The 122,178-nt window shown below is 49.0% G+C and overlaps 2 protein-coding genes and 2 long non-coding RNA genes across 17 annotated transcripts; 2 read left to right on the forward strand and 2 right to left on the reverse strand.

Annotated features, from left to right (window-relative positions):
• Positions 1 to 24,272: 24,272 nt before the first annotated feature.
• On the reverse strand, positions 24,273 to 54,055 carry LOC132386411 (uncharacterized). Of its 6 annotated transcripts, none has more exons than XR_009509525.1 (5): positions 50,396 to 54,055; positions 43,218 to 43,367; positions 31,776 to 33,657; positions 30,207 to 30,524; positions 24,273 to 24,752 (listed from the first exon to the last, which is right to left on the reverse strand). It is a non-coding gene; the product is annotated as an uncharacterized LOC132386411 (long non-coding RNA). The 6 variants fall into 6 exon arrangements; XR_009509528.1 differs by lacking the exon at positions 30,207 to 30,524 and adding an exon at positions 49,650 to 49,874; XR_009509527.1 differs by lacking the exons at positions 30,207 to 30,524; positions 50,396 to 54,055 and adding exons at positions 47,560 to 47,657; positions 48,550 to 49,026.
• LOC132386410 (keratin-associated protein 5-1-like) lies at positions 42,315 to 94,950 on the forward strand. Its single transcript, XM_059958689.1, has 2 exons — positions 42,315 to 42,864; positions 90,452 to 94,950. The coding sequence occupies exon 2, from the start codon at positions 92,395 to 92,397 to the stop codon at positions 93,343 to 93,345; it is 951 nt and encodes a 316-aa protein (XP_059814672.1). The 5' UTR covers positions 42,315 to 42,864; positions 90,452 to 92,394; the 3' UTR covers positions 93,346 to 94,950.
• On the forward strand, positions 58,225 to 98,995 carry LOC132386408 (NACHT, LRR and PYD domains-containing protein 3-like). 9 transcript variants are annotated; one of them, XM_059958680.1, is made up of 9 exons: positions 58,236 to 58,349; positions 68,745 to 68,972; positions 73,140 to 73,304; positions 74,694 to 74,790; positions 76,986 to 77,399; positions 78,902 to 79,068; positions 84,233 to 84,404; positions 84,513 to 84,578; positions 97,239 to 98,995. In XM_059958680.1, the coding sequence occupies exons 4-9, from the start codon at positions 74,781 to 74,783 to the stop codon at positions 98,978 to 98,980; spliced, it is 2,571 nt and encodes an 856-aa protein (XP_059814663.1). In that variant the 5' UTR covers positions 58,236 to 58,349; positions 68,745 to 68,972; positions 73,140 to 73,304; positions 74,694 to 74,780; the 3' UTR covers positions 98,981 to 98,995. The 9 variants fall into 9 exon arrangements, with proteins under 9 accessions (XP_059814664.1, XP_059814663.1, XP_059814665.1 ...); XM_059958682.1 differs by having other exon boundaries at positions 73,144 to 73,304; XM_059958684.1 differs by having other exon boundaries at positions 68,748 to 68,972.
• Positions 80,799 to 94,997, reverse strand: LOC132386412 (uncharacterized). Its single transcript, XR_009509530.1, has 3 exons — positions 94,943 to 94,997; positions 83,818 to 83,972; positions 80,799 to 81,115 (listed from the first exon to the last, which is right to left on the reverse strand). It is a non-coding gene; the product is annotated as an uncharacterized LOC132386412 (long non-coding RNA).
• Positions 98,996 to 122,178: the final 23,183 nt, after the last annotated feature.

Below are 122,178 nucleotides of genomic sequence, written 5' to 3' on the forward strand. Positions count from 1 at the left end.
TAAATTGAGATCGGGAAGTGCTTGTTACACAATACCAGACTGTTCGGAATCAACTATTTTTATAACAAAGGAAGCGGCCGTTTGCAAACTGGTGAAACTGGATCAGCAGCAAAACTTTATTAACCCTTTATAAACCCCCAGAGAGTTAGAGAGGGCAGAGAGAGGGATTGAACACGGGTACCCGCAGTGGCGCCACCGGAGACCATAACCATCTGTGATCTCCAGTCACTGCTCCGTTTCCGAGGATACTAGGCCGGGTGGATGGTCCGAGTTTATTGCACATGGCGGGACAATCTATATGAAACTCTACTGGTATCCTTGGCTGCGGTAGCAGTGAATCCTTCCCAAGAGTGATTAAAGTGCGTGGAGGTTTAAAGTGTGGAGATCTGTGGCACATATTGAAATATGATAGATATGTACAGAAATACATCTTATGGAAATGATTGTTTGATGATGAACTTCAATAAAAAAAGTACAAAAAAAAGTGTTCCTCTTTTTCACCTGTCGGGAGCTGGGTCTGTTCAATCCTGCGAATACTTGGCCGCCACAGCCGCCTGTGACAAAATATTGCCCGGTTTCATCCATCTCTGTTTAAAGAAAATCCTCCTCAGCTTCCTTTTAAAGGTACGCCGCTCAACCCTGAGGCCGTGTCCTCTGGTCCCAGAGTCTCCCACCACAGGAAACATCCTCTCAACACCCAGTCTATCAATTCCTTTCACCGTTCGATCGGTTTCATTGAGGCCACCCCTCAGGTCCAGAGTCATTGAAAGCTCTTCATATGACATGCCATTCAATTCTGGAATAATTTCTGTGAACCTCCTTGAGCCCTTCTTCAGTTTCAGCACATTGTTGGTCAGTTCAGGGGTTTAAACCTGCTTACAAAGCTTCAATTTTAAATTGAATTAGCGAGTGATTGGAACAGATCGATGAAGAGTTACCCAACTTCAAAATCCGCAACCAATCTTCTGTTATCAGGGTCATGTTAAGCTCTCTCTCCCAATCTTGCATAATCTTAAGCGAAGGGTAATTGTGCTGTTGTTACAGTATATTATAAATTTTACCAATAAAACCCTTCACTAAAGCATTTAGTTTTCAAATAATGTCTAACATGTCAGAATCTTGTTGTGCTGTCTTTACGACAGTTATTTAGTTTATAATATTTTCGCTTAGTAATTCATTCGATAGTATTTTCTAGTTAGAATTAGAAGTGTTTAAAGTATATTCATTGCATGTAAAATATATCGGCATGCGATGACGTCACATCCGGTTTCGCCGCGTCTTGTGGGAAAGTACCGGTTTGAAATTAACGTGAGGGTGGGGGCGCACCACGAGACACCTGAGCAGAAGTTGTTTTGCAGGCATGAGAAATCACAGTGAGAGCAACGCTGTAAGTTAATAGATAATCGATATATTGAACTGAGATGTTAATGCCGATCCTGTTAAAAGTAACGACGGTCGATAATGTTTATGCTTTCGTTAGTTAAAGAGTTGCGGATAGTTTGCATTGAAGTGTATTTAAAGTAGTCAATGGAGCAGGTAAACTCTGCCTGTATACTGCACCTTAGTGTAATGTAGTTATAGTCACCTTTACAAGTATTTACAATTGAAATGTGATATTAAGGAAGGAACAAATACTGTATCAATCTTGTATTGTTTTATCAACAGTTTTCACCATATGTTAATGTGAAGAGTGAACAGTAAATGGTTAATCTTACTGCGATCTGGTTTCATTGACTGGTTTATCTCGACGTTGAAATCGGCGTTATTAGTACACGCGAAGGAGAACGTTACAGTGAAAAAGCGGCATTATCAGGTGTTTCAAGTGCTGCAATGTCAGCTCGATCCGGGATCAAGCAGATGGCGCCCAGCGACAAGGGCAGTAGAGCGACTTCATTAAGTCCACCCAGGCAAGAGCCAAGGCAGAAGCCGCCAAGGTGCGACTGCGTTACGCCAGACAAGAAGCAGTTTTGAAAATGAAACAGGCCACCAGAGAAGCCGAAATCCAGAAAGAAAAGGCTGCCAGAAAAGCCGAAATCCAGAAGGAAAGGGCCGCCAGACAAAGAGAAGAGGCCGCCAGAGAAGCCGAAACCCAGAAGGAATGGGACACCCGAGAAGCCGAAACCCAGTTGGAAATGGCAAACATATCGACAGAGTTGCAAGTGCTGCAGCTAGAAAGAGAAGAAGAAGCTGCCATGGCGGAAGCAGAGTACATAGAAGAAGATGAAGGGTCGCGTGATCTGACCGAAGTAAGATCTACTTTAGAAAGGACCAGACTGGAACGCACAAGCGACTATGTACAATCTCAAACAGACTGGCAAGCTCGTCTCCCCTCTCCATACGTATTCGATAACTTCCCCAGCTACGAGGAACCTCAGAGAGTCACGGTTGCATCACATCCATACGAGGAAGAAAATTTACCCTCGCGGCTCCGTGATGAAGTCAAGAATGAAAGAGCTGACAACCGATACTTCTCGACACCAAACTTACAAAGTTTGATGCGAAGAGATGCAGAGGTCGAATCCAGGACGGCAAATTCCATGAGAAACGTGCGCTCTCAGTCATATAGGCGCCGACGTACTTCTCCAGCCCGCATGCCGCTTACAGCCGATCCAACGATGCAGTATTTAGCACGACGGGATCTCGTCACTTCGGGACTGTACCAGTTTGACGATAAACCTGAAAATTACTGTGCATGGTACTCGACGTTCACCAACGCGATCGACGGAGTCCAGCTTAGTGCAACCTAAAAGTTGGACCTTCTGGCGAAATGGCTGGGAAAAGAATCACGCGAACAGGTGAGACGCATGCGTTCAGTGTACTTCAAAAAACCCGAGCTAGCTTTAAGCAAAGCGTGGGAGAGACTTCGGGAGGGCTATGGGGCCCCCGAAGTTATTGAAGCGGCGCTATATTGACGTCTGGAAAACTTTCCTAAGGTGTCAGCCAAAGATCACATTAAGTTAAGAGAATTCGGAGATTTACTCATGGAGATCCAAGGCGCCAAAGAAGATGGCTACTCAGCTGGTCTAGTATACCTAGATACTCCATCCGGGATTAGACAAGTCGTGGACAAACTTCCTTTTGGGCTGCAGGACAGGTGGCTGTCCGTTGCTCTAGATTACAAGGAAGAGCACGATGATCGATTTCCTCCCTTTGAGCTGCTCGCTAGGTTTGTGTGCAGGGAGGCGAAGAAGCGAAACGACCCTAGCCTCGTGGGTCCAGGAAGCAGTACGATTTACACCAAACCAGGTAGATCCTCTTTGAACGTTTTCAACATTGATAAACCCGCCTCAGTGCTCAAGACTGAAGCCCTTACAACTAACAACGACGCTAGCAAGGATTGTCCACCGCAAACCGACAACGCTCCTTCACCCCCACAACAGGACGGCGGGGAGGGAGAGGCTCACTCCAGGGCAACAATTGTCAGCTCGAGCTGTACAGAAGTCTGCGGTCAAGCTCAGTCAAGTCGTTCTTGTTCCAAGATCTGCCTCACTAAGGTGTACCCTAAAGGAGCCAAAGTCAAGGCCATCAAAGCCTATGTGATTCTGGACGATCATAGCAATCGCTCACTAGTCAGTCCAGAGTTCTTTAAATTGTTCAACATTGAGAGTGAGCAGTTCCCATACTACCTCAAAACTTGCTCAGGCAACATGGAAACCCAAGGAAGGAAGGCAGAAGGCATCCAGATCGAGTCCCTGGATGGTAAAGTCGTCATCTGTCTCCCTCCGCTCTCAGAGTGCGATGGAATCATGAATAACCGCACTGAGATCCCGACACCAAGTGCGGCGCTACACCAGCCACATCTCCACCACATCGCCAAACACATCCAAGAACTGGATCCAAAAGCGGAAATACTCCTGCTATTAGGAAGAGATGTAATCCGGGTACACAAGGTTAGGCAGCAGGTCAATGGACCACACGACGCCCCCTTTGCACAACGCTTGGATCTAGGCTGGGTGGTGATAGGAGGGGTGTGCCCTGAAGACGTACACAAACCGATGGTTAACACATTCAAGACCAATGTGCTAGAGAGTGGCCGCCATTCAATCTTTCAACCCTGCCCGAGTGTCCCGTGCATTAAGGAAGCACAACCAGATGTTAACAAGCGTAAAGTAACCAACGAGACGCTAGGTCAGTCAGTTTTCGTTCAAACCGAGCACGGAAATAAACTTGCACAATCAGCTCAAGATGCCATTTCTTTAAAAACAAAGGACACCAAGGTCTTCAGAGATGAAGCAAATAATGGGGTTGCCCCATTGCCTTTCAGAGAACCGCGCCAGCGCTCACCAGATAACAAAGAGCAGGCAGTCAAACGGTTCACGTCCTTACGGAAAACCCGGAAAAGGAAACCTGAGATGCAGCAACGCACCCGATTGGCCCACGAGGTACTGTGCACCCTAATGGCAGAGGTCACAGCCATTATGAACGCACAACCACTGCTACCTGTGTCTTCTGATCCAGAAAACCCCTTCATAATTTCGCCATCAATGCTCCTTACGCAGAAGGCAGGAGCTCCCCCTCCACCAGGAGGCTTCTCAGACGAGGATTTGTACACAAAGCAATGGAGACAAGTCCAGGCTCTGGCAAATCAGCTCTGGTCTCGCTGGAGACAAAAATATCTACCTTTGTTGCAACAGAGACAAAAGTGGACAGAAGCCCGCAGGAATCTTCAAGTTGGAGACTTAGTCCTGCTCAGGGACAAGCAAATCGAACGCAACAGCTGGCCAATGGCCAGAATCACTGCTACATTCCCTAGCGGGGATGGACATGTCAGGAAGATCGAATTGAAGACTACCGACCAAGGCGATGTGAAAATTTACCAAGGGCCAGTTACAGAAGTTATTCTACTTCTACCTATTGACTGATTAAGAGACTAAGTTTTGTACTCTGTTCATTATGACCTTACGAAGGTCAAGCGGGGAGTGTGCTGTCTTTACGACAGTTATTTAGTTTATAATATTTTCGCTTAGTAATTCATTCGATAGTATTTCCTAGTTAGAATTAGAAGTGTTTAAAGTATATTCATTGCATGTAAAATATATCGGCATGCGATGACGTCACATCCGGTTTCGCCACGTCTTGTGGGAAAGTACCGGTTTGAAATTAACGCGAGGGTGGGGGCTCACCACGAGGCACACCTGAGCAGAAGTTGTTTTGCAGGCATTAGAAATCACAGTGAGAGCAACGCTGTAAGTTAATAGATAATCGATATATTGAACTAAGATGCTAATGCCGATCCTGTTAAAAGTAACGACGGTCGATAATGTTTATGCTTTCGTTAGTTAAAGAGTTGCGGATAGTTTGCATTGAAGTGTATTTAAAGCAGTCAATGGAGCAGGTAAACTCTGCCTGTATACTGCACCTTAGTGTAATGTAGTTATAGTCACCTTTGCAAGTATTTACAATTGAAACGTGATATTAAGGAAGGAACAAATACTGTATCAATCTTGTATTGTTTTATCAACAGTTTTCACCGTATGTTAATGTGAAGAGTGAACAGTAAATGGTTAATCTTACTGCGATCCGGTTTCATTGACTGTGGTTTATATCGACGCTGAATTCGGCGTTATTAGTACACGCGAAGGAGAACGTTACAATTATTATTGCTTCTATAATTCATTATATTATAAATCACCCCTTAATAGATCCACACCACCCCCTTAACGGATCCACACCACCCCCTTAATGGATCCACAGACATGGATTGCGCATGTGTAAGAGAGTATACCCGTCGCCCCCCTTAATATAACAGTCACAGATCTCTCAAGCAGAATTATTCTAAAATGAAGCAAGCATCTCAAAATTAACTAGCCTTAGATTCGTGTGCCTTCACTGCGCATGTACCAGTTTATTAACCATAATTCAGTAATCGTGTATTGATGACATAGTTGCTAATGTCCCTAACGACAGGAATGACCGACACAGCATACCCCAATCAAATATAACATGGGGTGGAGTTATAAGTGTTACGCCAGCCTCCAATGGAGAAAGGCGCCTGATTTGCACAATGCTCACTGCTGCTCCTCTATCAGCTTCTTCTTGACTTCTTGAGAATGTTGCTGCCGTATATGGAACGGCTGTCCGGGAGTACCTTCCACTGCCCATATACTGTTTAGACCCTGGAGGGCGACCTTCCGTTACTCAGATATGGGCCCATATTCCGCAAACCATATACGGGCCCGTATATCGGTAGACCGGGGTGACGGGCCCGTATATGGTTGGCGGAATTCGGGCCCGTCACGCCGGAGCGCCACACGGTGGCCGGTCTATCCATATACGGGCCCGTCACGCCGGAGCTCCAACCTGTGGCCGGTTTATCCATATAACGGGCCCGGCACCCCGGTCTAACGATATACGGGCCCGTATCCTGACTCCCGTAGACGGGCACGTAACCCCCGTCTACCGATATACTGGCCCGTCACCCTGGTCTACCGATATACGGGCCTGTATCCTGTCTCCCGATATACGGGCCCGTATCCTGTCTCCCGATATCCGGGCCCGTCACGCTGGAGCGCCACCCCGTGGCCGGTCTATCCATATACGGGCCCGACACCCCTGTCTACAGATATACGGGCCCGTATCCTGCCTCCCGTATACGGGCCCGTCATAGATTCTACTGTCTTCAGTCAGTACGTATCTGTCCTTCACGTGCCGTTCTTTTCCGAGGTGAGCAATCCAAAATGGTAATCCAGTCACTGTTATAAACAGATCTATAGATATATAGATGACATCGAGCTCTGTTCATTATTGAAAATGCTCCCGAATGTCTTTAGTTGCTAGTGCGCTCTGGTATACAGGAACACGCTTTTTCCCGTTCCTCCAAATGTAGTCTTTGCTCCTGGACAGTGGGTCGGTCAGGCAATTCTCCACCTCGATATACGTGGTAGCAGATGTAGCCTGTACGTACAATCTCCGGGAGCCATAGCACAATCCATATAGTAGCCAGAAAAATGGCACAAAAGACTCTGATCTACAAGGACACCGACGTGACTAGCAATGGTACGATCAGGGGCGCACAGAGGAGATTCCACACGAACGCCAGTGAAAGAAGGCCTGCGAGCTCGAGACAGTAAACTACTAGTAATTTTAGTAAACTAAATTTTATCTCTGATAAAGCTAAGCCAGATGGTGGCAAGCTGTGCAACCTCTTTTTGGAGACAGGATTTTACATTATGTTTCTTAAGTTTGCTCACGCTAGCTACGATGTTTTTGATGTATAGTAGAAATGCAAGAACCGATGTCGGTATAGCGATTTACGAATGGACCAGTCAATTGTCAGCAGTCATTGAAGAAGTGAAGAAAAGCTCTAAACTGATAAGATGAGGAACTGTATAATACTTGTAATGTAAATTACATGTAATAAACTATGCGTAAATGTAAGAAACATATAAATATTGTATTGTATCACTGGATGTATATTGATGAAGATACTGATATATTCTATTAATAAAAAAGATATATTTTATACAATTACTATTGCTTCTATAATTCATTATATTATAAATCACCCCTTAATGGATCCACACCACCCCCTTAACGGATTCACACCACCCCTTTAACGGATCCACACCACCCCCTTAATGGATCCACACCATCCCCTTAATGGATCACAGACATGGATTGCGCATGTGTAAGAGAGTATACCCGTCGCCCCCCAGATACAGTCCCAGATCTCTCAAGCAGAATTATTCTAAAATGAAGCAAGCATCTCAAAATTAACGGGCCTTAGATTCGTGTGCCTTCACTGCGCATGTACCAGTTTATTAACCAAAATTCAGTAATCGTGTATTGATGATTTAGTTGCTAATGCCCCTAACGACAGGAATGACTGACACAGCATACCCCAATCAAATATAACATGGGGTTGAGTTATAAGTGTTACGCCAGCCTCCAATGGAGAAAGGCGCCTGATTTGCACAATGCTCACTGCTGCTCCTCTATTAGCCATCTGGACTTCTTGAGAATGTTGCTGCCGTATATGGAACGGCTGTCCGGGAGTAACTTCCACTGCCCATATACGGTTTAGACCCCGGGGGGGACCTTCCGTTGCTCATATATGGGCCCATATCCGTCCAACCATATACGGGCCCGTACATCGGTAGACCGGGGTGACAGACCCGTATATGGTTGGCGGAATACGGGCCCGTCACGCCGGAGCGCCACCCGGTGGCCGGTCTATCCATATACGGACCGTCACGCCGGAGCGGCACCCTGTGGGCGGTCTATCCATATACGGGCCCGACACCCCGGTCTATCCATATACGGAACGTCACGCCGGAGCGCCACCCTGAGTCCGGTCTATCCATATACGGGCCCGTCACAATGGTCTACCGATATACGGTCCCGTCACGCCGGAGCGCCGCCCCGTGCCGGTCTATCCATGTACGGGCCCGTCACCCCGGTCTACCGATATACGGGCCCGCATATGGTTGGCAGGATACGGGGCCGTCAAGCCGGTGCGCCACCCCGTGACCGGTAGATCCATATACGGGCCCGTCACCCCGGTCTACCGATATACGGGCCCGTATCCTGCCTCCCGTATACGGGGCCCGTCACGCCGGAGCGCCACCCCGTGGCCGGTCTATCCATATACGGGCCCGTCACCCCGGTCTCCCAATATACGGGCCCGTATCCTGTCTCCCGTATACGGGACCGTCACGCTGGAGCGCGACCCCGTGGCCGGTCTATCCATATACGGGCCCGTCACACCGGTCGACCGATATACGGGCCCATATCCTGCCTCCTGTATACGGGCCCGTATATCGGTCGACCGGTGTGACGGTCCCGTATATGGATAGACCGGCCAAGGTGTGGCGCTCCGTCGTGACGGGCCCGTATACGGGAGGCAGGATACAGACCCGTATACTGACTCCCGTATACGGGCACGTAACCCCCGTCTACCGATATACGGGCCTGTCACCCTGGTGTACCGTTATGCGGGCCCGCATCCTGCCTCCCGTATACGGGCCCGTCCCGCCGGAGCGCCATCCCGTGGCCGGTCTAACCATATACGGGCCCGTCACCCCGGTCTACCGTTATACGGGCCCGTATCCTGTCTCCCGTATACGGGCACGTCATAGATTCTACTGTCCTCAGTCAGTACGTATCTGTCCTTCACATGCAGTACTTTTCCGAGGTGAGCAATCCAAAATGGTAATCCAGTCACTGTTATAAACAAATCCATAGATATATCGATGACATCGAGCTCTAGTCATTATTGAAAATGCTCCCGAATGTCTTTCGTTGGCAGTGCGCTCTGGTATACAGGACCACGCTTTTTCCCGTTCCTCCAAATGTAGTCTTTGCTCCTGGTCAGTGGGTAGTTAAGGCAATTCTCCATCTCGATATACGTGGTAGCAGATGTAGCCTGTACGTACAATCTCCGGGAGCCATAGCACAATCCATATAGTAGCCAGAAGAATGGCACAAAAGACTCTGATCTAAGACACCGACGTGACTAGCAATGGTACGATCAGGGGCGCACAGAGTAGATTCCACACGAACGCCAGTGAAAGAAGGCCTGCGAGCTCGAGACAGTAAACTACTAGTAATTTTAGTAAACGAAATTTTATCTCTGATAAAGCTATGCCAGACGCTGGCAAGCTGTGAAACCTCTTTTTGGAGACAGGATTTTACATTATGTTTCTTAAGTTTGCTCACGCTAGCTACGATGTATTTGATGTATAGTAGAAATGCAAGAACCGATGTCGATATAGCGATTTACGAATGAACCAGTCAATTGTCAGCAATCATTGAAGAAGTGAAGAAAACCTCTAAACTGATAAGATGAGGAACTGTATAATACTTGTAATGTAAATTACATGTAATAAACTATGCGGCGAGTAAATGTAAGAAACATATAAATATTGTATTGTATCTCTGGATGTGTATTGATGAATATACTGATATATTCTATTAACAAAAAAGATATATTTTATACAATTATTATTGCTTCTATAATTCATTATATTATAAATCACCCCTTAATGGATCCACACCACCCCCTTAATATATCCACACCATCCCCTTAATGGATCCACAGACATGGATTGCGCATGTGTAAGAGAGTATACCAGTCGCCCCCCTTAATAGAACAGTCCCAGATCTCTCAAGCAGAATTATTCTAAAATGAAGCAAGCATCTCAAAATTAACGAGCCTTACATTCGTGCGCCTTTACTGCGCATGTACCAGTTTATTAACAATAATTGAGTAATCTTGTATTGATGTCTTAGTTGCTAATGTCCCTAACGACAGGAATGACTGACACAGCATACCCCAATCAAATATAACATGGGGTGGAGTGATAAGTGTTATGCCAGCCTCCAATGGAGAAAGACGCCTGATTTCCACAATGCTCACTGCTGCTCCTCTATTAGCCATCTGGACTTCTTGAGAATGTTGCTGCCGTATATGGAACGGCTGTCCGGGAGAACCTTCCACTGCCCATATACGGTTTAGAACCCGGAGGGGGTCTTTCCGTTACTCATATATGGGCCCATATCCCGCCAACCACATACGGGCCCATATATCGGTAGACCGGGGTGACGGTCTACTGTATCGCCACCCCGTGGCCGGTCTATCCATACACGGGCTCGTCACGCCGGTCTACCGATATACGGGCCCGTATCCTGCCTCCCGAATACGGGCCCGTCACGCCGGAGCGCCACCCCGTGGCGGGTCTATCCATATACGGGCCCGTCACCCCGTTTAACGGATATACGGGCCCGTATCCTGCCTCCCGTATACGTGCCCGTCACGCCGGAGCGCCACCCCGTGGCCTGTCTATCCATATACGGGCCCGTCACCCCGGTCTACCGATATACGGGCCCGGATCCTGTCTCCCGTATACGGGCACGTAACCCCCGTCTACCGATATACGGGCCCGTCACCCTGGTCTACCGATATACGGGCCCGCATACTGCCTCCCGTATACGGGCCTGACACGCCGGAGCGCCACCCCGTGGCCGGTCTATCCGTATAAGAGCTCGTCACCCCGGTCTACCGATATACGGGCCCGTATCCTACATCCCGTAGACGGGCCCGTCATAGACTCTACTGTCTTCAGTAAGTACGTATCTGTCCTTCACGTGCAGTTCTTTTCCGAGGTGAGCAATCCAAAATGGTAATCCAGTCACTGATATAAACAGATCCATAGATATATTGATGACATCGAGCTCTAGTCATTATTGAAAATGCTCCCGAATGTCTTTAGTTGTTAGTGCGCTTTGGTATACAGGACCACGCTTTTTCCCGTTCCTCCAAATGTAGTCTTTGCTCCTGGACAGGGGGTAGTTCAGGCAATTCTCCACCTCGATATACGTGGTAGCAGATGTAGCCTGTACGTACAATCTCCGGGAGCCATAGCACAATCCATATTGTAGCCAGAAGAATGGCACACAAGACTCTGATCTACAAGGACACCGACGTGACTAGCAATGGTACGATCAGGGGCGCACAGAGTAGATTCCACACAAACGCCAGTGAAAGAAGGCCTGCGAGCTCGAGACAGTAAACTACTAGTAATTTTAGTAAACAAAATTTTATCTCTGATAAAGCTCTGCCAGACGCTGGCAAGCTGTGCAACCTCTTTTTGGAGACAGGATTTTACATTATGTTTCTTAGGTTTGCTCACGCTAGCTACGAGGTTTTTGATGTATAGTAGAAATTCAAGAACCGATGTCGATATAGCGATTTACGAATGGACCAGTCAATTGTCAGCAGTCATTGAAGAAGTGAAGAAAACCTCTAAACTGATAAGATGAGGAACTGTATAATACTTGTAATATAAATTACATGTAATAAACTATGCAGCGAGTAAATGTAAGAAACATATAAATATTGCATTATATCTCTGGATGTATATTGATGAATATACTGATATATTCTATTAATAAAAAAGATGTATTTTATACAATTATTATTGCTTCTATAATTCATTATATTATAAATCACCCCTGAATGGATCCGCACCAACCCCTTAACGGATCCACACCACCCCTTTAATGGATCCACACCGCCCCCTTAATGGATACACACCATCCCCTTAATGGATCCACAGACATGGATGGCGCATGTGTAAGAGAGTATACCCGTCGACCCCTTAATAGAACAGTCACAGATCTCTCAAGCAGAATTATTCTAAAATGAAGCAAGCATCTCAAAATTAACGAGCCTTAGATTCGTGTGCCTTTACTGCGCGTGTACCAGTTTATTAACCATAATTGAGTAATCTTGTATTGATGACTTAGTTGCTAATGTCCCTAACGACAGGAATGACTGACACAGCATACCCCAATCAAATATAACATGGGGTTGAGTTATAAGTGTTAAGCCAGCCTCCAATGGAGGAAGGCGCCTGATTTGCACAATGCTCACTGCTGCTCCTCTATTAGCCATCTGGACTTCTTGAGAATGTTGCTGCCGTATATGGAACGGCTGTCCTGGAGTACCTTCCACTGCCCATATACGGTTTAGACCCCGGAGGGGGACTTTCCGTTACTCATATATGGGCCCATATCCCGCCAACCACATACTGGCCCATATATCGGTAGACCGGGGTGACGGGCCCGTTTATGGCTGGCGGAATACGGGCCCGTCACGCCGGAGAGCCACCAGGGGGCCGCTCTATCCATATACGTGCCCGTCACCCCGTTTAACCGATATACGGGCCCGTATCCTGCCTCCCGTATACGGGTCCGTCACGCCGGAGCGCCACCCCGTGGCCGGTCTATCCATATACGGGCCCGTCACCCCGTTTAACCGATATACGGGCCCGTATCCTGCCTCCCAAATACGTGCCCGTCACGCTGGAGCGCCAACCCGTGGCCTGTCTATCCATATACTGGCCCGTCACCCTGGTCTACCGATATACGGGCCCGCATACTGCCTCCCGTATACGGGCCCGTCACGCCGGAGCGCCATTCCGTGGCCGGTTTATCCATATACGGGCCCGTATCCTGTCTCCCGATATACGGGCCCGTATCCTGTCTCCCATATATGGGCCCGTCACACTTGAGCGCCACCTCGTGGCCGGTCTAACCATATACGGGCCCGTCACACCGGTCTACCGATATCCGGGCCCATATCCTGTCTCCCGTATACGGGCCCGTCACGCTGTAGCGCCACCCCGTGGCCGGTCTATCCGGATACGAGCTCGTCACCCCGGACTACCGATATACGGGCGCGCATACTGCCTCCCGTATACTGGCCCGTCACGCCGGAGCGCCATTCCGTGGCCGGTCTATCCATATACGGGCCCGTATCCTGTCTCCCGATATACGGGCCCGTATCCTGTCTCCCGTATACGGGCCCGTCATAGATTCTACTGTCTTCAGGCAGTACGTATCTGTCCTTCACGTGCAGTTCTTTTCCGAGGTGAGCAATCCACAATGGTAATCCAGTCACTGTTATAAACTGATCTATAGATATATTGATGACATCGAGCTCTGGTCATTATTGAAAATGCTCCCGAATGTCTTTAGTTGCTAGTGCGCTCTGGTATACAGGACCACGCTTTTTCCCGTTCCTCCAAATGTAGTCTTTGCTCCTGGACAGTGGGTAGGTCAGGCAATTCTCCACCTCGATATACGTGGTAGCAGATGTAGCCTGTACGTACAATCTCCGGGAGCCATAGCACAATCCATATAGTAGCCAGAAGAATGGCACAAAAGACTCTGATCTACAAGGACACCGAGGTGACTAGCAATTTTACGATCAGGGGCGCACAGAGGAGATTCCACACGAACGCCAGTGAAAGAAGGCCTGCGAGCTCGAGACAGTAAACTACTAGTAATTTTAGTAAACGAAATTTTATCTCTGATAAAGCTATGCCAGACGCTGGCAAGCTGTGCAACCTCTTTTTGGAGACAGGATTTTACATTATGTTTCTTAGGTTTGCTCACGCTAGCTACGAGGTTTTTGATGTATAGTAGAAATTCAAGAACCGATGTCGATATAGCGATTTACGAATGGACCAGTCAATTGTCAGCAGTCATTGAAGAAGTGTAGAAAACCTCTAAACTGATAAGATTTGGAACTGTATAATACTTGTAATTTAAATTACATGTAATAAACTATGCGGCGAGTAAATGTAAGAAACATATAAATATTGCATTATATCTCTGGATGTATATTGATGAATATACTGATATATTCTATTAATAAAAAAAGATATATTTTATACAATTATTATTGCTTCTATAATTCATTATATTATAAATCACCCCTGAATGGATCCACACCACCCCCTTAACGGATCCACACCACCCCTTTAATGGATCCACACCGCCCCCTTAATGGATACACACCATCCCCTTAATGGATCCACAGACATGGATGGCGCATGTGTAAGAGAGTATACCCGTCGACCCCTTAATAGAACAGTCACAGATCTCTCAAGCAGAATTATTCTAAAATGAAGCAAGCATCTCAAAATTAACGAGCCTTAGATTCGTGTGCCTTTACTGCCCATGTACCAGTTTATTAGACATAATTGAGTAATCTTGCATTGATGACTTAGTTGCTAATGTCCCTAACGACAGGAATGACTGACACAGCATACCCCAATCACATATAACATGGGGTGGATTTATAAGTGGATTTATAAGTGTTACGCCAGCCTCCAATGGAGAAAGGCGCCTGATTTGCACAATGCTCACTGCTGCTCCTCTATTAGCCATCTGGACTTCTTGAGAATGTTGCTGCCGTATATGGAACGGCTGTCCGGGGGTACCTTCCACTGCCCATATACTGTTTAGACCCCGGAGGGGGACTTTCCGTTACTCATATATGGGCCCATATCCCGCCAACCACATACTGGCCCATATATCGGTAGACCGGGGAGACGGGCCCGTTTATGGCTGGCGGAATACGGGCCCGTCACGCCGGAGCGCCACCAGGGGGCCGCTCTATCCATATGCGTGCCCGTCACCCTGGTCTACCGATATACTGGCCCGCATACTGCTTCCCGTATACGGGCCCGTCACGCCGGAGAGCCACCAGGGGGCCGCTCTATCCATATACGTTCCCGTCACCCCGTTTAACCGATATACGGGCCCGTATCCTGCCTCCCGTATACGGGTCCGTCACGCCGGAGCGCCACCCCGTGGCCGGTCTATCCATATACGGGCCCGTCACCCCGTTTAACCGATATACGGGCCCGTATCCTGCCTCCCAAATACGAGCCCGTCACGCCGGAGCGCCAACCCGTGGCCTGTCTATCCATATACTGGCCCGTCACCCCGGTCTACCGATATACGGGCCCGTATCCTGACTTCTGTATACGGGCACGTAACCCCCGTCTACCGATATACTGGCCTGTCACCCTGGTCTGCCGATATACGGGCCCGCATACTGCCTCCCGTATACGGGCCCGACACGCCGGAGCGCCATTCCGTGGCCGGTTTATCCATATACGGGCCCGTATCCTGTCTCCCGATATACGGGCCCGTATCCTGTCTCCCATATATGGGCCCGTCACGCTGGAGCGGCACCTCGTGGCCGGTCTAACCATATACGGGCCCGTCACACCGGTCTACCGATATGCGGGCCCATATCCTGTCTCCCGATATACGGGCCCGTATCCTGTCTCCCGTATACGGGCCCGTCACGCTGTAGCGCCATTCCGTGGCCGGTCTATCCATATACGGGCCCGTATCCTGTCTCCCGATATACGGGCCCGTATCCTGTCTCCCATATATGGGCCCGTCACGCTGGAGCGCCACCCCGTGGCCGGTCTATCCGTCACACCGGTCTACCGATATCCTGGCCCATATCCTGTCTCCCGATATACGGGCCCGTATCCTGTCTCGCGTATACGGGCCCGTCACAGATTCTACTGTCTTCAGTCAGTACGTATCTGTCCTTCACGTGCAGTTCTTTTCCGAGGTGAGCAATCCAAAATGGTAATCCAGTCACTGTTATAAACAGATCTGTAGATATATTGATGACATCGAGCTCTGGTCATTATAGAAAATGCTCCCGAATGTCTTTAGTTGCTAGTGCGCTCTGGTATACAGGACCACGCTTTTTCCCGTTCCTCCAAACGTAGTTTTGCTCCTGGACAGTGGGTAGGTCAGGCAATTCTCCATCTCGATATAGATGGTAGCAGATGTAGCCTGTACGTACAATCTCCGGGAGCCATAGAACAACCCATACAGTAGCCAGAGGAATGGCACAAAAGACTCTGATCTACAAGGACACCGACGTGACTAGCAATGGTACGATCAGGGGCGCAAAGAGGAGATTCGACACAAACGCGAGTGAAAGAAGGCCTGCGAGCTCGAGACAGTAAACTACTAGTAATTTTAGTAAACGAAATTTTATCTCCGATAAAGCTCTGCCAGACGCTGGCAAGCTGTGCAACCTATTTTTGGAGACAGGATTTTACATTATGTTTCTTAGGTTTGCTCACACTAGCTACGATGTATTTGATGTATAGTAGAAATGCAAGAACCGATGTCGGTATAGCGATTTACGAATGGACCAGTCAATTGTCAGCAGTCATTGAAGAAGTGAAGAACACCTCTAAACTGATAAGATGAGGAACTGCATAATACTTGTAATGTAAATTACATGTAATAAGCTATGCGTACAGTAAATGTAAGAAACATATAAATATTACATTATATCTCTGGATGTATATTCATGAATATGCTGATATATTCTATCAATAAAAAAGTTATATTTTATACAATTATTATTGCTTCTATAATTCATTATATTATAAATCACCCCTTAATGGATCCACACCACCCCCTTAACGGATTCACACCACCCCTTTAATAGATCCACACCATCCCCTTAATGGATCCACAGACATGGATGTCGCATGTGTAAGAGAGTATACCCGTCGCCCCCCTTAATAGAACAGTCCCAGATCTCTCAAGCAGAATTATTCTAAAATGAAGCAAGCATCTCAGAATTAACGAGCCTTAGATTCGTGTGCCTTTACTGCGCATGTACCAGTTTATTAACCATAATTGAGTAATCTTGTATTGATGACTTAGTTGCTAATGTCCCTATCGACAGGAGTGACTGACACAGCATACCCCAATCAAATATAACATGGGGTTGAGTTATAAGTGTTACGCCAGTCTCCAATGGAGAAAGGCGTCTGATTTGCACAATGCTCACGGCTGTTCCTCTATTAGCCATCTGGACTTCTTGAGAATGTTGCTGCCGTATATGTAACAGCTGTCCGGGGGTACCGTCCACAGCCCATATACGGTTTAGACCCGGAGGGGGACCTTCCGTTACTCATATATGGGCCCATATCCCGCCAACCATATACGGGCACGTATATCGGTAGACCGGAGTGACGGTCCCGTATATGGTTGGCGGAATACGGGCCCGTCACGCCGGAGAGCAACCCCTTGGCCGGTCTATCCATAAACGGGCCCGTCACTCCGTTCAACCGATATACGGGCCCGTCTCCTGCCTCCTTTATACGGGCCCGTCACGCCGGAGCGCCACCCCGTGTCCGGTCTATCCATATACGGGCCCGTCACACCAGTCGACCGATATACGGGCCCGTATCCTGCTCCCGTATACGGGCCCGTCAAGCCGGAGCGCCACCCCGTGGCAATTCTATCCATATACGGGCCCGTCACAACGGTCGACCGATATACGGGCCCGTATCCTGCTCCCGTATACGGGCCCGTCAAGCCGGAGCGCCACCCCGTGGCAATTCTATCCATATACGGGCCCGTCACAACGGTCTACCGATAAATGGGCCCGTATCCTGCCTCCCGATATACGGGCCCGTCACGCCGGAGCGCCATCCCGTGGCCTGTCTATCCATATACGGGCACGAAACCCCGGACTACCGATATACGGGCCCGTATCCTGCCTCCCGCACACGGGCCCGTCACGCCGGAGCGCCATCCCGTGGCCTGTCTATCCATATACGGGCCCGACACCCCGGTCGTCCGATATACGGGCCCGTATCCTGCTCCCGTATACGGGCCCGTCAAGCCGGAGCGCCACCCCGTGGCAATTCTATCCATATACGGGCTCGTCACAACGGTCTACCGATAAATGGGCCCGTATCCTGCCTCCCGATATACGGGCCCGTCACGCCGGAGCACCATCCCGTGGCCTGTCTATCCATATACGGGCACGAAACCCCGGACTACCGATATACGGGCCCGTATCCTGCCTCCCGTATACGGGCCCGTCACGCCGGAGCGCCATCGCGTGGCCTGTCTATCCATATACGGGCACGAAACTCCGGACTACCGATATACGGGCCCGTATCCTGTCTCGGACATACGGGCACGTAACCAACGTCTACCGATATACGGGCCCGTCACCCTGGTCTACCGATAAACGGGCCGGCATCCTGCCTCCCGTATACGGGCCCGTCACGCCGGTGCACCATCCCGTGGCCTGTCTATCCATATACGGGCCCGACACCCCGGTCGACCGATATACGGGCCCGTATCCTACCTCCCGTATATGGGCCCGTCATAGATTCTACTGTCTTCAGTCAGTACGAATCTGTCCTTCACGTGCAGTTCTTTTCCGAGCTGAGAAATCCAGTCACTGTTATAAACTGATCTATAGATATATTGATGACATCGAGCTCTGGTCATTATAGAAAATGCTCCCGAATGTCTTTAGTTGCTAGTGCGCTCTGGTATACAGGAACACGCTTTTTCCCGTTCCTCCAAATGTAGTCTTTGCTCCTGGACAGTGGGTAGGTCAGGCAATTCTCCTCCTCGATATACGTGGTAGCAGATGTAACCTGTACGTACAATCTCCGGGAGCCATAGCACAATCCATATAGTAGCCAGAAGAATGGCACAAAAGACTCTGATCTACAAGGACACCGACGTGACTAGCAATTTTACGATCAGGGGCGCACAGAGGAGATTCCACACGAACGCCAGTGAAAGAAGGCCTGCGAGACAGGATTTTACATTAAGTTTCTTAAGTTTGCTCACGCTAGTTACGATGTATTTGATGTATAGTAGAAATTCAAGAACCGATGTCGATATAGCGATTTACGAATGGACCAGTCAATTGTCAGCAGTCATTGAAGAAGTGAAGAAAACCTCTAAACTGATAAGATGAGGAACTGTATAATACTTGTAATGTAAATTACATGTAATAAGCTATGCGTACAGTAAATGTAAGAAACATATAAATATTAGATTATATCTCTGGATGTATATTGATGAATATACTGATATATTCTATTAATAAAAAAGATATATTTTATACAATTATTATTGCTTATATAATTCATTATATTATAAATCACCCCTTAATGGATCCACACCACCCCTTTAACGGATTCACACCACCCCTTTAATAGATCCACACCATCCCCTTAATGGATCCCAGATCTCTCAAGCAGAATTATTCTAAAATGAAGCAAGCATCTCAAAATTAACGAGCCTTAGATTCGTGTGCCTTTACTGCGCATGTACCAGTTTATTAACCATAATTGAGTAATCTTGCATTGATGACTTATTTGCTAATGTCCCTAACGACAGGAATGACTGACACAGCATACCCCAATCAAGTATAACATGAGGTTGAGTTATAAGTGTTACGCCAGCCTCCAATGGAGAAAGGCGCCTGATTTGCACAATGCTCACGGCTGCTCCTCTATTAGCCATCTGGACTTCTTGAGAATGTTGCTGCCGTATATGTAACAGCTGTCCGGGAGTAATTTCCACTGCCCATATACGGTTGAGACCCCGGCAACCATATACGGGCACGTCACGCCGGAGCGCCATTCCGTGGCCGGTCTATCCATATACGGGCCCGTCACTCAGGTCTACCGATATACGGGCCCGTCACGCCGGAGCGCCACCCCGTGGCCGGTCTATCCATATACGGGCCCGTCACACCGTTTAACCGATATACGGGCCCGTATCCTGCCTCCCGTATACGTGAACGTCACGCCGGAGCGCCACCCCGTGTCCGGTCTATCCATTTACGGGCCTGTCACCCCGGTCTACCGATATACGGGCCCGTATCCTGACTCCCGTATACGGGCACGTAACCCCCGTCTACCGATATACGGGCCCGTCACCCTGGTCTACCGATATACGGTCCCGCATACTGCCTCCCGCATACGGGCCCGTCACGCCGGAGCGCCATTCCGTGGCCGGTCTATCCATATACAGGCCCGTCACACCGGTCTACCGATATCCGGGCCCGTATCCTGTCTCCCGATATACGGGCCCGTATCCTGTCTCGCGTATACGGGCCCGTCATAGATTCTACTGTCTTCAGTCAGTACGTATCTGTCCTTCACGTGCAGTTCTTTTCCGAGGTGAGCAATCCAAAATAGTAATCCAGTCAGTGTTATAAACAGATCTATAGATATATTGATTACATCGAGCTCATGTCATTATAGAAAATGCTCCCGAATGTCTTTAGTTGCTAGTGCGCTCTGGTATACAGGACCACGCTTTTTCCCGTTCCTCCAAATGTAGTCTTTGCTCCTGGACAGTGGGTAGTTCAGGCAAATCTCCATCTCGATATACGTGGTAGCAGATGTAGCCTGTACGTACAATCTCCGGGAGCCATAGCACAATCCATATAGTAGCCAGAAGAATGGCACAAAAGACTCTGATCTACAAGGACACCGACGTGACTAGCAATGGTACGATCAGGGGCGCACAGAGGAGATGCCACACGAACGCCAGTGAAAGAAGGCCTGCGAGCTCGAGACAGTGAACTACCAAGGAGACCATCGTCAATAGTATAATAGGCGATAGCAGTTTGTTCGTTGTGTGGTGTATATATAGCCAGATGGACGCGCCGCCTCCTGGTGATTAGTATCGTCTTCAAATTGGCGCTTCGTCAATTTGGCTTTGCGGCTGTCCGATGAGGCTCGCGACGACCATTATTGAATCGCGGATGGAAAGCTCCATCAAGAGCTGACAAGTGAATTGTAAAACATGAGGCATGAAGCCATGGTAGAGCGACAAATGGCTGATATCTGATTGACGAGTGAAATGTAAAACACAAGTCATAAATGCGTGTTAGATGGACAAACGTTTGATATCTGGTTGACAGGTGAAATGTCACAGTTCATATTGCAATCACGGTTCATATTGGACCGAAGTTTTATCTGTCACCTAATTGATAAGTAAAGTGTAAAGTACAAAATGTAAATAACGGTGCGTAAACTATATGATGTATTTAATAAAATAATTATATTTTAAATTGTAAAAAAAAATTGTGATTGTTTTTACATTACAAAATAATTTATCTCTGATACCGACAATACTAACGTTTAGGTTTTAGTCATCTTTGTTTCAACAATTATTGGTGATTGCGATCTTCTTTACAAACGCTGACAATACTGGTGTCTCTTTGTTCAACAACTACTGGTGGTTGAGATTGCCTTGGTTCTTTGTACAAACATTTTTGGTCAGTTAAAATACTGAATGTTCTGTGTCTACTCGTCGGCTTCCGGTTCTCCTTCGTCCCCATCATCTTCGTCGTGGCCTTGTCTGTCGTCGCTAAATGGTATACTACCGGTTGAAATGTATGCGCAGAAGGCCGTGTCCTCCCCACAGTTGACCGAATTGATAAAACCGTTTATTTCATTCAAAAGTACGCGACTTTTCTTCTGTTCCGCGGATACCAATTTGTACATGGCAAATCTCCCTGGCCCTAAGCTTAAATTCATGGAAGGTAGACAGGTATGTTTCACAGTAAATTCATTAAACGTTAGGCTGATATTCTTATTTTGGGAGCTTTTGGAAACGATGGCCATGACAATCAGTCTCCGCTTATGATTGGGACCTGTACATTCTGACATGGCTTGGATGTCGCTTTGTTGGAAAGCTCTATTCTTCAAGCCAAGTGCGTACATTTGGAACGCTGTCATTACGTCCCTTTCCTTTGAGAGATAACGTATTATCGTCTGTGGATTTACTATATCGCGGATCCCCTTTGATGGAAAGTTGAAGCCGTAGATCCTAATATCGTTAGGATCGTATCTCCTTGGGGTATGCCTTGGAGTCCAGCCCATTCCTCTTTGCATTCTTTTATTCGGAATATTACTGCGCCGAATGTCCAGTGATGCTCTGCTACCGGGGCATACTTTTATTTCTACCATTGTTTTCGTCATTCCGTTTAGGGCAGGGAAGTCGGTGCCTGAGATACCTGTGAGTTGGTATTTTAGAAGTAGTTCTTTTCCCTTGTTTACTGCATATTCGTGACCAGGTGCTATTCTGTGTTTCTGCTTGCGGCGATTCGCATCTCTGATCGGTGAACGGTCGCGGTGAGCTGGTCTTGCGGCCCCGTCTGTATCGTCGCCGGTTCCGCCTCTGCGCCATTTACTAGTGAAGTGGCTAAATTTCTCATGTGCCCGCTGTTTCCTGCGCCGTCTGCGTTCTGTTTCGGGATCCCCCTGATGCTGATCTGTCTCCTCTTGGCCCTCTTGCTCTTCTTGTTCCATGTCCCCATGATCTTCCTCTTCACCTCCGTTGTCTCCATCATTGTCGTCATCGCTACTGGTATCGGAAGGTGGTGTGATCTTCTCGGTTGCTCCTAATGGATGACTTGTTGCCCCCGCGGGGCCTAGCTCGTCCAGTTCCTTCTTGATGATAGTTCGTACGGGTGTTGAGTGTGATGGTCCAGCTACGGCCTCTGTCTCTTCCGCTGAAGAATCGGACTCGATCAGAATTGGTTGCTCCGTTACCTGTTGCTGTTGTTCGATCGTGTTGCGTCGGCTTTCAAGGAGCTTGCGCTGCAACCAATGAGCCATGTCTTTACCTATGAGGAATTTAGAGTCCTCAATGTCATTGTCAGTCATTACTCCGAGGAAAGATTCATTGTTGTGTAGTTGATAGTGATGTTTTTGTGCGTGTTTAGTTAGTCTATATTTCCCGAGGGCGTCTTCGTTGGAGTGCACTGTGTCACCCTCTGGGACTGTCACAATTTCCACATCCTCCGAAGGTCCGGCCTGTGCTGACGTGGATGGGGCTTGGTCGGTCGATTGCCGAATTTTAAATCCTATTGGTGGCGATTCATGGCTCATACTTGTCAAGGCTGGAGCTGGAAATGTGGTATTTTCTGGTGGCTTTAGTAGGATTTGTTTCATTTTTCTGTAGTGGGCCCGTTGTATAACTTTTGTCCCTTCGATCAACTCCCTTCAAATTAATCAGCCTTTCTGTTAGGTCTTGGACCGTTTCTCGTGTCGATAACTTCCAGGCCGCCAGTTTTATGCTGTTTTTCACAAACTACAGGCCGTTATCGACTGTTATTGTAGTTCTCCTATTAAACCTATCTGTCATGATTAAATTGGGATTGATATCTATTCCACACCCTTTATAGTGAGTGTCTCTTGCTGAAGAAAAAGATCCATCGCTGTCGCTGCTGGGCTCGTGTAGTTCAATACCTTCTGGTAGTCCTGGAGATTCAGCCATTGTAGGATTGGGGGTCTGACCTCTCCGTGCCCTGGATTTCCGTATTATGAGTGGCGCGGGGACGTGTTCTGGATTTAATACCGGCCCGTATTCTGTACTGCTTGTTGTTTGCCTGTCACGGTGACATCACAATCGCAATTTTCCGGACCCTCCTTCTCTGTTTGTGTCCTTTCTTTCCTTCTTCCGCGTTCCCGTTGCTTCCTTTCAGACGTCCGTTCCCTTCTTTCTCTCTCTGTACGTTTCCTTTCCTTTTTTTCTTCTTTTCTTCCGCCTTTCAGTGTCCTCGTTGTCATCTGTGTTGTCGAATTCCTTGCTTGTTCCCGCCGTTTCTGCTCTCTTCTCCTCTGTGTGTCTTTCCATTTCTTGCCCACCCTCCTTTCCCGTGGGTCCTTCCTCTTCTCTTCCCCTCTCCTTTTCTGTGGGTCCTTCCTCGTCCCGTTGCCCTTCCCCTTCTGTGGGGTCTTCCTCTTCCTCCCAAGGAGGTACCGCTCCCGTTCCCCACTTCGCTACAGGTTCGTACCCCGCTGGCGGCTTTTCCCTTCTCCCGGGGGGTGGTCTCCGCCTCCGTCCTCCTCCCTCGATGGTGGTTCTCTCGTTCCGCCCTCCCCCTCTCCTGGGGGTTCGGCTTCTCCTCCATCGTCACCCTCCTCCACCGGGGGTTGGTCTCCCCCTCCGTCGTCCTACTCCCCCTCCCCCGGGGGTTGGTCTCCCCCTCCGTCATCCTCCTTCCCCTCCCCCTCCCACACTGGCTGCTCTCCCCTTCCATCCTCCGCTTCGCCCGGTGGCGACTCACCCCTTCCGTACTCCCCCTCCGCTGGTGGCGGGTCCCCGCCTCCGTCATCCTCCTCTCTCTTCCCCTCCCCCGGTGATGGGTCTCTGCTTCCGCCCTCCCCCTCCTCCGGTGGTGGTTCTCTCTTTCGTCCTCTCCTTCCCTCGGGGGTGTTTCGCTTTCTTTTGAGTGTCCCCGCTCCCCTTCTCCCGGTGTACACCCTTCCCTTTCCTGTCCCCCTTCACTCGGTGGTCCCTCTCCTTGCATCTCTCTCTCTTCCTCGGGTAGCGGCTCTTTCGTCCCGGGTTGGTGCTCTGTTGTGTCTGTTAATCTGACCTTTTTCCCCTTTCTTCCTTTTTTCCGTTTTTGCCTGCTTCTGTTGGGGCCTTTCGTTTACGACGCCGTATCGTTTTAAATTGTGGCGGTTCTTCATCTGAATTATCTGTGTCGATCTGGTGTTAGCGGTGGAGTTGGTGCTTTGCCTTAAAAGAAATGCGTTTCAGTCTTGGTGATAGCGGAGGCCTATCGCCTGAACGCAGTCGGGCTCTCGGGGGAGGTGATGGGCCTGTTCCTGGCATTTTAACACCTGTGTAAGAGAAATATATTAGATTATACGGTCAACAAACTCCGACTTGTACAGATCTTAAAATGGTAATAAACCCTGTAACTATATCTCGAGATAAAGACACCCTGAGACAGTACCCCGAGATATAGAGACCCGAGATAGGGACTCCTGAGACAGTCCTCCCAAATATACAGACCGGAGATAATACTCCCAAATATAAAACCCTGAGATATGTTTCTAGAATCTATTGTTTATTGAGTGGTATGACAGTAAGTTATTTGAAATACAGGACAATTACATCTATCGATGTTATATACGGCTACAGTTATCACTTAGAGTAGTATACAGTCGAGAACGTTCAATAAATAGGTCTATGGACATTTTTACTTATAACTATTAGCGGGTACATTGTGTTAATAAATACGACTGATACAGTTCATATACCAAGCTGAATTGTTGTTGTGTACAACCGGCACGGTACCGTGTCTTTATAAATTAGTCTATATACTTTATCTACACAGTAATAGCTTATCAACGAGAGCCGATCTATTGAACAATTACTTATTGAGCAATGCCGCTTCTAGGTGAATCCGGTATAAGCACGCGTACAGACCCGATAGAGATGTTTCGGGGTGGTTGAAAATGTCACACAGTAAACGGCGGGCGCAGGTCAAGTGATACATAGCTGACTTATGGAGGAGACAAAAACCGAATTTGCTGTTAATTCTGATGCAATTGACGAATTGCTGACTGGGGGTATTGTGTCCCGGTCGTGATAGAAAGTCCGCTGCTAGTAAGGTGCCCCATCGTGGGTCCGACTCGTCCCAAAACACGAGTGTGGCTTTCTGCCTCTTTGTTGCTGTTGGTCGGGTGAGGTAACGACGCACGAGTGCTTTTTTGTAGCAATCTAGTATGGCGTTCCCGTGGTAGTCCAACAGGTTGACCTCGCCGGTAGGCCGCTAACGATGTCTGTACATTCCCCTTATCCATCAGCGATGTGATAGTTTTCCTTAACCCCTTGGCTAATTCCTGTAGTATCCCGGTAGTATCGTTTAATAGATTCCGAATGTCTTGGTCGACGACCCGTCTACTGAAATGCATCCGTCTGGTACAGTATCGAGATGATGTGTTGGGGTCTGTTGTCTGTCCACGGGCAGGGTAATATGGCCACTACAGCCTGTGCAGGTGCATGGACGTCTGCGGAGGAAGAGTGGGTGCATAATGGCCCAGTGGATAGCGTGTATGGTCTGGGCGTTGGGGATGCCATTCCCGTCGTCCGAGGGGTGTTCCGCTGGGGGGAGGGTCCGTAGAGGGGGGATGCACGAACTTTCCGCGCAACCGGAACTATAAGGTGTTTCTGGGCAGTTAATCGTTGCCAGTATATAGTTAGATTGCTGTATACAATGCATTGCCATTAGTATTTACATCATATTTGTTACAGAGAGATATCGTTAGTTACACAAACCCCCCGTTGGTGAGGCAGGTAAACATCTTCTTCATGGTATCTTATATAAGAAGCATTAGATGCGGTGGTATGACAGTGGTTTCTTCGTCTTGCAAAAAATTAAAAAAACGACCTGTTGGTAAAGAGGGTGTGTTCTCTATTTCTTCGTAAGGACACTCCGTGTCCTATCCCTATCGCTGTTCCCAGTATTATCACAAATTTCAAATGACCGAGGCGACCAGTTTCACACGGCACTTCGGTTGCAATCATGCTTGTATTCCGCAGATTAATATTAAAATGACTTGATACTGTGATTAAACTATTAAACGAATTTAATAGTTATCATGACGCTGAACTTGGAACTATTAGGAACGCTAATAACAGCTGCTCCTGCGGGTGGGCTTATTGTTTATACAGCTCTTATGAAGCAGATCATTGCGAATGTGCACGCGACCGCCATTGCACAAAGTATCATTGCCAGAAAGCGAAGTGTTGCTGTTATTACAAATGAAAGGAAGAAGAGCTTGCAGCTGCTAGCTCCTATTACATTTCAAAAGCCCAACGAATTCAGGATCGTTTATCAATCTTTGATATTTACGTAGCGTCATAATATGACTGTAAAAGAATTGACGTATTCTGAAAATCAGTCTCCGCACGTATACGGGAAAGCACATTGATATGGCAGGGGTTCCAACCGATCTAAATGGGCGCGTAATCAATGACTCCCTTCACGATGTGCCTTGAATGGTTTTAATAGATTCACTGATGCAGAATAGACGACTGAATGAAAACGATGTTGTACCGGCGCGCCGGGAACGGATACCCGAACAGAAACACAGCTGAATATACATTTATTCTCTTGACCCGTAATGAATTCTATTCCAACATGTGTTCGATATCTACATCTGATGAAATGTTTCGTCAAACGTTGGAACACACGACTAACTCGTTCGAAGGCAAACAATTGCTAATTCATTACATATTTCAGCTCTTTCAGACACGGACCCCGACCCCTCTGCGGCAATCGGGCTCAGTGGAGATCTAATACATGTAACGAAAGATATCATTACAGTTTGGTACCCTAATATCTTTCGCGAATTCATTTCGTGGTTCATACTGATGCAGATGGTTCCATACGCCTACGTGACACTCACTGATGTGGGGAAATATATCAATTGTCCCGACCATCTATCTGCTTCCACCTGTTCCTTTTAGACAATGGCTGATGCTGTGCGATTCCTGGAATTCCAACAATAAACAGAGCTGAATACATGGGTACCGCAGCGAATGAACAGGACTGAAAGGTCAGTGACCGGATACATAGATATGCCCACCCCGAATAGTAATTAACATCGTAATGATCCCGCAACTCCTGGTGTGTTATCATTGTGCAATAATGCATACCTAGCAGAATAGCCAGACGTGGTGTCCTCTGAAATTTACCCGGGCGCCCCACATCGGGGGTAGTATACCTTCTAGTACACCATCACAGTTGTTGGGATTGTTTTCCCCCGCAGCGGCAATTCGGTGGAATTGGGCAAACTGAGCTGGGGTGCTGGCCTTCAATAGGATAGCCGCGGTCATAACGACAGCTTTAATGTTGTCAGCCACGATGAGTGCGCCGTTAAGAGTCATTACTATGTCATTCCGCACCCAGATAAGACACGTGAATCTGGGATACCGAAACTCATTAATATTTCCATCCAGATTGTAATTATAGGTTGTTCTCTGTACCTGCTGAGCGGCCGATTCAACGTAACAGGCGGCCCTGTCATTACCCGTTAGATTACCCGTACTCAATGCAAATACTCTTATTCCAAAAACGGATGAAAATACAAGTGACATATAATTAACATAGAAAACATCATGTGCTGGCACAGCCCTTTCAATGTCTAACGGTATCATGGTGCATGGTGGGGCCACGTTAGAAGATGTCACGAATGAGAATTCGTCATGACCGTTGAAGATCAATCTGTGCGCCAAGCGCACGTAATATTTTGCTGCATGGATGATATTTATCTCCTGTTTCATAAATGCTACAGTTTGATCTTACAGAGGCGCTGGTTGATTATTGTCGGGAGCCGCTCTATTATTTGCATCACGATTCAGGTATAGCTCAAAAATGTGGCAAAGCTGTACCTGTAGATACGGGTCGCCGAAGGCGAAGTGGTATCCGTTATTTAGATTCATTTGATTGATCAGAATAGTGATGAGTTCCGGCAGTGCCCAGGCCGGTATATCATTATTGAACATTCTCATCTTAAGTCGACATGCTAACCGTATGTGTTCAATGTTATTATCATCCATGCATTGCAACATAAACAGAAACGGATCAGCATCTGATGGCGTAGATGTATTCTCCACCATCGCTACAATACCTGCCAGTACGGCCGTTTGCTCAATGACAGGTGATGACATAGCTGTTGCGTTCCGTAACAGTACTCTAGGTACCGTTTGGAACCCGTTTTCGCCCCGTCGCTTCATTATGCATCGCAGTGAAAATTCCAGCTCACACTCTCGTCGGCGCATTTATCTTGAGGGTTATCAAGCAGATATAGGTCATAGCACCTATGTTCATCTAATAAATCCAGGATTTATTTGAATAGAAAAAAAATAGATCGTTGGTCGCATTCACCACGGGTTCCAGTGAGGCCAATGCATCGGTAATACTCTTATTGCTTTGATCCAGCATCGCTAGAGATGCGAAAATTGTGCTCAGCTGCTGCTGTGTTTGCTCCTGACTTTCAGCTAGTATTTCGAACAGCCTATTGGTTATATGTATTGTTGTATCTTTGTTCTGACCGCCAGACCTCCAAAGATCTAATAGAGCTTTAGCTGTCGATTGGGTTCGTCCACCCCCAGTTACATACCGGCTGTATTATCCGCGAGACCATCAGTCTTTACGCATTAAGGATGGTTTTAATCTGGACCCAACCAGTGCTAGATCTAAGATGTCAACTTGTCCGTCTAATTCATCGGGCTAAAGCGCAACATCAACTACAATCTATTTCCCGTGATCTGACAGAACAGGATGATGGTTGTGAATTAGCACATTGACATGATATTGGGATGGATGTCATGATATTCGAGAGGGCCGCCTATTGCCGCGACGGCAGAGCCCCACGGACGGTATTAAACTATCGAAGAGCGTCCAATACTTTTCGGTATAGAACTACGTTTGCTATATCTGAAATTTGCCTTTTACGTAGATGTAATCATAATAATATAGTAAAGGTATTATATTTTACTTTCAAATGCCTGACGCGTTATAGATGGTGTTCTACATTAATCTTAAAGCGTGATCGACCACTCAGAAGATCTACTGATTACGCTTATATTCGCACCGTACTTTTACACTTACTTAGAGGCTGTCAATATTTGACCAGGCTGAATGTAGTAAATACGTCCATCAGTCTTCGCAGTGTTGGACATGACACCACTCAGGAATTTATGTGCTGCGTGATTTCAAATACTATCAAATTTCTGAACATCTATTTGAGAGGCGTGGTAGACCTTTGGACCAACTAGCGCCTGAGCGACAAAGGGAAGGCGTCTCTGTAGTCGGCCCACTATTAGATCTCTATGGTGTGGCAACCGGTCTCATCTGGCTAGTGTCTGGACGACCACTTAACGATCAGTTATGTCAGCTAGCTATGAGCATGAACACACCGTGTGTGACCCAGCGGGGCGCCGCTTACAGACGTTTGCTCATCAGATGCAGACGGAGTGGGCTTATGGAGTATTAGATTTATTCTTTCTCACCAGGGACACGTCTATGATGTTATTACTAACCGGTGACGCTGGGACCGGGAAGTCCTACTCTATCCGTCTTCTTGTTTCGCTAATGCACGATGTTGGATTGCATGATTGTACAACTCTAACTACAACTACCAGGGCTGCCGCCGGCGCGCTGAATAATCAGATACCGTTCCATGACGTCACAACATATTCGGAATAAATGACAGTGAGTTATTAAATACCGAGCAGGATCTAGATACAGAAATATAAAAGTAAATATCGGGATATCATACGTTAGATACAATGGGATATCGTGCTGACTGGCATCAATGCACCATCATTGTATACGTCTCTCTTTGAGATGTAGAAAGCGTGCCACCCGCATAAAATTTGCCGTGACGTCGAGGTGCAGTTTTGCTCCTTCGTGCATCCGGAGCGCGGTTGGAGTCGTTGATGAATATGGCATCTCGTCAGCCCAGGCTATGCGAAAGTTATTTCGATCACCAGAGGAAACGGATGCGACCGAGCGCGATAAGAGGATCATTATCCTATCCGGCAGCGTCTCCCAGTTCGCACCACACGTGGATCCCAGATCAGACTCTTCTATACACCTGGCCAGGAGGGACGTGAAGAAAAGGATGTTTCATACTCAGATATTGTGGTTTAATCAAAGACAGATGGAGGACCCTTTATTTTCTGAGGCTATTGGATCTGTGCAATTCAATGTTGTGACAAGGTTAACGGTTGATATTCTAAACTCAAGGGTCCTACCGGACGGGTGCGACCCCACAGACCCCCTGTACATTGCGGATATTCGACAGTAACAGCGGTAGGAGTGAATACACTGATAGTTGTTTCAGGGCAGCCAGGGGGCGGAGCCTACAGCTGTCATATAAGATCTCCTGTCGGAACCCAAATTTGGAAGCGAGACAGATGCAACAGCAGTTTCTAAGGTATCTCCAACAGAGATAGAGTTTCATCTTTACCGAGGAGGGGGCAAAGTATTTATGAGAAAGGTAACGTTTGGGTGGTACAGGGCAAGCAGATACCAACTTGCAGCAGACTTGCTGTTGTCGACCGTATAGAGGATGGGGTCGTGACCGTTCGGTATAATGATGGTACACATCAGGAAATCACGAGAGAAACAGTTGAATGTCAGATGTATAGTGGTCTTTATGTGACATTTTACCCTTTAGCCCCAGCGGCAGGAATCAACACCTACTCCGCCCAAGGACAAACTTTCGACTGTGATGTCATTTACCTCCCACCCTTAATTATCTTTTTTCTCCAGTTAAACCATCAGCGTACGTCGTTTGTTCACGGGTGAGGCACAGGGAAAAGTTACATATCACGCGTAACATCTTCGCCAATAGACGTGGCTATTGTCCATATTATACAGATGAGATTCTGAACTTTAAAAAGGAAATTGAGTTAGGATGCACTGTGAAATTCCCCTGAACAGTTTGGTGGAAAGGACTATGACCCCGCGTCCCTATTACATGACAGGTTTGCGGCTGCTATGAACCAATTAATAATAAATAACATAGCGACATTACGAACCGACGGACATCAGAAAACATACGCGCGCAGACATTTAAACTACGATATACGGTCCCGTATATGAACCTTACTTATCTTTAAGGGCAGGGTGAACAGGTTAATTAATAATACTCCGGTCTAAACAATTGACTATTTAAAGAATATAAAACCTACCTGTGATACATTGGTATCGACCGCTCTTACACATCACACAATTAACTGTTACATGTATGAACTGAATATATAATTCACCTACCGCGAGATGCGGGTAAACTACAGTAGAGTTACAATCTTTGTTAATATAAATTATGTCTTATACTCACCCGATGGTCCTGGTTTAGGGTCACTCTCGTCCCTGCTCTCGTCAAAGCGTTTTAGGGGCGGTAGGTCTGCCGCAGCGATGGCGGTGGCAACGTTTACAGCGTCGCTGCCCTGCCCACCCGCCATCGGCCTTCCCTGCGCTTCCATTACCGCTACCGACGCCGCATTCCTGCCTCGCCTGTTCTACTTCCATCTCCTCTTCTTCTTCCTCCATCTCTTCTCCTACAACGACTCTCCTGATCAGATCTGCTTTCTGCGACCCGAGCCACGGTCGGTCATCTCTTCTCCTACAACGACTCTCCTGATCAGATCTGCTTTCTGCGACCCGAGCCACGGTCGGTCATCTCTTCTCCTACAACGACTCTCCTGATCAGATCTGCTTTCTGCGACCCGAGCCACGGTCGGTCATCTCTTCTCCTACAACGACTCTCCTGATCAGATCTGCTTTCTGCGACCCGAGCCACGGTCGGTCATCTCTTCTCCTACAACGACTCTCCTGATCAGATCTGCTTTCTGCGTCCCGAGCCACGGTCGGTCATCTCTTCTCCTACAACGACTCTCCTGATCAGATCTGCTTTCTGCGACCCGAGCCACGGTCGGTCATCTCTTCTCCTACAACGACTCTCCTGATCAGATCTGCTTTCTGCGACCCGAGCCACGGTCGGTCATCTCTTCTCCTACAACGACTCTCCTGATCAGATCTGCTTTCTGCGACCCGAGCCACGGTCGGTCATCTCTTCTCCTACAACGACTCTCCTGATCAGATCTGCTTTCTGCGACCCGAGCCACGGTCGGTCATCTCTTCTCCTACAACGACTCTCCTGATCAGATCTGCTTTCTGCGACCCGAGCCACGGTCGGTCATCTCTTCTCCTACAACGACTCTCCTGATCAGATCTGCTTTCTGCGACCCGAGCCACGGTCGGTCATCTCTTCTCCTACAACGACTCTCCTGATCAGATCTGCTTTCTGCGACCTGAGCCACGGTCGGTCATCTCTTCTCCTACAACGACTCTCCTGATCAGATCTGCTTTCTGCGACCCGAGCCACGGTCGGTCATCTCTTCTGCTACAACGACTCTCCTGATCAGATCTGCTTTCTGCGACCCGAGCCACGGTCGGTCATCTCTTCTCCTACAACGACTCTCCTGATCAGATCTGCTTTCTGCGACCCGAGCCACGGTCGGTCATCTCTTCTCCTACAACGACTCTCCTGATCAGATCTGCTTTCTGCGACCCGAGCCACGGTCGGTCATCTCTTCTCCTACAACGACTCTCCTGATCAGATCTGCTTTCTGCGACCCGAGCCACGGTCGGTCATCTCTTCTCCTACAACGACTCTCCTGATCAGATCTGCTTTCTGCGACCCGAGCCACGGTCGGTCATCTCTTCTCCTACAACGACTCTCCTGATCAGATCTGCTTTCTGCGACCCGAGCCACGGTCGGTCATCTCTTCTGCTACAACGACTCTCCTGATCAGATCTGCTTTCTGCGACCCGAGCCACGGTCGGTCATCTCTTCTCCTACAACGACTCTCCTGATCAGATCTGCTTTCTGCGACCCGAGCCACGGTCGGTCATCTCTTCTCCTACAACGACTCTCCTGATCAGATCTGCTTTCTGCGACCCGAGCCACGGTCGGTCATCTCTTCTCCTACAACGACTCTCCTGATCAGATCTGCTTTCTGCGACCCGAGCCACGGTCGGTCGTCTCTTCTCCTACAACGACTCTCCTGATCAGATCTGCTTTCTGCGACCCGAGCCACGGTCGGTCATCCGAGTGCGTGGATATCGACCAGGTGTTTTGGCAGCTTTGCCATCATCCGATTGATTCATACAAATATAAAGGAGTGACCTACGTTTTTGCTTTCAGCATTGTGACAGATCTGTGACAGGGGACAAAGAAAGTACAGGGGTAATAGATGGCAGTGACAGATATGGACAGCACGTAGCAAATACTGTCAAATCACCCCATTGACTTTGCTTTGCTCCAAGTCCTGTGCCCGGTATGACAACTGTCTATCTCTTTCTCGACTGTTCTAACATGAAAACGAGTAGGGTGTGTAAGCCATAGCTAAATATAACAGAGGAATAATGAGTTTGCAATATGGGTAAGCGCTCGTGACACAGAGCGCGCATTGATGTTTCTCCCATGTGGGCATAGGGCTCCTGAAAAACAAGTTAGATAATGCTACTGACCCTCCCCAGCGACCAGGATAGCGTGCAATTTCAGACAAAGGAGCTTGCGTAGATGAGGATCAGGTGATACATAAAGGACAAACTGGTATGGGAGGTTGGAGGTTGAGTACATCCGGTACAGAGATAATAAATCAACCTTACATAATTCTGCTCCGGGGCTAGTTATGGCTTCAGGAGAATAGGTATGGAAACAAGTTGAGGGGGTTGGTGCAGTTAACTCATTATTCCACTGGATGAAAAAAACAGAAGGCGTGTTTTGACATGAAATACACCTGTTAGCTCCTCTCCTAAAACTGCCAGGTCACCATCATCAAGATACCTCCAATAAGTGATTGGCCAATAGAGACCTTTCAGCCATATCCCGTCCATCGTGGCATTTAAAAAAGAGGTGTATACGCGGTGTGATTTCCTTTCATCTGTTCGGCAAAACTGCAATCTGTCACAGAGCAAACTGCATCACCGCATTACCAAAGGAAAGGCTTTCATCACAAAAAAGGTACGTGCAGGTTCTCCGATATCACAGACCCTTTAGACACGCCTTTCAATGTGATACACTACGGTTACACAAGATCTTTCTCCAAGCACCGTCCCTTCAAACCGGCTTTTCTGAGTGATGCATCAGGTTTCTATTGTCTTATATTTCATATATCTTATTGTTTACCGAAAGGGTTTTTCCCTAATAGACGCTTTCGATTTCGGTCATTCCTCGAAAATAACAATGTGTTATGTTGTTACTATCTGTCTCAGTATTGTGTTTATTGATAATCACCTGTGATGATGGACGCAATATATCTAATACTACGCATCCAAATAATGGGTTTACTCTGACAGTAATTTGCACCCGGACCCCCAGAACTCATGATACCCTCCCTCACACTGTCATATAAAAGGCCACCCGTAATAGGGTGTCATCTCTCAAATCCCTGTGCCTCCCGTGGTAAGGTGTCACTTTTCAAATTCCTGTATCACCAAACCATGGCTTTGTCCCCCACCGCTGACCCGAACACCGCGATTAGAGAGGGTATGTTTCAGGACCTAATCAGGCCCAGGCCGAGCACCGACGCCACAGTGTCCCCTCCTCGTCATCTGTAGAAAGACAGGACGCTGACAGTGAGAGATGTGGGCCACCTAATATGAACAGTGGGAAGAAATTAAGAGGAATGCGGGTATCACTCATCGCGTCTCACCCGCAGTGGCATCCAAACCAGTAGTAGTCGAGGCAGAAGTGCGGTACCGCACCGATGGGGCCCCTCTGTCTATTCCACCCTGTGGCCAACAGCGCCCGGTTATACCACGCGCTATCAGTCCTGCTGTCGATAGCTTTCTATACTGTGTCGCCGTAACCCGGGCTAACTGTGTGGCAATCTATACAGAGGCGATTGATAGGGCAAGGGGAAAGCCCAATTTTAATCTGAATACATTTTGGGCGATTGACGACCGCCGTGTCAGGAATAAAATAACTGTTCAGATCCAGACCCTGCTCAACGAGCTGGTGGTCATGTTCGACACTCTGGGTTCACGTGATCAGTCAGAATATTCACGTCTCAGCTCTACATGGTCTCATTCACTCGTATGGGAATCGATTACAGTATATTTGCACTAGGAAACCACGCTTCCTTGAGTGATACGGAGTGGCGCGTTGTCAGCCTCGAAACAGAATCGCCCAGCCCCAACTTTCAATCACCTCGCTGCTCTCTATTTACTGCTTGCTGCAATGTTGTTCGACAGCACTCTGTGTTCTTGAGCGGTTTACCCACTCTCGTGCAGCATTGTCTTCACCGTTCCACATGCGACAGGTAACTGCTTCACTTACAAAGTAAACATCTTTCACTTCCACCTGTTCTGCAAGATCGTTATACCGGTCCATACCTGTGAATGTGTATGTTTGTCTTGCTCTGGACTGCTCTTTATTATTTCATGTAAAAGTATTGCAAATACATAAAATATATAAAAGTAATATGGATTGGCCTGACAATGACCGAAATGGAATACGTCGAGCTTTGACAGATCATTGCGACCCCACTTTCGAATCCCGATCAACCCTGAAGGGAACTAATATTAAAGGAGAATATGTTCAGTGGAAAGAAGGATGCGAGCGGGCTACATCTGGGGATCAGAAATGGGAACAGAAGAACAGAAAGCTACCACGGGACAGGTGGGGGAAAACAACCCGTTTAGAAACGGACAAGCAAGGATGCTTCCGTCTGTGATTTCCACCCCTCAGGAAGAGCCCAATGTAATATTGCAAGTTGCTGGAATTCCAATTCCGTTTATGATTGATATGCGGGCAACCACAACCACTCTCGATCAGGAAACAGTATCAGAAAAGGGATTCCAGCTAACAGACGCCGCAGTCACTGTGTCTGGCTTTGAAGGCATAGGATGTACGTGTTCACATAACCAGCCACTGCAGGTGGAATTCCAGGGGAACCAGTGTGAGGTTTCATTTACAGTCACCACCAGTCGGGGGTGTAAACTAGCAGGGAGAGACTTGCTCTGTCTGTCGGAAGTCGAGATCCTATGCAGAGACACTGGTATCACCCTGCAACTAGCGATCAACCGACAGCTTCCCCAATTTCTGAACCCCCCCCAGTGGTGGGCACTGAGTTTGAACCCCTTCTGCCAGCGGCCGACTCTCATGTGACTCTGTACTTTGACCCTACGGGGTGCTCAACTGAGGAAAGTCATATTTATGCAGCCCTCGAGGGACAGAAGTTCCCATTCAGGGTGATTGGACAGGTCAAAGGAAGAGAGGGCAGTTCATTACTGTCTGAAGTTCTGGATTTCCTTTTGCGACAGACAGGACTGGTGGCTGCCCATACCAGCATCAGGGTTTGCCCTGGGTTCCCTGCCTACACCCTGACAAAACAAGCCTCCAGCACGGAAGGAGACTGGTGAGATTTCCCGTGGGCCAACTCCGATACTGGAAGGAGTCGGAAGTGAAGACGGGACACCTAGTAAAACTCTCTTTTAATATTGACCAAACCCAAGATGTTGCACCACATCTCTGGGCAATTTTAGGCCATGAAGTCGGCCGCACCAGCTGCCCCCTGTCTGGATCACAGTGAAAGAAGGACAGACTCTCCCATCCATTCTGCAATACCCCCTCAAGCCTGAGGCAACGTTTTACGAGGATGGAAGCTCTTTTGCGGATCCATCAGGAAAACGAGATTCTGACTATGCGATAGTGACGGACAGTGAAGTAACTGAGCAGGCCTCTTTTGAAGCAGCTGTCTCCGTCCAGAAGGCTGAGCTGTTTGCTCTGACTCATGTCTGTATCCCAGCAACAGACAGAAATGGGAACGTTTACACAGACTCCCGTTATGCGTTTGGAATGGTACATGACTACGGGGCTCTCTGGGAACAGGGGGATTCCTGACTTCCTCTGGCCACCCCATTAGTAATGCCACCTTTGTAAACAACTTACTCACCGCTCTGCAGCTACCTCGAGTTTCGGCTATTATTAAGTGTGCAGCCCACGCCCGCATGTCTAACCTGGTCACGACAGGCAATGCTTTAGCAGATGAGACAGCGAAAAGTGCGGCACAATCCTCGGTAGTTGTAGTCCGCTCGGGTTCCCGTCAAGCAACCCTCCGTGATTCAAGCAGAACGGGTTTGCCAGACATGAGGGAGGTGCGTACTTTTCAGGGGGACGTCTCTGAGGATGAGCGCAAACAGTAGTCCCAGATGGGATGCCGGAAAGACCCCGACCTAGGTTTTTGGATCACCCAGTGGGACAGGTTTGTGTTCCTACACAGTTTTTACCAACATTGGTCAATTATGTACATAACTGTACACACTTGGAAAAGGAGGGAATGGTTGGTAACCTGTACCCTGCACACCGGGTACGACTCCCTTGACAGGTGAAACTTTTTCGTGTCTACAATTTGATTTCATTGAATTGCCTCGAGTACATTACTATAGATACTGCTTAGTTATTATAGACGCGCTTAGTAGATGGGTTGAAGCTTTTCGAACTACCATTAATACTGCTGACTGTTGTGAAGGTATTATTACGGGAAATAATTCCCATGTACGGCCTGCCAGAGATGCTGAGCTCTGACAATGGTCCACACTTTGTGGTGAAAGCAAACGAAGGGGTATGTAACGAACTAGCTATCAAGCAACAATTCCACTGTGTACACCACCCACGGGCCGCTGGCAGAGTGGAGAGAGCCAATGGCACTCTGAAGAGTAAACTGGCCAGACTAACAGCGGAGACTGGACTCACTTGGTTGAAGGTCCAACCATTAGCCCGATTCCACATGAGGGTTACCCCACAGGGGAAAACAGGGTTGTCACCAGCTGAAATCATTTCCGGATGGCCCAACAGGACACCCTGGGAACAAAGTCTCAGGATTAAAGGCTAAATGAATAAGAATAAGGAACCTTGGTTCTCGAGGGAACTCTGATAAAGAAAAAGAGAGACGTATGACATGTATAAGAAACTGGGAGCAAATAAGGTACTAGAGGAGTATAAAAAGAGTAAGAAAATACTTAAGAAAAAAATCAGGAGGGCTAAAAGAAGTCATGAGGTTGCTTTGGCAGTCAGGGTGAACGATAATCAGAACAGCTACATCAGGTATTTTAAGAGCAAAAGGATAGTAAGGGATAAAATTGGTCCTCTTGAAGATCAGAGTGGTCGGCTATGTATGGAACCAAAAGAAATGGGGAAGATCTTAAATGTTCTTTTTGCGTCTGTATTTAATAAGGAAACTGGCATGGAGTCAATGGAAATAAGGCAAACAAGTATTGAGGTTATGGAACCTATACAGATAGAAGAAGAGGAGGTGCTTGCTATCTTGAGGCGAGTAGATAAATATCCAGGAGCTGACAGGGTATTCCCTCAGACCTTGAAGGAGACGAGTGTTGAAATTGCAGGGGCCCTGGCAGATATATTTAAATGTCGTTATCTACAGGTGAGGTGCCAGAGATGTGGAGGACAGCTCATGTTGTTCCATTGTTTAAAGCAGGCTCTAAAAGCAGTTCCCGAAATTATAGGCTGGTAAGTTTGATGTCGGTAGTGGGTAAAATATTGGAGGAGTACTAAGAGACAGGATCGACAATTATTTAGATAGACAAGGTCTTATTATGGAGAGTCAACATGGCTTTGTGTGCGGTTGTTCATGTTTAACAAATATATTAAGAGTGTTTTGAGGAGTTTACAAGGAAAGTGGATGAAAGCAAGGAAGTGAATGTTGTCTACATGGACTTCAGTAAGGCCTTTGACAAAGTCCCGCATGGGAGGTTAGTTAGGAAGATTCAGTCGCTAGGTATACATGGAGAGGTAGTAAATTGGATTAGACATTGGCTCAATGGGAGAAGCCAGAGATTGGTAGTGGAGGTAGTGGAGCCCGAAGATGTAGGGGAGAAGAAAGAAAAGGATAATAAATTTGAATGCATTGTTAGGGATGGAAAGAGAGGAGGAGATGGAGAGAATCTTAAATGTATCTATTTTAATGCTAGGAGCATTGTAAGAAAGGTGGATGAGCTTAAAGCATGGATTGATACCTGGAATTATGATGTTGTAGCTATTAGTGAAACATGGTTGCAGGAAGGGTGTGATTGGCAACTAAATATTCCTGGATTTAGTTGCTTCAGGTGTGACAGAGTAGGAGGGGCCAGAGGAGGAGGTGTTGCATTGCTTGTCCGAGAAAATCTTATGGCGGTGCTTTGGAAGGATAGATTAGAGAGCTCCTCTAGGGAGGCCATTTGGGTGGAATTGAAGAATGGGAAAGGTGCAGTAATACTGATAGGAGTGTATTATAGGCCACCTAATGGGGCGCGTGAGTTGGAAGAGCAAATGTGTAAGGAGATAGCAGATATTTGTAGTAAACACAAGGTGGTGATTGTGGGAGATTTTAATTTTCCACACGTAGACTGGGAAGCTCATTCTGTAAAAGGGCTGGATGGTTTAGAGTTTGTGAAATGTGTGCAGGATAGTTTTTTGCAACAATACATAGAAGTACCGACTAGAGATGGGATAGTGTTGGATCTCCCGTTAGGGAATACGATAGGTCAGCTGACAGATGTATGTGTTGGGGAGCACTTCGGGTCCAGTGATCACAATAGCATTAGCTTCAATATAATTATGGAGAAGGACAGGACTGGACCTAGAGTTGAGATTTTTGTTTGGAGAAAGGCTAACTTTGAGGGGATGCGAAGGGATTTAGGGAGAGTGGATTGGGTCAAGTTGTTTTATGGGAAGGATGTAATAGAGAAATGGAGGTCATTTAAGGGTGAAATTATGAGGGTACAGAACCTTTATGTTCCTGTTAGGGTGAAAGGAAAGGTTAAAGGTTTGAGAGCACCATGGTTTTCAAGGGATATTAGAAATTTGGTTCGGAAAAAGAGGGATGTCTACAATAGATATAGCCAGCATGGAGTAAAGGAATTGCTCGAGGAATATAAAGAATGTAAAAGGAATCTTAAGAAAGAGATTAGAAAAGCTAAAAGAAGATACGAGGTTGGTTTGGCAAATAAGGTGAAAGTAAATCCGAAAGGTTTCTACAGTAATATTAAAAGCAAGAGGATAATGAGGGATAAAATTGGCCCCTTAGAGAATCAGAGTGGTCAGCTATGTGTGGAACCGAAAGAGATGGGAGAGATTTTGAATGATTTCTTCTCTTCGGTATTAATTAAGGAGAAGGATATTGAATTGTCTAAGGTGTGGGAAACAAGTAAGGAAGTTATGGAACCTATGACAATTAAGGAGGTAGAGGTACTGGCGCTTTTAAGAAATTTAAAAGTGGATAAATCTCCGGATCCTGACAGGATATTCCCCAGGACCTTGAGGGAAGTTTGTGTAGAAATAGCAGGAGCTCTGATGGAGATCTTTAATATGTCATTAGAAACGGGGATTGTGCCGGAGGATTGGCGTATTGCTCATGTGGTTCCATTGTTTAAAAAGGGTTCTAGAAGGAAGCCTAGCAATTATAGACCTATCAGTTTGACATCAGTGGTGGGTAAATTAATGGAAAGTATTCTTAGAGATAGTATTAATAATTATCTGGATAGACGGGATCTGATTAGAAGTAGCCAGCATGGATTTGTGCGTGGAAGGTCATGTTTGACAAACCTTATTGAATTTTTTGAAGAAGTTACGAGGAATGTTGACGAGGGTAAGGCAGTGGATGTAGTCTATATGGACTTCAGCAAAGCCTTTGACAAAGTTCCTCATGGAAGGTTAGTTACGAAGGTTCAGTCGTTAGGTATTAATGCTGGAGTAATAAAATGGATTCAACAGTGGCTAGATGGGAGATGCCAGAGAGTAGTGGTGGATAATTGTTTATCGGGATGGAGGCCGGTGACTAGCGGGGTGCCTCAGGGATCTGTTTTGGGCCCAATGTTGTTTGTAATATACATAAATGATCTGGATGATGGGGTGGTAAATTGGATTAGTAAGTATGCCGATGATACTAAGGTAGGAGGTGTTGTGGATAATGAGGTGGATTTTCAAAGCTTGCAGGGAGATTTATGCCGGTTAGAAGAATGGGCTGAACGTTGGCAGATGGAGTTTAATGCTGAGAAGTGTGAGGTTCTACATTTTGGCAGGAATAATCCAAATAGAACATACAGAGTAAATGGTAGGGCATTGAGGAATGCAGAGGAACAGAGAGATCTAGGAATAACTGTGCATAGTTCCCTGAAAGTGGAGTCTCATGTAGATAGGGTGGTGAAGAGGGCTTTTGGAACGCTGGCCTTTATAAATCAAAGCATTGAGTACAGAAGTTGGGATGTAATGCTAAAGTTGTACAAGGCATTGGTAAGGCCAAATTTGGAATATTGTGTGCAGTTCTGGTCACCGAATTATAGGAAAGGTATCAATAAATTAGAGAGAGTGCAGAGACGATTTACTAGGATGTTACCTGGGTTTCAGCAATTAAGTTACAGAGAAAGGTTGAACAAGTTAGGTCTCTATTCATTGGAGCGTAGAAGGTTGAGGGGGGATTTGATCGAGGTATTTAAAATTTTGAGAGGGATAGATAGAGTTGACGTGAACAGGCTGTTTCCATTGAGAGTAGGGGAGATTCAAACTGGAGGACATGATTTGAGAGTTAGGGGGCAGAAGTTTAAGGGAAACACGAGGGGGTATTTCTTTACTCAAAGAGTGATAGCTGTGTGGAATGAGCTTCCTGTAGAAGTAGTAGAGGCCAGTTCAGTTGTGTCATTTAAGGTAAAATTGGATAGGTATATGGACAGGAAACGACTGGAGGGTTATGGGCTGAGTGCGGGTAGGTGGGACTAGGTGAGATTAAGGGTTTGGCCCGGACTAGGAGGGCCAAGATGGCCTGTTTCCGTGCTGTGATTGTTATATGGTTATATGGTTGTTTCTCTGAGTGGAGGCCTGTGACTAGTGATGTGCCACAGGGATCAGTGCAGGGTCCATTGTTATTTGTCATCTATATCAATGATCTGGATAATAATTTGGTAAATTGGATCAGCAAATTTGCTGATGGTACAAAGATCGGAGGTATAGTGGACAGTGAGGAAGGTTTTCAAAGCTTGCAAAGGGATCTGGACCAGCTAGAAAAATGGGCTGAAAAATGGCAAATGGAGTTTAATACAGACAAGTGTGAGGTATTGCACTTCGGAAGGTAAAACCAATGTAGAACAGATAAGGTAAATGGTCAGACACTGAGGAGGGCAGTAGAACAGAGGGATCTGGGAATACTGATACAAAATTCCCTAAAAGTGGCGTCACGGGTAGATAGGGTAGTAAAGAGAGCTTTTGGTACATTGGCCTTTATGAATCAAAGTACTGAGTATAAGATTTGGAATGTTATGGTGAGGTTGTGTAAGGCATTGGTGAGGCTGAATTTGGAGTAATGTGTGCAGCTCTGGTCACCGAATTACAGGAAGGATATTAATAAGGTTGAAAGAGTGCAGAGAAGGTTTACAAGGATGTTGCCGGGACTTGAGAAACTGAGTTACAGAGAAAGGTTGAATAGTTCATTCCTTGGAGCAGAGACTTCATAGAGGTATTATGATGGGTATTGATAGAGTGAGCGCAAGCAGGCTTTATCCACTGAGGCTAGGGGAAAAAAAAAACAGAGGACACGGGTTAAGGGTGAAGGGCAAAAACTTTAAAGGGAACATTGGGGGGGGGGGGTCTTCACAACTGGTTCTGACAGAGGCCTAACTGGTTCTTCTGGGCACATTCTGTCTCACTCCCAACTATTCCCTACCTTCCTTTGCACAGGTACGTAATGTCTAACGGACCAGTGTTTGAGTAAACGAGACTCACCAAACTTTCTCCTGACTGAATCAATGGAAACCCGAGTCAGATGGGTTCTCTCCAGTCGGTGTTCTCAGTCCTCGGGCTGGTTCACTTGTTGCTGTTCCCTCGTCTTCAGTCGTGGTTTTTCTTCCAATAAATCTCTCACTGCAGGTCTAACTTTAACATGAAAGATAATGAAGCACATTAACATTACAAAGGAGGACCAAACATTTCTGCTTAATGTTACTAGGAACAAAACTCACTGAAATTTAAACGTTGAAGGCAAATATAATGATCGCAGTGATCAATCTTTTATTGTCCCTCACATGTCACAAAACAATATGGGATAAGAAGGAGCCATCATTCAGTCATGGTAAGACATAAGACACAGGAACAGAATTAGATGATTCGATCCATCTGGTCTGTCCCACCACTCAACCAGGGCTGATTTTTATTCCAACACCATATTCCTGCCTTCCTCCTGTAACCCTGAAGCTGCTTAGCAATCATGAGTATATTAATCTCTGTCATAAATATACCCAAATGGCAGCCTCAATCAGACTCCGTGGCAACAAATTCCATAGATCAGACATCTTTTGGGAAAAGAAAATTTCTCAACTGAATTTTAACAGGAAGCATCTTTGTTCTGAGACTGTGCTGTCAGATCACAGACTCTGCGTCTAATGGAAACATCCTCTCCATGTCCACTGTATCCAGGCTTTTCAGCATTCGGTAAGTTTACTTAACCATACATCCCTCCACCACCCCCACCGTCCCTCTGAACTCCATCGAGCACAGGTCCAGAACCATCAAATGCTCCTCATACATAACGCCGATTATCCATGTAAACCTTGTTAGCAACAACTGTACTGAACACATTTCCAGGAATAACAGACAAATCGGTACCAGGATAATTTAAAGGGAAACGTTGTGCTTTCTTTACTGTTCTACTATCACATGTGCTGGCTCGTGGCCAAGTGGTTAAGGCGTTGGTCTAGTGATCTGAAGGTTGCTAGTTCGAGCCTTGGCAGAGGCTGCGTGTCTGTCCTTGAGCGACGACACCGGTGCCAAGCTGTATGGGTCCTAAAGCACTTCCCTTGGACAACATCGCTGGCGTGGAGAGGGGAGACTTGCAGAGACTCTAATGGAGGCCTACAAACTATCACAGCCATTTTCATTTCCAGGTTAAAACAGGTCCATTTCATGAAATATAAACCAAGAAATAAAAAGAAACTGTAATTACCAGAACCACTCAGCAGGTAAGGAACAGCTTACAATACAATTCAATCAATAACATTTCATCAGATTGAGTTCAAACATTTTCAGTTTTTAGTGCAGATCTCCAGCACAGCTGCCTGATTTCCACTATGTGACAGTGGGATTTCCAAACACAGTTTGAACACCAGTCTCAGGGTCTATTTCTACTGTTGTAAACACAGAACAGCCCATTTACTCACAGCCTCTCCCTGTGAGGATGAAATGGGAACTCATCCTCTTCTCGGATTGGCAGTCATTGCTTCCAAAGGAACTCCAGAAACAAACATCTGATCCCAGACCAGAAATACTCGATCAACACCTCACAAGCCCAAACAGCTCAATCCCAGGTCCACTTTACCTGGATCAAAAACCGTGATCTCCCAGGACCCAACCTCACAGCTGAATCTGCCACTCACCGACCCTGAGAGTCTCACACATCGTCCCCACATCTCACACTGGGTCGTGCAATCTAAGATTTCACCACAACCAATGTCCAGCTGCTCAAAATTTCTGCTTTATTGCAGAACGAGCATCCAGTCCCATCTGTAGAAGCTCAAACCAAAGTCAAAGCCAAAACACCAATAGTTCCATTTGCCTGGAATGCCGATCACAGGATTGGAGCCCAAGCACCAACTCTCCCAGTACTCTTTGCTGCCAGTAAAATGCTGCAGTGTGTCAGCCCGTCACTGTTCATAAACTAGCACCTCCACACCAATGCACAACAGAACTGGGACCTGATGACCCTCCGGCATTCCAGCTGACAATAACCGATTCTGGAAATGAGTCAGCAAGGCCAAAGGTACAAAAGAACACTTCACAATGAAGACAAGGGTTGGAAGAAAGTTTGCTGATATATAACATTGAGGAGGTTGGATACAAGGCGGACTGAGGATGACCCAGATGGTTGATGTATATCACTGAAGCGGGGTTGGGGGGTGTGAGGAGACTGGACAGAGGTTGAACAAGATGAGCAGATGGAACAAGGTGGGAGAAGGGATCAAGGACGATCACTGATGGTCCTCCATCAACTCATAGGTACTGAATGAATAGTGCATACTATTGTTCAAAAGATTCTAAAATGACAGAATTGGCAAAAATAACAGGAACTTTGCCAGATATACTTTGACCCTCACCAAACTTTTTATCAACACAACATAGAAAGTTTCCCATCCGGACACTTCACGCTTTGCACGGTAACTACTCTGCCCGTGACTGTGAGGAACTGCAGAGACCTTTGGATCCAGATCAGCACATCACAGAAACCATTCTCCCCCCTCGACTTCCCAGTCCCTCGGTAAAGCAGGCAGTGAAATCAAAGATCCCCACAACCTGGGACGTTCTCCCTTCTCGCCCACCCCAGTCCGGGAGAAGACACAACAGCCATAAAGCTCCAGGACAAATGTGAGGAGCCTCAGGAAGCGAGGCGAGTTCGGGGGAAGTTAACGGGACTCAGTGGCCGACATCAGATTTCCCAACACAACATGGAGGATGCATGACCACCAATCTGGAGATTGTGAACATGCACAAAGAGATCGTTACATCTGCGGTTAAATGGGAGGGACAAATGGGATCACATGACCGGTGGGGTCTAAAACCCCAGGCAGAGTCTCCAGCTTCCCAGCACTCTGTGGAAATAAACAAACTTGCCCATCACATCTCCTCTCACCTTAAATGTGTCAGACATTTCAAACCCCAGGTAAAACATAACGTCTGTCCACTCTACCTATTCCTCTCATAATCGTATAAACGTCCATCCAGTCTCACCCCAGCCTGCGCCGCTCTGGAGAAAACAACACAAGTTTCTCCAGCCTCTCGTTATAGCTCATGCCCTCTAATCCAGGCAGTGTCCTGGTAAACCTCTTCTGCGCCCTCTCCAAAGCCCCGACATCCTTCCGAGAATGGGTGCGACCAGAACTGTGTGAAACACTCCAGATGTGGATTAACTAGTTTTACAAAGCTGCAACACAACTTCATGACTTTTGAACTCAGTGCTTCAACTAATAAAGACAACCACGCCATTTGCCTTCTTAACCACCCGATCAATCTGTGCAGTCTCTTTCAGGGAGCGATGAACTTGGAGTCTAAGATCCCTCTGATCATCGACATTGTTCAGGGTTTTGCATTTAACACTGTACTGTCTCATACATTCAGGGGTGCAGTGTTACCAGAGCTCACCGGAGAGCCGCTCTGACACCTCTGAGAAACAGTCAAAATAAACAAGCACGGAATTTAACAGCCGCCACATATTAAATAGAGGGAATGTTACCGAAGCGGGGGTTGGGAAGAGGGGGTGTTGGCTGGTGGGGAAAAATGCCACTAATAACATTAGGATATTTGATCGTTTTTTGTGAAATCCTGGAGCTGTGACTCTTTTTTATTTAGGTATTGGTCAAATTCCTTCTCGCTCGACCCGTTGTCCTAGGAAGCTGGGAAATACCTGCACATAAGTGTGAGCATTTTTCCGCTCTTTCCAATGGGTACCACTGGATTCCAGGAAGGAGCTATATTAAGCAAGGAATGAACATAGAAACCCAAGTTTAAAAGTCGAAAACAATGAAAGAAAAATTCACTGCTTCCTGATTTTGATCAAATACACAAGCTAATCATCCAAAATCCTCTTCTACACCAGGATAAATTTAGTTTTGTTTTACAAGCTAAATGGAAAAAAAGCATTTCTGGGCTATAAGCTAGTTTTACGTCATTTCAACTATCATTAATAGCGGATCAACCCCTTGGCCTCGCTCCACCAACTGTAGCTGATGGGAAAAAGACTCTTTTTCTCTTCGTGTTGATAGGAAAAAGAGTAATTTAGTGAGGCAATGAATGAGATGAAATGCATTTCCAAAACTCCCAAATGGTTGCTGTGCTCCCCGTTAACATTTGTCACTTGCAAACTACGATATTTTCTATTCGTATAAATGCGATAATATTTCATGTAAAGATTCAAGCTTCTTTAACTTTTTATATATTTAAAGACTAAACAGAATCTGTAAAGGTGGAACCATGTAACACCCGACGTGTGAGAATATTGTGAGCATCGACACTCACAGGTACACTTCCCGACCAACCATTTCTGCGAGAGAAACGGTATGAGGCAGAGTTGCCAACCTACCACTTTTGAGACTAATATTCAGCAATATTCCTGGCCTTAGAAACAGTTCATCAGACATTCTTTTTTCATACTTGATTACTTGGTTCCAATTTAGGTGGCTAAAAGTGTAAAAAAAAATGAATTGCTTTATTTCTGTTATTTTTATACCTCTGAGGAACACTGCTAAGCGCTGCGGGCCCTGCCGTCTGCTCTGACTCAGTCGTATTAGTGAGGCTACATCTGTGGTGGTCTGTGGATTACTCGCTAATCCTAAAGTAAATTTTTCTCACTAACAACCCTTTGGCTTCTAAGCAAACAAAGTTATTTTACTTGCTTGATAATTATATTTTATGATAATCAGTTAAGTGCAACTGTGTAATACTTTATCATATTATTAAATTAAGTATTATGTTTAATTGTACCAGTTATACACTGAAATGTAGTGAGAGGCTGTAATCTTGTTAATGTGTTAGCTATCACTATATTTCTGTGGAGCTCTGGAATTCACATATTTCTTTCATCTTGGTTTACTGCTTGACATTACAAGACATTACTGCTTGACATGTCACACCCAATTTGGGTACCTGCTCATTACACGAATGGGCAAGGAAGTTGCCCAGTACATGAAATGAACAGGTAGACAAATTGGGTGTCTCACACGAGAGGTGATTGATAACTTCGTAGCCTAAGGTGGAACGAGTCAATTTTACAAAACCGAGCAATTTTCAATTATCTGAAACAGAAATACCGCAAAAGTTATTAATTTCAAACTTTATGCATAATCACTCAAAGAGTTGAACCACGTGCAGGTACCGAGAGTAGTATAACCTTCAGCCTTCTAACTTAGGCCACGAACTTATCAACCACACCACGCCACCCCCCCGTACAGCTCCGGCACCTAAAAAATTGCCACTGCACCGCTGCTCCAGCCGTCTGGCAGGGCTCGGGCCCGGCCCTTTCCCTATGCAACCGGCCCACATTTGCACAATTTCGGGATCAATCCGGACTCACCCCCGCTCGAATCGGAGATCTGCAAACAGCTGTAGAGAGCACTGCGCATGCGTATAGCAGGCGTTTCTCCGCAGCGCCACCCGTGGCCGGAGGGCCGCACAGCGCCACCTGGGGCCAGAGGTCCATGCAGCGCCACTAGTGGCTGGAGGCGAGAGTGACAACGGAGAGGGAAATCACAAACACAAAGTCTGCAGATGCTGGACATTCAGAGCAACACAAACAAAATGCTGGCGGAACTCAGCAGGCCGGGCAGCCTCTATCGAAAAGAGTTTCAGTTGAACCCTCCTTCAGGACTGAGATGGGATGGGAGAAATACCTGAATAAAATCGGGGCGGGTGAGGAAATGTCTCGCTGGAAGGTGATAATGAAGCCAGGTTGGTGGGAAAGCTCAAGAGCAGAAGAAAATAGAGTCTAATAGGAGAGGGGAGTGGAGAACAGGAGAAAGATATGGAGCAGTGGACCCAGAGAGAAGTGACACGCAGGTGAGAGGACGTGAAAAGTCAGAGAGGAAGAGAGGGAGTGGGAGGGAGGGGTGTGAGGGAAATTTGTTCACCGGAAGGAGAAATCGATTTTCATGCCATCAGGTTGTGGGGGTGGGGGTGGGGGTACATAGACGGAATATGAGGTGCTGATCCTGGACCCTGAAGGTAGCCTCATCTTGGCACAAGATAGGTTGACACGTCGGAACGAGTATGGGAATCGGAATGAAAATGTTTGGACACCGGGAACTCCCGCTCGGAGCGGATAGTTCATAGCTTAATTTATTATAAAGCAGGTATCCATAAACAACTCTTAGTTTTTTTGTTCTTCTCCGGAGAGCCACGAAACAAAGAAAGAGCATGAAAGTCGCTCAGGGAGAAAAATCAAACTCCCACCCCACCCCCCGCATAAAACAGAACGTCACCCTGATCATCAACCCCCAAACCCACCCCTCCAGACAAAACGGAACTATAATATTGATGCCCCCCCAAAATAAAAAAAACAACCCTACCCCGCATAACTGCGGAGGAGCCGGTGTCACCAGTGTGGAGGCGGCCGCATCGGGAGCAGCAGACACAACAGGCCACCCGGGATGATTCACAGGTGAAGTGTCGCCTCACCTGGAAGGATGTTTGGACAACGGAGAGAGTTCGGCCGTCCGGCCCTTTCACTCTGACAACCCGAACTCCACATCAAATCCGTCCAAACGAATCCGGGTGAACTTTAATGACCAATAAATATAATTCCTCTCAGCGATCAGCTGTCTGAGTGATCCCCTGACTCTGAGAGGAAGGGGTATGTATGGTCCACACTGTCAGGGTGTTGAGTTTACCAGGAGACAAAGACTGCAGGGACGAGAGGTTTTCTGTTGATTAATACACTGTGTGTGGACCCGCTGGCAATTCTGGTGTTGTGACCCGAATCGAGACAAACACCACGCTGCCCACTCCACCAACAACACGGCACAGCCGGACACATAACAGGGGACTTTACATCCCACAACACTGGATCCAGTGATGAAACCCGTCATTAATGTTGTTGACCCACTGAAAGGTCCATTAAGGTGCTTTTAAATGCCAGCGCTCTCCCACAGGTGACGTCACACAGCTCCTCCCCCCATGCGCCTGACGTCACACATGGGCTCCCCAAGCCGGGATCTGCCCTCACGTGCGCGGTGTCTTACGTCACCCACGCGCTGCTCTGCTCGAGCTTTATCGGTGGAACGGCTGGGCTAATAATCACGTGACCAGCCCCTCCCGCACCGCTGTCAACAGAGGAATCAGGAGCTGCGCTATTCCCATTGGTGCGAAGCGGGGCCAGTGATCCGGACAAAATGACAATTATTTGGGTTTTGTTGAGACTGTACCTGGAATACGGTGTAATATCCCGCTCCCCACACTAACACGGGTTACACAGACCAAAGAACAAACTGCCGGAGGAACTCAACGGGTCGGGCAGCATCTGTGGAGGGAAATGGACCGTCAATATTTCGGGCCGAGTCCCTCCGTCTGGACTGAGAGTGGACGGGAAATAGTCAGAGAAAAGAGGTGAGGGGTGGGGATGGGGCAAGAGCTGGGGAGTGAGAGGTGGATCCAGGTGAGGGGGGAGGTGGGAAGGGGCAAATAGTGACAGGGGTGGGAGGGGAGTGGTTGGGCAACACGGGGCTGCAGAAGATTAACAAAGAGGTTAGAGAGTATTTGTTGTAGAGAGTGCGATGAAGATTCACCAGACTGATCCCTGGGGTGGTGGGGTCATCAGATGAAGAAAGATCAAATGTGATAACCCTTTCATTTAGAGAATCGGGGACTGAGAGGTGACCACATTGAAATTCACAAAATCATTACCGGCTGAACCAGGGATCCCAGACTCCGGAAAAAGGAGTGGATTGTCCGGGACTGAGATGAGGGGAAATGCCTCCACTCCGAGGGTGTTGAATGTCTGTAAATCCCCACCACAGAGGGCGGTGAAGACTCAGCGATCGTCCACACGTAAAACAGAGGCCGGCAGATGGGTGGAGACCGAAGCGATCGAGGAAATGAGGATCGGGCAGAAACACGTGGCTGAGAGGGGAGAGCAGCTGCCATCTTGTTGATAGTTAGAGGGGCTGAATGGCCACCTCCTGCTGTTTCTCACTTGATGTTTCAGTGTTCCTGTCCAGTGAGGCAGGAGGAATGTGAGTAGGAATTAGTGTTTATAAACATAGACTGATTTACATGAAACCTGCACAATCCTGTTTTGGATCTAAAATGTTCGTCGGACCGGCATGGGATTCGAACCCGTAACAGTGACCCAGGGAGGTGGAGGGATGGGACGGGAATATACGGAGGGGAAATGTTAAACATGTACCCGGTGTAAATATGGGATAATGTGGGAGATGCGGTGGGGAGGTCGGGCAGCGTGTGAGGGGCGAGGAGTGGAGTCACCGGGTCACGTGGGAGACCCTCCACCCGTCACGTGATCCCGTTTTACCGCGGATCCGCAGCGTCTGCAGCACACACAAAATGCCGGCGGAACACAGCAGGCCAGGCAGCATCTACAGGGAGAAGCTCTGTCGACGTTTCGGGCCGAGACCCTTCGTCAGGACGTCCACCAGCATTTTGTGTGTGTTGTTCTCCAGCTTTTTACCTCTTTCCCCAATCAGACCTTCCCTTCTCCAGACAAAACACACACACAACACTGGTGGGATGCAGCAGGCCAGGCAGCATCTACAGGGAGAAGCTCTGTCGACGTTTCGGGCCGAGACCCTTCGTCAGGTCTGACTGAAAGGAAATATAGTAAGAGATTTGAAAGTAGATTGGGGAGGGGAAAATGCGAAATGATAGGAGAAGACCGGAGGGGGTGGGATGAAGCTGAGAGCTGAAAAGGTGATTGGCAAAAGGGATACAGAGCTGGAGAAGGGAAAGGATCATGGGACGGGAGGCCTCGGGAGAAAGAAAGAGGGAGGGGGCACCAGAGGGAGATGGAGAACAGGCAGAGTGACGGGCAGAAAGAGAGAAAAAAAGGAGGAGGGTGGAAAAAAACTAAATATATCAGGGATGGGGTAAGAAGGGGAGGAGGGTCATTAACTGAAGTTAGAGAATTCAATGTTCATGCCATCAGGTTGGAGGCTACCCAGCCGGTATATGTTATTGTTCCTGCAACCTGAGTGTGGCTTCATCTTGACAGTAGAGGAGGCCATGGGTAGACATATCAGAATGGGAATGGGACGTGGAATTAAAATGTGTGGCCTCTGGGAGATCCTGCTTTCCTTGGCAGATCGAGCGCAGGTGTTCAGCGAAACGGTCTCCCAGTCTGCGTCGGGTCTCACCAAAGGCCACACCGGGAACACCAGACGCAGTATACCACACCAGCCGACTCACAGGTGAAGTGTCGCCTCACCTGGAAGGGCTTTCTGGGGCCCTGAATGGTGGTGAGGAAGGAAGTGTAAGGGCAGGTGTAGCACTTGTTCTGCTTACAAGGATAAGTGCCAGGAGGGAGATCGGTGGGGAGGGATGGGGGGGACAAGGGAGTCGCATAGGGAGCGATCCCTGCGGAAAGCAGAAAGGGAATGTGGAGGGAAAGTTGTGCTTCGTAGTGGGATCCCGTCGGAGGTGGCGGAAGTTACGGAGAATTATACGTTGGACCCGGAGTCTGGTGGGGTGGTAGGTGAGGACAAGGGGAACCCTATCCCGAGTCGGGTGGTGGGCAGATGTGCGGGAAATGGGAGAGATGCGTTTCAGAGCAGAGGTGATGACAGACAGACAGACATACTTTATTGACCCCGAGGGAAACTGGGTTTCGTTACAGAAGCACCACCAAGAATAGTGAAGAAATATTGCAATATAAAACCATAAATAATTAAATAATAATAAGTTAATCATGCCAAGTGGAAATAAGTCCAGGGCCCGCCTATTGGCTCAGGGGTCTGACACTCCGAGGGAGGAGTTGTAAAGTTTGATGGCCACGGGCAGGAATGACTTCCTATGACGCTCAGTGTTACATCTCGGTGGAGTGAGTCTCTGGCTGAATGTACTCCTGTGCCTAACCAGTACACTATGGAGTGGATGGGAGTCATTGTCCAAGATGGCATGCAACTTGGACAGCATCCTCTTTTCCAACACCACCGTCAGAGCCCCTTTGCTTATAAAAGGACGACATCTCCTTCGTCCTGGAATGAAAAGCCTCATCCTGAGAGCAGATGCGGCAGAGACGGAGGAATTGCGAGAAGGGGATAGCATTGTTGCAAGAGACAGGGTGGAAAGAATAATAGTCCAGGTAGCTGTGAGAGTCTGTAGGCTGATAGTCGATATCAGTAGATAGGCCGTCTCCAGAGATGGAAACAGACAGATCAAGAAAGGGCAGGGAGGTGTCGGAAATGAACCAGGTAATTTTAAGGGCAGGGTGAAAGTTGGAGGCAAAGTTAATGAAGTCGACGAGCTCAGCAAGCGTGCAGGAGGCAGACACAATGCAGTCGCCGATGTAGCGAAGGAAAAGAGGGGGATGGATACACGTATAGACTTGGAACATGGACTGTTCCACATAACCAACAAAATGGCAGGCATAACCGGGACCCATGCGGGTGCCCATGGCTGCACCCTTGGTTTGGAGGAAGTGGGAGGAGACAAAGGAGTAATGATTGAGAGTAAGAACTAATTCGCTAGATGGAGGAGAGTGGTTGTAGAGGGGAATTGTTTAGGTCTGGAATCCAAAAAGAAGCGGAGCTTTGAGACCTTCCTGGTCGGGGGTGGAGGTATAGAGGGTCTGGACGTCCATGGAGAAAATAAGGCGGTGGGGGCGAGGGAACTTTAAATCATTGAAGAAGTTCAAAGCGTGAGAAGTGTGACGAACATTAGGGATTGAACAAGACAGTGTCAAGGTTTGCAGAAACGAGTTCGGTGGGGCAGGAGCGATCTGAGACACTGGGTCTACCTGTCCGAGGCCCCGCCCACTCACCTGGTGACGAACATTAGGGATTGAACAAGACAGTGTCGAGGTTTGCAGAAACGAGTTCGGTGGGGCAGGAGCGATCTGAGACACTGGGTCTACCTGTCCGAGGCCCCGCCCACTCACCTGGTGACGAACATTAGGGATTGAACAAGACAGTGTCAAGGTTTGCAGAAACGAGTTCGGTGGGGCAGGAGCGATCTGAGACACTGGGTCCACCTGTCCGAGGCCCCGCCCACTCACCTGGTGACGAACATTAGGGATTGAACAAGACAGTGTCAAGGTTTGCAGAAACGAGTTCGATGGGGCAGGAGCGATCTGAGACACTGGGTCTACCTGTCCGAGGCCCCGCCCACTCACCTGGTGACGGACATTAGGGATTGAACAAGACAGTGTCAAGGTTTGCAGAAACGAGTTCGGTGGGGCAGGAGCGATCTGAGACACTGGGTCTACCTGTCCGAGGCCCCGCCCACTCACCTGGTGACGGACATTAGGGATTGAACAAGACAGTGTCAAGGTTTGCAGAAACGAGTTCGGTGGGGCAGGAGCGATCTGAGACACTGGGTCCACCTGTCCGAGGCCCCGCCCACTCACCTCGTGACGAACATTAGGGATTGAACAAGACAGTGTCAAGGTTTGCAGAAACGAGTTCGATGGGTCAGGAGCGATCTGAGACACTGGGTCTACCTGTCCGAGGCCCCGCCCACTCACCTGGTGACGGACATTAGGGATTGAACAAGACAGTGTCGAGGTTTGCAGAAACGAGTTCGGTGGGGCAGGAGTGATCTGAGACACTGGGTCCACCTGTCCGAGGCCCCGCCCACTCACCTGGTGACGAACATTAGGGATTGAACAAGACAGTGTCGAGGTTTGCAGAAACGAGTTCGGTGGGGCAGGAGCGATCTGAGACACTGGGTCTACCTGTCCGAGGCCCCGCCCACTCACTTGGTGACGAACATTAGGGATTGAACAAGACAGTGTCAAGGTTTGCAGAAACGAGTTCGGTGGGGCAGGAGCGATCAGAGACACTGGGTCTACCTGTCCGAGGCCCCGGCCACTCACCTGGTGACGAACATTAGGGATTGAACAAGACAGTGTCAAGATTTGCAGAAACGAGTTCGGTGGGGTAGGAGCGATCTGAGACACTGGGTCTACCTGTCCGAGGCACCGCCCACTCACCTGGTGACGGACATTAGGGATTGAACAAGACGGTGTCGAGGTTTGCAGAAACGAGCTCGGTGGGGCAGGAGCGATCTGAGACACTGGGTCTACCTGTCCGAGGCCCCGCCCACTCACCTGGTGACGAACATTAGGGATTGAACAAGACAGTGTCAAGGTTTGCAGAAACGAGTTCGGTGGGGCAGGAGCGATCTGAGACACTGGGTCTACCTGTCCGAGGCCCCGCCCACTCACCTGGTGACGAGCATTAGGGATTGAACAAGACAGTGTCAAGGTTTGCAGAAACGAGTTCGGTGGGGCAGGAGCGATCTGAGACACTGGGCCTACCTGTCCGAGGCCCCGTCCTCTCACCTGGTGACGAGCATTAGGGATTGAACAAGACAGTGTCGAGGTTTGCAGAAACGAGTTCGTTGGGGCAGGAGCGATCTGAGACACTGGGCCTACCTGTCCGAGGCCCCGCCCACTCACCTGGTGACGAACATTAGGGATTGAACAAGACAGTGTCGAGGTTTGCAGAAACGAGCTCGGTGGGGCAGGAGCGATCTAAGACACTGGGTCTACCTGTCCGAGGCCCCGCCCACTCACCTGGTGACGAACATTAGGGATTGAACAAGACAGTGTCGAGGTTTGCAGAAACGAGTTCGGTGGGGCGATCTGAGACACTGGGTCTACCTGTCCGAGGCCCCGCCCACTCACCTGGTGACGAACATTAGGGATTGAACAAGACAGTGTCAAGGTTTGCAGAAACGAGTTCGGTGGGGCAGGAGCGATCTGAGACAATGGGTCCACCTGTCCGAGGCCCCGCCCATTCACCTGGTGACGAACATTAGGGATTGAACAAGACAGTGTCGAGGTTTGCAGAAACGAGTTCGGTGGGGCAGGAGCGATCTGAGACACTGGGTCTACCTGTCCGAGGCCCCGCCCACTCACCTGGTGACGGACATTAGGGATTGAACAAGACAGTGTCGAGGTTTGCAGAAACGAGTTCGTTGGGGCAGGAGCGATCTGAGACACTGGGTCCACCTGTCCGAGGCCCCGCCCACTCACCTGGTGAACGAACATTAGGGATTGAACAAGACAGTGTCGAGGTTTGCAGAAACGAGTTCGGTGGGGCAGGAGCGATCTGAGACACTGGGCCTACCTGTCCGCGGCCCCGCCCACTCACCTGGTGACGAACATTAGGGATTGAACAAGACAGTGTCAAGGTTTGCAGAAACGAGTTCGGTGGGGCAGGAGCGATCTGAGACAATGGGTCTACCTGTCCGAGGCCCCGCCCACTCACCTGGTGACGAACATTAGGGATTGAACAAGACAGTGTCAAGGTTTGCAGAAACGAGTTCGGTGGGGCAGGAGCGATCTGAGACAATGGGTCCACCTGTCCGAGGCCCCGCCCACTCACCTGGTGACGAACATTAGGGATTGAACAAGACAGTGTCGAGGTTTGCAGAAACGAGTTCGGTGGGGCAGGAGCGATCTGAGTCACTGGGCCTACCTGTCCGAGGCCCCGCCCACTCACCTGGTGACGAACATTAGGGATTGAACAAGACAGTGTCGAGGTTTGCAGAAACGAGTTCGGTGGGGCAGGAGCGATCTGAGACACTGGGCCTACCTGTCCGAGGCCCCGCCCACTCACCTGTTGACGAACATTAGGGATTGAACAAGACACTGTCAAGGTTTGCAGAAACGAGTTCGGTGGGGCAGTAGCGATCTGAGACAATGGGTCTACCTGTCCGAGGCCCCGCCCACTCACCTGGTGACGAACATTAGGGATTGAACAAGACAGTGTCAAGGTTTGCAGAAACGAGCTCGGTGGGGCAGGAGCGATCTGAGACTCTGGGTCTACCTGTCCGAGGCCCCGCCCACTCACCTGGTGACGAACATTAGGGATTGAACAAGACAGTGTCGAGGTTTGCAGAAACGAGCTCGGTGGGGCAGGAGCGATCTGAGACACTGGGTCCACCTGTCCGAGGCCCCGCCCACTCACCTGGTGACGAACATTAGGGATTGAACAAGACAGTGTCGAGGTTTGCAGAAACGAGTTCGGTGGGGCAGGAGCGATCTGAGACACTGGGTCTACCTGTCCGAGGCCCCGCCCACTCACCTGGTGACGAACATTAGGGATTGAACAAGACAGTGTCGAGGTTTGCAGAAACGAGCTCGGTGGGGCAGGAGCGATCTAAGACACTGGGTCTACCTGTCCGAGGCCCCGCCCACTCACCTGATGACGAACATTAGGGATTGAACAAGACAGTGTCGAGGTTTGCAGAAACGAGTTCGGTGCGGCGATCTGAGACACTGGGTCTACCTGTCCGAGGCCCCGCCCACTCACCTGGTGACGAACATTAGGGATTGAACAAGACAGTGTCGAGGTTTGCAGAAACGAGCTCGGTGGGGCAGGAGCGATCTAAGACACTGGGTCTACCTGTCCGGGGCCCCGCCCATTCACCTGGTGACGAACATTAGGGATTGAACAAGACAGTGTCGAGGTTTGCAGAAACGAGCTCGGTGGGGCAGGAGCGATCTGAGACACTGGGTCCACCTGTCCGAGGCCCCGCCCACTCACCTGGTGACAAACATTAGGGATTGAACAAGACAGTGTCGAGTTTTGCAGAAACGAGATCGGTGGGGCAGGAGCGAGTTGAGACACTGGGTCTACCTGTCCGAGGCCCCGCCCACTCACCTGGTGACGAACATTAGGGATTGAACAAGACAGTGTCGAGGTTTGCAGAAACGAGTTCGGTGGGGCAGGAGCGATCTGAGACACTGGGCCTACCTGTCCGAGGCCCCGCCCACTCACCTGGTGACGAACATTAGGGATTGAACAAGACAGTGTCGAGGTTTGCAGAAACGAGTTCGGTGGGGCAGGAGCGATCTGAGACACTGGGTCTACCTGTCCGAGGCCCCGCCCACTCACCTGGTGACGAACATTAGGGATTGAACAAGACAGTGTCGAGGTTTGCAGAAACGAGTTCGGTGGGGCAGGAGCGATCTGAGACACTGGGTCTACCTGTCCGAGGCCCCGCCCACTCACCTGGTGACGTGCTGACGACATTGCGCATGCTCAGTACGGAAGGGCGGTGTTGTTTTTCATTCTTTGTTGACGCGGGCCGGCGGTGTATCGGGATCGGGATCGGGAGGGGGTCCTCACCCTCGCCCCTTGGGGCAGGGAGCCGGGGACGGATTATTCTCTGCGGGGCGACACCAAGAATTTCCTTTCGGTGAGTATTGAAGCAGGTCCGGAGCGGGGAGGTCTGACGTTAGGCCGAGAAACCCATTAACTTTCCCGGATTCAAACAGGAGAACTGGAGAACAAAAGGTGGGGGTGGGGAGGGAGAGAGAAACACAAGGTGATCGGTGAAGCCTGAAGGGGCAGGGGATGAACTTGCCCGAACTGGCGGGCTCGCCTCGCTTCCTTCACAGAATCTGCCGGGGTCGGACCTTCACACCGAACCGTCTGAGATGAGCCGCCGCTCAGCCCGTTGTTCTGGTCCTATTAGCCGGAGGAAGTAAAACATGTTTCTATCTTGTTACTGACAGAGAATTGTACAATTTGTGTTCCGTGTGTTATCGGAATGTACTTGCCTGTGATGCTGCCACAAGTCAGTGTTTCTCTGTCCCTGTACCTTCCCGTACTTGTGACTTGGCAATAAATTCAACAGGACCTGAGAAATCTCAGTGAGATTTGATTAGTGATGATCATTTTGGCAGTTCGGTAGGTCGAATGTATGAGACGGTACACTGTTAAATGCAAAACCCTGAACAGTGTCGATGATCAGAGGGATCTTAGACTCCAAGTTCATCGCTCCCTGAAAGAGACTGAACAGATTGATCGGGTGGTTAAGAAGGCAAATGGCGTGGTTGTCTTTATTAGTTGAAGCACTGAGTTCAAAAGTCGGGAAGTTGTGTTGCAGCTTTGTAAAACTAGTTAATCCACATCGGGAGTGTTTCATACAGTTCTGGTCGCACCCATTCTCGGAAGGATGTCAGGGCTTTGGAGAAGACGCAGAACAGGTTTACCAGGACACTGCCTGGATTAGAGGGCATGAGCTATAACGAGAGGCTGGACAAACTTGTGTTGTTTTCTCCAGAGACTGGACGGACGTTTATAAGATTACGAGAGGGACAGAGTGGATAGACGATATATTTTTGAAATTTCTAAGATAAGAGGACATGCATTTGAGGTGAGAGGAGGTAGGTTAATGGAGATATTGTGGCGACCCACTTCCTGGCGCACTCGAACCGGCTCACAAAGAGCCAGCTACAATATGAGGGGCGTGTATGTTGTTCCTCACCGAGTCTGCTGGGTCGGTCACTGGAATTTGCTCCCTGGGGAGACCCTCCGCACTGACGTAGTAATCACCCTGCGCATGCTCACAGCCGCCGCCCCTCCCCCCCCCCCCCGGATGGATGGTGGTTTTTCTCCCCGTTCGTTGTTGAAACCGATCGGGTCTGCGCCCCCTCACCCCGGGGGAAATATCAGATTCCCGTCGGTGAGTACTGAGGCCAGTGTCGAGTCGGCAGCTCTGATGTTGGGCAGTGAATCCCGGTAACTTCCCGAACTGTCGGCCATTTACTCATTTTCCAACTCTCTGGGCCCCTCTAAGACGGACACACTTCACTGATCTCTCCCTGCGAACCAGCAACCCAGGCGGTCAATCTCCACACAATTAAAATGGCGAATCAGCCTCAGGGCAAAGGGGCGCCTATTTAAAACAGAGATTCGGAGACATTTCTGTAGCCAGAGTGTGGAATTAGCAGAGGGAGCTGTGGGGGTATTTACTAGGTTCTTGAGTGGTTCCGATGAGAAGGCCGTGGAGTGGGGCTGAGGAGGGGTAAAAAGGTCAGCTAGACTCGATGGGCCAAACGGCCTAATTATTCTGCTCTGTCCTATGGAGCCGGTTTGTTGTCGGGGAGACGCGCCCACCGGTCACGGTATCCTGTTTTCCGCTCTTATTCTGCCGCAGATCTGCAGGCTGCGGCTTTTTCCCGAGGCCCCGCCCCCCCTGGCTCTGTCGATGTGAGAATCGCATCGCGCATGCTCACAGTCTGCCGCTCGAATGCAGTGATTTTTGGCCGGCGGAGTCCAGTGACCGTTTTGTGCTGACGTGGATTTGTTGGAGAAATCTAATATTGGCCAATGAGTCCCGTTAACTTCCCGAACTGTCGACTTCGCCTCGCTTCCTGGAACTTCTCAAAAACGTTTTCACTTCAGGTGAGCCGCTTTTAAGCCTGGTGATATGTATCTTCTCCCTAATGGGGGTGGGTGAGAAAAGGGAATGCCCAGGCTGTGCGGATCTTTGATTTTACCGAGCGAGGGAGCGGGAAGTCCAGAAGGAGTTCACGTAGGGAAGACTGGTTTCTGAGATGAGCTGATCTGTGTCCGTAACTCTGCAGTTCCTTGCAGCCATGGGCGAAGCAGTCGCCGTACCAATGCGTGGAGTGTCCGGATGGGAAACTTTTATGATGCATTGATAAAATTTGCTGATGGGCAAAGCGTAAACTCCAAAGTTTTTATGGTTTGTTCTAGCTTTGTTATTTTCAGATCTTTTATACAGTAGTATTGTGGTGAGCATTCGGTCCATAACGACAGATGAGGCAGCTCGTTAAACTCAATAACAGTTTTATCGTGATAAACACAAAATAGACCGGCCAGCACGACCCAACCAGTCTCATACAGACGGGAGGTGACCATCACACACCCCGGTTACAGTTAGTGTGACCCAGAAATACACAAGCAAGTAACTGTATAATCCAAGCTAAAAGGTAACAATAAATGAACTGGAACATCATAATCCCATAAAGGCATTTTAACACAAGAACAATAAACAGTGCTGCTCATTAGAAATGTAGGGGGCGGGCTGTTGACCAACCTCTCCTCCTGAGGACCATCAGTGATCGTCCTTGATCCATTCTCCCAGCTGATTCCATCTGCTCATTCCCCGCCCATCTTGTTCAACCTCGGTCCAGCCTGTATCCCACCACCTCAATGATATATATCAACCATCTTGTTCAACCTCTGTCCAGTCTGTATCCCACCACCTCAATGATATATATTAACCATCTTGTTCAACCTCTGTCCAGTCTGTTTCCCACCACCTCAATGATATACAACAACCATCTTATTCAACCTCTGTCCAGTCTGTATCCTACCACCTCAATGATGTATCTCAACATCTTGTTCAATGGAGAATGGAAGGATATGGACATTGTTCTGGCAGATGGGATTAGTTTAGTTGGCCATTTCATTCATTGAATAGACTGAGCACTGTGCTGTACTGTTCTATGTTCTGTGTCTCTTGTCGAGAGGTTTTGGGGTAATGGAGGCAAAAGGAGTGAGTGGGAACAACAGGTCACTGGAGTCCAGTTTGGGAAATGTGAGATCACCCACTTCTGTAGGAGAAACTGAAATCCTGAGTGTGTTAAAATGGAGAGTTTAAGTGCAGTGGGTAGAGAGGAAGGTGAAAGGTACATTGTATTTATTGTAAGAGTTATTGGGTGTAAGAGTGAAATGACATTAACAATTACTTGCGTTTGCTTGAGATTGTACCTGGAATATGGTGTAAAATCCCGCTCCCCACACTGACATGGGTTATATAGACCTGCTGTTGAAGAAAGGCTTAAAAAAATAAACCAGCAAACTATAGACCAGTGCTTCTGACATCAGTATCAGAAGCACTGCATATATAAGTATTTGTAAAGACAAGACTTACTTGGAACAGTCAGCATGACTTTGTTTAACCATATAACATATAACCATATAACAATCACAGCACAGAAACAGGCCATCTCGGCCCTCCTAGTCCGTGCCGAGCTCTTAATCTCACCTAGTCCCACCTACCCGCACTCAGCCCATAACCCTCCACTCCTTTCCTGTCCATATACCTATCCAATTTTACCTTAAATGACACAACTGAACTGGCCTCTACTTCTACAGGAAGCTCATTCCACACAGCTATCACTCTCTGAGTAAATAAATACCCCCTCGTGTTTCCCTTAAACTTCTGCCCCCTAACTCTCAAATCATGTCCTCTCGTTTGAATCTCCCCTACTCTCAATGGAAACAGCCTATTCACGTAAACTCTATCTATCCCTCTCAAAATTTTAAATACCTCGATCAAATCCCCCCCTCAACCTTCTATGCTCCAATGAATAGAGACCTAACTTGTTCAACCTTTCTCTGTAACTTAAGTGCTGAAACCCAGGTAACATCCTAGTAAATCGTCTCTGCACTCTCTCTAATTTATTGATATCTTTCCTATAATTCCGTGACCAGAACTGTACACAATATTCCAAATTTGGCCTTACCAATGCCTTGTACAATTTTAACATTACTCCTGGCAACACACACACAATTTTTTTTTTGATGAGGTTATGGGGTATGTTACCAGGAAAGTAGATAAAGGCAATGAAGCGAATGTTGTTTACATGGTCTTTTGCAAGCATTTAACAATCCCGCGTGGGAGGTTGGTCAAGAAAATTCATTTGCATCACGTTCAACATAAGGAAGTAAATTGGAGTAGACAATGGCATTTTGGGAGAAGGTGGACTGCGATGGTAGATGATTGTCTCCATTAGAAGGTGGACTGCGATGGTAGATGATTGTCTCCATTAATCGTAGGGTCCGTTGCTGTTTGTCATCTATATCAATGATTGGGATGGTAATGTTTTTAACTTGATAAGCACATTTACATGTGACACCAAGATTAGGGGTGTAGTTGACAGAGAGGCAAATTATCTATCATAGGTTACAGGGATCTGGAACAGCTGGAAATACTGACCTGAAAATGGCAGATGGAATTTAATGCAGGCAAGTGCGAAGTGTTGTGCTATGGTAGGTCTTACACAGTAAACAGTAGAGCACAAACGTTGCGGTGGAACAAAAGGATCTGGGAATAGAGGTCCATAATTCATTGAAAGTAGTGCCACAGGTAGATAGGGTGGGTAATAAATGCTTTTGACATAGTGATCTTCATCAATTAAATTATTGACGACAGGGGATGGGATGTTATTTTGAAGTTGTATATGACATCGGTGAGTCCGAATTTAGAGTATTGTGTGTAGTTTTGGTCACCTACCTACAGGATAGGTTTGGACTTTAATCCTTGAAATGCTAAAAATTGAGAGGAGATTTGATAGAGCAGTGCAACATGAAGATGGGTATAGATAGGGAAATGCAAGCAGGTCTTTTCCACTGAAGTTGGGTGGAACGACAACCAGAGATCATGCATCATGGGTGAAAGATGAGAAGTTTTAGTGGGACATGAGTGGATAAGTCTTCAATCAGAGGGTCAAGATCATGTGGAACGAGCTGCCAACAGAAGTGGTACATGCGAGCACGATTTCAGAACCGATGGGAAATCCGCCAGGACCCTGGTGAAGTCGTTGTCGGACAGTGTGATGGAGTCGAGGTGAGGGGCTGGCAACTGGGCTGCACCCAGGGAGAACGTCTGAAAGGTCTCGGAGTGGACCAGTCTCTGACTCGGCAGGTCAACCAGCAGGCTGTGAGCCCGCAAAAAATCCGCTCCCAGAAGTGGTTGGACTACGGCGGCCAGTGTGAAGTCCCACGTGAACCGCTGGAGCCGAACTGCAGCTGCATCGTAAGGGTGCCGTAGGTCCTAACTGTGCTGCCGTTCATGGCCCTCGGGGGGGACCTGGTGCCCTGCTGCGGGTGTCGTAACTTGTCGGAGGTAAGACGCTGATCTCGGCACCGGTGTCGACCAAAAAACGGCGTCCCGACCTCCTGTCCCACACATACTGAAGACTATCCTGATGGCCAGCTGCCGTAGGCATCAGCAGCGGCTGGCCCTGGCGTTTCCTGGGAACTTGCAGGGCGGGCTACAGTGGCGGGCTTCTGCGTCCCACCGCTGGTGGTAGAAACACCATTTGTTGGGCTCCTCACCCCTGCCTGTGGGGTTAGTGGGCTCTGTGGCCGGGCCTGGTCTGGTTTGCTGCTGGGAGCGCGGCCTGGTGATCTGTGCGACGGACACCCCACTCGCCTTCTTGGCATTCCACAGTAAGTCCACCCGGGCTGCCACATTCCGGGGGTCGCTGAAATCCGCGTCGGACAGCAGCAGGCGTATGTCCTCGGGCAGCTGCTCCAGGAATGCCTGCTCAAACATGAGGCAGGGCTTGTGGCTGCCGGCCAGAGACAACATCTCATTCATTCAAGCCGATGGAGGTCTGTCCCCCAAACCATCGAGGTGCTGTAAACGGGCAGCCCGCTTGCGCCGTGAGAGTCCGAAAGTCCTTATGAGTAGGGCTTTGAAGTCCATGTATTTGCCGTCCTCCAGGGGCGACTGTATGAACTCCTCAACCTGGGCGGCTGTCTCCTGGTCGAGGGAGCTCACCACGTAGTAGTAACGTGTGTCCTCTGAGGTTATCTGCTGAACGTGGAATTGGGCTTCAGCTTGCTGGAACCATAGGTGAGGTCGCAGCGTCCAGAAGCTTGGCAGTTTCAACAAAACCGCATGAACAGAGGCGGCGTCGTCCATCTCCGATCCAAATATCATTTGGACCATCGGGGTCACCAGTTGTAGCGGTGTGCTACACGCAGCGCTAAAATAACGACACGGAGTCGGTAAACTGCAGTTAAAGAAGAAGATTTTATTCGAACTTCACAGCCTCGCTTTAAAGCCTCCCTGATCCCGCCCTCCCCGGGTGCGGATGCTGTAGGGGGCACGTACTCACTGTCCCGCGCGGGCTTTTCCCTTTGTTGGTGAAGCAGACCTGGCACCCTTTTGGGACTGTCCTTTGTGCCAGCGCGCTGGCTATTTGTGAGCCAGTTCGAGTGCGCTAGGAAGTGTGTCGCCACAGATAGGGGAATATGGCTACTGTGCAGGTGGGTGGGAACAGGTGGTTTAAATGGCTCAGACAATGCACCTGTACTGTGTTCTGTTTCGACATGACTCTCTAACCATGACTCCTTGATCACAGACAAAAGTTTGATTGAGTAAAGATCCGAAATTAATATCAAACTTGAATAATTCACACCTGAATTCCCCAAGAATACTCAACAGCCTGGATGTGTTTTGACATGGTTTTAAACTGCCCATGCCCTCCCTGTCACGGATATTTTGTAACCAGGGAAAGACAAAATGCTGGAGTAACTCAGCAGGTCCGAGCAGTATGTATGGAACTGAGTACAACGGGAAGGTTTCGGGCCGAGACCCTTCAGTGGAACTGGAAAGGAAGAGGGAAGAGGCAATATCATTGATTGATTTGGAAGGTGCAGGTTGCTTTTGTGTGAGACTCGGAGCTCAGGGTTTGTGTTTAAACAGCTGCCTGCACATTCCTCAGAGCAGGGAGCAGCCTTTCTGCTGAAACCAATTCAAACTGGTTTGACATTTCACTCTCGATCACATAAACAAAGTCACTTCAGTGTTCTGTTTACCTATTTCTGCATATGCAAATGTGCTAAACTGTTAATAGTTTGCAAGGAACCTGTAACATGTCATAAACGACACTGCCGACGGGCTTGAAGCAGCGACATTACCAGTTACAGTTGCTGTCCTGTTTGCTGTGAGTTTGCAGAGTTTAATTTTTTTTACTTCAAACTCTCATTATCTGCAGTTGTCTTTAAACTTTTTTTCACGATACTTTAAAAAAAAGATCCACGCCATTCCCAACTGTGACATTCCTTAATACAAAGACACGACACAGTGTGTGAAGAGTGTATCTTTCCCAAAATTGCCAATAACCCTTAAAATATTGTTGATGTAAGTGTAAAGGTGAGGGGCAGAATGAGGTGGAGAGGGAGAGAGGTTGAGCAGGGAGAGGGGAAAAAGTCAGGGCGAGGGTCTGTTACATACCCCGTAACTGGGTGTCTAACCAGCAGAGAAAGAAGAATTTGTTGGAGTCTGGTGGTACTGTACTAAAGGTGTTTATTAATAAAAATAAGCAAAACCATATCAATAATGCAAATATACATATAAAACCAGTTAGCAGTAATAACCTAAAAGTGTAGGAATAATAATAATATTCAATAATAAACAAGCTCTGTTGATGTCTAGGGGTAAATAAATTGCCATAGAAAAGTATAAAGTTCAGTTCAGTTCATGAGTGCTGATGTAGTTAGGGTTGTTGTAATGGTTGGAGAGAGAGAGAGAGCGAGATGTAACAGCTACAGTCAGGCAAACCCTTTGCTTTCTTAATCCGTCGTTTCGGTGTGGTCATTCAGTTATGACCTCTCCGTCCTTCTGCTAGACTGTTATGTGGTGGACTCGTCACTCTGGCATGAGTGGACACACGCACAAGTCCCCACCGGCCCTGTGTTAACACTGATTGCCTTAATGACCGACCGACCTGGTTTGGTCTTCGAAGCCCCCACCTTTCTTGTGGGTTCCAACACTCAATCAGTGTCCACTGGCGTGTCTGGAGGGTGTCTCTCCAGACCTGTCTTTTATCCCTGCTAACGGGGACTCAGCTATCCATCATTCCAGAATGACCGCGTCCATCAAATAAGGCCACTCCTTCAATCCACTGAGGAATGTTTATGAGCAAACTATTGTCCTTGCAGTGAAACAGTAAATAATTCAAAAAGGAGTCACAATATGGTAAATCAGCAATTTCCCCCTCTCTCTTATCTGTTGCAGATGTTCTTGCTCGTTTTTCCGTCTCTCTTACTCATGGTCAGCATAGCAACAGTAATAGTTTGTGTTTCTCAGGAGGGGAATGGTTAACTCTGTACCCCATTGTCCATCAGGTCTATTCATCACTCACAACAGGTCTATGAGGTGGAGCAGCTAAGATGAAGGTGAGTCAGTGGAGTAGGTAGATGGGGGGGGGGGGGTAGATGATGGGACACAATGGGGAGACAGCGGGAGGGAATATGATTAGAGTGAAAGGGACAGAGAGGGAATTTGGTAAAGAAAATTTATTTGCTCCATGTTCAACGTAAGGAAGAAAATTGGCGTAGACAGTGGAGCTTTGGGCGAAGGCTGACAATGATAGTAGATGATTGTCTCCCTGATTGGGGGTTTATGACCGGCGGAGAGCCACAGAAATGGTAGTTGGGCCGTTGCTGTTTGTCATCTGTGATAATGTGTTTAACTTGATAAGCACATTTGCATAAGACAGCAGGATCAGGGGTGTGGTCGGCAGAGAGACAGGTTACAGTGGGATCTGGCGCAGCTGCAAATACTGAGCTGCAACTTGCAGATGCAGGTAAGTGCAAAGTGTTGCACTGTGTAGGTCTTACACAGTAAACGATAGCGCACTAAAGAGTGCGGTGGAATAAAAGACATTGCTGAGTTCGAATTTGGAGTATTGACTGCAGTTTTGGTCATCTATCTATAGAAGAGAAATAAGTAAGGTTGAAAGGGTACTGGGAAAAGGTGAGGGTTGTTTTTCTGGGAGATTCCAAGCTCAGGGTCTGGTGTAAGCAGCTGTTTGGCCCTGCACATTCCACAGAACCATAGGCAGTTCTTCCGAAGCAGAACTTTAGGCCATTCTGCTAAAACCATATCCAACTGGTTTGAAGTTTCCCTCTCATTTGGGTTTGAAAACATTCAAATTATTAGTCTGCTTCACTATTTCTGCTGCAGGGTGGGTCAATGAATGTGAAAGCTGATATAAAGTACACCAGCGATGATTTCGAAACCACAACGTTACCAATTACAGTTGATGCTCTGCTTGCTGTGACTTTCTGGAATTTTATCATTTCTTCCTTCAGACTCACATTGTCTATATTTGTTTCTAAAATATTCTTTTCATGATGGAGAGAGCTCGGGGTAGGTGGGGAAGGAGAGGGTGGGAGGAAAAGTGGACGGGGGGTGGGAGAAGAGCGCAGCGGGAAGGGGGCAAGTGGGAGGATAGCGCGGGAAGGAAAGCGAGTGTTTTGTAATGAGCGACAGACACTATATAACCGAATAACCTCGGGTTTAGCGGCTCAGACTGACATCTCTGTGTATGGTGAGCACACTGCTCACCCGGCACCTCACTGAACTCCGTCCGGTTTCAACATCACAGTAAGTGTTGTCTCCGATTCTTCAGAACCAGGGAGCATTTACAATGGGGTTTGGCTTTTGTCGGGCTCGGGAGGGAAGTCAGTGGGAGAAGGGAACTCCGGAATCCTCAAATTAACAATTAGTTATTGACCAAGTGGATGAAAAGAAACAATTACCTTCAACTACAAACATTCTCCAGTTGGTTTCTCCTGAGACACTGTAGAAAAACCTTTCTGCAGTGATATGCAAGATGTCCCCACAGGGCAGTGAAAGAGTCTCTCTCCCTCTTCGCCCTCCCTGACACACACTCACTCACATACACAGGAAAACATATTGAGAATACAGAACTACTGTAAGATATTGGCATTCGGAACATCGCCGTGGACTATGCCACACATCGATTCATTTAATTAAGTCGCAAATATACATATATTAAAACTACAGATATTGGGTGTTTGAAGTAAAATAAACTACTGGAAACTCTCAAAGTCTAATAGCAATTGTAATAAGTAGACATTCAGTTTGCAGGCACTGGTGAACTTTCTTTTCTATATCGTCGGTGTTTTAATGTTTTTTCCTGTTCCAGAAATATTTAAATTCAGTGTTAAATTAGCATTGTTCACAGTTGAAGGCGAGCATGAAATGTTGAAGTAGTTTGTTTGTTTTCAGCAGAGAAGCCGCTCCCTGCTCCGAGGAATGCCTGCGTGTCAGAATTTGCCCTGCAGACAGGCAGCAGCTTGCACACAGAAAATTGCACTGTGAGTCTCACAGAGCAGCAACATCGGCCCCTCCCCCATAGTTACTAAATGGCCCTCGTCTGATGGTCTGGTGTAAAACTAGAAGAAAACGACTTGAAAATATACCCACAGGGAGACTAAACATTCTTAGTGAATTAAGGTGAATTCAGCTTCTGTTCTTCATTTCTGATCTTTACTTCCAGTTGACACGTTACCCGTGTTTTGGATCAGTGATCAAGAGGTTACTTGCAAACAAGAGAACATTTGCAGATGCTGGAGCAACACACACAGAATGTTGGAGAAACTCAGCAGGCCAGACAGCATCTAGGAAAAGAGTGAACAGATGACGTTTTGGGCCGAAACCCTTCGGCAAGACTCCTTTCCCAGATGCTGCCTGGCCTGCTGAGCCCTTCCGGCATTTTGTGTGTGTTGGAAGAAGTTATTCGCTTTATTTTGTCTCTTCTGGCGGTCGTGGTATTTGTGTTCTTGCATTATCCTGTCTGCACGGTTGAGATTCTCCACAATTCATGTCAAGGTTAAAAACAGTTCCTGAATCAGGGGTTACGATTCCAAAGCAAGTGTGCAAAAAGATGTTTCATCAACACGGCTTCTGTTTCCAAAACTTGTGACTTCATATGAATGCATGTCGTTTTTCTCATGACTGTGTTTATTGTTGGTGTTTCGAGCTGATTTCCTCGACGTCCTTTAAAAGAAAAGACGTTGATTCTGTTCAAGGTCTCGATACATAACAAACATTGTGGGTGGGGTGGTGACCAGTTACAGAAAGCGACAGGTGGCATTGCAGAGCGAACACCATGATTTCACTGTGTGGGGCAGCAGGCTCGATGGGCTGAGTGGCCAATTTCTGCCTGGTCTGTGCACAAGAAAATCTCTGACTACAGTGTTACTGTAAACTAAGTTATTAAGTACGGACCTCGGCAAATAACCTACTGTTGAACAAAAAACAACTATTGCAGTAATTAAATCATCCAGAACGTTGACCGAGATGATAAGCAACATTGAACCTAGCACCGACCCCCACTGCACCCCACGAGTCACTGGTCTCCAGTCAGAGAGTCAAACCATCTTCCACCACTTACTGGCTTCTCCCGCAAAACCAATGTCCAAACCAATTTACCACCTCATTCTGAATGCCAAACCTTCTTGACTAATCTCCCAGGTGGGACTCTGCCAAATGTCTTGCTACATTGTACTGAACTATATATTTTTAATTCAGTAAATTAACTGTTCTCTCTCCCAGAGCAGTAAGTGTCACGTTGTTCCAGTCTGATAACTGACCAACAACATTCTTGCACATCATACTTTCACTGCTCTGGGGAGAAACGAACCATAAAAGTTAGGAAATGGGGGGGGGGGGGGGTAGAGACTTTGTGTATCTGTTGTTGCCCATTGTCTGAGTCTAGGATCTGATGACCCCAGGGCTGCTGCAGGACCATCCACACTGCAAGTGTCCTCTCAGGGCAGTAGGAACGAGTCTGTTTCAAAAAGCCTGGGATATCCCTGTGAACACAGCCTCGAATCGTCAATGCCCAGAGTCCGGCTCTCTGGAAAGTGAAACGATAAAGATGGTTTCCCATCACTGACGAGTGGAGCAGCGGTATTACTGGCTCACGATGGCTGTTATTGTCCCAGGGATGAGGATGTGATCTTTGGCCGTCCAGCTGCACCGTTTGCTAATGGGGAACAGAGAAGAACACGGGAAATGGATCTTCAGCCCGATGGACTCAATCGGAATTAATCCCCGAAGAGTCATCAGGAGGATGTGTCATATCACAGGCATACGTAGTGAATGTTGTTGGCTTTGTGGCAGCAGTACAATGCAATATATAATAGTAGAGAAAAAACTGCATTACAGTAAATATCTGTTACTAAAAGTTAAATAATTATTGCAAAAATGAATTCAGTGAAGTAGGTTCATGGGTTCCATGTCAATTCAGACAGAGGGAAGGAAGTGGTTCCGAACTAGTTGAGTGTGTGCCTTCAATCTCCTGTACCACCTTCCTAGTGATACCAATGAGAAGAGGGCATCTCCTTGGTGAAGCAGATCCCTTATGACTGATGCTGCCAATTTGAGGCATCGCTCCATGACGATGTCCTGGATGCTACGAAGGCTACTGCCCATGATGGAGCTGACTGTATTGACAACTTTCCTCAGAGTATTTCGATCCTGTGCAGTAGCTTCATCACTTCCCCCACCCTACCATATGAAGCAACGTGCAGACAGTTAGAACAATTTTTACGGTACAACTGTAGAAATCCACTAGTCTTTGGTCACATCCCAAATCCCATCAAACTCCTAATGAACTATAACGGCTGCCGTGCATTCTTTGTAACTGCATCGATATGCTGGGCCCTGGATAGATCCTCAGAGATGCTGACACACAGGGACATGAAGTTGCTCACTTTTCCACTGCTGACCAAACAATGATGATTGTTGTGTGAGTGTGACCTCATTTTACCCATTCAGAAGTCCACAATTAGAACATTGGTCTTACCGACATTGAGGGCAAGTTTGTTGCTGCAACACCACTCATCCCGGTGATATATCTCGCTCCTGTTTGCCTTCCCCTCACCATCTGAAAATCTGCCAACAATAGTGGTGTCATCAGCAAATTTGTCACTGGCACTTGAGCAGTGCCAAGCCGCACAGCCATGGGTGCAAAGAGAGTAGGGCAGTGGGCAAAGCACATATCCTTGAGGCGCACCAGTATCGATGGTGATGTGCAGGCGTTACATCCAAACCGCACAGATTGTGGTTTTCCGTTGAGGAAATTGAGGATCCGGTTGCAGAGGGAGGTAGAAAGGCCAGCGGTTCGAGCCTTTTGATCAGAACTGTTGGAATAATTGCATTACATGCTGAGCTCTGGTTGAGAAACAGCATTCTGATGTAAGTATTCATATTGTCAAGGTAATCCAAAGCCGCGTGAGGAGCCGATGAGATTGCATTGTGACCTACTGTGGATACAGGGAAATTACAGTGGGCCCAGGTCCTTGCTGAGAGAAGAGCTAATTCTAGCCATCACAAACCACTCAAAGCATTTCCTCACAGTAACTGTTATTGCTATGGATGATAGTCATTAATGCAACTCACACTGCTCTTCTTGGGCACTGGTGTAATTGTTAGCCTTTCGTCTGAGTAACCAAAATGCTTCCACAAATGGAGCCTTTGTTGCAGCGCAGATGGAAGTAAACACTGCAGGATAAACGTTTATGAAACCTGAACGTTTTTCTTTGTTGTACTGCATTTTTATCCTGTCCTTTAATTAGTAATTAAAATCAATAGAATTTTTTTTTCTCTTGTCTGTCTTCATCCTAAAATATTCATAGATGCATTTTACAAAAGAGGACACATCTATGATGTTGTGCTTTTCTCAGTCTGTGTGAAAATTTCCAGCTCACAGCAATGGTTGATCCATGTAGCTGCAAAAATAGTCATTAGATGGAACATTGGAGACTGAACCACGTTCCACATTCTATGCATATTAATCACGATTGAATATGGTACATTATCGTGCTTCCTGTTATAGAGGAGATGTTAAAAGTCAATAGAGTGGACAAAACAGTTTCACCGGGAGCCTCTCTGGTATCCAGGAAATAGTAATGAATAATGTAAGAAAAATTAATAATAATTTTGCCTTGTCCGTGGGAGCGTACTGTAAGGCAATGATGCTCAGGTGCTTAACAATGTAGAACTAATTTTGAGCAGCGAATAACTTACTAGACGGTCCATTTACTATAAATTCAAGAGCTTATCGTTTTCGTTTCTCGAAAGATCCCCATTAATGCCCCGATAATCACTTTTACTATCTTTTCTTAACACTGTGTGTAGTACCTCCCCCATTATAGGTATGAGCAAGGATGCGATCTGGGCCAAATTGTGCAATTAAGCTTACAGAATATCACGCATCATCCTGGATAATCCCAGTTCTGATACTGGGTCTTCCACAGTGTCTTGTTCCACAGATGCAATCTGATGTACCGAGTTTCCAGCACTTTATAAGAGGACGCAGGAATATGGCATTGGGACGAGAAAAAAAAAATCAACCATGTTTGAATGATGGAGGAGACTCGATGGACTGAATCACTTCATTCTGCTCTGATATCTTATCATGACTGAATGATGAGTCCTTCGTATCCCGCATCAGGATTTGTGACGTGTGAGGGAAAATTAATGATTTGTTCCATGAGATCCTTTTATTTGTCTTCAGCGTTTAAATTTCAGTGAGATTCGCTTTTGAAAAAATTGAGCAGAAATATTTTTTCTCCTTTGTATTGTTAATGTGGTTCATTATCTCTCTGGTTAAAGTTAGACCTGCGGTGAGAGATTTATTGGAAGAAAAGCCCACAGCTGGAAAGCCACGAATGAGAACGAGGGAACAGCGACAAGCGAACCAGCCCGAGGACTGAGAGTACCAACTGAAGAGAACCCTCTGACTCAGAGTTTCCATTGATTCAGTCAGGAGAAAGTTTGGTGAGTCTCATTCACTCGAACACTGGTCCTGCAAACATTACATATCTTTACAAAGGAAGGTACGAAATAGGTGGAATGCCTCGGTCAGAGCAAGTTGCAATCACCCCAAGTCTGCTTTCAGAAGCCCAGTTCTTTAAAGTCACTCACATTCTCTGAGTGTTTGCTCATTTGAAGGTGCTGCATCATCTGAAAAAGCTTTTGGTTAATTCTGATGTTTCCTTGTTACGTTATAATCAGCTTAAAATGCGTTGACAATTTCATCCCTTCATAAGAAGCCCCAAGTGTGTCGTGTTGTAGTGATTGTAGAAATGTGGAATTACCATGAACTGCAGCAAGATGCCCTTGATCCCATTGGCTATTGCAATCTGCAGTGATATACTTACCCTCGAATATATCGTCGTGTAGGCTTCTGCAGAGAACAGACCATTTATAAAGGAAAATATCCCAACACTGCATTTTATTCAGTCCAAACTAGCACATGGCAACCCATAATTTAGCTTGACAGACCTTGGCCTCATCAAGTACTTTTCTGCTAATTACATTGTCAAAACCTGTGAAGGTGACATTAAGCAGAGGTGGAAATTCAAAGTTATGCTCCCATGGATGTTGTGCAAGGGCCTTCAGCAAAGCATTTGACAAGGTGTCACATGGCAGCTTGGTCTCGATGATCAGGTTCCACGCTGTCCGGAGAGAGCAAATTGGATGTATTCAAAATTAGCTTCAAGGTAGCAAGCAAAGAGTGGTGGTTGAAGATTTCTCCTCGCAATGGAGGCGTGTAATTAGCGGTGTGCCGTGGGGCTACAAGTTGGGACCTTTGATATTCGTTATTTTATAGCAATGATTTGGATGCGGTTGCACAAGGATTACTTGACTGGTAAGTTCGCAGAATGCACAACCTTAGTATTTGTTGTTCACAGAGAAGATTATCGTAGCATCTAGGGGATCTAAATGGACAGGGTCTGGTAAAGAGATTGCAAACCCAATCTGATCAGCAGCGGATTCATGCAGATGTTGGGGATCATGTGGACGAAACAGCCAGAGGAAGTGGATGAGGCAGGTGCAGTTCCATAAATCAAAAAGCAGTTGGGGTGTGTAGATGGAGTGAAGAGGCCAGAAGGGAGATGGCCCTATCACAGGAAATCCTGACCATCTCAGTGGGCACTGTGGTTGGCATTGTGTCGTTGGGCTGAACGCTCTGAATTTGCATTTTCTTGCTCTGTGACTCTGTCAGTAGATGCGCCAGGTACCAGTGGACAGATATGGTGTGGAAGTGGTTACTAACAGGGAATGTTTGGTCCCCATGCCAAATGCTACAAGGGATGGAAATACTGTCATATTTGCAAAGCAGTCGTACTCTCCGACTCACTGTCTGCTTGTTGTGAAATTTAGAGCCTCACCAGCAGGTGGAGCCGTCCTGCAGAGCGACCAAAGTGTAAACAAGACGACGACAATCAACAATCGTCAGTCAGAATCAGAATGGACAAAGGTATGATCACAGGGGTCTTTGAATTAAACTTTTGTCGCGTTTGTACACAATAGTTCAGATGAAAAAAAAACTGACAGAGATGTTAACAGTGCATAGAAAAGTTTCATCAAGCCGTGTCATTTATCCCACTGGTAAAGCGGCCTTGAGTAATTGATCAACCCAACAGTTCCAGCGCAGGGACCTGACACCAGTAATGGTCGAATCACTCCGCTCACCACACAAACCTTCAGCTGAGTGAAGGGAGCAGGGACTCCTGAATCAGGTGGTCGTGAGTGAAACACAGACAGGAATGTGACAGCGATCTTGTGGTTTATGTGAATGTTCAGGGTCAGTGTCCATTTCACCTCCAGACAAGCCCCGATATGTAAGACATCTTCAACTTTCACTGATAAAATTCAGAACCAGATGATAGGAGCATTTCCGGTATTTCAGAGATTCTATGATAACACAGCATTTCAGGTTTTGGAAGGAAAGCTACCAACTCCCCCCTGGTTTTTCTTGCCTGCTACGCAAAGGAGGAGGGGTGTCACCGAAATCTGTTTTCTGTAGCGGAGCGGAGATCATTGCCGGTGCTGGGAATGGCTGAGGATCAGGAGGCAGCTCATTGTAGATACATTTGTGATCTGCTTCGGAGTTTTAACACCCCAGTGAATGTCTGGGCTGTGGAGAAATGGTGAACCTGAGTTTCTAAATATTTCCCTCTTGATATAATCTTCTACCTGAATTTAAATTCCCAGGATCTTGGCTGGGAAACCCGGCATACCCAATGACCAAATATCTCTGTCACCTGTAGACATTGTGATTGTGCTCAAATCTGAGATTCCAGGTGGAATAGAAACGATGCTCCAGCCTGGAAACGGGTCCTTCGGCCCAGACAATTCAAGCTGATCTAAATGTCCCATTTTCCTGCAGTTTTCCCAAATTTTCCTAGTATCTCCCATTTTTCCTGCCTACATGCTCTCAATTTTGTAATTTTATTTGTGTTTGCGGCCTCTTCCGGATGCATGTACTTTATACCCATCAGTCACCACGTGAAAAAATGCCCCTTTGGTCCCTTTTAAATCTCTGCCCTCGAGTCTCAGACTCCCCTACCCAGGGAAAAAGACTGTGACCATCTATCCTATCTGCACACCTAATTACTGTGTGTGTGTCTGTATGTGTGTGTGTGTGTGTGTGTGTGTGTGTGTGTGTGTGTGTGTGTGCATGTGTGCGTGTGTGTGTCTGTATATGTGTGTGTGTGTGTGTGTGTGTGTGCGTGTGTGTGTGCGTGCATGTGTGCGTGCGTGTGTCTGTATGTGTGTGTGTGTGCGTGTGCGCGTGTGTATGTCTGTATGTGTGTGTGTGTGTGTGTGTGTGTGTAAGATCACCCTTCAAGCTCCTGAGCTCCAGGGCAAGCTGTCCCAGCCCAACCATATAACACAAAAAACAGCACCCTAGCCCAGTACCGTAGTGTTCATTCTTCACTTCACACTTTCCAGCTTCATCACCTCCATCCTATAGATTAGCAACTGCAACTACACACAAAGCTCTAGAACCAAGACTTTGCCAATGACATGCATAGTTGTTACATGATGATCAGCAGGTGGGGGAGAAGATGGCACCCAGCGGAGAGGACAGCATAGATCGCAAGGGAATGGTCAGCCTGCGACCCAGCGGACCGGAGGACGTGCGTCTCAAGGGAATGGTCAGTCGGTGACCAAGGGGACTGGAGAAAGCAACTCCAGTTCCCTTGTCCAGTCTCCAGCCCCTCGTGTGACAAAGCAAGTGGAGAATGTGTGATCCAGCAGACTGGACCATGTGTAATCCCGTTGCTGGTCTTTGTGTGACACAGACTACTGGACAGTTAGTGACCGAGGGAGATTTTAGCTTGTGGAAGATAATCACAGTGATATTTCCCAGTATCACCGGACACCGGTGCATTATGATCCCGTGGTCATCCGTGCGTTCAGCTGCTGTGATTGGTATTACTCTGCCTATCCTGCTATTTTACTGGGAGTAAATGTGTCCAGTCACCGGCTTATCGGGATGGGCACCTGACAGGATATACGAGTCACATTAACCAGCTCAGTTCCACTCCCAATCTGGTCAGCCAGAGTCTCTGCTCCATTGCAGTCTGAATCAGTTTTGCTCAGATCTAAATCACACTTGTATAACCTGAAATTCATCACTTATTTCATGTGGAAAATTGAAACTAGTTTGGAACGTATGGAAGAGGATGTTACCAGGCGGATCATCGAGGGAAGATGATCGGGACAAGGGAAGCAAGGTACCAGCGCAGGGTCAGATTGAGAGCGGTGTCCCAATGGAATCCGGTCCGGCCGCAGAGAAGGAGGAGAAAATTCAGCCCAGAGACAGTGACGTCAGAGACACAGATCCGGACCCTGGAACCGGCAAAAGTGAGGCGACTACCTGTCAGCCCAGAGACAGTGACGTCAGGGACACTGATCCAGACCCTGGAACCGGCACAAGTGAGGCGACTATCTGTCAGCCCAGAGACAGTGACGTCAGAGACACTGATCCGGACCCTGGAACTGGCACAAGTGAGGCGACTGCCTGTCAGCTCGGAAGCTCATTGAACAGAGGACTGCCAAGTCCCAAAGAAGGATCGGGTGAGTGAAATATGAGGGTGACGTGCTGACAGAGTGCGGCAGGGTGGAGGGTATACAGGGTGGAGCCCTGTTGGAGGGTTGGTCAGAGGAGAGCGAAAATGTGTGGGTGTGGTACATGTGGTGCACTGAGCAGCCGTTACCCCACTACAGGAAATGTACTACCTGCTCTGAGGATTTCCAGGATGTGAATTGGAGGAAATGCAGCTGTCCAGATGAGGAGAGTGTTTCCGGGATGTGTATCAGGGGAAATGTATTCGCCAGGATGGAGAGAGTATCTCTGGGAAGCAAATATTACCAACCATTCCAACACTTATGCCCATCCAAATTTAAACAGGTGAATGGGTCGGATGGGGGATGGACTGGTTTATATTAAATGTGGTCCTTCTATTATGTAATGCCTAGAACATTGTTGGTTAGGCTTTAAGGCAAGTGTTAGATTCAAGTCAAGTCAAGTCACTTCTATATTGCCATTTCGACCATTACTGTTGATACAGTACATAGTAAAAATGAGTCGTTTTTCAGGACCACGGTGTTACATGACACGTTACAAAAACTAGACTGAACTACGTAAAAAAAACAACAGAGGAAAAGAAGAAAAACACACAACAACTACACTAAACTACACACCTATCTGGGACTGCATAAAGTTCACAAAACAGTGCAGACATTACAATAAATAATATACGTGACAATAGGGCAGTAAGGTGTCATGCCAGGCTCTGGGTATTGAGGAGTCTGATAGCTTGGGGGAAGAAACTGTTACATAGTCTGGCCGTGAGAGCCTGAATGCTTTGGAGCCTTTACCCAGATGGCAGGAGGGAGAAGAGATTGTTTGAGGGGTGCATGGATCCTTTATAATGCTGCTGGCTTTACGGATGCAGCGTGTAGTGTAAATGTCCATGATGGCGGGAAGAGAGACCCCGATGGTCTTCTCAGCTGACCTCACTATACGCTGCAGGGTGTTGCGATCTAAAATAGTGCAATTTCTGAACCAGGCAGTGGTGCAGCTGCTCAGGATGCTCTCAATACAACCACCTTAGAATGTGATGAGGATGGGGGGTGTTGGAGATGGACTTTTCTCAGCCTTCGCAGAAAGTGGAGACACTGCTGGGCTTTCTTTGCTATGGAGCTGGTGTTGAGGGACCAGGTGAGATTCTCCGCGAGATGAACACCAAGAAATTTGTTTTGTTCACATTCAGAGACAGGCTGCTGGCTCGGCACCAGTCCGTTAGCTGCTGCACCTCCTCTCTGTAAGCTGACTCGTCGTTCTTGCTGTGTGTTGCAGCACAGCCGTGGGTCAGCAGAGTGAACAGCAGTGGTCTGTGCACACAGCCGTAGGGGGACTCCGTGCTCAGTGTGATGGTGTTGGAGATGGAGAATTAATCCAATTTTGTATCTGGAGGCAGGTTCAAGACACGGTTTTTTTTTGTTGAGTTGGGTGAGAGCGGTGGAGACGAGGGATATCTGAGTTCAAGCCTACATTTTCCTTTTTATATTCACAGAGCCAGAGTTTACAATCTCCGACCTCCTGGCACAGGGGGAGGAATATCGACTGTACCAGCTGACAAAGTTCTACAGGGACAGACTCAAACAAGCAATTGAAGAAAAGGTTGAGAGACTGGGTTGGATGTTGACAAAGGAGGGACATTTCAGTAGAGAAGAAAATGAGGTGAGTGCAGTTCGTGTATTGTCACTGATCTGCTGGTATCAGAGGGATTAGTGATCAACATTAATCTCCTGCACGTTTTAGGAGATTGACCTGGGAATGGAGACTTTGATCTCTGACTTGCCTCTCGCAGATCTGGTTTCAGTTTTTAAGGTGGGGAGCACTGGGAACTGCAGGTTTAGCATCACCTTTTCCTGTATCACCTGCTGTATTTATCAGTGTGAAGTAAGAGCAGTGGCTGCATATCTGGACTTCCAAAAGGCATTCGGTCTGAAACTAATTTCAAATCTTGGCTGAACCGACGGGTAGCTTCACCTCATCTCATTAATCCAGGATGAGCATTAAACTGTCAATTGGGTCAACCGGCTTCACTGCGGTACCTGGGGGAGGGAAACCAGCTAACCACAGCTTGTCTTGGTTCCGTGAGTTCCCAAACAATGTGTGGCTGACTTGTCATAGTCAGAGCAAAGTACAGTACAGAAACAGGCCTTTTGGCCCATCTATTCCATGCCAGACTACAGAATCTACTTATTCCCACTGACCTGCACCGGGCCATGGCGCTCTATATGCTCTTTACGCAAGCATCTATTCAGAATTCTCTTCACAACTTGCACTACTTGCCCTGCTAGCTAGTTTTGCACTCTCACCACCCTCTGAGTAAACCGGTTTCACCTTTGTACCCTTTGAACTTCTCACCTTTCACCCTTTAGTGATAACCTCTTGTTGTAGTACCTCTTTACCTCAGTACAAAATGCCTGCTTGCATTTATCCTACCTATGTCCCAATGTAATTGTGTACACTTCTATCAAATCTCCGCTCAATCTTTCATGTTCCAATGAATAAAGTCCTAATCAGTTCACTCTTTTCTTATAATTTAGGTCTTCCAGTCCAGGTAAGATCCTTGTAATTTTTTTTTCTGTACACTTTCAAACTTATTTCCATCTTTCCTGCAGGTCGATGTGCAGAACTGCACATAATATCCAAATTAGGCCTCTCCAACGTCTTATACAACATCATATCGTACACGATATTTTCATTTACCAAGGTTAATGCGCTAAGAATCTTTCTTTCAAAACCCATCAACATTTTCCGTCACTCTCAATGACTTATGGACTTGTATTCCCAGATCACTTTGTTCTACCGGTCTCTCTGTGTAAGATCTACCCTAATTTGTCCATCCGAAGTGCAACATCTTGCACCTGTCTGCATTAAATTGCATCGTCTCCTTTTAAGTCCATTCTCCAGTTGGTCCAGATCTCACTGCAAGCTCCTGTAATCTTCCTCTTTGTCCACTGCACCTTCCCAATGTTGGAGTCATCAGCAAATTTGCTGATGCTGTTAACCGTAATTTCATCCAGATCATTGATATAGATGACAAACAACAACAGGCACAGCACCGATCCCCGTGACACTGCACGAGATACAGGCGCCAAACAGAAATGCAACAGTCTATCGTGTTACTCCGGATTCTTTCCAAAAAGTTAGTGTCTGATCCAGTTTACTACTTTATCTTGAATGCGAAGCAACTGAATCTTCTAGACTGACCTCCTATACGGGACCTTGACAAATACCGTGCTGAAGTCCATGTAGACAACATCCACAACCTTGCCTTCATCAACTTTCCTGGTAACTTCCTCGACAATCTCTGAGATTGATTAGGTGTGAAAGATCACGCACAAAGCTGATATCTTATGACCACAAACATCAATTTTTTGATCTAAAAGGGCAGAAGAAAGCACAAAACATAAAATAAATCTAGTGACTAGCTGATATCTCATGATCCCAAAAAATCAACAGGTTGTCCTGAAAGGGAAGAAGATCAATAGGATTTCCTGAAAGGGAAAGGGCAAACAAACAAAAATCTGCTAACTTGCTGAATATCTGACGAATGAGAGACAGGGACACTCCATTTCAGGTCATTCTCCTTGGAGCTCACAAACAGTGATTGTCTTGTCCTAGATCTGACCTATTCAGCCATGAGTGGTATTAGAAAATCAAGTGTGTTACACCCGTGAGTAACTCTGTTCTCGTTGGGATTCATTGGCTCTGTCTGTAATGAATCACACAGGCATTATCCAAAGGCAAGAGGTAATCTGTAAATATGTTGCTCATCTATAAATTCATCATCTGTAGACGTCTGCTTTACTGGTAAACCTTTAAATTTCTTTCACAACTGTAACTCCTCAGACCCGGCAGCAGTGAAACTGAGGGATTATTTCACAGTGCAGTGGACCATCAGGGAATGATGCTGATTTGTTCCATAATTGTTGTCCATTATTCGTGTTATGGAAAAGCTTTCCAACTCCCTTCTGGTAATTGTTCTAGGAGATGAATCATTCAGATCCAGGACATAGAACACAGAATAATACAGCACAGTACAGGCCCTTCAGCCCACAATGTTGTGCCGACCCTTAAACGCTGCCTCTCTTATTTCTCAGAGTGATGTCCTAAGTCCATCCATATTCAGTTACCTTAATTCCATCATAGGTGTATGTTGCTTGAAGACTATTCAATGTTTAATTTATAATTCCTCAGTTAATCAGGAAACCCATGCCTGCATTCAGGAAGTCATTACCATTTTACGGTATGAGTGCCAGGCAGTAACCATCTCCATTATAAGATAGCCGCACTGACATTCCTTAATCTTCTTTTGTCTTTACACATCATGAGACCATAAGGCATCAGAGCACAATTGGCCATTAGGCCCATCGATTCTGCTCCCCCATTACATCATGGGTGATGTACTATCCCTCTCAACCCCATTCTCCTGCCTTCGCCCAGTGAACTTTGCTGACCAGACTAGTCAAGAAGATACCAGCCTCTGTTTTAAATATACCCAATGACTTGGTCTCCGCAGCCATCACTGCCAATGAATTCTACAGATTCACTACTCCTCAGCTAAATAATCTCCTCATCTCTGTTCTAAATGGACGTCCCTCTAATCTGAGGCTGTTCCGTCTGGTTCTAGACTCCCCCAATTAGAAACATCATCTCCACGTCCTCTCAATGTCATTCGGTATTCCACAGGTTACAATTAGATTCCCCCTCATCCTTCCACACTCCGGCCAGTACAGGTGCATCCAGGATCCATTCCCATCAAAATCTGGTTTAATATCACTGGTTCTGTTTGTTTAGATTCCTCTCTGGATTTTTCACAATGCCATCACATATTTTCTCTGATCAGGGGATCAAAATATGCGAGTGCGTTCTGGCCAGTGCTTGTTCTTATATTCTGATCCTCTCGAAGTGAATGCTAGCATTGTATTTGCCTTTCATAACACCGACTCAAACTGCACGGAATCCTGCACTAGGTCTCCAGAGACTCTTTACAACTCCGATTTCTGAATTTTCTCCCAGATTCAAAAATAGTCTACTTCTTCATTATTTCTGCTAAAGTATATGGCCACGTACCTCACAATACTGCATTCCAATTGCCACTGATGTGTCCATTTTTCATCGGTCTATGTGGGGCACCTGGTCAAAGGTCCTCGGGAACTCCAAGTAAACAACTTGCACTGACTCTCTGTTGTCGACCCAGCATGCTGTTCTCTCAAAAAATTCCAACAGTTCAGTCAGGCAGGATTCCCTTCCATGGATGTTGGCCTTTTTCTTATCATGTGCGTCCAAATACCCCGAAACCTTATCCTCAATTATCGACTGCTGACATCTTCCCAAACGCTGATCAGACTAACTGGCCTATAGTTTAAAATGAACAGTCCTCCGGAACCATTCCAAAATCTAGTGATTCTTGAGTGATCATTACTAATGTCTCCACAATCTCTTCAGCCTCCTCCTTCAGAAGCAATCGGGTGCAGTTGATCTGGACTCATCTATCTTCTGAACTTTCAGCTTACCAAGCGCCTTCTCCGCAATAATTGCAAATACAGTCACATCTGCCACCTGACATTCTCAAATATCTGGTACGTTCTAGTGTTTTTACAGTGAGGACTGACGCAAAATGCTGACCAATATCTTCCAGCATTTCCTTGTCCCCTGATAGTACCTCTTCACTGTCATTTTCTGGTGGTCCAATATCCGCTCTCCTCTCTTACAATCTTCCTATATCAGACGGACCTTTTGGTAAGCTATTTTACATTATTCTCTAGCCTACCTTCATATTTCATATTTTCTCTATTTACGGTTTTTGAATTGCCTTCTGTTGGTTTGTAGAAACATTCCAGTCCTCCAGCTTTCTACTATATTTTGTAATAGTCTGTGCCGTTTCCTTTGCTTTTGTGCTACTTTGATTACCTCGTCAGCCACGGTTGATCATCCTCCCTTTAGAATAATTCTTCATCATTGTGATTGTTTGTCCTGCACCTTCTGAATTGCTCCGAGAAACTTCAGCCATTCCTGCTCTGCCATTGTCCCTGTTAGTGTCATTTTTGAATTTATTATTGCCCAGCTCCGCTCTCATGCCGAGGTAATTCCTTTATTCCACTGTTGCACTGATCCCTCTAACTTCACCTTCTCCCTTTCAACATGATTTTTGATTTTCTGCTCCAAAGCTACCTGCATATTGAAACTCCCCGTGACAATTTTAGCATTGACCTTTCTCCATGCCTCTCCTCTCCCCCGTTGTAATTTGTAGCCCACATCCTGGCTCCTGTCAACATGCCTGTATATAATTTCCATCAGGGTCATTTTACCTACGCAGTTTCTTAACATCCTCATCGTCTAATCCGACATCACCTCTTTCTCAGGACTTTTCATTTTTAATGACAGCAGCTTCGACCCAACACTTTCACCTACCTGCGTATCCTTTCGATTCAATATTTATCCTTGGATTTAAGCACCCAACTATAAACTTTTGTCAGCCACGATTCAGTGATGCCCGCCATCCATTTGTTTTTGCTCTCTCTCTCCCCTCTCTTCCGTTCTTGTTGTCACATCTTGTTGATGTAATGCTGCACATTGACAGATCAAGGAAATTAATCACATTGCATCGACTGCAGAGTGTCAGTAAATCCTTATTCTTACACATTATTGATTTAGAATTTCCTTCAGTTACTGTTTCTCTGTTAATGACTGAACCCAGGGAGGATGAGGCAGCAGCCCAGTGACTGCATCTGTTCTGAAGCTACTGGGGCCATGAACAGATACTTTCCTGCACATTCTCCATGTCTGTCTGTCTGCTCCACAATAAATTCATGGTTTCCTTTTGTAGCAATTCACTGAGCTGACAGAGAAGGGAAACCGGGCAGAGAGTTCCAGACTCTTCCTCAGTTTGGTGAATGGCAAAGGCTCCCTGGCCCGGAGGGCGATGTGGGAATCCTTTGTGACATGGAGGACTGAGTTACCGAAGTTGGACAGAATACTGAGGGAAATTCAGGAACTCGGTATGTTAAAACCACGCTCTGAACACAAAGGCACATTGAGATAAACATTTTAGTTATTTTAATTATTTTAGCTCTGTTTCCATGGATTTTTTTTTCATATTTAAACAGGTCCTGATCCACAGGAATACATGAACATCGGCCAAGGTTTATATGAATTACCCACTCAGCTGATCGGTGAGTGATGAAATGCACAGTTCAAACCACATCTCAAGTGTTAGTCTGTGACTTGGCAAAACCTGGGAATCAAAATTCGCCGTTAATCATTCGCTGATCTCTGGATTCAAGTAACAATTCAAAGAATCTCTCTTTGCAGCATGAATATTCTACATTGTATTTTTCTATTAATCCAGCTGTTGGTTCTGCTGAAGCCTTCACTCCAGGTCCTTACGCTCTGGGAATCCCAACACACCCCAGGCAGACTCCTGATACACTGTATGACCCAGTCCAGGTGACTTTTCTATCTTCAGACCTTTCATCTTCCAAGCCCCTTTTCCTTTTGTAATAGCACTACACGCAATTCTGTTCGCTGATGTTCTTTACCTTTTAGAATTCTGCCGGTGACTTGGACAGAGTTTGTCTGGCATTTCCTTTTCACCCGTTACTGTAACTACAACAGCAGTTTCTAGTGGTCCGATATCGACCCGCTCCCATTTTCCACTCTTTATATATCCGGGAAAGAAAGGAAAAATACTTTGGTATCCTTTCTTATATTATTGACCATTTCCTTGCATTTCCTGCACATTCATGTATAACTAGGAGCATCTATAACATAGTTGCCTCCGACATGACCCTAGTCACTAGACTCTAGACACTGGAATACTACAGCACAGTACAGGCTCTTCCGCCCCGGATGTTGTGCTGACCCATGTATTCCTTTAAAAAGGGTACTAAACCCACACTACCCCGTGACCCTCTCTTGTTCTTTCATCCATGTGCCTGTCCAAGAGGTTCTTAAATACCCTTAATGTTTTAGCCTCCAACACCATCTCTGGCAAGTTGTTCCAGGCACCCAGAACACTTTGTAAAAAAAAAATTACCTGTGATGACTCCCCTAAACTTCCCTCCCCTAACTTTGTACATATGCCCTCTAGTGTTTGCTGTTGGTGCCCTGGGAAACAGGTTCTCGCAATCCACCCGATCTATGCCTCTCATAATTTTTTAGACCTCTATCAAGTGCCCTCTCATCCTTCTACGTTCCAAACAGAAAAGTCCCAGCTCTGCTAACCTTGCTTCACATGACTTGTTCTCCAAACCAGGCAGCATCCTGGTAAATCTCCTCTGCACCCTCTCCATAGCTTCCACCTCCTTCCTATAATGAGGTGACTGGAATTGAACGCAATACTAAGTGCGGTCTCACCAGAGATTTGTAGATTTGCAACTTGGCCTCTCTATTCTTGAAATCAATCCCCCTATTAATGAAGCCTAGCATCCCATAAGAGTTCTTAACTATCCTATCAACCCGTGCAGCGACCTTAAGGGATATATGGATTTGAACCCCAAGGTCACTCTGTTCATTCACACTCTTAAGTAACCAACAATTAAACTTGTACTCAGCATTCTGGTTTGTCCTTCCAAAATGCATCACCTCACACTTATCCGGATTGAACCCCATCTGCCACTTTTCTGCCCAAATCTGCACCCTGTCTATATCCTCTTGTAACCTTCGACAACCTGCAGCTCCATCCACAAATCCTCCAACCTTCATGTCATCCACAAATTCACTCACCCATTCTTCCACCTCTACATCCAGGTCATTTATAAAAATCACAAATAGCAGGGGTCCCAGGACAGATCCCTGTGGCACTCCACTAGTCACCGACCTCCAGGCAGAATACTTTCCTTCCACAACTACCCTCTGCTTTCATCCTGTAAGCCAACTATTTATCCAAACAGCCAAGGTTCCACTTATCCCGTGCCTCATGACTTTCTGGATGAGTCTCTCGTGAGGGACCTTGTCAAATGCCTTGCTAAAATCCATGTGGACCACATCTACTACCGTACCTTCATCAATTGTTTTTTGTTACCTCTTCAAAAACTCAATTAGCCTCGTGAGGCACGACATTCCCTTCACAAAGTCATGTTGACTCAGACAGTAAATTCCAGGCACCCAGAACTCTTTTAAAAAACTACCCACAACTGCTGTAAATTTACCCCATCTCACCTTAACCAAATGCCCTCTGGTATTAGACACCAGTCATATGTAAAAAAAAACCAAACAAAATACAGGCTGTCAACCCAAACTCTTATCTCTCAAACTTGTACACCTCAGTCAGATTTCTATTCTAACTCCAGAATAAACAGATCAAGTTTATCAAACTTCTACTTGTAGCACATGCCACCGAACACAGGCAACACCCTGAAGAACCTGTTCTGCACCCTCTCCAATCCTTCCAAGAGCTGGACAATCAGAAGTGAACACAATACTCCAGGTGCTCCCTAATTAAGCAGAATTAAGCCATTCGGCTCAGTGAATTTGCTCTTCAATTCCTCTCTACCCCATTATCCCAGTAAACGTTGACGCTCTTCCTAATCAGGAACATATCGACCTGCATTTTAAATATATCCAATGAAGTGTCTTCCTCAGCCGTCTATGACAATAATTTCACAGATTCACCACCCGTCAGCCAAGACATTTCTCCCAGTTTGTGTCCCCGGCAGCCAGGACAATTCCCCACAGTTCTCAAGCATGTTAATATTCTGTATGAGCCTCCCATGTGGGACTTTGTCAGACACTCTACCAATATACAAGTAGACAATATCCATGTGTAACTGCATCCATCACCTTTGTCACCTCCTGGAGGAACTCAATCAAGCTGGCAAGACACAAACCCGACTCAAAGCCATGCTGCTGAACCCCAAACCACCTCATACATCCTCTCTGTCATACTCCCATGAGGCAGAACATATAAAAGGCTGAAGGTATATACCACCAGCCTCAACGACAGCTTTATTCTGCATTTATAAGACTACTAAATGGTCACCTACTATGTTATTATTGGCTCTTAATAATAATAAGACAATTTTATATCTAAAATTATAGCATCGTACATCTCGTAACTAATAACAACTCAGATAACAACTTAGATAACCACAATATACTCACAGGAGAGCAGACAGAATACCGTTCGGGTTTGAACAACAGATAGCAGATTATGTAATTCTATTTCAAATGCTGTGGAAAGCAGAAAACTTTCAGTGTTATATTGTCAATCAGAAAAAAACACATCTGGTTCTGTTCCTCGTGTGTTTAAAAGAAGTTCCAAATATATATAAAATTCATACAATGCTTGTGAAATTTCTACAACTGATGAAGCATTCGCGTAAAATAATCGTCCTATTAACAACCACAGAGGAACAACGACCACTATCAAAATAAAAGGAGGGATTTTCCAGAGCGACTCACTAAGCCCACTGCGGTTTTGTCTAGCTTTGTCTAGATCATCGGGACCTCTTCAGGGGCAGGTGGGACCTGTACAAGAGAGACGGGTTACACCTGAACTACAAGGACACCAATATACTTGCAGGGAGGTTTGCTAGTTTTATTGGGGAGGGTTTAAACTAGATGGGAACCAGCGTGCCAGAGTAGATAGTGGAACGGGGGTAAAAATAAATGATGTTGTTAGTTTATGCAAAGTCACAAATAGCAAGGTTGTGTGTGCTGGTAATAATCTTCTGAGGTGTGTCTATTTCAATGCGAGGAGTATTGTGGGAAAGGCAGACGAGCTGAGGGCCAGGATTGACACATGGAGTTATGACATCATAGCCATTACTGAAACTTGGCTACAGGAGGGGCAGGACTGGCAGCTCAATGTTCCAGGGTTCCATTGTTTCAGACATGATAGAGGCAGAGGGATGAAGGGTGGGTGGTGGCTTTGCTAGTCAGGGAAAATATTACAGCAGTGCTTCGACAAGACAGATTAGATGGCTTGTCCACTGAGGCCATATGGGTGGAGCTGAGAAACAGGAAGGCATGACCACATTAATAGGGTTGTATTATGGGCTACCCAATAGTCAGAGAGAATTGGAGGAGCAAAGAGATAGCTGAGAGATAACAGACAACAGCAGGAGACAGAAATTTATGATTGTAGAGGATTTTAATTTTCCACACATTGATTGGGACTCCCATACTGTTAAATGTCTAGATGGGTTTGAGTTTATAAAATGTGTTCAGGAAAGTTTGCTAAATCAACATATAGATGTACCAACTAGGGAGGATACAATATTAGATCTCCTATCAGGAAATGAGTTAGGGCAGGTGACGGAAGTCTGTGTAGGGGAACACTTTCGTTCCAGTGATCATAACGTCATTAGTTTCAACTTGATCATGGATAAAGACAGATCTGGTCCTCGGGTTGACGTTCTAAACCTGAAAAGGGCCAAATTTGAAGAAATGAGAAGGGATCTAAAATTCGTAGATTGGGACAGGTTGTTCTCTGGCAAGGATGTGATTGGTAAGTGGGAGACCTTCAAAGGAGAAATTTTGAGAGTGCAGAGTTTGTATGTTCCTGTCAGGGTTAAAGGCAAAATGAATAAGAATAAGGAGCCTTGGCTATCAAAGGATATTGGAACTCTGATAAAGAAGAAGAGAGAGATGTATAACATGTATAGGCAACAGGGAGGAAATAAGAAGCTTGAAGAGTATAAAAAGAGTAAGAAAATACTTAAGAAAGAAATCAGGAGGGCTAAAAGAAGACATGAGGTTGCTTTGGCAGTCAGGGTGAAGGATAATCCGAAGAGCTTCTGTAGGTAAGTTAAAAGCAAAAGGATAGTAAGGGATAAAATTGGTCCTCTTGAAGATCAGAGTGGTCGGCTATGCATGGAACCGGAAGAAATGGGAGAGATATTAAATGGTTATTTTGCATCTGTATTTATGAGAGAAACTGGAAAGGAGTCTATGGAAACAAGGCAAACAAGTAGGGAGATCATGGAACTTATACAGATTAAAGAGGAGGAGGTGCTTGCTATCTTGAGGCAAATCAGAGTAGATAAATCCCCGGGACCTGACAGGGTATTCCCTCGGACCTTGAAGGAGATTAATGTTGAAATTGCAGTGGCCCTGGCATAAATATTATGTCGATATCCATGGATCGGGTGCCAGGGGATTGGAGAATATCTCATGTAGTTCCGTTGTTTAAAAAAGGCTCAAAAAGTAAGTCGTGAAATTATAGGCTGGTAAGTTTGACATCGGTAGTAGGTAAATTATTAGATGGAATACAAAGAGATAGGATCTCCAGGTATTTGGATAGACAGGGACTTATTAGAAAATGTCAATAGGGCTTTGTGCGTGGTAGGTCACGTTTAACCAATCTATTAGAGTTTATCGAGGACGTTACCAGGAAAGTGGATTAAGGGAAGGTAGTGGATGTTGTCTACATGGACTTCAGTAAGGCCTTTGAGAAGGTCCCACATGGGAGGTTAGTAGGGAAGATTCAGTCGCTAGGTATACATGGAGAGGTAGTAGATTGGATTAGACATTGGTTCAGTGGAAGAAGCCAGACAGTGGTAGTGGAGGATTGTTACTCTGAGTGGAGGCCTGTGACTAGTGATGTGTCACGGGGATCAGTGCTGGGTCCATTGTTATTTGTCATCTATCTCAATGATCTGGATGAGAATCTGGCAAATTGGATCAGCAAATTCACTGATGATACAAAGATTGGAGGTGTAGTGGATAGTGAGGAAAGTTTTCAAAGCTTGCAGAGGGATTTGGACCAGTTGGAGAAATGGGCTGAAAAATGGCAGATGGAGTTTAATACGGACAAGTGTGAGGTATTGCACTTCAGAAGGTCAAACCAAGTTAGAACATACAAGGTAAATGTTAGGACACGAGGAGGGCAGTAGAACAGAGGGATCTGGGAGTATAGATACATAATTCCCTAAAAGTGGCGTCATTAGTAGATAGGGTTGTAAAGAGAGCTTTTGGTAAATTGGCCTTTATAAATCAAAGTACTGAGTATAAGAGTTGGAATGTAATGGTGAGGTTGTATAAGACATTGGTGAGACCGAATTTGGTGTATTGTATGCAGTTTTGGTCACCTAATTACAGGAAGGATATTAATAAGGTTGAAAGAGTGCAGAGAAGGTTTACAAAGATGTTGCCGGGACTTGAGAAACTGAGTTACAGGGAAAGTTTGAATAGGTTAGAACTCAATTCCCTGGCATGTAGGAGAATGAGAGGTGATTTGACAGAGGTGTATAAAATTATGATGGGTATAGATAGAGGGAATGCAAGCAGGCTTTTTCAACTGAGGCTAGGGGAGAAAAAAAGAACCCCAGAGGTCATGGGTTAAGGGTGAAGGGGGAAAAGTTTAAAGGGAACTTTGGGGAAGGTGCTTCTTCACGCAGAGAGTGGTGGGAGTGTGGAACGAGCTGCCAGATGAAGTTGTGGATGCGGGCTGACTTCTGACATTCAAGAAAACTTGGACAGGTATATGGATGAGAGGTGTATTGAGGCATATGGGCCAGGTGCAGGTCAGTGGGACTAAGCAGGAAAATGGTTTGGCACAGACAAGAAGGGCCGAAAGGCCTTTTTCTGTGCTGTAATGTTCTATGGTTCTATCTGAGGTGAAAGAGGTGCTGTTGTGCCTTTTTTCACTACACAGTTGATGTGTACAGACCACATGAGGTCCTCAGTGATGTGAATGCCGAGGTATTTGAAGCTGTTCACTCTCTCAACCCCAGATCCATTGATGTCAATAGGGGTTAGCCCGTCTCCATTCCTCTTGTCTTTGCAACATTGCATCCAGCTCCTTTGTTTTTGCGACATTGAGGGAGAAGTTGTTTTCTTGTCAACACTGTGTCAGGGTGGTGACTTCTTCTGTGTAGGCTGCCTCGTTATTATTTGAGATTTGGCCAATAAATATAGTATCCTCAGCAAATTTAACTAGCAGATTGGAGCTGTGGGTAGCGACACAGTCATGCGCATACAGAGAGTAAAGGAGGGAGCTTAGGACACAGCCCTGAGGGGCTCCTGTGTTGAGGGTCAGAGGGGCAGAGGTGAGGGAGCCCACTCTTACCACTTGCTGGTGATCTGACAGGAAGTCCAGGACCCAGCTGCACAAGGCAGGGTGAAGGCCGAGGTCTCTGAGCTTCTTGTCAAGCCTGGAGGGAATGATGGTATTGAATGCTGAACTGCAGTCTAATGACATCATTCTCACACAAGCATCCCTCTTCTCCAGATGTTTAAGGAGGTGTGCAGAGCAGTGGCTGTTGTGTCATCTGTTGATCGGTTGTGTCGGTAGGTGAATTGTAGGGGGTCCAGTGTGGGTGGTAACAAGCTGCAGATGTAGTCCATGACCAGTCTCTCAAAGCAGTTGCTTATGACTGAGGTGAGTGCGACAGGACGCCAGACGTTCAGGGATGTTGCCTTAGTCGTTTTAGGTACAGGAACAACGGTGGATGATTTGAAGCAGGAGGGAACTCTACTCTCGGAGAGGGTGAGATTAAAAATATCCGTAAATACACCTGCCAGTTGTGCCGCGCGCATCCTGAGTACCCGCCCTGGGACGCCGTCCGGTCCCACAGGCTTGCGACTGTCCACTCGTTGGAAACACCTGCGAACTTCAGCCTCAGAGATGACCAATGTGCAGGTCGCTTTGTCGGCTCTCCCCGGGGTCTCAGTGTTGGCGATATCGAACCGAGCGTAAAGAGACTTAGATCCTCTGAGAGACAGGCAGCGATGTTGGCAGCACCACTGCACTTACCTCTGAAGTCTGCATTGGGGTGCAGAGCTTGCCATCAGCTGTGTGTGTTGTTGGTGGAGAGCTGTGCCTGAATACGATCTCTGTATTGTCGTTTCGCTGCCTGGATGACTTTGCACAGATCGGAGCTGAATTTCTTGAGCTCCTGCTGATCACCGGCAATGTAAGCAGTCGGTCACACGGCAAGTGCTGTTCACACGGAACTGTTGATACAAATATTGTGGTTTGGAAAGTCCTGACCGATTTCTGAAGGAAATCATCTCCCCTCTGTGACAATAACACACAACTGGGGGATGTTGTTATTACACAGCTGTGATAATAACAGCCGGGAACTCCCTTGGCAGCCGGAAAGGTTTACACAGCAGCACCAGGTACTCCAGATCCGGGGAACAAAAGGGTTTGAGAGCATGGACATTCCGGGGTTCCACCAAGCATTAATGATCATGAAACATACCCTAAATCCTGTTCTCTTCCCAAATAGGTGTGTGTCTGTGTGTGTGTGTGTGTGTGTGTGTGTGTGTGTGTGTGTGTGTATGTGTGTGTGTGTGTGTGTGTGTGTGTGTGTGTGTATGTGTGTGTGTGTGTGTGTGTGTGTGTCTGTGTGTGTGTGTGTGTGTGTGTGTGTGTGTCTGTGTGTGTGTGTGTCTGTGTGTGTGTGTGTGTGTGTCTGTGTGTGTGTGTGTGTGTGTGTCTGTGTGTGTGTGTGTGTGTGTGTGTGTGTGTGTGTGTCTGTGTGTGTGTGTGTGTGTGTGTGTCTGTGTGTGTGTGTGTGTGTGTGTGTCTGTGTGTGTGTGTCTGTGTGTGTGTGTGTGTGTGTGTGTCTGTGTGTGTGTGTGTGTGTGTGTGTGTGTGTGTGTGTGTCTGTGTGTGTGTGTGTGTGTGTGTCTGTGTGTGTGTGTGTGTGTGTGTGTGTGTGTGTCTGTGTGTGTGTGTGTGTGTGTGTGTGTCTGTGTGTGTGTGTGTGTGTGTGTGTGTGTCTGTGTGTGTGTGTGTGTGTGTGTGTGTGTGTGTGTCTGTGTGTGTGTGTGTGTGTGTGTGTGTCTGTGTGTGTGTGTGTGTGTCTGTGTGTGTGTGTGTGTGTGTGTATGTGTGTGTGTGTGTGTGTGTGTGTGTGTGTCTGTGAGTGGGGGTTGGTGGTACTGGATGACAACACGATTGTTGATGCCGGTAGGGGCCAATTCCGAATCTGTGGACTCGGGAGCAGTTGGGACAGAGGGACAGCTGGGATGCAGGCGCTTGGGTAGTTGGAATCTTCTTGTATCGCCTCTTCTTTTCAGCACTCGCTCTTCGGGGTTCCTCAAAATTCTTGGCTTTTCCGTGGATCAGCGGCTGCCACTCGTTGACCTCCATATTTACCTGAGAGAGCCTCTGCTTAATTTGGCCCTTGTACCTCCTGCGCGGGGCACCACGATCTCTCTTGCCCTGAGAGAGCTCTCCGTAGTGTACTGCTTTCGGTAACCTGGAGTTGTCCATGCGAGACATGTGGCCTGTCAGACGGTGGATCTGGCTGAGCAGCGAAGTGGCTTCAGGGCCTGGAAGTTGAACATATATAGCTGTGCATGTCTGTGTGATTATATGAAATATTAAACTAAATAAGTAGTGCAGAAATAGAAATTTAAAAAGAGATTAGTGAGGCAGAATCGATGGGTTCAATGTCCATTCGGAAGCTGCATGGTAGAGGAGAAGTTGCTGGTGAATCGTTGAGTGTGCACCTTACTCCGTTCCTCGTGAACCAGACGGTGATGCAGACAGTTACAATGCTCTGCAAGTTACACCTGTAGAAATATTCAAGTGATGTTGAAAACTCCTGATGAAATATTGCCACTGTTGTGCCTTCTCTGTAGCTGCATCGATATATTGGGTCCAGGTTAGATACTCGGAGATATTGACAGCCAGGAATTTGGAATTGCTCACTCTTTCCACATCAGATCCCTCTGTGAGGACTGGTGTGTCGTGTTCCCTCATCTCGCCTTTTCTGAAATCCACAATTAGCTCTATTGACATAGATGTCGACAAGGAAGTGTCGAGCTCCTGTCTCAGAGTTGGAGACGTCTTCTCAGAAACAGAAGGGATCATTGTAGCATTACAGGACAAGGTTGTTGACACATGTAGTTATCAATAATACAGAATAAACGACTAATAGGTCCAAGACGATATATGCTGAAAATTATAAGAGAAACTACAAACAATCCGACTTTAAAAGATCCTGCAGTTCAACTGAATCTCATTACTTGCACAAGCAAAATAAAATGGCGAACAACATTCACAAAAACATTGCTTAAACTACAACTGATGAAAAACCCCATAATTTACTAAATATACAAGCCTCTTCCACTTTTGGAGTTAGAGTCCTTCATATCATACTGCGTCCGATCATTATTTCAGATAGGATAATATATGATCTGTGTTCGGATGTAATTTTACAGGATAAACAAGCAAAAGCAACCTTTTAAATATATATAGCCATTCCAAACACACATAACTTACAGAAATGAATTAGTAAAAAAAAATATACCAGAAATATATTGAATTGAAAGGGCAAAATGAAAGACTATGGAACACTAACAGGGTATTATTTATCCCAATCGTAATATCGATAACTGGTATCATCCTAAAGGCTTTACAGAATAGTATTAATAAATTAGGCCCACACGGCGATACTTGTGTAAATCTTCGCAAACCCATAGCACTATACACCACGAGAATAGTCTGAGATCTCTTATCAATTGAGACATGTGTGTGCTTGGCTATGCCTGTACCTCAAGTTTTACCAGTTTAGGCTAAGATAATAATAATAATAATAATAATAATAATAATAATAATGACTTATTTATAAAGCACCTTTCATCCAGACGATGCCGTTCAAACCGCATCACAACGGGATAAAGTGCAAACTAGAAAACAAAAGACAGAATGTGTCAGTCCTAATATACACCTCAGACTTCTGCACAGTACTGTAGTTTAAGCTGTTGAATTCTACAGTTTAGGAACATAGTCCCAAAAAAACTCAATGCTGACCTCCCAATGATCCTTTCGCCTTCTACCTTATTGTCTGCCTGCACTGCATTTTATCGGCAACTGAAACACTGTTTCCCTGAACTATTCTGTTCCAATTTGCCTTATACAACCTCATTGCACCGATGCTATGTAATGATCTATTTGGATCGCATGCAGAAAAGTTTTCCATTTTACAGTGGTGCATGTCACAATAATAAACCAATTTACCGATTCATTGTCAATAATACATCGCCCCTCGATTGCTTAAGATTGTTATAACCGGGGGGGGGGGGGGGGGAGGGGGGTGACAGTGCGGATGAGCTGCCACGACCTATTAAATGCTCCCAGTGGCGAGTAGCCTCTGTCCAGCTCTTGGTCTTCACGTGAGATTTAGCCACTAATCCCGGTGGAAGCGTTTCTTCTGACAGGAGAAGAGGCAGAGGTGGGTTACTGGTGCCTTACAACCAGTCACTTTGGGCAGATGGGGCTTGTTGGCTGTGATTGGCAGCTCACCCAGGAACAAGAAAACTCTGATCTCAAAACTCCACTGTCTTGTAACTGTAACCCCTCATGGGGAAGAGTTTGGGAGTAAACCCAGTGGGAAAAGCCTGGAGCTGGAGTATCTGAGTCAGTGTTAAATGGTGTTCAACGCAGACTGCCATCTCCTGCGACACCTCTGGTGCCAAGCTGTGTCAGTCTATGTCGTTCCTTTGTGTACATCAGATGCATGGAGAGAGGGAGCTTGCTACTTCGGCAGAAGCTTCCTCTCCATATCAGAGTGTCCCGGCTTGCAGGGGCAGGACATCCATGGTCGACTCTGACAGACGGAGGCCTCCTAAGACAGCGCCCCACACCCCCACAGCAAGACTGATGAGTAGCAGTTGCCAACTCTTCACCACCCTCTCCCACAGACACGATGTACATCACTGAGACAGACCCTTGTGGCTTCTTCCATTAACAGAGATTCCTTTCCACCAATCCTCCATCACTGCGATTGAAAACTACTCATTTTCATCTCTGTCATTCCGATGGGTTATCGATCCGCAACTTCACTGTGATTCTCCCCAGACGCTGCCCGACTTGAGTATTTCCCGCGTATTCTGCTCCTGTTTTGATGCAAGAGCAGTGGACATCTGTGACTCCCCAGTGTGCAGATTGGCCAAAATGCACAGTGACCTGCTCTCCATAGTTCCACACCAGATCAACATTAACATCGTCTGTTAATGAGTCAAACAATGCTTTAAATATAGTGAAATGTTGTTATAACGGGAGGTGCAGTCAGGATTGCAATAGGATATTCAAGATTCAAAAACTTTATTGTCGTTCCAACCATACATCAGCTCTGCAGGGTAGAATGAGACAGCGGTTCCCAGGAGCAGTGCAATCATAACATAACAAACACAACACTAAATAATAAACACAACAATAAATAATAAAACACAACAGCCACATGTTGCTTTAAATCAAGTTATAAGTGTCCGGTGCAAGTTAAAAGTGTCCAAAGCAGAGTCAGATAGAGCAGCTATTTAGCAGTCTGACTGCCTGTGGGAGGAAGCTGTTTAGTAGCCTTGTGGATTTAGTTTTGATGCTCCTGTAACGTTTACCTGATGTCAGAAGAACAAACAGTTCATGGAGAGGGTGTGAGGGGTTGTTAATGATGTACCGTGTCTTCTGGAGGCATCGACGTTGAAAGAGGTCTTGGAAGAAGGTAGGGAGACCCCAATAACCTTCTCTGCTCCCCTAACCACCCCCTGAAAGGCTTTTTTGTCGGCAGCACTGCAGCTGGAGTACCAGGTTGTGCTGCAAAAGGTCAGCACACTCTCAACCACGCCTCTGTAGAATGTAGTTAAGATGGTAGTGGGGAGTGATGCTTGTTTAAGCTTCCTGAGAAAGTGCAATCAGGGGAATGTTCACCTTCACAAATTACTACAACCAGAACGTGAGGATTGGACATTTTCAGGGACATCCATTGCTGTCAATTCTGTGCCTGCGAACAGAATTTTACTTTCTGTCCTAATATCCATGGAAGCATTGAATTGATTCATGTAATCTCAAACACTGAATGCTGAAATACCGTTATAAAGTTCTTTGTCAGATGAGCCGTTTAACGTTTTGAATATGTTCTCTGTTCCCATGGAAGATGTTCAACAGAAACACAAGGAGACTCTGCGGACACAAACTGAAACACTGAGAGTGAACACGATCCTGATGAGGGAGAAGGTGAAGGTTTTCCAGCTGGCTGATCAATACGCTGAGCTCACGGTCATTTCTACTGTTCGAGATCGGACACTGGTGGAACATGAGCTGCTGGCAAGAGGCAGAGAACATGAGCATGAAAGAGAGAAACAACTCCGCAGACAGCTGGAAAAAATCCGTACTGATCAGTTATTCCAGAGCAGCTTTTCCCGGAGTAAATCCAAATCTGGGAGTTCAGCAGCAGTGGCCGGAGTCCCGGGAATCGGGAAAACAACGATGGTACAAAAGATTGTTAATGACTGGGCCATGGGGAAAATATACCGACAATTCCAGTTTGTCTTCAGTTTCAAATTCCGAGATTTAAACACCATTAATTGCAGAATAAACCTGAGGGAACTGATTCTGGATCAGTATTCTTACTTTGGGAATTTCCTGAGAGAGGTGTGGAAGAATCCAGAAGGATTACTGTTTATATTCGATGGTTTGGATGAATTCAAACACAAAATCGATTTTGCGGACAGTCGGAGAGATACAGAACCAAAGCACCAGTGCCCAGATCCCGAGTGGTGGTGTGAAGTGTCGGACATTGTGTACAGTTTAATCCAGGGCAAGCTGCTCCCAGGGTGTTCAGTGCTGGTGACCACCCGCCCCACTGCATTACATTTATTGGAAAAGGCGGATATCAGTGTCTGGGCTGAAATCCTGGGATTTGTTGATGAGGAACGGAAGGAATATTTCATCAGACATTTTGAAGATCAGACGGTGGCGGAAGCTGTTTTCAATTATGTGAAGGAGAACGAGATCCTGTACACCATGACCTACAACCCCTCCTACTGCTGGATCCTCGCTCTGGCACTAGGCCCCTTCTTCACACAAAGAGTCAGGGACCCACAGCGAGTTCCCAAGACCATCACCCAACTGTACTCCTACTATATTTACAACATCCTGAAAAACCACGGCCGTGAGATTGAGAGACCCCGTGATGTGTTACTCAGGGTTGGTCAGATGGCCTTCAGAGGAGTGTCCGAGAAGAAGATTGTGTTTACAGATGGAGATTTGGTCAACTACAGTCTGCAGCCTTCCCAGTTCCTGTCCGGGTTCCTGATGGAGCTTTTGGAGAGAGAGGATTCTGCCCAAAGCGTGGTGTACACATTCCCACACCTCACCATCCAAGAGTTTGTAGCTGCAGTCGCACAATTCCTGAATCCACATCCCGGGGATATCCTGAAATTCCTCACTAAAGCCCACAACACGGCAGATGGGCGATTTGAGATATTTCTCCGTTTTGTTGCTGGTCTCTCCTCCGCAATGACAGCTCGGGGCCTGGTGGAGTTTCTGGGTCCATTTCCTCATGAAACAACCTGCCGGGTGATTGACTGGGTGAAGGAGGAGGTTAAACGTCAGATTGGAAACACAGGGAGTGAAGCTGGTAAAAGGAGCCTCTTGAACACATTGCACTACCTGTTTGAGTCTCAGAATCGTGGACTGGCTCAGGAAACACTGGGATCTGTGGAAACACTTTCATTCCGTGGAATGACACTGACCCCGATTGACTGCGCCGTCCTGTCTCATGTCATCGGATTCTGTGATACAATAAAAGACCTCAACCTGGGGAACTGCCACATTGAGTGTGAGGGAATCCAGCGGCTGGGACCCGGGCTGCATAAGTGCCAGGTGTTGAGGTAACTTGATTTATCACTCACTCGGAACTGTGAAACTGTTCTATTGTGTCATTTCAATGTAAAGAGATTTGGGTTAAACTGTGTTAAATCAGATTGTGAAGAATTGTGACAAATGCCCAGGGGATCGGTCAGCAATTCCCCAAGGACAGGAGGGTTCTGTGGTTCCTTGTGAAGGGATGTTGGAGACTTCATCAGATCAGTGAACAACGACCATTGGTTTAATGGTAGTAAATCACAGGAATGGCCGTGTTTCCTGCTGCCTGTGACACGTCCATTGACAATGTTCCTTCTCACTGTTACTGACACCCAGATCGACACTGACTGCAGCAGATGGGTCAAAGATTCACACCCCCTTCCCGGTGAGGGACAAGAGGCCGTCTGCAGACTGTCCCAGTGAGAAGGAAAGAAATACCATTGTGAGATTGCCCACCCCTGCCCTTTCCTGTTTGTGACTTTGCTCACTACCAGATACACAGAGAGCGAGGCCGCATCTCCTCTGGGTCTCTGTTCAGACACAACACACGCGTACAAAAATTCCCCTTCCTCCTTTCGGATCTCTCTTCCAATCCCCCTTCCTCCTGTGGGATCTCTCTGCCTCATCCCCCTTCCTCCTCTCAGATCTCTTTTCCCCATCCCCCATCCTCCTATGGGTTCTCTCTTCCCCATCCCCCTTCCTCCAGTGGGATCTCTCTTCCCCATTCCCCTTCCACCTCTAGGTTCTCTCTTCCCCATCCCCTTCCCTCCAGTGGTATCCCTTCCCATTCCGCTTTCCTCCTGTGGAATCTATCTTCCCCATCCCCTTACCTCCAGTCGGATCTCTCTACACCATCCCCCTTCCACCTGTGGGATCTCTCTTCCCCATCCCCCTTCTTCCTGTGGCAACTGACCTCCCCATATTCCTTCATAGAATCGTAAAATCATAGAACACTACAACATAGAAAACAAGCCATTCGGCCCTTCTGCTCTGTGCCAAAACTTTATTCCGCTAGTCCCATTGACCTGCACCCAGTCCATCGCCCTCCAGACCTCTCCCATCCATGCATCTATCAGATTTATTCTTAAAACCTAACAGTGTGTCCGCATTTTCCACATCAGATGGCAGCTCGTTCCGCATTCTCACAACTCTCTGAGTGAGGACGTTCCCCCTAAACCTTTCCCCTTTCACCCTGAAGCAAAGTCCTTTTGTAATTTATCTCTCCTAATCTGTGTGGAAAGAGCCCATTCGCATCTACCCTGTCTATTCCCCTCGTAATTGTGTAAACTTCTATCAAATCTCCCCTCATTCTTCTGCGCTCCGAGGAATAAAGTCTTAACCTGTTCAATCCTTCCTTGTAACTCAACTCCTGAAGAGCCGGCAACATCCTCGCAGATCTTTTCTGCACACTTTCAGTCTTACTGATATCCGTCCTATAGTTCAGTGACCAGAATTGCACACAATACTCCAAATTTGGCTTCACCAATGTCTTGTACAACCTCACCATAACTTTCCAACTCCTATACTCAACTTTGATTTATGAATGCCCGGATGCCAAAAGCCTTCTTTACAACCCTGTCTCCCAGTGATGCCACTTTCAGGGAATTATGTATCTGAACTCCCAGATCCCTTTCTTCCTGCGCATTCCTCAGTGCCCTACCCTTTACTGTCTATGTCCTACCTTGATTTGTCCTTACAAAATGGAACACCTCACACTTGTCTGCATTAATTTCCATCTGCCATTTTCTGGCCCATGTTGCCAGTTGGTGCAGATCCCTCTGCAAGCTTTGAAAGCCTTCCTCGCTGTCCGCAACGCCTCCAATCTTAGTGTCATCAGCAAACTTGCTGGTCCAACTTATCACACTATCATCTAGATCATTGATATAGACAACAAACAACAATAGTCCCAGCACAGATCCCTGAGATACACCACTAGTCACAGGCCTCCAGTCTCAGAAGCAATGATCCACTAAGACTCTCTGTCTTCTCCCACACAGCCAATTTGGAATCCAATCTACAACCTTTCCATGGATACCTACTGTCTGAAACTTCTGAACTAACCTCCCATGTGGGACCTTGTCAAAAGCCTTATTAAAGTTCATGTAGACAACATCCACAGCCATTCCTTCATGTGCATTCTTGGTAACCTCCTTGAAAAACTCTACAGGATTCATTAAACACGATCTGCCATGAACAAAGCCATGCTGACTATCCTTAATCAGCCCTTGGTTATCCAACTCCTTGTAAATCCGATCTCTCAGAACACCTTCCAATAATTTACCTAACACCGATGTTAGGCTCACTGGCCTGTAATTACCTGGTGCACTTTTGGAGACTTTTTCAAACAACGGAACAACATGAGCTACCCTCCAATCCTCCGGCACCGCACTTGTGGCGAAGGACATTTTAAATATTTCTGCCAGGACCCCTGCAATTTCTACACTCGTCTCTCTCAAGGTCCAAGAAAATATCATGTCAGGCCTGGGGGATTTATTTACCTTTATTTGCTGTAAGGCAGTAAGCACCTCCTCCTCTTTAATCTCTATATGTTCCATAAAACATAGAATAGTACTGCACATTGCAGGCCCTTCGGCCCACAATGTTGTGCCGACCCTCAAACCCTGCCTGCCATATAACCGCCCACCTTAAATTCCTCCATATGCCTGTCTAGTTGTCTCTTAATCTTCACTAGTGTATCTGCCTCCACCACTGACTCAGGCAGTGCATTCCACGCACCAACCAGTCTCTGAGTGAAAAACCTTCCTCTAATATCCTCTTTGAACTTCCCTCCCCTTACCCTAAAGCCATGTCCTCTTGGACTGAGCAATGGTGCCCTGGAGAAGAGGCGCTGGCTGTCCACTCTGTCTATTCCTCTTAATATCTTGTACACCTCAATCATGTCTCCTCTCATCCTCCTTCTCTACAAAGAGTAAAGCCCCGGCTCCCTTAATCTCTGATCATAATCCATACTCTCTAAACCAGGCAGCATCCTGGGAAATCTCCTCTGTACCCTTTCCAATGCTTCCACATCCTTCTTATAGCGAGGTGACCAGAACTGGATACAGTACTCCAAGTGTGGCCTAACTAGAGTTTTATAGAGCTGCATCATTACATCGCGTCTCTAAAACTCTATCCCTTGACTCATGAAAGCTAACACCCCATAAACTTTTTTAACTACCCGATCTACCTGTGAGGCAACTTTCAGGGATCTGTGGACATGTATCCCCTGATCTCTCTGCTCCTCCACACTACCAACTATCCTGTCATTTACTTTGTACTTTGCCTTGGAGTTTGTCCTTCGGAACTGTACCACCTCACACTTCTCTGGGTTGAACTCCATCTGCCACTTCTCAGCCCACTTCTGCATCCTATCAATGTCTCTCTGCAATCTTCGACAATCGTCTACACTGTCTACAACACCACCAACCTTTGTGTTGTCTGCAAACTTGCCAACCCACCCTTCTACCCCCACATCTATGTCGTTAATAAAAATCACAAAAAGAAGAGGTCCCAGAACAGATCCTTGCGGGACTCCACTAGCCACAACCCTCCAACCTGATTGTTCTACCTCCACCATGACCATCTGCCTTCTGCAGGCAAGCCAATTCTGAATCAACCTGGCCAAACTTCCCTGGATCACATGCCTTCTGACTTTCTGAATAAGCCTACCGTGTGGAACCTTGTCAAATGCTTACTAAAATCCTTATAGATCACATCCACTGCACTATCCTCATCTATAAGCCTGGTCACCTCCTCAAAAAACTCTATCAGGCTTGTTAGGCACGATCTGCCCTTCACAAAGCCATGCTGACTGTCCCTGATCAGACCATGATTCTCTGAATGCCCATAGATCCTATCTCTAAGAATCCTTTTCAACAGCTTTCCCACCACAGATGTAAGGCTCACTGATCTATAATTACCTGGACTATCCATACTACCTTTTTTGAACAAGGGGACAGCATTCGCCTCCCTCCAATCCTCCCGTACCATTCCCCTGGACAACGAGAACATAAAGATCCTAGCCAGAGGTTCAGCAATCTCTTCCCTTGCCTCGTAGAGCAACCTGGGGAATATTCCGGCAGGCCCCGGGGACTTATCCGTCCTAATGTACTTTAACAACTCCAACACCTCCTCTCCTTTAATATCAACATGCTCCAGAACATCAACCTCACTCATATTGACCTCACCGTCATCAAGTTCCCTTTCATTGGTGAATACCAAAGCGAAGTATTCATTGAGAACCTCGCTCACTTCCACAGCCTCCAGGCACATCTTCCCACTTTTATCTCTAATCGGTCCTACCATCATTCCTGTCATCCTATTGTTCCTCACATAATTGAAGAATGCCTCGGGGTTTTCCTTTACCCTACTCGCCAAGGCCTTCCCATGCCCCCTTCTTGCTCTTATCAGCCCCTTCTTAAACTCCTTTCTTGCTACCCTATATTCCTCAATAGACCCATCTGATCCTTGCATCCTAAACCTCGTGTACGCTGCCTTCTTCCACCTGACTAGATTTTCCACTTCACTTGTAACCCATGGTTTCTTCACCCTACCATTCGTTATCTTCCTCAGCTGGACAAATTAATCCCTAACATCCTGCAAGAGATCCTTAAACATCGACCACATGTTCATAGTACATTTCCCTGCAAAACCATCATCCCAATTCACACCCGCAAGTTCTAGTCTTATAGCCTCATAATTTGTCCTTCCCCAATTAAAAATTGTCCTGTCCTCTCTGATTCTATCTTTTTTCATGATAATGCTAAAGGCCAGGGAGCAGTGGTCACTGTCCCCCAGATGCTCACCCACTGACAGATCTCTGACCTGACCCGGTTCGTTATCTAATACTAGATCTGGTATGGCATTCCCCCTCGTCGGCTTGTCAACATACTGAGACAAGAATCCATCTAGGACACACTTAACAAACTCTGCCCCATCTAAACCCTTGGAACTAATCAAGTGCCAATCAATATTAGGGAAGTTAAAGTCACCCATGTTAACAACCCTGTTATTTTTGCACCTTTCCAAAATCTGCCTCCCAATCTGCTCCTCGGTATCTCTGCTGCAACCTGGGGGCCTGTAGAATACCCCGGTAGAGTAACTGCTTGCTTCCTGTACCTGACTTCCACCCATACTGACTCAAAAGAGGATCCTGCTATATTACCCACACTTTCTGTAGCTGCAATAGTATTCCTGACCAGTAATGCCACCCGTCCTGCCCTTTTCCCCCCTCTCTATCCCTTTGAAAGCACTGAAATCCAGGAATATTGAGAATCCATTCCTGTCCTGGTGCCAGCCAAGTCTCCGTAATGGCCTCTACATCATAATTCCATATAAGTATCCAAGCTCTCAGTTCATCACCTTTGTTCCTGATTCTTCTTGCATTGAAGTACACGCACTTTAGCCCTTCAACCTTACTGCCTTTATACCCTTTATTCTGCTGCCCTTTCCTCAAAACCTCTCTCTGTGTCAGATCTGGCTTTACTCCATGCACTTTTTTCACTGCTCTATCGCTTTGGGTCCCATCCCCCTTGCAAATTAGTTTAAACCCTCCCGAACCATGCTCGCAAACCTCCCAGCAAGGATATTGCTCCCCCTCGAGTTCAGGTGCAACAGGTCCCACCTTCCCCAGAAGAGATCCCAGTTGTCCAAAAATCTAAAACCCCGTCCCCTGCAGCAACTCCTCAGCCACGCATTCAACTGCCATCTCATCCAATTCTTACCATCACTATCACGTGGTACTGGCAACAATCCTGAGACCACCCTTGAGGTCCTCTTCTTCGGCCTTCTGCCTAGTTCCCGAAACTCACACTTCAGGACCTCATCCCTCTTCCTGCCTATGTCGTTGGTACCAATATGTATCACGACTTCTGGTTGCTTTCCCTCTCGTACCAGGATGTCATGCACCCTGTCAGAGACAACCCGGACCCTGGTACCCGGGAGGCAACAAACCATGCGTGTTTCCTTCTCACGTCCACAAAATCTCCTGTCTGCTCCCCTGACTATAGAGTCTCCAATGACGACAGCTCTCCTCCACTCCGTCCCACCCTTCTACACCACAGGGTCAGACTCAGTGCCAGAGGCCCTGCCACCGTGGCTCACACCTGGTCGGTCGTCCTCACCAACAGTATCCAGGACGGTAAACTTATTATTCAGGGGAATGGCTACACGGGTGCTCTGCACTACCTGTCTACTCTCCTTCGCTTTCCCCCCTCGGACTGTCACCCAACGACCTGCTTCCGGCAGCCTAGGTGTGACTACCCCCCTGTAGCTCTCATCTATGGCAGCCTCATTCTCCCTTATGAGTCGAAGGTCATCCAGCTGCTGCTCCGGATTCCTCACACGGTCTTCCAGATCGCCCAGCCGCAAGCACTTCTGGCAGATGTGACTCTGCAGAAGAGGGGATTTCCCCCAAGACTGCCTCATCTCACAGGAGAGGCACATCACCGTCTCAGGAGGCATTGTAAAGACCTGTCAAAGCCTCAAATCTCCACTCACTCACTGGCCGCTTTCCACGGGCCGCTCAGCTTGAGCTACCCCTCTATTTATTTGTTCGAGCTTTTCAAACTGCTTGGTCAATCAGCTGCTTTCTGCTGAGTCTGAGCTATTCAAATCTTCGTTGTCTTGATTTGCACAGTCCAATTGCCAAAACTGCCAGAATCTCTCGAGTCAAAGCCTCAAATTTCCACTCCTTCACTGGCCCACTCACTCACTGGCCGCGTTCCATGACAATACTGTTTGTTTCCTTTAATTCCATATCCACTATGCCAGTTTTCTAAGTCGACACTGACGCAAAAAACTGTTTAAGATCTTCCCCGTCTCGTGATGTTCCACACATAGACAACCACTCTGATCTTCTAGGGGACCAATTTTGTCCTTTACTATCCTTTTACTCTTAATATACTTGTAGAAACCCTTCGGGTTTACCTTCACATTATCTGCCAACACAACCTCATGTCTTCTTTTTGCCTTCCTGATTTCCTTCTTTAGTATTCCCTTACATTCTCTATACTCTTCAAGTATATCATTTGTTCCTTGTTGCCTGTACCTGCTAAACACGTACTTAACCAGATCGCCAATATCCCTTGAAAAACAAGGTTCCCTATCCCTGTTAACTTTGCCTTTAATCCTGGCAGGAACATGCAAACTCAGGATGTAAGCGCAGTTCAGTAACTCCACTTACTGAATACATCACTGCCAGAAAACAACTTATCCCAATCCACTCTTCCCAGATCCTCTCACATTTCCACCAAATTGGCCCTTCTCCAATTCAGAACCTTAACTGGTAGACCAGTCCTATCCTTATCCATAATTATCTTGAAACTAATGACATTATGGTCACTGGACCCAAAATGTTCGCTTTCACAAGCTTCTGTCACCTGACCTGTCTGATTCCCTAATAGATCAGGTAGTGCACCCTCTCTTGTTGGTACCTCAATATATTGATTTAGAAAACTTTCCTGAACACATTTGACAAACTCCACGCCATCTAACCCTTTCACAGAGTGGGAGTCCAGGTCAATATGTGGGAAGTTAAAATCCCCTACGATTACAAATTTCTGTTTCTTACATTGGTGTGCTAACTCTCAACAGACTTGCTCCTCCGATTGGGCCGTATATAATAATACCCTATTAGTGTGGTCACAGCTTTCCCGTTCCTCAGCTCCACCCATACGGCCTCTGTAGACGAGCCCTCCGGGCTGTCCCGTCTGCACACAGCTGTGAGATACCCCTGACTAGTAATGCCACTCCTCCCCCTTTCATCCCTCCCCCTCTATCACGTCTGAAACAACATAACCTCGGAACATGAAGCTGCCAGTCCTGCCCCTCCTGCAAACCAAGTCTTACTAATAGCAATAATGTCGAGATCATCATGTGTCAATCCACGCCCTAAACTCATCTGCCTTACACACAATACTCCTTGCATTGAAATAGATGCACCTGAGAACATTTCTATCACGTACCAACCATTGATATCTGTCGAAACAGGCAGTCCTCGCATGACCATTATCCTCCTCCACATCACTATCTGCTCTAAAACTCTGCCCCGTCCCCCTGCAACCTTGTTTAAAACCCCCAGAGCAGAACTTGCTAGCCTACCGATAAGGATGTTAGTTCCCCTCCAGTTCAGGTGCAAACTGCCCAATTCGAACTGGTCTCACCTCCCCTGGAAAAAGCCCAATTGTCCAGAAACATGAACCCCTCCATCATGTACCATCCCCTCAGCCACGTATTTAGCTGCATTATTTCTAGCCTCACCAGCACGTGGCACGGGTAGCAAACCACCTGTGGGATCTCACGTTCCCATCCCCCATTCATTCTCTGGGCTCTCTGTTTCCACTCCCACTTTCTGCTGTTGGATCTCTCCTCAGCATCCCCCTTCCTCCTGTGGGATCTCTCTCCCCAATCCCCCTTCCTTTTGTGGGATCTCTCTTCCACATCCCCCTTCCTCCTTTGGGATCTGTCTTTTCCTGAGGTATCCTGAGGTATCTCTCTTCTGCATCCTGCTTCCTGCTGTTGGGCCTCTGTTCCCAATCCCCCTTCCTCCTGTGGAATCTCTCTCCCCCATCCCCCTTCCTCCTGTGGGATCTGTCTTTTCCATACACATTCATCCTGTGGGATCTCTCTCCCTCATCCTTTCCTCTTGTGGAATCTCCCTTCCCATCCCCTTCCTCCTGTGGGATCTCTCTCCCCCATCCCCCTTCCTCCTGTGGGATCTCTCTCCCCCATCCCCCTTCCTCCTGTGGGATCTCTCTCCCCCATCCCCCTTCCTCCTGTGGGATCTCTCTGCCGCATCCCCCTTCCTCCAGTGGGATCTGTCTTTTCCATACACATTCATCCTGAGGTATCTCTCTTCCGCATCCCGCTTCCTGCTGTTGGGCCTCTGTTCCCAATCCCCCTTCCTCCTGTGGAATCTCTCTCCCCCATCCCCCTTCCTCCTGTGGGATCTGTCTTTTCCATACACATTCATCCTGTGGGATCTCTCTCCCTCATCCTTTCCTCTTGTGGAATCTCCCTTCCCATCCCCTTCCTCCTGTGGGATCTCTCTCCCCCATCCCCCTTCCTCCTGTGGGATCTCTCTCCCCCATCCCCCTTCCTCCTGTGGGATCTCTCTGCCGCATCCCCCTTCCTCCAGTGGGATCTGTCTTTTCCATACACATTCATCCTGAGGTATCTCTCTTCCGCATCCCGCTTCCTGCTGTTGGGCCTCTGTTCCCAATCCCCCTTCCTCTAGTGGGATCTCTCTTCCCGATCCCCCTACCTTCCGAGGGATCTCTCTTTCCTAACCCCTTCCTCCTGTGAGTCCTCAGCTCCTTTGCCCCCTCTTCCTGTCGGATCTCACTTCCCCATGCTCCTTCCTCCTGTGGGATCTCTCTGCCGCATCCCCCTTCCTCCTGTGGGATCTGTCTTTTCCATACACATTCATCCTGAGGTATCTCTCTTCCGCATCCTGCTTCCTGCTGTTGGGCCTCTGTTCCCAATCCCCCTTCCTCCTGTGGAATCTCTCTCCCCCATCCCCCTTCCTCCTGTGGGATCTGTCTTTTCCATACACATTCATCCTGTGGGATCTCTCTCCCTCATCCTTTCCTCTTGTGGAATCTCCCTTCCCATCCCCTTCCTCCTGTGGGATCTCTCTCCCCCATCCCCCTTCCTCCTGTGGGATCTCTCTCCCCCATCCCCCTTCCTCCTGTGGGATCTCTCTGCCGCATCCCCCTTCCTCCAGTGGGATCTGTCTTTTCCATACACATTCATCCTGAGGTATCTCTCTTCCGCATCCCGCTTCCTGCTGTTGGGCCTCTGTTCCCAATCCCCCTTCCTCTAGTGGGATCTCTCTTCCCGATCCCCCTACCTTCCGAGGGATCTCTCTTTCCTAACCCCTTCCTCCTGTGAGTCCTCAGCTCCTTTGCCCCCTCTTCCTGTCGGATCTCACTTCCCCATGCTCCTTCCTCCTGTGGGATCTCTCTGCCGCATCCCCCTTCCTCCTGTGGGATCTGTCTTTTCCATACACATTCATCCTGAGGTATCTCTCTTCCGCATCCTGCTTCCTGCTGTTGGGCCTCTGTTCCCAATCCCCCTTCCTTCCGAGGGATCTCTCTTCCCGATCCCCCTTCCTTCCGAGGGATCTCTCTTTCCTAACCCCTTCCTCCTGTGAGTCCTCAGCTCCTTTGCCCCCTCTTCCTGTCGGATCTCACTTCCCCATGCTCCTTCCTCCTGTGGGATCACTCTCCCTCATCCTTTCCGCTTGTGGGATCTCCCTTCCCATCCCCATCCTCCTGTGGGATCTCTCTCCCCCATCCCCCTTCCTCCTGTGGGATCTCTCTCCCCCTTCCCCTTTCCACCTGTGGGATCTCTCTCCCCCATCCCCCTTCCGCCTGTTGGACCTCTCTCCCCCATCCCCCTTCCTCCTGTGGGATCTCTCTCCCCCATCCCCCTTCCTCCTGTGGGATCTCTCTCCCCCATCCCCCTTCCTTCTGTAGAATCTCTCTTCCCTATCCCCCTTCCTCCTGTGGGATGTCTTCCCCATCCCCCTTCCTCCTGTGGGATCTCTCCCCCATCCCCCTTCCTCCTGTGGGATTTCTCTTCCCATTCCCCCACCCTCCTAAGGGATCTCTTTGCCCCATCCCACTTCCTCCTGTGGGATCCCTCTTCTCCATCTCCCTTCCTCCTGTGGGATCTCTCTGCCACTTCCCCCTTACTCTTATCGGACTCTCACCCCCATCCCCCTTCCTCCTGCGGAATCTCTCTGCCCCATCCCCCTTCCCCCTGTGGGATCTCTCTCCCCCATCCCACTTCCTTCTGTAGTATCTCTCTCCCCCATCCCCCTACCTCCTGTGGGATTTCTCTTCCCATTCCCCCACCCTCCTAAGGGATCTCTTTGCCCCAGCCCGCTTCCTCCTGTGGGATCCCTCTTCTCCATCTCCCTTCCTCCTGTGGGATCTCTCTGCCACTTCCCCCTTCCTCTTTTGGGATCTCTCCCCCATCCCCCTTCACTCTGTGGGATCTCTCTCCCCAATCCCCCTTCCTCCTTTGGGATCTGTCTTTTCCATATACATTCATCCTGAGGTATCTCTCTTCCGCATCCCGCTTCCTGCTGTTGGGCCTCTGTTCCCAATCCCCCTTCCTCCAGTGGGATCTCTCTCCCCCATCCCTCTTCCTCCTGCGGGACCTCGCTCCCCCTTCCCCCTGCGGAATCTCTCTCCACCATCCCCCTTCCTCCTGTGGGATCTCCGTACACCGTCTTCATTCCTCCTGAGGGTTCTCTCTGCCCCTTCCCCCGTCCCTCCTATGGGCTCTCCCACCCCCCTCCCCCTTCCCTCCTATGGATTCTCCCTCCCCAGTCCCACTTTTCACCTGTGGGTCTCCCATCCGTGTCCTCCTTCCTTCCTGTGGTCTCTCCCTCCCCCGTTCCCCGTCCTCCTGTGGGATCTCCTTCCCCCGTCCCAATTCCCTCCTGTGGGATATCCTGACACGTCCCCCTTCACTCCTGTGGGATCTCTCTGCCACATCCCCTTCCTACCGTGGGATCTCTCTTCCCCGTCCCCCTTCCCTCCCGTGGGCTCTCCCTCCCACTTCCCACTGGCGGGCCCTCCCTCCCCCGTCCCCCTTCCTCCTGTGATCTCCCACCCCTCTCTCCCTTCCTCATGTGGGATCCACCTCCCGCGCCCCTCCCCCCGTGGGATCCCCCTCCCCCGCCCCGCTTCCTCCTATGGGATACCCCACCCCCGTCCCCCTTCTCTCCTGTGGGATCTCTCTGCCACATCCCCCTTCCTACCGTGGGATCTCTCATCCCCGTCCCCCAACCTCCTGTGGGATCTCTCTGCCCCGTCCCCCTTCCCTCCTGTGGGCTCTCCCTCCCCCGTCCCCCTTCCCCCCGTGGTAACCCTCCCCCATCCCCCTTCCCACTGTGGGATCTGCCTCCCCCGTCCCCCTTCCTCCTCTGGGATATCTCTTCCCCTTCCCACATCCTCCCGTGCGATCTCTAACCTATGCCCCATTCAAACTGTACCATCTCTCTTCATCCACATACCTCCTGCTGGGCCTCTGTTCCCATCATCAGACCTCCTGTGGGATCTGTATTTTCCATCCGCATTAATTCTGAGATATCTCTCTTCACCAACTCCATTCCTCCTGTTGGATCTCACTTCCCCATTCCCCCCTTGGGACCTTTCTTCCCCATCCCCCTTCCTCCTGTGGGATCCCGCTCCCCCGTCCCCCTTCCCCCCTGTGGGATCTCTCCCCCCGTGCCCCTTCCCTCCTGGGGGCTCACCCTCCCCCATATCCCTACCCCCCTGTGGGATTCCGCTCCACCGTCCCCCTTCCCCACTGTGGGATCTCCCTACACCGTCCCACTTCACTCCAGTGGGCTCTCTCTCTCCCGTCCCCCTTCCCTCCTGTGTGATCACCCTCCACCATCCCCCTTCCTCCTGTGGGATCTCTCTGCTCCGTCCCTCTTCCTCCTGTGGGATCTCTGTGCCCCGTCCCCCATAACCCTGTGGGATCCCTCGGCCCCATTCCCTTCCTCCTGTGGGATATCTCACTCCCGTCCCCCTTCCTCCTGTGTGATCACCCTACCCCGTCCCCCATCCTCCTGTGTGATCACCCTCCACCATCCCCCTTCCTCCTGTGGGATCTCTCTGCTCCGTCGCCCTTCCTCCTGCGGGATCTCCCTCCCCCGTCCCCCTTCCTCCTGTGGGATCTCCCTCCCCCGTCCCCCTTCCTCCTGTGGGATCTCCCTCCCACGTCCCCCTTCCTCCTGTGGGATCCCCTTGCCCCGTCCACCATCCCCCCTGTGGGATCTCCCTCCCCCGTCCCTCTTCCTCCTGTGGGATCTCCCTCCCCCGTCCCCCTTCCTCCTGTGGGATCTCTCTCCCCCGTCCCCCTTCCTCCTGTGGGATCTCTCTGCTCCGTCGCCCTTCCTCCTGCGGGATCTCCCTCCCCTGTCCCCCTTCCTCCTGTGGGATCCCCTTGCCCCGTCCACCATCCCCCCTGTGGGATGCCTCTCCCCCGTCCCCCTTCCTCCTGTGGGATCTCCATCCCCCATCCCCCTTCCTCCTGTGGGATCTCCCTCCCCCGTCCCCCTTCCTCCTGTGGGATCTCTCTCCCCCGTCCCCCTTCCTCCTGTGGGATCTCTCTGCTCCGTCGCCCTTCCTCCTGCGGGATCTCCCTCCCCTGTCCCCCTTCCTCCTGTGGGATCCCCTTGCCCCGTCCACCATCCCCCCTGTGGGATGCCTCTCCCCCGTCCCCCTTCCTCCTGTGGGATCTCCCTCCCCCGTCCCCCTTCCCCCCTGTGGGATCCCTCTTCCCCGTCCACCTTCACCCCTGTGGGATCTGCCTCCCCTGTCCCCCTTCCTCCTGTGATATCTCTCTGCCACATCCCCCTTCCTACCATGGGATCTCTCTTCCCCGTCCCCCATCCTCCTGTGGGATCTCTCTGCCCCGTCCCCCTTCCTACCGTGGGATCCCTCTTCCCCGCCCCGCTTCCCTCCTGTGGGAACCCTCTCCCCCGTCCACCTTCCCCCCCTGTGGGATCTCTCACCGCCGTCCCCCTTCCTCCTGTGGGATCTTCCTCCCCCGTCCACCTTCTCCCCGTGGGATCACCCTCCCCCGTCCACCTTCCCCCCTTTGGGATACCCCTCCCCTTGCCCCTTCCCCATTTTGAGATCCCCGTCCCCCATCCTCCTGTGGGATCTCTCTGCCCCGTCCCCCTTCCAACTGTGAGATCTTGCTCCCCCGTCACACTTCCTCCCTGTGGGTTCTCCCTCCCGCCTCCCCCTTCACCCCTGTGGAATCCCTCTCCACCGTCCCCCATCCCCGTGTGGGATCTGACTCCCGTGTCCCCCTTCCTTCTGTGGGATCGCCCTCCCACGTCCACCTTCCTCCTGTGGGATCTCCCTCCCCCGTCCCACTTCCAACTGTGAGATCTTCCTCCCCCATCCCCCTTCCTCCTGTGGGATCCCTCGGCGCCGTCCCCCTTCCTCCTGTGGGATCCCCCTCCCCCGTCCACCTTCTCCCCGTGGGATCACCCTCCCCCGTCCACCTTCCCCCCTGTGGGATCCCTCTCCACCGTCCCCCTTCACCGTGTGGGATCTGACTCCCGTGTCCCCCTTCCTCCTGTGGGATCTCCCTCCCACGTCCACCTTCCTCCTGTGGGATCTCCCTCCCACGTTCCCGTTCCTCCTGTGGGATCTCTCTGCCCCGTCCCCCGTCCACCTGCGGGATCTCTCTCCCCCGTCCCCCTTCCTCCTGTGGGATGTCTCTCCCCCTTCCCACCTGCGTGCTCTCCGTCCCCCGTCCACCTTACCCCCTGTGGGATCCCTCTCCCCCGACCCCCTTCCTCCTGTGATAACTCTCTGCCACATCCCCCTTCCTCCTGTGGGATCTCTCTTCCCCGTCCCCCTTCCCCCCTGTGGGATCCCCCTCCCACGTCCACCTTCCCCCCGTGGGATCCCTCTCCCCTTGCCCCTTCCCCATTTTGTGATCCCCGTCCCCAATCACCCCTGTTGAATCCATCTCTACTGTCCCCCTTCCCCCTGTGGGATCTTGCTCCCCCGTCACACTGCCCCCCTCTGGGTTCTCCCTCCCGACTCCCCCTTCCCCCCTGAGGGATCTCCCTCCCGTGTCCCACTTCACCCCTGTGGAATCCCTCTCCACCGTCCCCCTTCCCCCTGTCGGATCCTGCTCCCCCGTCCCCCTTCCTCCCTGTGGGTTCTCCCTCCCGCCTCCCCCTTCCCCCCTGTGGGATCTGACTCCCGTGTCCCCCTTCCTTCTGTGGGATCGCCCTCCCACGTCCCCCTTCCTCCTGCGGGATCTCCCTCCCCCGTCCCACTTCCAACTGTGAGATCTTCCTCCCCCATCCCCCTTCCTCCTGTGGGATCCCTCGGCGCCGTCCCCCTTCCCCCCAGGGATCCCCCTCCCCCGTCCACCTTCTCCCCGTGGGATCACCCTCCCCCGTCCACCTTCCCCCCTGTGGGATCCCTCTCCCTCGTCCCACATCCCCCTGTGGGATCCTGCTCCCCCGTCCCCCTTCCTCCCTGTGGGTTCTCCCTCCCGCCTCCCCCTTCCTCCCTGTGGGTTCTCCCTCTCCACCGTCCCCCTTCACCGTGTGGGATCTGACTCCCGTGTCCCCCTTCCTCCTGTGGGATCGCCCTCCCACGTCCCCCGTCCACCTGCGGGATCTCTCTCCCCCTTCCCACCTGCGTACTCTCCGTCCCCCGTCCACCTTACCCCTGTGGCATCCCTCACCCCCATCCCCCTTCCCCCTGTGGGATCCCTCTCCCCCATCCCCTTTCCTCCTGTGGGATGTCTCTCCCCGTTCCCACCTGCGTACTCTCCGTCCCCCGTCCACCTTACACCCTGTGGGATCCCTCTCCCCCATCCCCCTTCCCCTGTAGGATCCTGCCCCCCAGTCCCTCTTCCTCGCTGTGGGTTCTCCCTCCCCATTCCCCCCTGTGGGATCTCACTCCTGTGTCTCCCTTCACCCCTGTGGAATCCCTCTCCACCGTCCCCCTTCTCCCCTGTGGGATCCCTCTCCCCCATCCCCATCCCCGTGTGGGATCTGACTCCAGTGTCCCCCTTCCTCCTGTGGGATCGCCCTCCCCCGACCCCCTTCCGACTGTGAGATCTTCCTCCCTCGTCCCCCTTCCCCCTGTGGGATCTGACTCCCCTGTCCCCCTTCCTCCTGTGATATCTGTCTGCCACATCCCCCTTCCTACCGTGGGATCTCTCTTCCCCCTCCCCCATTCTCCTGTGGGATCTATCGTTCCCGTCCCCCAACATCCTGTGGGATCTCTCTGCCCCGTCACCCATCCTCCTGTGGGATCTCTCTGCCCCGTCTCCCTTTCTCCTGTGGGATCACTCTGCCACATCCCCCTTCCTACCGTGGGATCTCTCGTCCCCGTCTCCCAACCTCCTGTGGGATCTCTCTGCCCCGTCCCCCTTCCTCCTGTGGGATCTCTTGTCCCCGTCCCCCAACCTCCTGTGGGATCTCTCTGCCCCTTCCCCTTCCCCCCTGTGGGATCTCCCTCCCGTGTCCCCCTTCACCCCTGTGGGTCCTGACTCCCGTGTCCCCCTTCCCCCTGTGGGATCGCCCTCCCACGTCCCTGTTCCTCCTGTGGGATCTCTCTGCCCCGTCCCCCGTCCAACTGTGGGATCCCCCTCCCCCGATAAACCACCCCTGTGTGATCCCCCTCCCCCGTCCACCTTCCCCCCTGTGGGATCTCTCTCCCTCGTCCCCCTTCCTCCTGTGGGATCTCTCTCCCCCTTCCCACCTGCGTACTCACCGTCCCCCGTCCACCTTACCCCCTGTGGGATCCCTCTCCCCCGTCCCCCTTCCTCCTCTGGGATCTCTCTGCCTCATCCCCCTTCCTACCGTGGGATCTCTGTTCCCCGTCCCCCATCCTCCTGTGGCATCTCTCTGCCCCGTCCCCCTTCCTCCTGTGGGATCTCTCTGCCACATCCCCCTTCCTACCGTGGGATCTCTCTTCCCGTCCCGCTACCCTCCTGAGGGCTCACACTCCCCCGTCCCCCTTCCCTCCCGTGGGATCTCCCACCCCAGTCCACCTTCCTCCTGTGGGATCACTCAGCCCCGTCCCCCGTCCACATGTGGGATCTCCCACCCCCAACCCCTTTACTCCCGTGGGATCCCCCTCCCCATCCCCTTGATCTCTCTTCCCCGTCCCGCTTCCACCCTGTGGGATCCCCCTGCCCCGTCCACCTTCCCCCCTTTGGGATCCCCCTCCCCCGATAAACCACCCCTGTGTGATCCCTCTCCCCATCCCCCTTCCACCCTGTGGGATCCCTCTCCCCCGTCCCCCTTCCTCCTGTGGGATCACCCTCCCCCGTCCCCCTTCCTCCTGTCGGATCTACCTGCCCCGTCCCCCATCCCCCCTGTGGAACCTCCCTCCCACGTCCCTCTTCACCCCTGTGGGATCCCTCTCCACTGTCCCCTTCCCCTGTGGGATTTCTCTCCCCCCGTCCCCCTTCCTCCTGTGGGATATCCCTCCCCCGTCCCCCTTCCTCCTGTGGGATCTCTCTGCCCCGTCCTCCGTCCACCTGTGGGATCCCTCTCCACCGTCCCCCTTCCTCCTGTGGGATCCCTCTCCCCCGTAACCCTTCCCCCTGTGGAATCTGCCTCCCCTGTCCCCCTTCCTCCTGTGATATCTCTCTGCCACATCCCCCTTCCTACCATGGGATCTCTCTTCCCCGTCCCCCATTCTCCTGTGGGATCTCTCGTCCCCGTCCCCCAACATCCTGTGGGATCTCTCTGCCCCGTCACCCTTCCCCCGTGTGGGATCCCCCTCCCCCGTCCACCTTCCGTCTGTGAGATCTTCCTCCCCCATCCCCCTTCCCCCTGTGGGACCCACCTCCCCCATCCAACTTCCCCCCGTGGGATCACCCTCCCCCGTCCACCTTCCCCCCTGTGGGATCTCTCTCCCTCGTCCCACTTCCTCCTGTGGGATCTCTCTCCCCCTTCCCACCTGCGTGCTCTCCGTCCCCCGTCCATCTTACCCCCTGTGGGATCCCTCTCCCCCGTCCCCCTTCCTCCTGTGGGAACTGCCTCCCCTGTCCCCCTTCCTCCTGTGATATCTCGCTGCCACATCCCCCTTCCTACCGTGGGATCTCTCTTCCCCGTGCCCGATCCTCCTGTGGGATCTCTCTGCCCCGTCCCCCTTCATCCTGTGGGATCTCTCTGCCCCGTCCCTCTTCCCCCCTGTGGGATCCCCCTCCCCCTTCTCCCTTCCCCATTTTGGTATCCCCGTCCCTCTTCTCCCTTGTGGGATCTAACTCCCGTGTCCCCATTCACCCCTGTGGAATCCCTCTCCACCGTCCCCTTTCCGCCTGTGGGATCTGACTCCCCTGTCCCCCTTCCTCCTGTGGGATCTCTCTCCCCCTTCCCACCTGCGGGCTCTCCCTCCCCCGTCTACCTTCCCCCCTGTGGGATCCCTCTCCCCCATCCCCCTTCCCCCTGAGGGATCTGACTCCCCTGTCCCCCTTCCTCCTGTGATATCTGTCTGCCACATCCCCCTTCCTACCGTGGGATCTCTCTTCCCCCTCCCCCATTCTCCTGTGGGATCTATCGTCCCCGTCCCCCAACATCCTGTGGGATCTCTCTGCCCCGTCACCCATCCTCCTGTGGGATCTCTCTGCCCCGTCTCCCTTTCTCCTGTGGAATCACTCTGCCACATCCCCCTTCCTACAGTGGGATCTCTCGTCCCCGTCTCCCAACCTCCTGTGGGATCTCTTGTCCCCGTCCCCCAACCTCCTGTGGGATCTCTCTGCCCCTTCCACCTTCCCCCCTGTGGGATCTCCCTCCCGTGTCCCCCTTCCACCCCTGTGGAATCCCTCTCCACCGTCCCCCTTCCCCCTGTGGGATCTAACCCTTGTGTCCCCCTTTCACCTGTGGGATTGCACTCCCACGTCCCCCTTCCTCCTGTGATATCTCTCTGCCTCATCCCCCTTCCTACCGTGGGATCTCTCTGTTCCCCGTCCCCCATCCTCCTGTGGCATCTCTCTGCCCCGTCCCCCTTCCTCCTGTGGGATCTCTCTGCCACATCCCCCTTCCTACCGTGGGATCTCTCTTCCCGTCCCGCTACCCTCCTGAGGGCTCACACTCCCCCGTCCCCCTTCCCTCCCGTGGGATCTCCCACCCCAGTCCACCTTCCTCCTGTGGGATCACTCAGCCCCGTCCCCCGTCCACATGTGGGATCTCCCACCCCCAACCCCTTTACTCCCGTGGGATCCCCCTCCCCATCCCCTTGATCTCTCTTCCCCGTCCCGCTTCCACCCTGTGGGATCCCCCTGCCCCGTCCACCTTCCCCCCTTTGGGATCCCCCTCCCCCGATAAACCACCCCTGTGTGATCCCTCTCCCCATCCCCCTTCCACCCTGTGGGATCCCTCTCCCCGTCCCCCTTCCTCCTGTCGGATCTACCTGCCCCGTCCCCCATCCCCCCTGTGGAACCTCCCTCCCACGTCCCTCTTCACCCCTGTGGGATCCCTCTCCACTGTCCCCTTCCCCTGTGGGATTTCTCTCCCCCCGTCCCCCTTCCTCCTGTGGGATATCCCTCCCCCGTCCCCCTTCCTCCTGTGGGATCTCTCTGCCCCGTCCTCCGTCCACCTGTGGGATCCCTCTCCACCGTCCCCCTTCCTCCTGTGGGATCCCTCTCCCCCGTAACCCTTCCCCCTGTGGAATCTGCCTCCCCTGTCCCCCTTCCTCCTGTGATATCTCTCTGCCACATCCCCCTTCCTACCGTGGGATCTCTCTTCCCCGTCCCCCATTCTCCTGTGGGATCTCTCGTCCCCGTCCCCCAACGTCCTGTGGGATCTCTCTGCCCCGTCACCCTTCCCCGTGTGGGATCCCCCTCCCCCGTCCACCTTCCGTCTGTGAGATCTTCCTCCCCCATCCCCCTTCCCCCTGTGGGACCCACCTCCCCCGTCCAACTTCCCCCCGTGGGATCACCCTCCGCCGTCCACCGTCCCCCCTGTGGGATCTCTCTCCCTCGTCCCACTTCCTCCTGTGGGATCTCTCTCCCCCTTCCCACCTGCGTGCTCTCCGTCCCCCGTCCATCTTACCCCCTGTGGGATCCCTCTCCCCCGTCCCCCTTCCTCCTGTGGGAACTGCCTCCCCTGTCCCCCTTCCTCCTGTGATATCTCGCTGCCACATCCCCCTTCTTACCGTGGGATCTCTCTTCCCCGTGCCCGATCCTCCTGTGGGATCTCTCTGCCCCGTCCCCCTTCATCCTGTGGGATCTCTCTGCCCCGTCCCCCTTCCCCCCTGTGGGATCCCCCTCCCCCTTCTCCCTTCCCCATTTTGGTATCCCCGTCTCTCTTCTCCCTTGTGGGATCTAACTCCCGTGTCCCCATTCACCCCTGTGGAATCCCTCTCCACCGTCCCCCTTCCCCTTGTGGGATCTTGCCTCCCCAGTCCCCCTTCCCCCCTGTGGGTACTCCCTCCCGCCTCCCACTTCCCCCCTGTGGGATCCCTCTCCACCGTCCCCCTTCACCCTGTGGGATCTGACTCCCGTGTCCACCTTCCTCCTGTGGGACCTCCCTCCCACGTCCCCGTTCCTCCTGTGGGATCTCTCTGCCCCGTCCCCCGTCCCCCGTCCACCTGTGGGATCCCCCTCCTCCGTCCCCTTTCCTCCTGTGGTATCTCCCTCCCCGTCCCCCTTCCTCCTGTGGGATCCCTCTCCCCCGTCCCCCTTCCTCCTGTGGTATCCCCCTCCCCGTCCCCCTTCCTCCTGTGGGATCTCTCTCCCTCGTCCCCCTTCCTCCCGTGGGATCTCTCTCCCCCTTCCCACCTGCGTACTCTCCGTCCCCCGTCCACCTTACCCCCTGTGGGCTCACGCTCCCACATCCCCCTTCCCCCTGTGGGATCTCTCTCCCTCATCCCCCTTCCTCCTGTGGGATCACTCTCCCCCCTTCCCCCTTCCTCCTCTAGGATCTCTCTGCCACATCCCCCATCCTCCTGTGGGATCTCTCTGCCCCTTCGCCCTTCCTCCTGTGGGATCTCTCTGCCCCTTCGCCCTTCCTCCTGTGGGATCTCTCTGCCCCGTCACCCTTCACCCCTGTGGGATTCCCCTCCCCCGTCCACCTTCCCCCGGTGAGATATCCTTCCCCCTTTCCCCTTTCCCATTTTGTGATCCCCGTCCCCAATCACCCCTGTTGAATCCAACTCTACTATCCCGCTTCCCCTGTGGGATCTTGCTTCCCCGTCCCACTTCCCCCCTCTGGGTTCTCCCTCCCGCCTCCCCATTCCCCCCTGTGGGATCTCCCTCCTGTGTTCCCCTTCACCCCTCTGGAATCCCTTTCCACCGTCCCCCTTCCCCCTGTGGGATCCTGCTCCCCCGTCCCTCTTCCTCGCTGTGGGATCTCTCTCCCCCCTCCCCCTTCCTCCTGTGGGATCTCTCTGCCACATCCCCCTTCCTACCGTGGGTCACTCTTCACCGTCCCCCATTCTCCTGTGGGATCTTACTCCCCCGTCCCCCTTCCCCCCTGTGGGTTCACCCTCCCGCCTTTCCCTTCCCCCCTCTGGGATCCCTTCTCCACCGTCCCCCATCCCCCTGTGGGATCTGACCCCCGTGTCCCCTTTACTCCTGTTGGATCTCTCTGCCCCGTCCCCCGTCCACCTGTGGGATCTCCCACCCCCGACTCCTTTACTCCCGTGGGATCCCCCTTCCGCATCCCCCTGTGGGATCTCTCTTCCCCGTCCCCCTTCCCCCCTGTGGGATCCTGCCCCCCAGTCCCTCTTCCTCGCTGTGGGTTCTCCCTTCCCATTCCCCCTGTGGGATCTCCCTCCTGTGTCTCCCTTCACCCCTGTGGAATCCCTCTCCACCGTCCCCCTTCTCCCCTGTGGGATCCCTCTCCCCCATCCCCATCCCCGTGTGGGATCTGACTCCAGTGTCCCACTTCCTCCTGTGGGATCGCCCTCCCCCGACCCCCTTCCGACTGTGAGATCTTCCTCCCCCATCCCCATCCCCGTGTGGGATCTGACTCCCGTGTCCCCCTGCCTCCTGTGGGATCGCCCTCCCATGTCCCGCTTCCTCCTGTGGGATCTCCATCACCCGTCCCCCTTCCGACTGTGAGATCTTCCTCCCCCATCCCCCTTCTTCCTGTGGGACCCACCTCCCCCGGCCCCCTTCCCCCCTGAGGGATCCCCCTCCCCCATCCACCTTCCCCCCGTGGGATCACCCTCCCCCGTCCACCTTCCCCCCTGTGGGATCCCTCTCCCTCGTCCCCCTTCCCCCTGTGGGATCTGACTCCCCTGTCCCCCTTCCTCCTGTGGGATCTCTCTCCCCCTTCCCACCTGCGGGCTCTCCCTCCCCCGTCTACCTTCCCCCCTGTGGGATCCCTCTCCCCGATCCCCCTTCCCCCTGTGGGATCTGACTCCCCTGTCCCCCTTCCTCCTGTGATATCTGTCTGCCACATCCCCCTTCCTACCGTGGGATCTCTCTTCCCCCTCCCCCATTCTCCTGTGGGATCTATCGTCCCCGTCCCCCAACATCCTGTGGAATCTCTCTGCCCCGTCACCCATCCTCCTGTGGGATCTCTCTGCCCCGTCTCCCTTTCTCCTGTGGGATCACTCTGCCACATCCCCCTTCCTACCGTGGGATCTCTCGTCCCCGTCTCCCAACCTCCTGTGGGATCTCTCTGCCCCGTCCCCCTTATTCCTGTGGGATCTCTTGTCCCCGTCCCCCAACCTCCTGTGGGATCTCTCTGCCCCTTCGCCCTTCCTCCTGTGGGATCTCTCTGCCCCTTCGCCCTTCCTCCTGTGGGATCTCTCTGCCCCGTCACCCTTCACCCCTGTGGGATTCCCCTCCCCCATCCACCTTCCCCCGGTGAGATATCCTTCCCCCTTTCCCCTTTCCCATTTTGTGATCCCCGTCCCCAATCACCCCTGTTGAATCCATCTCTACTATCCCGCTTCCCCCTGTGGGATCTTGCTTCCCCGTCCCACTTCCCCCCTCTGGGTTCTACCTCCCGCCTCCCCATTCCCCCCTGTGGGATCTCCCTCCTGTGTCCCCCTTCACCCCTCTGGAATCCCTTTCCACCGTCCCCCTTCCCCCTGTGCGATCCTGCTCCCCCGTCCCTCTTCCTTGCTGTGGGATCTCTCTCCCCCCTCCCCCTTCCTCCTGTGAGATCTCTCTGCCACATCCCCCTTCCTACCGTGGGTCACTCTTCCCCGTCCCCCATTCTCCTGTGGGATCTGACCCCGTGTCCCCTTTACTCCTGTTGGATCTCTCTGCCCCGTCCCCCGTCCCACCTGTGGGATCTCCCACCCCCGACTCCTTTACTCCCGTGGGATCCCCCCTTCCGCATCCCCCTGTGGGATCTCTCTTCCCCGTCCCCCTTCCCCCCTGTGGGATCCTGCCCCCAGTCCCTCTTCCTCGCTGTGGGTTCTCCCTTCCCATTCCCCCCTGTGGGATCTCCCTCCTGTGTCTCCCTTCACCCCTGTGGAATCCCTCTCCACCGTCCCCCTTCCCCCCTGTGGGATCCCTCTCCCCCATCCCCATCCCGACTCCAGGTCCCCTCCCCTGGGGCGCTCCCCCGCCCCCCCTCCGCCTGGATCTCCTCCCCCATCCCCCTCCCGGGGCTCTGCTCCCGGTCCCCCTCCTCCTGGGCTCGCCCTCCCAGTCCCGCTCCCCCTGGGACTCCCTCCCCCGTCCCCCTCCGCCTGGATCTCCCCCTCCCCCTCCCCTCCCCCCCCCCCCCCCCCCCCCCCCCCCCCCCC

This window comes from Hypanus sabinus, unplaced genomic scaffold (genome assembly GCF_030144855.1).
Source record: "Hypanus sabinus isolate sHypSab1 unplaced genomic scaffold, sHypSab1.hap1 scaffold_1147, whole genome shotgun sequence".
Taxonomy (NCBI): domain Eukaryota; kingdom Metazoa; phylum Chordata; class Chondrichthyes; order Myliobatiformes; family Dasyatidae; genus Hypanus; species Hypanus sabinus.

What these genes read in the sequence shown, in the direction of transcription:
- LOC132386410 (XM_059958689.1), top strand. Translation starts at nt 92,395, where the DNA reads ATGTTGTTATTACACAGCTGTGATAATAACAGCCGGGAACTCCCTTGG.
- LOC132386408 (XM_059958681.1), top strand. An exon ending in GAGGGAAATTCAGGAACTCG is followed by an intron (nt 84,405 to 84,512) that starts GTATGTTAAAAC and finishes ATATTTAAACAG; the next exon opens with GTCCTGATCCACAGGAATAC. An exon ending in ATTACCCACTCAGCTGATCG is followed by an intron (nt 84,579 to 97,238) that starts GTGAGTGATGAA and finishes TTCCCATGGAAG; the next exon opens with ATGTTCAACAGAAACACAAG.